At 44.6% G+C, this 144,179-nt stretch overlaps 1 protein-coding gene across 2 annotated transcripts; it reads left to right on the top strand.

Annotated features, from left to right (window-relative positions):
• The first annotated feature begins 33,454 nt into the window (after positions 1–33,454).
• On the top strand, positions 33,455–142,647 carry zmat4a (zinc finger, matrin-type 4a). Of its 2 annotated transcripts, none has more exons than XM_035640976.2 (7): positions 33,455–33,635; positions 49,460–49,561; positions 74,403–74,492; positions 93,676–93,832; positions 107,652–107,873; positions 121,068–121,164; positions 139,268–142,647. In XM_035640976.2, the coding sequence occupies exons 1-7, from the start codon at positions 33,549–33,551 to the stop codon at positions 139,293–139,295; spliced, it is 783 nt and encodes a 260-aa protein (XP_035496869.2). In that variant the 5' UTR covers positions 33,455–33,548; the 3' UTR covers positions 139,296–142,647. The 2 variants fall into 2 exon arrangements, with proteins under 2 accessions (XP_035496869.2, XP_047187296.1); XM_047331340.1 differs by lacking the exon at positions 33,455–33,635 and adding an exon at positions 33,779–33,993.
• The last annotated feature ends 1,532 nt before the right edge of the window (positions 142,648–144,179 follow it).

The raw sequence follows: 144,179 nt of genomic DNA, 5'->3' as shown, positions 1-144,179 counted from the left end.
TCTTTAACGCGGTTTGCGCTGGAGTTTGAAATTCTAAAATATAACATGGCCGCGACTGGAGCCTCTCCGGAGTGTGCGACTGCATAAATTGACAGAGTCTTTTGAACACAGAAGTGTTTTTGGCTCTTTTATTGACCCCTTGGCCGCGGAGCAAACCGTTAATGTCTCAGGCTTGCCTGCGGGACTCAGGAAGAGGGATGAGTCGGCAGGCGCACTGCGTCAGACTTCCTCTGGAATTCACAGATTGCAGTCAAACTGGCGGGTTAGCCGTATCAATCTTCTGGCTGTAAACCGCCCAGAACCTCGGGGTGTTTGCCTCTTTCGCTCGTGGAACTGGCGGCGTGCGATTATGACTATAACAGCCATCAAAATCCTGGGTGGGGGGGGGGGGGGGGGGGGGGGGGGGGGGGGGATAACCTGCAAGGAGAATAAAACAGAGAAACAATTGTTTTCTTTTTCACTCAAGTCCACAAGGGAGCAGGAGCAGGAGGGGGGGGGGGGGGGGGGGGGGGGGGGGGGGGGGCGGCTGCGGCGGGATGGACTACACATGTGGCCGACGGCCATATGTTTTTGAATAATAGCCATTAGTTTTAAGAGGGTGATGTCATCGAAGGTTTGCTGTTCCAGTAACTATATTCCTCCAGTCCTGGATCGGATCCCTGAGAGGACTCCTGCAATGCATGATTTGTATCATTCACCGAGGAAGGTGAGGAAATATTTGCGGTAAACATGGATTGATCGGTGAGCGCGCGTTCCTTCGGCCTGATCGCATGGAGTATAAATCACACCCGGCTTTTTTGTTGCATTAGGAATAAACTTTCGGGAGGACGGGACGGGGGGGTCCGTCCTGCAGTTGGTGTATTTTTGATTCACTCCGGTGTTAATTCACAGCTTTCAACGAGCAGTTAAATCTCTTCCTCTTTTGAAACCCCTCACTGAGGCTTGTCCTCTCTGCCTGTGAACTTGGGCGAGGATGAGAGCAATCGTGAGCCCCGGGGATGAAGTTGTATAGTGCCAGTGTCAACAGGGCCGCGCTGCGTTGGAAGCACTTCGCTGACTACCAATCACCAGTGACCGGCCACAGGTTGTAAAAATATTCGCCGAAAAAAACCTGAAACCCACGGATTTATGATTGGTCATTAGAAATCACGAGGGGCCTGTCAGGAGCAACCTCAGAGGGCCATTGGACGTCGTGCAGCCGTGGATGCAGCTGGGTCAACTCCGAGGACCTGATCTTAAAACGTTTGGGTTGATTGATTCCCAAGGAGAATTGACTATTGGTAATCGCTTTAAACAGGAATTAGATGTTGAAATTTAGACAGATGTTGAAATCAAGACGTATTTGATATGTTATTCTCCGGTTTCCACCTCGTCGTATATATAAGTTGGTGATGTAGTTCCTCAAAAAACAAAAGAAATACATTCTACGTTCCCACAGAGCATTGGCTCAGAAAGGCCCACTTACAACAAATTCTTCAGCCGCACCAGGCATAAAGCGCTTCAGCTGATGCATGGGGAGCGAGCTCCGTGGCTCCGCGTCAGCCCAATCCGTCCTGACAGCCCGTTAAAACTTCAGTTGTTGCTCAATAACGCCTCTCCTGCCTCCAAAGCCAACAATTTTAAGTGAATTTTCATAAATTGTTCCCCCAATAAACCACAAGCAGCTGTTACTTAGCAAAGTTATGACCGGGATGTAGGGGGAAAAGCAAACCCACCGAAAAAACTCACTTTCACCAGGATTTAATTGCATCGCTGGCATCCACTCACTCCTCTGACATGCAACTTCAGTACCTAGGCATTGTTTACAGTGATGCTTGCTGAGGTCATCCTTTTAAACTGTCGTGATCTTTAAACATCTCTCATCAAGGACTGTTCTTCTCCCGGATCCACCCAATTTTCTATAAAGTATACACTTCGGACTGATGTTGGCACTGTTGTCGCAGGGAACTAGTACCGAACAGAGTTCCTCTAAATTAAACGACAGTGTTTGTTCTCTCATCCGACGGCCCTGACAGCGGGGTGACAGCCTTTTTCTGTCAAAATCACAGTCAGAAAATAAATGTTTTGGATGTTTGGATGTAGCTTATCTTTGTTTTTGGTGCCTTTGGGATAAAATGCTCACTTTGTGAAGCTGTGGTACCTTTGTTGTCATGGTTATAACGATAAACGTTTTAAGAGTCAGGAAGAATATTTGACAGAACATGGAGATACAGAAGACGTAGGTTCACAAGGATTTATGGACAACAGATCCACGGACAAGAGAACTGTGAGTGGATCAGGTGCAGGACTCTGAGAGTGTCTGGTCCTAAGGAATCACTGGGGTCCAGCTGCATTTGTTTGAGGGTCTGTTTCTGAAGAAAGGGTCCTGGCAGAGATGCACAATGGAGCATGCAGAGAGGGAAGCCGGCCGAGTGCAGCTGGATGCGGTTCGGGCCGGTTATTGATTCTGCAGGTAGAAAGACGATCTGCCAGAGTCCGGTCGGTTCGCTGATCCTTAGATCGTCCTGTGGCTTGTGGATGATAGAACTCAGGTGTGCAGGAGTGTTGGCCGGCGATCGGGAAACTGGAAGCACCGCCCAGCCAGGAAATCACACCGTCCCGAGCAGGACCCAGACAGACAGAGCAGGAAAACCAGAGGACACACAGAAAACCAGAAGAAAGTGTCTCTCATATCTCTCACAAAGAAAAGGTCATTGTGATTTCCCTATTGTAGGACTGATAAAGGACCATCTTATTTTATCTTAAAATTGAGAAACAGGAAATAAACAGCTGTGATGTCGGAATGAGGAATTGAGAAAAAAAAAATTGGCTAATCTAATAACGTCGCACTGCGCTAGCAGACTATAATCCATTTTTTTATGGATAGAATGATAAATAGCATTGGTCTACATCAAGTTAAGTGAACATAAATTACAGATTAAAAATATGTACACAAGCAACAGCTAACACTTGTTGCACTGTGCAAAATAAAGAATTACAGGATCTGTCCTCTTCTCCGCCATGTTGAAAGATTCTGTTCACACCAACTTGGGAACTCGAGTTTCCCACTCCTAATTACGACTTGAGGGGGCGTTTGTGTGTTTGGTCATGTGAACATAACCGTTTATTTAGCAGCTCTTGATTAAAGTTTTTGGGGGTTTTCATGTCTCCCGTAGCTAAAGGGGACTTAAAAAAACCCCTGTAATAGGTCAGAACTGTAATGGGAGGAGCTTGTGAGCAATGGTCCACATCCGGTGAGTCACATACTGCTCGAATGCTAATGGAGTTCTGTGGTCACTTCCCAGAGTTCCTTGCAGGCTATGACTGACAGTTTATTGGACAGAAGAGCAGCAGAGCTAATTCACTCTTAATCCTCGTCCCTAGAGAATTTGTCCATTTACCATGACTCAGAAAAAAACTGAGAAGCTCAAAGGGCAAACGTGTGTGTTTGGATTTCTCATTGTAGTTCTGTCACACCTTCGAACGATAGTCATGTTCGGTTGCAGATCCTGTTGGATGTTTAACCCCATATACCTCAAGATTCTTGGCTAGATTTAAACTGATGCGGTTGTCTTTTTCCATAATTATCAAGATGGTCATATGCGTCTACATAAGTGGGTGCACAAGTTCACTTTGCTTGTTACTCAAACAGATGGTCAGATCATATGCAAAGTGAAAGTGTTCCTTCTGAAGAGAAAGGTCCAATACTACCTGGCAAATCCGCCCTCAAAGCAATCCACCCCTGGCTCCTAAAGGGAATGGGAAATGACACTCTGATTGGCTTATCGCCTCTTACGCACAAAATACACCCAGGATTCATTAAGAGACTTAGTAAAACCCCTTTTGAACCTTTTGTGCCTGGCGCAGCAACCGTTTTCCCCACTGTTAAACTGTTGAAAGTGGAATTGGACACACCCCGTAATGCATTTTAGACCATGTGCCTAGATCGTTAAAATGGAGCCCTCAGTCACTGGGACTATGTTAATCGCTAACTTTAGCATGCTAACATAACTGTGAAAACATTCTGATTTCATCAGTTACAATCTTTCCAATGTTTAACTCAGTTTAGGATAGTAGCATATCTGCTAATTAGCAAAGTACAGCTGAGGCTGATGGGAATGTCAATAGTATTTCTGCTTATACTAAAAACCAAACTATTGGATAAATCAATAGTTAAAAATTCAGACCCCAGGTTTGGGTCAGATTACTTTGAAATGTAGTCAGTTACTGAATACAAATTACATGGACATTTTTGTAATCAGTAACGTCATCCAATGGATTACAAAAATAATGTAATCTTATCTGAATACGTCTGGATTACTTCAAAATCAAACTTTGAAAGTATTTCACCTTATACCAAAAAAATGGACACAAACATTTTGAGTTCCACACATTAATCTTCAAAAATTAACATTAAAAACACAATATAAATAAAATACATTTGGCATATTATGCAGCATTTACAAAAAAATTGTAAATCATTATCTATAAATCATAGAAAAATCTAATAAAACTGGCAACCTAGGAGAGGAGTATTGTTATATACTGAATATTTAAAAAATTGCGATTTTAAAATTGCCACATTTTAAAGACATCAAAATGTAATTAAGTAATCCTTGAGACCTTGACAATGTAACAATAATCCAACTAGTATTTTTTTCAAATGTAATCTGGTCTGATTATAATTACTTATTTTTTTGTAATCTGTTACTACCAAACACTGGTTATCCTTATGGGGGCATGAATGTGTGAAACAAACTTATTCACAACAATTGTAGAGATATTTCTCCCGAAACTAAAAAATGTCAATTTCACAGAATAAAAGCCAGATGATCACCAGCATCAGTAGGATTCATTCACCATGATTGTCTGTCCATGCCGCTCACATGGCTAATAGAAGATTCTCATTACGGAAAGCCAAGGAAGAAACATTTGACAGTTTTGGACTCTTTTTGACAAGTGTCCCTTGGATGAGCAGTTCAGAAATTCCATATCAATTATAACATTCTCAAAACAAAGATCGCCTGACTGTACGTCTCTGAATGTTTCCAACAGCCTGTTGGAAATGTGACAGTGAGTCCATCAAGACGGCAGCTATTGAAGGTTAGTTAATCATTTATAATAGCAGCCTTTGACTGACTACTACCGTTCTCTCCTTTGTAAATGCAGCACATCGGTGATTATTCTCCGAGTCGCCTCTCTAACTCACTCCAGGGCCCAGCTTTGAACCATGGCCGCCTTCTTATTATGTTATCATGATATATTAATGCAAAAAAGAGACAGCTCAATGGGGTTTTCCCCCCTGAATTGAACATTGCATATTTAGTTTTCCTGGCAGCGCTTAGTTTGGAAAATGTTGTCGGCACAGGTGGTCTTTAAGCAGAATATACATGTTTAGGAGCTGTGATTGTGAATGTAGCCTCTGCTCAGGTAACACATGGAAGTATTTACGGAAGTCCCTCATAAAAAAGTGTAAATGCAGCGACTAGGATATCTAAACTATAGCATTCAGATATGTGTCTTTTGTGTTTTAAACTATGCGTCAATGCAGTATCAAAGGACCAGGGGGTTTCATTAGAGCCACTGTAAAAACCTCAATTATTGGGAAGAATGTGGAATTCTTGTACTCCACCGATACATGTAAAAGGAAAGATATCATGATTGTTAGATTATAGACGCTCTGATAATTTTGTAAATTATGGTTGATAATGGCTGCAGGTGATGTGGAAAGACAGTCTAGTGTGTGTTTGCTTAATGACCTACAATTTAGATTTTTGAGGTCTGTAATTTATAAATTTTGATTGTTGAGGAAACTTGAATATGCTGATTCTGAAAGTGAGCCTTGAAAGGAACTCTCCCAAGTCTTTGGAAAACCCATATCTACCACAAAAAAGAAGAAAAAAAACAGTGATGAAAGGTAAATGGTTCAAATATCAATTTAGAACTTTTTTAATCACTCATGATAAGTGCAAAAAAATTACTTTTAATGTTAAATTTAGCATCTAGAGATGTATGCAAAGTCATTAATGTAAGATACACGTCAAATGTGACTTATAGCTCATATTTACATTACTTCGGAGTAATCTTACTCTGAAGTTAAACAGTAAGATTGTGATCTGAAATTATGCAATGCAAAATGAAATGATTAAAATTGTATGTTTGATTTTTATTTAGTAAATCGAGATTTTGTCATATGTTTGGATTAAAAAGTCAACATTTTACAAAGTATCTCATAATGTGATTTACCATCTTGTTACTTTTTCTTCTTTATATTTTAATAGACAGAATGCTTCAAAGATATAATGGGACTCTTCCCCTGACCCAAAAACTAACTTCAGCCCAATGAATCAGCTGGAACAAGGAGGAAAAAGGTTTACTGCCATAAACGTAACGTAGCCTAACGGAGTGTTTACTGTGAGTGACAGGAAATGAAAACGGTCACTTCACAGTCATGATGTAACTGGTTGTTTTAGCTGGCTGCGCGAGCAGTGCAACCAAAACACTGCACGTATCTTATGGGACGAGGACGAAAGACGAATAGCAGTCGTGTGAACTCGACGGAGGCCCTCTAGGGGTCGGCTGAGAAAAAAAGAGAGCTTTGTGTAGACCTGCACTCTTTGAGTTTACAAATTCTTGCTCAAATCTGTGCTCAAGTCCATGGTTCAAGTTGCGAGTGGAAGCGCCGCTGTCATCAGATCTGTAAAAACAAAGAATGGAGCACTTCCATTCTTTGTTGTTGTGTTTTTACAAATCTGAGAAAAAAATTGGACTTATAAACAATGTGCACGGATTTGTAAACCAAGGCTACAGAATTAAACATGGCTCATTTCTTTCCACCGGCCGACCCTGAGCGGACGGACTCCGTATCATTCTGGTGGAGTCCTGCTGTCACGCTAGCCGTTGTTCCGATAGCTTTGGCAAAAGTGAGCTCGTGAATTTGTTGGCACACAAAAGAGCTCCAATGAAAATGTACCAACACGGTGGCACGTGTACTTATGTTGTCGCAACTTCTCCCCTAATGTCATCGCTGCATCTTTATAGCTGCGTTTCTGCTGTTTGCCGGCCAAAAGCTGAGGTAGTGAAGTGTAACCTGCTGTTGTTCACAACTTTAGAAGCCTGTTAAAGGGCAGTTAACAATCATGAACCAATTCGTTCTGCACTATCCTTGTAAGAACCCCATTTCCCATACTGTACGTGCAATGTTTTTAAGTTACACAACACAACGTCACGTGCTCTTCCATTTTGTCCGCGTTTGTTCGCCGTCACGCAAATTGCTGCCAACCCAACGCTCATGAAAAAGAACCCGAGGCTGGTTGGCACCGCGCGGTGAGTCTCAAGTCCGGGCACGGCTTTTTAGACGGTGGTGTGTGCGCAACATGTCTGATGATTTGGGCCTTTGTGTTCACTCTGTTTAAATAAACTTGAAATCACAAGCCGCTGCGAAAACACTCATAAATTTGGTGTCGGAATGATATTCCTGTGGGAGGATTTTTCCAGATCTATCTGTTTATGTAGTTCACTTAAGGGAGAGGAAAAAAATCCCCCGGGGCCTTTTATTTAATGTGTGCAGATGCTCACACACACACGTACACAACACGCACAGTCTGGTGGAGGCCACGCCTCACTGACATGTTTTGTTCGTCGACTTTTCTCTGCCACCATCACATTTTTAAAATCCACAAATTCTCATTAGAACAGTTGTAACATGAGCCTATATGTGGCTCCAAGTGGCTGTACTGTATTGGTGTTAGAACTGCACATTCTGATGCGATCAAGCAAAACCACATTGTTTGCATACGTCTGGAGGAACTCTAGTGTCCCACATCACAACTGTTGGAGTTTGATTACAGCAAAGTCTGTCGTATTCAGTCGACATCCCTTTTCAGCTACAGACCAACCAACATCGAAATGTTCTCATTTAACCCCTCTGAGAGTGGATCAAATTTTCTATTTCAGTTGCGTTGTACTCCAAGAAGCTTGAAGGTCAGTACACGTGATCAATGCACTTTCACTCTCACGGCGGACTCTCCTCAACTCTGGATTTGGGTTCTCTTCAGTCAAATAGTTGTTGCTGTCCGCTGATGGGAGTTGCTCATGTGAAAATATGTGATGACAAGCTTTCTTGACGAAATCCACAGCTAAAGGTTCCTGGAATTCAAATTTTTCTAACAGTTCTTGTGCCAAAAGTTAGTTCTGGGAAGTACTGGTGCATTCTAGATGGGTCATGTTGGGGAGTTTGTCTGAATGATGCAATGATGGGTATATTCACATCTTTGTGTTGAGAAGTGGAAATGTTCTATTGTTTAAGAGTTTACATAGTTTTAAAGGGTCCGTCACCCAAATGATAATAATTTAAAAAGCTTGTATATATATATATATATATATGTATCAAGCTATATAGATATTTTGACATCATTTTAGTCCTAGGTTTTGATGTAAGCATATCGGAGACAGTTGAATGGGTTTGGGAGTGATGGTTTCTGATTGGAACTACTTTCTACAGAAAAAAAAATCCCCCAGTGAAAAATGTTGAGCGTCTAAAAACGTGTACACAAAAAAAGTTGCGCAAACAAAACTCAAAGAGAGAACACCTCAATTTTTCCTAGTGTAATTAAAAATGTACGTAATCCAGTGTCTCTGTTGCACAGAGAAAATCAAACATTTGTATATTTTAAAAACAAGCACTCATGGAATCTTTCCGTTGAACAAAACGAAATGACTCATTCGGGAGGCTTACACGCTCGCGGAGTTCTTTTTTCGACAATGAAAATCAAACGTTGTTGTTCCTTATTGTTCCATCATGTGAAGCCTCCATCTGGTTCTGGTTGCTGTAGGATGAACACCCTGACCAATCAGTCACCGTACTGAAAGTAATATACAGTCATAATTCCTGCAGTGCTGTATTGTCTTAATAACGCATCAGTGGGGTTTAGTGACAGTTTGTTCCAACACTCCCTTTATACAGTCAGAGAGGTTAATTAAATCAATTAACTTTCAAGGCTTCATTTAATTCCATTGCTGCACTTAATCTGAAAATTAACCAATTCCTTCATCCCTGAAAAAAGATTTGCTTACATTTCAAAAATCTGAAAAATAGGGTTGCTATATGTAATATTGTTGTACACAATGTGCGATGCGTACATTCTGTGTATAGTCCAAAAGTATAATTGAGCTAGACTCTAGAGTCCCAACTGCTTAATTATCATCCATCGCTGATGAATTCCTGTACAGCAGAGTGGTGACAGGGTCTGAATGTGCTGTAGATCCACAAATGCTTGAAGAATTCAGCCTGTGGTCTGTGCCTTCCAAAAACAAATTTCCCTAACACGAAAGGACCAAATGACAGATGTGCAGAAAAAAGTTTTTGCCTAGAAAATAAGCAAAGTTGAGCAGGTTACATGTAGATGCATTTACTCTTAACTCTGGTGATCTGCCCGTAATTCTAACCGTATGAAAAAAGACTTTCTTCTGTGAGTTAAGTTTACAATTTTGGTGGATTCCTTTCTTGTTTAACCATGACCATACAGCTAAGTTTAAATAAATGAATGTTGTCAAAAACATAGACCACAATCCTGAACCTAATCCTAATGCTACTTTAGTTGTTCAGCCACATTTCTTCTTGCACAATCACGAGGTCAATACTTGATGTTCGCTGAACAGTTTGGTTGATGACCACAGAACTAATGACTTTCCCATAAGCAAACGTTAGTATGCTCACACTCCCTTGCAAAGTTGTAATTGGCAATTTGCGATGGCAACATATATTGTATGAAGATGCAGCCAAACGTTTCTTCACATCGGGAGTGTTTCAAGGGGTTTTGGGAGCCACAGGCAAAAGGGATCTGGGGGGCCCTACCTCAACCCAAAACCAAGAGCCCCCCCCCCTCCCCCCACCCCAATCCTACCAAGAAACACATGATACCAAACCACATCATTCCAATCTTCAAACGATTATTCTATTATCAAAATTGTAAACAAATTGCGTTCTGTGCATAGGGTTTTAAAATATTGATCCAAAACTAAAACGATCCTTCGAACGAACGTGCAGGCAAGCATCTTATCCAAAGTAATCTCCGTCCATACTCACACACCTGAAAAACACATCACTCGGCCACTCGCATGCACTGGGCATGTGAGTGGCAATGTCAACAGGAAGCGGATTATCTACTTTGCAGTCAGTTACAGTAAATACCATTAACGAGAAACAGCAATGGTGAAAAGTAAGAGCAGTTTTTTTTTCCCGTTTAGACCGACAACAAGGTGGAACTGCTGCTGAGAGTGTTTTTGCCTTCACCGCTGACATTCGAGACAAATAACAAGCAATCCAAAAGCGAATGCGGCTGACTGCATCATTGTTTTAAAAGGTCTTTGTTCTTGCGCATCCATTTCAAACTGAAACGGGACCAGAATTGTTTCCAAACTTCTCCATTTTGGGTGGTGTGGGTGGCATAATCGTAGCAGCAGTGATTCCTTTCAATTGCCTGCTTTGTGTACCCTGTTGCAACGGCCCTGCTTCACACAATTCCTCCAATACTCAAAACAGCTAAAGTACTCCTACTCCAGATGACAGTATGGGTGAACATGTAGTTGTCAAAACCTACTCGGACTTTAATTATTTGCAGTGTTGTAAGTTTTTTTTAGCCCCCCGGGGCACCGCTGCAGCAAAAGTGGCATGACGGAACAAAAGTATTACTTATACTATTATTCGGTACACTGCACTATGAAGAAGTAATCGTTCCGTGTGTTGTATAGCAAAAATATTGTAGCTAAATTAAAGGGGTTTAAACCTTCGCCAGTCTGGGGACACTAATCAATTGTCTAGTAGAAGTACTGGTTTGGCTATCGCAGCATCTAATGTTAGCTAATGTAGGGCATGAACAAAAGAGGAATGGCCGTCGGCCCTACGGCCGTCGACCCGCCTGGTATTTGGAAGGGCGATCTAAATCTTGCATGTTTTCTTTTGTTGTTATATTCACACCCATTCGTCCGCTCACGAACTGGTCACAAACTAATATCATTGCGCTTATCAAAAGAAACAGCGGAATTTGCCTATATTTTTTTACGGTGCTACGTGCTAATCGGGCCTATTTTGGGGGGGAAAGTCCAGTGCCGTTTTTTTTGTCCCAGTCCATCCCTGAGTAGAAGTGGACTGATTTTGAATCAAACAGAAATAGAGAGACACAATTATGACAAATGAAGAGTCAGAGGGTGCAGACAGACTGCCGGTATTTAGAGTTAAAAAAGAGAAGGGTATGAGCAAAAAAAACGAAAGACCCATAGAAATCAAACCCTTGTATTGAATAAAGAAACCCCCTCTGTAAGTTTTTTATCTCTTCTATTGATTTGCTGCTACTGTGACTTCCATGAACACAACAGTGAAGAGCTACTGCATGTGCTGTATGCTCTGAACTAAGAAGGTCAACACGATCATCATCGTCGTACCTACAAACATGTCCGAGTGTTAACGTGATCCCTGCGAGCGTGTTAACATACAGACGTGCAGCCTCGCAGGGCTGCTGGCGCAGCCGTGGACTCACCGCACAAAAAAGAAACTGGTGTGTGCGCTGAGCTACTGACTTGTTTCCTGGCAGTCACAGCAGGAAAAGCCACAGGATGATAACATAAAAAAACGGCCGCATTCCATTAAGGTGAGCTCGCGCCAGAGTCCTGGTTCTGTGCATGTGGGTTCACTGGCTTGGTTTAATGGGACACGGGAAGGAACTGAGCCATGTTTCAGTTCATGGAGCTGGAATTTGGTGCACCTGCGTTTTTTCCTGCTCTACCATGTTGTAATATTTGCTGGGGGAGGGGGGGGGCGATTGACTGTCACAGGAATGTATAGTGACATGAAAGACAAATTCGTGCATATTAGCATATTAACGAACCTCAGTGTGGAACCGAAAATCAAATCACTAAAGAGCAGAAAATCCTCTCGATTGACTGAAGTGGAATTGGCTCCACTCCAGTCGCGCAGCCCTCGGGGGGCCTCGCTGACTTCCAGCGTCGCAGACGCAACGATGGGAAAGTGAATAACGACTGGAGCCTCCTTCCCTGCCTCGCGATATAATGCGTACCTTGTGCTGCGTTTGGCCATTATTGGTCGGGTTACAGGAGAGATAGAGGAATGCCTGTGCGCACACGGACCACGGACAGCGGGACAATCTGAAGAGTGAGTCTGGAGAGAGGGAAAAAGGCCCCGGCTCCTATTTCACCGGCCCCGCATGGGAGACTGAACCTGAATGAATGACATGGTGTTCCTGCTCGAGCAACAGTATCAGGTCATGGATCAGTCATGTAAGCAACTGGGCTTCAGCTGGGCTGGGGCATAAAGTTTTTTTTTTTTTTTATGAAAGCCGAAACCAACAGCAGTGTGTTTTCTTTTTCTACTGAAGCTGCTGATAGTAAACGTTGGCAGTTGAAAAACGAAGGAGAAAAAACATCTCAAAGGGCTTTCTTAAAAGCGATTATGACTAATAATCGATAGCTGGTGGCACCAACTGGAGGATGTCTGGCATTGGGTGAAAGGTCAATATCAACATCCAATGGAAGCCAGTGAGAGAGAAGCAGGACCCAGGCTGGATGCGGCTGCTGGATACCCATCCCTCCCTGGATGGGTTCTGCACCAACAGCAGCTGGTGGCAGAGCGAAGCTCCTCATGTGGCAGAGAAACACAACGTGGCTGGAATTATCACGTTGGATCCCTGCAGGCAGACAAACCCTGCATCTATCTCTCACTCAAAATATGTTTTTTTTTTCCTTTTCCCTTTCCTTTCCCCCCTCTATTTCCCCCGTTTTGTTCTCTTCAAAGGTCATCCCGCCGAAACACTTTCCTCCGTCTCTCTGATGTAGACTGACACCGGAGGAGGGAAACCCCACATTTAAATCACCGCTCCTACCTTAAAGGCTGAAATTAATCTTAATTGTGGGAAGGGCATCACAGCCGAGTCAAAGGGGACGCGGGCGGTGTGAGGACAGGGCGTCTTTATGTGGAAGAAACAAAACAAAGCATAAATCAGGCTTTTTTTTGACATTTCATTTTGTAGTTATGTCACGTGTCGTTTACTGATCAATTATGCTCCTGCGAACACACAGGCATAATTAATATGCATTATCCATAATTGTATGGACTTATTTTAGAATGATCCGAGGACAAGGTTGTTGTGAGAAAGTGTTCGCAATTAACCTCGTGAAAAAAACAAGTCTTTAAAATAATCGAATACCGGTACTTCACTTAGCATTTCCATTTTATGCTACTCTCTACTTCCACCTTTTATTTTTTATATCTCACTTAAATTTGACAGCTGTTATTAGATATCCCACGGATAAGGATATTTATCCAAAACAATGTAATGCACGGTTAGAGATCAAACCGCCTTGATTGCACCGCGATCAAATGGATACATGGAGCGGTTGAAGGTGCAGTTGGATATTTTCAGGGAACAAGTTAATACATATGAAAACAAAATGTAAAAGAAAAAAAAAGTTTTAGGTTTGCCAGACAAGAAAGAAAGAAAGAAAGAAAGAAAGATAACAGCTCAATTTTGCTGCACATAAGTGTCCAAAAATATCAAATTATTGATATCTTTTCTTTTTACTTGATTAAATTGTAAACTCCCTTTTAAACTATTATTGTCCGCTAAATACAACAATCTGCAGACAATCATAATTTTTCAAATTATGCAAAATACCTTCTCCATGTTTTTTTCTGTTTCTTTGTTCATAGGCTGTTTGTGCTGAGAAACTGAAGCAGTTGTGTCATTCACTGGTAATAACGTGTGTGTGCGTGTGTGGGATTCCATTGCTTGAGGCCGGCACAGTCTGGTCTGGGGCTCCCTCTAGTGCTACGTGAGAGCCAACGTCACAGCAAAACGCAGCATTGATTAAATAAAAGAGTTAAAGGTTTTGGTGCGGATTGTGGTTTGGTTTAGAACAAGTAATGTGCAGTGGTCTCCCGTCTTTTGTCGACCCATCCGTCAACTCCAAGAACGTTATAGTAGTGCTGCAGGGATGACTTTTTAGGCCAACGTTAACATCCCACTGGATCCCCGGTCTCAAATGTCACTGGGACTTTTCCATTGACTCTTTCATTGCTGGAGTGAACAAGCTCTGTGACAATAATCTCCGCAAACAAACACCACTCGTACCGTATGATGCTCAGCACGGCACAGTGGCGCGGCGGTTAGCTCTGTCGCCTCACAGCAAGAAGGTTCAAGTTTTTGAATCCTGATTGGGACCAGCGCAACACCAACCAGGGCCTTCCTGTGTGGACCTGCCCACGTCCGCCTGGGTTCATCTCCTTCCTCCCACAGTCCGCAGACATGCAGATTGGGGGTGAGGTCAATTGGAGACTCTGAATTGTGCATGTGGCGGAAATCTTTGATTTCCCCGAGAAATGAACTAAAAGGTTTGTCTACAAGTCATATTTAATTGAATCAAAGTCAAGAGTACAGCAGAGTCTGTTCAGCTGGTTCACAGCTCCTTCACCATGGAATGGTTCAGAGGTCCGACCCAGTTCATACAGAAAAGACATCTTAAATAGCCAGGCCAAGAAGAACGTTGGCCTTATCATCTCCCTGAATCCGTCTTCCTGGCCCAAATGTCGTACTACCCCTAATAAAACCAGCTGTTCATTAACCCCTTGTAAACCACACTTCCTTCATCTGCTTTGCTACCCCAGGCTCAGCTAATTATTGCCTCTCATAGACAGTCTTTCCCACTTATCAGAAACACAATTTAAACAGAGCATATGTTAATACGTGATTACATGAGAAATTGACACCACAGTCCATAGGTGTGAACGGTTGTTTGTCTCGTACGTTGGCCCTGTGATACGTCGGCGACCCCACCTCTCGCTAATTGTCAGCTGGGATTGGCTCCAGGCCCTTAATGGATGAAGAGGTACGATGAGGTGAGATGATGGATGGATGGTGTTGAATATTCCCGACAACCCCCAGTTGTTATTTAAATTAGCCATTTGTTTAGCAACTGCCGCTTTGAAGACGTGTAAAAGCTTTAATTAAACTCATTTGTGCAGTCAGTCGTTACTGATGGATTATAATGTTGTAGAATAAAACCTGAAAATGTGGAGAGCTTGTGTTGTTCACAGACCTGTCTAACAGAAACCCATTCGGCTTCAGGACGAGAGGGAACTGAGATGGGGGAAAACGTATTGATGGGTTTCAGAACTCTCCATTACTACTGTACCTCTCCAGTTGCCTATCAATAAAACCTATTTGTGGTAATGAGCTGCCTGAAGGCGACATATGGTCTTTTCTTTCTTTTTTACGTGGGCCCCAGTCTCCCTGGTGATGGCCTAAAATGGATCTGAAGAAAATGGCAAGATTCTAGTATTGCAATCATACATTTGCACGTACTGTAGTGTCAATCAGTGTTTGATGAACCTGAGACCGATTATTTCCCTAAGATGTTGTACCTGTTTTTTTACCAGAATTTTGCCACAGAGAAAATAAATATGTGATCGAGCAGGTGCTTCAAAAGAATACTAAAGCAAACAATGAGAACCAGTTGAACAAGGAAAGACACAGACAATAGGAAATTGTGGAAAACTACACAAGTGAGTCAGATTTAATTTCACCTTTGTCTTAATCGTGTGCGAAGGACAAGTTAGTCCTGGTTGGAGGCCCTGGCTGACCTGCCGGTGGTGTAGGGCCGCGGCAGGTCAGAGATGTGCTGGGGCGCTTGTCCGTGGAGTTCCAGGACCTTCAAGTGAATCCTGAATTGAATAGGAAGCCACAGCGTGGAGAATATAAAGATTAAGATGCTCCCCTGGCCGACAACTCAGCCACACTGCGGCGAGTCCCGGCAGGGGATCCAAACATGGCTTAAAGAAAAAAAAAGATAAAATCATTCTCACATGCTGCCTGGACCTCAGCTCTGGTCTCTGGATACCAGCCGCTGCTCCACTCTGGTGGTGGGGGGGGGGTGAGATGCTGTTGGACATTTTACAGCGATATTCAATCCTATGCTTGGCAGCACAGGGTGTTCTCCAGTCTCCGTCCATGCTTCGCCGGGGAGGCCAAGGCAAACATGTGGCTTTGCCGCCTGGCAACGCTCCATCTCTGCGGGCACGACTGGCGTGTGACCGGCAGCTCCCCACCAGCTCTCCCGGCCTTCCCTGGGAGGTGACGGCCACGGCGTGTTCACACTGTCTTTCTTTCTTTTACCTGACCGAACTTCACCTTTTGTTTTTTTTTCCCTCCTGGAATCTTGCGAATCTTAAATGGAAACAGTCCCGATCGCATGCCTGTGCTTGGCGGGGGTTTGGGTTGAAATGCCGTCAGATGAGGCGTGCGTCCTCCCTCTCGTGCTCTGCCTCTAGATGAATGAAATGAATCGAAATAAATGATCATTTTAGATAAGAATTGAATGATGGTCCCTGCCCTGAATATGACAGACGATAACATTTTCTACATGCTCAAGTGGAAATGGGTTAATATAACATTTAAAATAACAAATATTGTTTGATAATTATGTTAGTGTTGAGAGGTAACAGCTGCTAAAAAGATTCATTCAGCTTTAAACTATGCTTATATACCATCAAGAATTAAACACTGACATTCTCTCCTTCTCCCTCTTTCTCTCCCTTTATATCTCTCTCCTTCTCCCACCTTTTCAATCTCTCTCTCTCTCTCTCTCTCTCTCTGCCCCCATGTATCTACATTACATGTCACTAACTCTGTTTTCTCTCTCCCCTAGTAGATCTGACCCCAGATCTGCAGGATCCAAACCCGTCATTATTATTATTACTATCATTATTATTAATAACATCATTGTATTTATAAGTATCAGTTTTCACTAATTATAAGTATCAGTCTGGTAGAAATTAAAGCAACTGTTATACTACCCCCCCATCCCCCGATATGTTTACAGTACATGTCACTAACCCTGTTTGTGTTTTCTATCTCTCCTAGTGTATCTCTGACCCCAGAGCTGCAGGACCCAAACCCGTCATTATTATTATTGCTATTATTAATATTAATATTAATGTCATCACTATATAATGACAACAACATAATTGTATTTTTTAATTATAAGTATCAGTCTGGTAGAGATTACAGCGGCGGTTGTACAACTGTCCTCTCTCTCTCTTCTCTCCTACTGTCTCTCCTCCCACCCTCTTTCTGCCCACCTCTCCTCTCTTCCTCCTCTCTCTCCTCACCCCAACCGGTCGAGACAGAAGCTCCGCCCACAACTGAGTCTGGTTCTGTCAGAGATTTCTTCCTGTTAAAAGGGAGTTTTTTCTCTCCACCGTCGCCAAGTGCTTTGCTCATTGTGGGATTTGTTGGGTTTTCCCTGTAATATTGTAATATTGACCTCACTATGTAAAGTGCCTTGAGACAATGTATGTTGTGATATGGCGCTATACAAATAAAATTGAATTGAATTGAATTGAATAATATGAATGGCTTTTGCTCATCCTGAGGGGGAAATAACCTGGATAGATTTGTTTCACTTTCATAAAAGATTGTACAGTAAGTGATAAATAGTCTGCATCCATTGCCAAACTACCTGAAGATGGTGCTGTTCTACAACAGTACTGAAGACACCGTCAGCTCTTTAGCAGTCACCCACCACTATGGGGACATACGGCAGCCGACACTCCCCATATTCCTTGTTGCATTTAAATGTTAATGCAAAAACTGCAACAGAAAGAAAAGTAGAGAGAGGGGATAAAAAGAGCTCCAACAACGAAGACAGAATCCTTTGAGGTCAGGATGGCTCGTCCCGGGGGTCATAGTTTATTCAGCCCAGATGAGGGTCGTCGGAGGAACTGGGCCGCGGCTCCCATGTGTCCGGGTGATTGATGGCATGTTAACTGTGGGATATTGATCTGTTGCTCCACATAGAATGTTGCGGTTTCCCCCTCCTCTTGCCGACTGTATCCTCCTCCCCGGAGGAGCCGCCGATCCTCCCAACGAGCCTTGAGCTGTTAATCAGTCCCAGCACGCCACAAGTGGGCAGAGCGTGGGCCGGCTGTTCCTGGAGATGATCGTAAAATCAAGGCCATTGGAGGAGATGATCTAGGTCACTGCTTTTGTGGTTTACTTAGTCCGGCAGCATACTGGTTATGTTTTGTGCTCGTAAACAGCTCATCCAAGTCTCAGGAACCTGGAAAAGACCATGTTTTGGGAAACCTGCATATGCACCAGTACTCCAAAAGAAACCAGTACGCTGTGGCGTGTGAACACCTCATCCAGGTGTCTGAAACGTCACATTGAGGCCGAGATGGTGAAGAATTAGGACACACGCAGCCGCCAGCGCACGATTAGAAACCTATAGATTTAAACAGGGACGTGAACATTCCTCATGTTCCACGTGAACGTAATTATTCCCATGGAAATACACTGACCGTTTCCTTGCGAGCTGCTTCGTAATCTTCTTGAAGGCCGCGGCAATGAATATGTTGATATTAACAAAGTTTCATGTGGCTACATGAAAGGGACGGCATGGATGATTATGATGGATGATGAGTTGGAGGAGATCAAAACAGAACTAAAAGGAGAGTGGATATTGTATTTGTCTGGTGAGACAATTCCAAATGAATGTTGTGTCACTGTGGCCAGGATAAAGATCTTTTTTGTTGTTGAGCATGAACGTTCCAGTGTGTAATTTTTGTAATTTTCTGGCGGCATCTGGTGATAAAGTTGCAAATCCAACCAACTGAGCACCCGACAGGGGACACTTTACGGTGGCGCACCGCTGATTCCATATCCGGTTTCCGGCAGCGTCTGAAAATTTAACGTGAACGCGACGTATTCTGGACCGTTTTGTTCAACAACCATATTCAACACGACGTAGACTCACACGGAGGTTGGGTCCACCTCATGGAACTATATCTAACTCATTCCCAGTTGGTGAAAACACATCAACTGTGACAGGTGATTGTACATATATGAACACAGTTATGGACAATATGTTCCATTTCTGTGAATAAGTTCTTCTAAATATTACACACTGTAGCTTTAATGACCTTGGACACCAAAGTTGAGGTGCAACAAACATTTTCAATCAGAAAGCTTTCTCAGCTCCAACAAGAGAAAAAGGGCTCGTGAAGAACATGAGATGTGGCTGAAAAGGCTGGAAAAAGTGAGTCAGGAGGCCTTGAGTTCAGATTTTTTCCGAACAATATCCTATTCTTGCTTCTTCTTCAATCCTACCACTGAAAATATTACAGATACATTACATCAAATAGATATAATCATCATCAATTGAATGTTGCATTGAATTTCACAACCAGTGAACTATTGATCTAGGATCAATACGGCACCCACTGCATTATACCAATCATTTCAGAGCCGGACAACACTGACAGGCCGATATCTCATGTTTATCAAAAATGCCAATATTGGCCTGACATGCGCATATGCAGCCCCTGTAATGGATCCAGATGATTCATTTTTTGGTAAAGCAGTGAGGAGGAGCCCTCCGCTTCGGTTCGTGACAGTTCGTCCTCTGCTCGAACCGCAATCGAAAGAATTGAAGGTCCACGCCGCTGATAAGGAATGATAGGCAGCACGCTGTCAGGGCCGAGAGCGGCATGGGGGATTTTCCCTTTCTGCCTCAGTTATCTCCCTTTGAGGTTATAATGAGGTTAGCAAAGGATTTGTGGAGTGTTTTTCCTCCTGGCAATGTTTCCTTCTCCCTCTCCTGTCACCCAGGCACCCATAGTCCTCCTCTGGTTTTTGCCTGTCCGGCGAGGCGAGGATGACCGCTGAAGAAAACGGCTCAGGGATGACGACTCAGCATCACCAGTGCCACCACGGAGAGGGTTGGTGAAGATTTTGTCACCTAAATATGAAAAAGTCTTCCCTCTCGGTCAGTCAGACGGAAAAATGTCTTCTCGTGTGACCTGTCCCCCCCAGTTTGGAGCAGAAATGCAGTGATGAAATGCGTCATTCAGTCGACTTTCATCAAAGCCAGACTGGGGAAATGTCTCAAATTTAGCGAGTGATTGACGCGGGAGAAACCAAACAAACGAACAGACAGATGGAGACCAATCCTCTCCGTCAATCTGGTAATACTGCAGCGGTCATCATCTGAATCACAGAATATGTGATGATTATTTGTCTCTTACATAACATCTACTGAGACCTACTTCTGACACGTTGCCAGGAAGCATTTCGCACAAATTGCTAGGCCAGGCTGCTTGTTGGCTTGTGATAAAACTTGACCGAAGAACATGGAAGAAACTTCTGCAGGGCCTGTGGCTATTTGGCAGCTAGCACACATGCTACCTCCAGCAGAACTGCAGTTGACCTGATCTGCACTCAACTCCAAGGATGAACTGAACTGAGGAGCCTCTATCCCTGCATGCCTTTAGACAGAAAGATCCAGCTGCAAGCAAAACCACAGTTGGAGTCAACATTCTCAATACCCAGATTGGGTTGAATACCCAGATTCAACCCAACTGTATACGATACAATATATCAATGTTGCAGCACAAATGTTGTACTATCACAAATACTAACGATGTCCAGTCGATGCCGTGTATTAATATATTTCTGTTCGTCTTCGATGTTGAACAACGATTCTCTACATTCAAATAGTCTTTAGAAACGTTGGATTTTACTAGTGTTTGGCTCACTTGATGCATTACGACACAGTTTGTTTATTAATTTAGCATTTTATAAGTTTAAAGGTTAAAAATCGTATGAAATGTGTGTTCTTACTCAGACAGATACTGATTAGTATGTAGGCCAGCAGCCCCTGCCAACTGCGCCCCCATCCCTACCCCAATATTTGTCATACAGTCTCCGTACCTCTTTCTGTCTCTGTCCCACTGCAGTCACCATCTAGGCTGGAGCCCGATAGCAGTGGGTAATCTGCAGATTTGACCTGCGACGGGCCAGCCCCCATTACTGATGCACAACTCTGGGTAGCCTACATGCCATTAGCTGGCGGGTTCCACAGTAAATCTCCCCCAGAGCCGACAGACTGGCTGATCAGCACTTGATTCCCTGCTCCCAATTTCACAGGGGCTTAACCACTTTCCACCACCATAGAAAAAAAGCCTGGAAAAAATAGCACTCACCCAGGCGTCTATTGATCTCAGCACTTCTGCAGATGAAAAAGTCATGGTCTGTAACCCCCTAAAAGTTCCATGCCGAGCTAACCGCTCTCAATGCGACCGCTTTGGGTCCCCAGAGCCGTTTGGATCGAGAGGAAATGAACTGAAAAGTGCAGCTGTGTCAAAAGGCCATAAATCAGAGCAGTGGACGCCGGCGACCTGGGCAGTGTGCAGCCGTCGCCTGATAAGGCATGACAGAGCAATTAACAGCCAATAGGAATCAACTCCACATTGGCTTTTCACACATCATATAATGGGGTTGGCAGGGAATCGTGTCCGTGGAAGCCTCACCTAAGCTCTGTAGTTTAAAGCCTCCGTTGCACATGCACACGCAATTCATAGTGTAAATGGGAGAATGTGACCAAATTTCAAGCGTTTTCTCCAGAGCGAGACATAACCATCGATTGATTGGGTCTGCGAAGGTGCCACCGGGCACTGCTGCCACAGGATGAGTGTCAGGAGCATGATTGGATTTTTGCTTTTAGCTCATAATTGCTGGCCAATGTTAATTTCCCTCCCTCTGTGTGATCGTGGGACAGGGTGGTGGTGGGTGATGAATGAGGTTTGCAAACAGAGCCCACAGCTAGTTGTACAGGTCCGTGTAGTTCTGCCGGCAGCGGATCATAAATCACTTCGCTGGACAGAAGGCCGACTGTGGCGTGGGGGCTGCGCAGACACTGTACAGGACGACAACTACACGAGACAGAAAGAATGCAGGAAATAAATACAGACAGGAAGCCGTCATTTAACACACAAATCAAGCCAGTTCATTGATGAATCCATCAAGCAACGATAGGATACAAACGTTAATTGAAATCCACGTGTACGCCATACGTGTGATTAAAGGATGGACCCTCATCAGTATTTCCAAAATGAACAAGTGACCGTGTCACGTGATCAGTGCAGACAGATCGCGTCACAGATCTCATCACACGCAACTTCAGTTGCCATCTTTGGAGCTTTTTAGTACCTTTGAGCTTCTTGTTTTGGTTTCTCCGTCCACAATTTTACCATCTGCCTCACTCTCAGTGCACTCATCGACTTAGTTTCTCTGAGCTTTTTTTTTTTCTTTCATCGCCCTGCACGTCGCAGGCTCAGCACCGAACTGAAGAAACAGTAAGCGAATGGCACGTGGAAGCAGGCGAGAGTCAAGCAGCTGCAGATCCAGATATTGTTCTCAGGGGTTGGAGAACAAAACAGTGCAAAAATGAAGGTGACTTTTGGAATTTCGTGGCAGTGATATGACTCCAACTAACTGTAACCGTTCTCTGTCGGTGTGATATGCAAATAGGCACCTGTTGGGCGATGGCCATAAAACCTGGGCAGTCTTGCTCTAAGGCCACAGCATGACTTCTAAAGTTAATAACAAAAAGACACAATGGCTGATGGGACATGGTTTAGCAAGTCTAAAATCATTTCTGTGTTAAACTATATACTCTGCATTAGGTATGCGCTCTCTAAATATTTATTCCCCATATTTTTTTGTAATAGTAGCAGTATTGAAGTAGGACGAAGTGAAGCAGTTGTTCATCTACGAGCAGTAGGCAGCACAAAGGAAAAGTCTCTGCAGTCCTCATGTTACAGAGTCTAATTCCCTGAGATTTTCCAGGTGGACAGTGAGACGCACTCATCACAGCCTCCGAAAATGTCTGCACTATTGATTTATGCATCAAAATTGAAGGCAAGCGATCTCATTTTCACGGTCTGTCTTGGAATGAAGCAGTGTCTGTCAGTGTGAGTGTGAGCGCAGGCGGCGCCTGTGCTTCCCTTCCTGAGTGCACCTAAGTGGAATGCGTTTGCATGTGTGTGTTGTCATGCAAACAGCTGAACCATGTTGAGCACACTGAAGCTGTGTAATGGCTGGAAACATGCCAGGTGTGTTTGTGCACATATGCATGAGCCCGCATGTGAACTTGCAAATACTTGCATGTCAAATAAGACACAGAGATAAAAGTTACAAATAAGCAGAGACACAGAAATCTGCCTGCAAATGGCCTTAATGGAGATAAACATACATAAAAGGGAAAAACGCTTTCAAACTTCATTACCTAATGCCAATAAAAGTCTGGAGAGGAGAGCTCAGAAACTCTTGGAGAAATGAAAGGAGCCACAATTTTTCTTTCATCTTGAATCATCTTGAAGGTCAAAGCTGTTTGCTGTCATACCGCCTCACAGCAGGATGCAGTCATAGCTCACTCAGTAGTGGCCGCCAGCTCCACAGAGCGATGCCTGCGATTGCCTGAAGACTCTCACTTTTGGGGGATAAAGATGGGAAGACCGTGCACTGCCAACGGATCTTTGACTCAGAGCTGCGTGTTTGGGCAGGCAGTCTTATTCTGGTCTCAGAGCGCATATCTGTCAGAAAGCAAAGAGACTGTACGGCAGCACTTCTTCAGCCCTGCTACATCCTTCTGTGTCATTATTGAACACGTGTTTGAATCTGGAAGCACACACACAGCTCAGATTGTGTGTTAATGAATCGAACAATTGCTGTATGTATACTTGAAATACCTGAGAAGGGGCCATTATTAGCAACATTGGAATATTGTCAGGCACCTTTGCAGTTCCCCTCTTTGTAGATCATCTTTCAAATCATTATTTTGGTTTTAGGGCTTCGGTCATCCCAGCTCTTTTAAATCCACTGTGTGCTGCATTGCCAGTATCAGTATTAGTATATGTAGTGGGTGTCTGGTCAATATTTAGCATCAAGCAACAAAAAGTGCCAAATATTTCAATTTCAGGAGTTGGTGGAGACTAAAACTGAGCTGGACAGAAGCACATAGTCAACTGCATGCTAAAGATACTGCATAAGTGCTAAAACAGTAACAATATCTACTTTACAATGTGGGAGGTTAATACATCGATGATCTGTTTACAGCTTGTTGTGATGCTGCCCCCAAGTGGCAAAAAAAAACAATCAATAAAGGCAGACTTAAGAACAGTCACCAAGGTTATCTATCAAATTATCAAAAAATAAGTGTTACTAAAAAATCATAATAAGTGTCACGTCTCCACAGTATCCTTTCCTGTGGTATCCCTGTCAAGGTAGCTGGTATAGCTTAGTGGGTTGCACCGCTAACCTTGGTACAGAAGGTTCGATTCCAGGCCATCCAGGCCTCAGGCAAGGCCCTTAATGTTGGTTGTAAGTCACTTTGGACAAAAGTGTCAGCAAAATGAATGGATGTAATGACTGTAAAAAGTCCTCAGGGGGCAACTCAGGAAGAGGCCTTAACTGAGCTGCAATGTCCAGACTAGAGATCTTCTTATCACTGAGGCTGTGGTACATGTGTGATGCATAACCAACAACATGACACATTAAATTTACAAATTGAGCAACAGCTACTGTTATAGGATGTTATTCACGCCCCTTGGACAACAACAGGATTCGTCATGATGTGATTCAGCACTGCACCAGGCTACGCCGGGTATTCCAGATGTCCCTCTGCTGCTGAGCAACACTTTCAGTCTCCTCCTGAGGGGTCCTGAGTGGTTCCCAGGCTCTTCCAAAAGGGAGGTGCCCAGGAGGCGTCATAATCAGATGCCTGAACCACCTCAACTGGTTCTTTTAAATGTGAAGGAGCAGGGGCTCAACTCTGAGCTCTCCCCGGATGTCCAAGCTCTTCACCATATCTCCAGTGCCTCCGACACACTACACGATTTTCAAAGTCGTAAGATCGCTGTACCGTTAAAACTACACGACTTGCTGTCGGCCGCTGCGGTTTTTGTGTTCCATCTTCGGAGAATTACGTAGTCTTGTGAACGTTGAGTTGGATTCTCTGAGAACCGCTGAGACTGCTCTTCCTAAGCCCTCTGAATCCTCCTTTACACCTTCCCCTTGACGTTTTCCACTGAGGTCTGAGAGGAATAGATGACAGGAAGGACGATCCCAATCCACCTGAGATGTGCAAGAGTGAGAAACAGAAACCAGAATGCAGGGTTCAATCAAAATGTAAAATAGAGCCTCTACTAATATCTATACTAATAAATTTAGATTTTATTAAGGTGAAGATCTGAGAAATGTGAACAGATGGTGCCTGATGGTGCACAGCTGCAGTGCAGGACACAACATATTAGTCCTTGTTTTGTAATACTCAAACTCACCATGAAAGACCCCTTTTCCTACCTCGTATTCCTATACTTACAGAGAGACAGTGTTTTAGGACAAAGAATATGTGACATGCTCAAATACAGTGCAGCCTTCCTGCTGTCAGCAGCAGCTCAGCTATCGACAGCGGCAAAATAAAAGCTCTTCATCCATCCGTGAGCACTTGACCCCTCAGCAAAATTCTGCTTTGTGTTCCGTTTCCGACTCAACCTCAAGTGCACACCGTTCTCACGGCCGCGTTGTGTGCGGGTAATTGCCCGGTTTGCTCTTGTGGTGCACCAAGCAATTTCAATCAAGCGCTCAACAATGGCGCACTAGAGATGCGTCCAGACCTCCGTGTCTGCTCGCCCCACATCCGCCCGTTTGCCACTAGGGCCATCGCAGAATATCAATCAAAAGGCCTGCATTACCTAAAGTCACAGACATGAGTCAGCCCTCGAGTTCGACTGTAATCTCAGTGTATGAATTATGTTCCAATGATATTCTTACTGGTTTCAACTGGTACTTACATGAAGATACAGTGGATGAAAACAAGACTATGGGGAACAAGGCAGGAACAGCTCCAGATCTGCTGCATGAATCCGTAGATTTTTAAATTGTCATTTCAAATGTCAAATTTGTTTGAAGTGATGTATTCATTCAGGTGCTCAACGCCTACAGGTCTCACTCCTCGAAATCCAAAGCCCCCATTTTGAGAGGATTACCGTCACAGGGGAAGGCGAAGCATTTTCACTCATCATTTTGTGGCATTTTAACCAACGGAAAATAACGGCAAATTAAGACATAAACAAAGGCATAGGGGGAAAATAAAACTTGAGTGTGAGGAATGATGAAACAGGACCCAAACGAAGGTGTAGGAAAACAAAAAGGCAAATGAATAAAAATGACCAAAACAAAAAACGAATTAGGAAACCCTCGCGTGGAGCAACACGAAGCTGAACAGTAAGATGACAGAACAGGCAAACTGACAAAGACCAAGGGAATCACAGAGGGTCGATCCTGATCGTCCTTCCTATCGTCTTCTCCTCTCTACTATTCCTTGACCTCAGTGGGAAACGTCAATAGGTCAAGGAAAGGTGTAAAGGAGGACTGATAGGACTTAGGAAAAGCCGACAGCGCTGCTCAGAGAATCCGACTCCACTTTCACTAAACTACGTCGTCATGCGACGGTGGATGTTGTTGATGCGTCTGTCGTGGTGACACTCCACATTTCTGAAGATGAACTACAAAAAAAGCGCAGCGGCTCCGTCAGCATGTGTCAGTGTTTTACCACCGTGTGACATCAGATGTAAATTATTCATATGTAACAGTAACTTACATGATGACGTGCGTCTCTTCTGGGTCATATCCATACTCTTCTTCTTCTTCAGATTCAATCGTTTACGTTCGTGCATGGCGCGTCACGTTAAATATCACTGCTGCAATGAATTGTGGGTGTATTTCTCCTTTCCTTTCACATGGGAAAGTCCAGTGTTCCCTATGCTAACGGAGATAGGAAAGGAAGCCTTGAAAAACCTTTTCTTAAGCATTTAGGGAATCTGAACAGCTCTTCTCAGGGCTGCTGATGAAATACTTCACGATTTAGGAAACTTCCGAAGCAAATGTGACGATTCGACCGCACCCAGAGACAATTTACACAGGGTGGGCAGAGCTGATTGAACACAGGTGAGACACATTAGCAACAGGTGCAGACACAGATGTAAAGTGACAGAAAAACAAGAGACAGGAGAACAGGAAATGAATGTCAAAATAAAACAGGAAACCATCACGAGATTAAACAAACACAGGGGATGACAAAAAAAGGCAGCTTAACTAAAACAGAGACACACAAGGAAAGGTAAATCAAATAATTAATAAACAATGAAGGCCTTTATGTTGGTGTTAGCATGGGACAGAAGTCCGGGGGTTCGATTCTGGCTAATATCCTGCGTGGGCTCTTAGGCAAGGCCCTTAATGCTGCCAGCCTACATCCATTATGAGCCAAATATCAATGATTGTGAGCCACTCTGGACAAAATCGTCAGCAAAATGAATGGAATGAATTCATTTTCAACGTCCTCGATTTTCATACAAAACTCAGCCGATTTAAAAGAAGAAAAAAACAAAGAGGGAAATGCAATGTTTTACATGGAAAACATTGAGACATGGGATCTAATTTGATTTGCGTCTTTATTTCGAACGATTTAAAAAATAAATAAAATGAATAAAAGAATAACAAAATGAAAGGAAATAAAAATGAATACCGGCAAAACAAAGGCAAGTCCACATCCAACACCCACATCCTTTACCTCACGAAAAACAAAAGTGACAAACCTGCCATAATAGTGGCTCTAATTATTCCTGGGGAGGGGCTGAGCAGAGCCCCACTAGTTGCATCCCGTCCTGTATTTAAGACTTAGGCTCTGCCACCATGCAAGCTCCTGTCTGTCACCATCGAGATATCCTCTGCTTGTTGCCTGCCACCCACTGTCTCCAGCCCTTCATCCTGTCCACCCTGCTCCCCTCCCCATGCAGCTTCCCTCTCTGGGGACCCCCCCTCTCCGCCCAGTTCCCTGTGCCATCAACCTCTGCACTTGCTCGAATCCCATATCCTCGTAACCCTGCGCTGAACATTCTGTCATCCAACCCCGGGTCTCCTCGTCTCCCTGTGTGATTTTGCACTTGGGGTTCGCCAGCCTTGACAAATATCGCCCCACCTCACTCACACCATGGATTAAATGGTGATGCAAAAAAAGTGAAATAGAATAGAAGGTGGCAGAAGGGAGGATGACCAAACCGCTCTCTCTTCTTTGTTCCACTCAAAAGCCTAATCTGTGTAGGTGACGTATGAGAGACGTTTGAGTGAACGACGCAGAAGACTTCTTAAGGGAAGGGTATAATAGGGTGTGTGTGTGTGTGTGTGTGTGTGTGAGAGAGAGAACCCTGCTGGCTTATCCTCCTAGTTGCCCACATCAGTGGAACTCATTTCACCTGTCATCTCCAACAGTCTCCTGGGCCCGTTGTCTCCTCTGTGGCCTCTCTGCACTGTGTGTGTGTGTGTGTGTGTGTGTGTGTGTGTGTGTGTGTGTGTGTGTGTGTGTGTGTGTGTGTGCGTGTGTGAGAGACGTAACTTCTTATTAAAAAGCTCAACGACATCACTCAGCCTATAATTCAACTAAGATACGATGGAGTTAGTCAGCATATCGTTATTAATGTCATGACATCAGATGTTTGACCAGAGGAATCCTATATGGTGCTGCGTACAATTCGGCATCATAGCGTTAATGATCTGCCCCTCATGGATCGTGACGGCTGTCTGATGATTAGTTTTTAATAAAAGAGTGGCAGTGGCGGCGGCGGCGGCGGCGCGAGATTGATGCTGGAGACGCGATGGCGTCAGATCAGACGTCGCTGCTCAGCAAGTGAGCAAACGGACTCCTCTGGTTACCCGGCACTCAGTACGGAGTGTAAAATAATGTGCAGATGTGTAATTGTGAGCAGGTAATTGTGGGGCTGTTGATGCCAGCGGGGGGGGGGGGCGCGTATTCAGGCCGCGGTGTTTGTCGTTTTAGAATGTGATTTTTTTTCCCAGGCCACATGAACACAGCAGGTTGCGGTCCAGCAGGGGCATGTTCTCACGAGGGCTTTTATCTCAAGCTGAGTCACACAACACACACACACACACGCACACACACACACACACACACACGCACATGCACACACACACACACACACACACACACACACAGGATGTGAAGGTGTGTGCACAAACACGCGCGCACACACACACACACACGCACACACACACACACACACACACAGGATGTGAAGGTGTGTGCACACACACACACATCGGTTGTAACACTGATGATGAAGGTTGTGACTTGACAATGTTTTGCATATACTGGAATATTCATTTGGTGTTTGGTTATTTCTCAAAGGGTGTTTCCTCGTGAAGAGGCGTTCACTGCTTCCCGGTGACGAACTCGCCAGTTTTCTGTGGGTGGCGCTCATTTCCTCAGTGTGGCCATGACAAGCTGTCGATAAGCTCCTCAGTTCTCCTGCCAGAGAGAGGGAGGGGAACGTCCGACGTATCACCTCCTTGCGCGGCGGAGGAATGGATTTACTGAGACCGTCCTCGACAGGAATACTGACCCACACAGTGCGTTTGTGTTCCCCCCTCGGGCTCATGAATGCAACTGTCCTCTGACGCTGCTGCTGCCTTCAGCACACATGCAGCTTCAGAAGACAACACGCAAAGAGATAAAACACGAGAGAGGAACGAGAAAAAGCCGTCGCCACGCTGTTGACGGTTGATTAGCATTTACAGGGAGATAATGCTGCGTAGTGAGAAAACACACATTCCAGATCATAAGATAGATAAGATCAAATGTGCAAATTGGACATCATCATTTCCTTTGGGCCGGAGGAAACAGGTCGGTCCATTTCCGTCCTGCTTGTTTTAAAAAGATGAACTCTGGCGAGGAGGGCGGTTTCAGGGTCACGGTCACTCCGATGCCCGCGCCGCTGGTCTGGTTGCCGCGGGCAACTCGGCAGAGACTGACTGACTGATGGCGGCGTTGGCTCTCTTTGTGTGGCAGCTCAAACTGGAATTGAAAAAAAAAAAAGAAGAAGAAGAAGAAGAAGAAGAGACCGGGCCAGGTCTCAGAAGCTTAATTGCAGCCGCCATGCTGTGTGTAGAACAAGATGACCTCATCCAGACACGCACCAGTTTGATCTGCTGGTAAGAATCCCTCTCTGTGGAGGACACCACTCCCTCAGTCTGTCTTCGTGGGAGCCCGGGGATTCGAATCGCCAGAGCCAGGGATTTTCAAGCCATGAATCCACAACCTTTAGCAATGGCCTACATCTGGCCGCTCGCTCCGTGCGCCTCGCGCCCTCGCGTGCTGTCGCCGTGTTCACGGTGGAATTAATTCAATTTCGAGGCAAAGCACTCGAAAAAGAATCTGCTTTTGGAAAAATGATGTAAAAGAGGGACGGAATTAATATTCAGCAACTGAGCCGCAACCACTCCTCCATAATGCATATCATGAATATATTCCACCTCTAAGCACTGAGTAATGAAATGCAAAGAAAATCTACAAATGAACAAAAATAGATCATCTGTCTCTGACACACTTTTCTCTCCCGACAGCTCCATTCAGTGGCGGGCGCACGTGCCGCTGCGATCAAAGGGCACTTCTGCAGGGAGGGGGGCGTCCTGGTGGCCGGGGGGTGGGGGCCGCCCCCTGTTCCCAACCGGGAGGTCGCGGCCTGCGCGCCGGTTGTTGGCCAGGTACCCCCCGTCGAAACGCCCTGCATGGATAAATCCTGAAAAGATGTGACTGTGGCGCCCAGAAGCCCCCCGAGGATGTGACATGTTTTTTCCTGTTGCAGACGTCGCATGTCGTGACAGTCCGACCATCTGGACCACGGGCACTGTGCTCAAGGGCAGATGAAGGACATTCCCCCCCCGTGGCTTTCTTATATTCTCTCCCTCCGCCGGACGCCTCCCTGCACTGACCTAATATGCTGACCTAGTTAAAATAATCAGCGGCGGTGATATTTGGCAAATTGCAATCGCCGACCTTGTTTGCACATAGCTGTTGCCCCGCAGCCATGCAACCTCCATCCACATTCCCAAGCATAAGCTGGAAGCAGGAAGGTGCTGGAGCCGAGCGCTCGACTCGTCCTGTGTGTTTAGCCGCAGACAAACAGTCTAATACGTTTCTATTAGGAACACGGAGCCGCAGGGGCTCCGCGAATATGAATATTGATGTGTTATCAGTTGGAGCCGCCACAACGTTTGCTTCATTAAGGTGTCATGTTAATTCCCACAAAAGAGATTCATGTGTCTCAATTCTGTGTGGGTCTGGGCCGAGTGTCGTATCAGTGGGCAGATCCCACTGAAGTCGCAGGGGTTTCATTGGCTCTCACAGGAAAGAAAATACATCTATTAAATATCAACAGCACAAACATCTGGAAATGTAATTTGTGACCTGAAATGAATATCAGACAAAACAAAATGTTGATCAAAAATATATATAGAAATGTGTATTATAATTGTGATGACAATATGATGTTGAATAGAGTAAAACTTTTATAATTACAATCTATTACTATATTAATATATATCAATATTACCTTCGACAACTACTATTAGTAAACTGCTGATACTGGTACTTCTTGCACCCCTCAGTACTTCCTCTGTTTTCATCGAACCAGCATTAAATGATCTAATCACAAAAAGCCGTAAAGGCGACTTCATCGTCCTGTCACATTATGGTGTGGTGACATCAGACTGGTCGCATGTGGTTCAGTGGACAGACCGGTTCATTAGCACGCTGTAGCAGCTTGTGGCGGGGGGGGAGGGGTTGGTACTGTAAGTCTGAAACAAGAGAGGTGAATTGTGATTCCACAGTTGTATCCACAAGTTTTTTGTGCTCTCGTGTTCTTGCCGAATTTCAGGAGTCTCCGGCTGAAGGTGTATGAAGAGATGGAGGAGACGTGACGTGAGTGTGTGTCCGTGAACAAAAGGACACAGCAGGGACAGATTTTCAGTAAAAAGTTGGTAGGGATATTTCTTGGGAGGGTATAACTGCAGATGAGGAATTTTCGGAGCTCATAGCTTAAAGGTCAAAGGTCAAGGTCAACCAAAATATGGTCCTAAAAACACAGTTTCAAAGATCTCTCACAAATTATAGACAATCTTAACCTGATACTATTATATGAACCGGATGCCGGACCGCCGCAGACAGAAAACTGCCGTGTCGTTCAGTTCTACAGGAATTGACTTCACTCATATTCATAAATATCTTTCTTTTCACTAAACGTTAAAGACCAAACTGTATCTCTAATATTGTAAAATCGAGAAAAGGTGAAGATCCACATGATGTTTGGCCAACAGACGAGCTGATGAGCATGATGTGAGATTCATTAGTAATTGGTTAAATTCAAGTTTTGAATTGTGATAAATAATTTGGATGTTGGATGTTGGATGTGTGTGTCAACATCATCAGACTTTCGTATATAGAAATTTTATTTGAAGGCTGCATGCTGACTGTTATGAAACAGGTACACGTTTAGAATATTTCCACAACACTGCGGAACAACGTGTTCTCATGAAATACATTCATGCCGCAGATATTTGATTTTAAAATAGAATCAAAATTATATATAACCAGTGGAGTCGCCCTCTGCTGGTGATTCCAGAGAATACAGGCTTCAGGCAATTCCACATTGACTTCATTTTCTTATAGCTCCATATTTTATGTACAGTCTATATTTGATTCTCAGAAATGTAGTTGTGTCTGCCGTTAGTAAGATTATTATTGTAAGCAGGATGCCACTGTTGAGTACAGCACCACCGGGAGTCTTGGGGTGGTACTGCGCTCAATGGCCCGTCTCCCTGTGTGGAATACAAAAGGAGTAATGCGAGGGTTTGCAGGATTTGAAGTTTTTAAAAGGCAGAAGAACAAAGTAATGAGCAGAGCCGGCCCTAGCATATCTGGGGCCCTAACCAAAATTTGATTTCCCCCCCACCACCGCCACGAATACTATTGTCAATTGCTTCATCGCTCGCACACCTTCTGTAACTCTAGCGCACCCGTTATCAACTTTATCAGTTTATAGCTGTGTTGCTCACATTATACCAATGTCAGTCTTTATGCTTTTGTGTTTTTTTAATCTTAAAAGTAGCCAACTGTGACCTCTGACAGGCAGAGAGAATTCATTAAGCCGGTATTAGCTTGACATTCCGTTAACATAAGATTGCATTTTTGTATGATTGCCACTGACATTATATAACATGTATATAATAAAATCAATAAAAATAAAAAATTTGGCTGACTTGTGGGACATTTCACGTGCTCTTGGGGGCCCCCTGCTGTCCACGGGCCCCAAGCAGCCGCTTAGCTCGGTTACTTCTTGGCCGGCCCTGCTAATGAGTGATGTAACTCATTACTCTAAAAGTAATGGAGTCTTGCCTTTTTAAACTTGGTTACATCTATGCCCCAAAAAATAAAAAGAGCGTTCGGTTGTGTCAAATGTAAGATACATTTTAGAAAGAGCGAGCCATCATTTAGTATTCAGTGGTGGCAAAAAAAATTTTTAAAAATGGGATGGCTGCTGATAATTAGAGCCACAAGTCCGTGCTCATCATCTGAATGATGATGTATATGTGAATGGTTTCTAGTGGCACCCAGATGATGTTCGCTGATGACGGGGGCCGCCACCTCCCACCCCCCGGCGGCCGATGAGCGCGCCGCGGCCAATGGGAGCGCGGCGGGGCGGGGGAGCAGCGGCGCGTCGTAGTACAGCGGATCGTGGCCGCCGCCAGCAGCAACAGACAGACGCGTCCCGCGCTCAAAGTCTGCCGCAGCTCAGCATCTCCCGGTTCATGGATTATACAGTTTCCCTCCAAGTGCAACACCAGCTGGCCGTGTTCCCGACACACTTCTGTCAGGGCTACAGTGTGGAGTTACAGGTACATTCATTTTGCATTGCACCTGCCAGTCTTCTCCTGCATCTCCATCTCCTGTCTCCTCCCGCATCTCCATCTCCTGTGCCGTCCGCGACAAGAGGCGTGCGCGGCTGCAGAGAGGAGTGAGCGTGACTTTGGGGGGGGCGCCTTTACTGCAGGGGAAGGCACGGTGGTCGTGGTGCATGCTGATTTTTCTTTTTCTCTCTTTTCTTCTTTTATCCCCTCTCACCGAGATTCTTGTTGCGTGTGCCGCCGCCTGGAGACGGAGCGGAGCGGCGGCGGGCAGCGCGCCGCTGCGCACGGGCTGCGTATGGGAAGGGGGAAAGTAAAGCAGGACAAGCACAGGTGCCGAATGTTGTTGGTGAGAGACGTGTGTATGGAAAGGGTGAGGAGCGGGGTCCGGGGACACCCCAGGGGGAGGGGGGGGGGACCCTTCACCTCTAGATAAGAACCAAGGAATGTCTGCTCCATGACGTTCGGTCCCGTTGAAACTCCAGGGGCCAAATCTTCTGAACAGTTTTTTCAAAATAAGATGCTGCAGTCCGCGTCATTGCTCTTCATTCCTAATGAAGGATGGATGTGAGAGCAGCGTGACAACGTCAGCATCAGTGCATGTGGGCTTGTCGAACATCTCGAGGTGACATTTACGGTGGATTAGAGGCAGGGGCGCGCAGAGGAGGGAGCCGCGCGGGGTCAGGGTTGACATGCTGATGTCATAATGTCACACTGAGATTTTAAAAATAACTTTCCCTCTGCAGACTCCCCTTCTCTTTTATAAGTGGTTGAGAGTGAAGTCTTTTTGTTTGAGTGGAATCATTGGTGGAAGTTAAGATTATATTCATATTTTATATAATTGATTAATTACTGTGTCAATGTCTAGGCCTCATCAAATATCTTGTTTTGTTTTCTTTGAGCAACAGTCAGAAAAAAGAAAATCGCGAAACAGTAAGTCGATTATCAAAATAGTCGATGGTGATTGTAGGTTTATTGAGTCATTGATTAATCATCTAATCGATTCAGCTCTAAAACATTAATGTGTAATGAGACCATGTAGGGCCGCCGCAGTCAATATGAAAAATGAACTAAATCTGTTATTTTTCTCTCCACATTTCTTTGTAGTGATATGCGTGTCCTTCGGGACTTCAGTGGCCGGTTCCCTCCTGCTCAGGAAAGCAAACAAAAAGAGGAACATATAGACGACATTGTCCCAGTCTTTGCTTTAATGTCTCTCAGGTGGCTTCGTCTTTATTAGATGCGGCATTCAAACGCTTTTTTTTTTTTTTTTTACAGCACATGCTCAGCCTCAGTATGTCTTTGTCGTTGTTGCCCAATGTACAGTATGGTTTCCTAGTATAGCTTGTAGTATTGACTGTTTCCATCATTGAATTATCCGTTGATTCGCTCCTTGGGTTAGGGGGTTAGAGGATGCCGAAGATTTCATGTCTCACGCTCAGTTTATTGTCAGAGAAAACATAGAAAACATCACATTTGTGGAACAGCAGGTATTTGTCAATTTTTGCTTAAATAAGACGAGAATGAACTGTTGATCAGAATCGTTCCTAATTCGTTTTCTTTTCATTGACTCGTGACAAATAGTCTCATGTATGTTGTGGATACAAGGAGACATCTTATAGGCATTACCTGTAAAACTCCAACATACCGACTGTTGAAGATTTTCTCTCCTCTCCTCCCAGAGAGACTGCAGAGATGAGTGTTTGATTCGCTATTGGAGGTCATCTCATCATCTGGCCAGGCCGGGACAGTCGGCGGTTATAGCCGAAGGCCGTCTCTGGGCGTCACAGAGATAGATGAAGAGACATCTTGTGACAGAGGGTTACTATGGAGATACCGTGGAGCCATTTCTGTCTGTTTGATGACGACATCGTCCTGAGAGCTAAAGACACCCACAGAGACGCCATGCACTGACCACTTGTTGATCCGTGTAACGACCCAGAAATATATTGGGCTCTTGAAAAAAGTACTTCTGCTTAAGTCATCCACGATCTCATTGTTCCTACAAAATTTTCCATTACACCAATTACATAACTTGCCCACCAGCGTCTGTTTCATTTTTTTAAATAAACATAAACCTTTAGTTAATTTTCTTGTATCGAACTCAAAACACTCAAATGTGCAAAATACTTTATACTTTGTCGGATGCCGCAGTTATGAACTGAGAGTGAAAGTGTCTGCTCTGTGCAGATGAGATGTCACAGCAGTGTGACATCTCATAGGAGAGTCCGGACGGTAGGAACCGTGATGGGTAGAGTCCGGACGGTTTGTGAGAGAGAAACAGAGAACGAGACCAAGTGAGAGCGGAGTAGAGAGCTGCACACAGCTAAGTTAGAGATCTTTTGTGTTATTATGAGAAGCGTTGGGTCATCATGAAACTGTCTTTGGACAAATGAGACCATGTAGGGCCGCCGCAGTCTAGGTAATTCATTGGGAAACAATTCACACACCTTGAAGTGCACCACAGGAGCGAGGCAGCAAATCTATCATGAAGGATCAAAGTTAGAGCTTTACACATACTGAGCTGTGAAAGTCACACGTTTATTATCCGGTTGGGGGGAATTTCCACACGCTGGCATCTCTGACATGAGCAGATCCAGGCAGACGATCCGTCGCAAAGTGCCGGCGACAGTGTGATTTACTTTGTTCAAACAATAGTCGCTTCATTTGGAACCGGGGAGCTTCTTCTCCCCCTGCGGCATCGGTCCCAACACCTGCTAAAGACATGAAATGGATGATACTGTACTTCTCAATTCTGCAGCCTCCAGCTTGGTGACAAAAAGAAAAACATGAGGGGAGAAAAAGCATTTCACCGTTGCATGTGTCCCCCCCCCCCCTGGAAAACCACAAGATGGCTCCATCTCGGCACTGTCGTTGAAATCTTTTTACCGGGACACAAACCTGTGGGTTGCTCTTTTCTAAGACGCCACATGACATTGATTTTCTGCATCTGTCCAGGCCCTCCAGTCATCCGTACTATTTTCGAACAACTTCAAGCAGGGACAATAACACCCCCCCCCCCCCCCCCCCCCTACTCCCCCCGCGTCTGCTGCCTGTAATTTGTTCTGGCCTATAAATAAAATTCTTTGAAGCTCAGCGCTCAATAAGTGTTTGCTTTTGTAAAGTAATAATTGCCCCCCGCTTCTTTGTTGCTTCCTGTCGCCCATCCTCGCCGTAGCCGTCTTCAGGTCCGTCTCCATTATTACTTCCGCGGAAGGTCAACTGAGATAGGTCTCAGAAGGATTTTTTTTGTTGTTGTTGTAAATGGCACGCGGAGAAACAAAGAGCTCCGAAAGTATGAGCTGAGTGTGTTGAGGACGCAAATAGCTACGTAGAGGAAATGTCGCGGTGTGATGGATCTTCTCCACGGGACGCGGAGCAGCAGACGCCCCGACTGACGTCGGAGCTGCAGGACAGCTTGAATGTTTTTTTCTAAATCGTTTTTTTTTTATGCACTGTAATTTCCAAAAGCAACATCGGACACAGTGTCCAAGAAGTGACACCAGTGGACAGAGCTGGGTGTTAAACAAACAATGAAGTGAAGCCATTGATTTATGACATGATAACAATCGTTCCAACTAATTGATTAGATACAAATATATACTTCACCATATGGTTTCAGCTGTTGAGCTGGCTCGAGATGAATAAATGATTTGAGAAGAATAGTCACCAAACAGTGAAATTATCTGCTGATCCTGAATGTCCACCCGGTGGACTTGCAGACTGAGCTCTTGTCAATTTTTAAAATGCAATTTCTCAAGTTTATCATTCTGATTTCCTCATGTGTACGAGGGGCCTGGGACGACGGGGGATGAAATGAAGACTATGAGATGAGGGACCCGTCGGTGGAGTGCCCCCTTTCGTATTCCATTGTGCTCGGCACAGGACTATTATGTCTTCACTCGTATTTGTCACAAAGTGGAGGGCTTAAATTCATCGAATCATTAGTTAAATTCATCCAATTTTTTTATGTAGATGGGAAAAAGTACACCCGAAGAAATGAACGTGAAAGTAAAGTTGTTTCATGACAATTATAGGTCAAATCTGAGTCAGGAAATCAAGATAGTTCAGTTTTGAAAAAAGAAGATAAAGATGAATGTGTATTGATGTAGTTATACACACGCTTAATTCTGGTAGTTTTGGCTCTGTTGTTTGAGAGGTGGTCTGCCTGTTTCCGTTTTACCTGCGTTGATTGGCGGGAGGGAGAGCGGAGAGGGAGGCGGCGTGGTGTGGGCGTCGTCAGACCGAACGTGGGCGCATGTTTTTGTAACGAGGCCAATAAGTTCCTCTTTAACCCTGTGTTCCCTAAACCCTATGTTCCTTCAACCCTATGTTCCTTCAACCCTATGTTCCTTCAACCCTATGTTCCTTCAACCCTGTGTTCCCTCAAACCTATGTTCCCTCAACCCTATGTTCCCTAAACCCTATGTTCCTTCAACCCTATGTTCCCTCAAACCTATGTTCCCTCAACCCTATGTTCCCTCAACCCTATGTTCCCTCAGTCCTATGTTCCCTCAACCCTGTGTTCCCTAAACCCTATGTTCCTTCAACCCTATGTTCCCTCAACCCTATGTTCCCTCAACCCTATGTTCCCTCAGCCCTATGTTCCTTCAACCCTATGTTCCCTCAACCCTATGTTCCCTCGGCCCTATGTTCCCTCACCCTAACATAGGGCCTACTTTTGATTCGGGGGAAATTTTATAGAAATGAGGGGAACATAGGGACGACCCCCGAGCGTCACACGGGCCTGGTGACGAACCCGAGACTTCAGCCCACAGTTAAGTGTTGTGTGAATTAAACTCGGTGAACAGCACAGAGCTGTTGCGTATCGCTGCTGAAGTGCGTCTCTGACAGCACACGATTTGAGCCCAAATCCTCCGGCTCGACGTCGCGCCCGCCCCGGGAAGAATTCATCTCATCAAGCCGACTAGTGTCACGGTTTTATTGTCGCGCCGACGCAACGTTCGCCCCCAAACGTCTGCTCTGGCCGCACGCCAAGCTGATTATATTACCGAGGTGCAGGCAGTCTGCCCAGTGTGCGTGCTAATGTTTCCACTCAGCAGATCTGCGGAGCGCGCTCCAGGTCACACCGCGTGGGGATAGTCCACTTAGCAGCAAACACAAAAGGAACCGCTCATCGTTTTGACCCTGGAGACGTGGGCATTACAATATGGCTTGAGTTGGCCTCCCCGAGGCCAAAGCGTCTGAGTGATGGAGAGCGAATGGGAGACAGAGGCCAGTCTCTGCTGGGCGAACGTGCCGCCTCACTCGTCCAGTCTGGCTAATTTGCTTGCCCCCGGGGGAGCAGTGCTGGCGCCCCTCACCGGCGCCCGGAGCACCAGCCGCACAAAGTGCCGCTGGTGATGGAGACGATGGTTTTCTCTGGATTTCACAGGTCGCGGCGAGCGCAGTGGAGGCCAGGCAGCTGCGCTCACGCTCATATCTGCCGCTTTACCATTTCCTACGTAATCACCGGCCAGCAATTTAACACGTGCTCATGGCTTTGCCCAAATATATGCGGATACTGAACTGTAAAAGAAGACGTTAAGTGACAATTAGAAAAACTAAAAGTCAGCCGGAACCAAGAGCCTGATATCCGCTCGGTTACTCCTGGGCAGCGGTGGCCTGAAATTGACCCAAACAATCTGTGCAGTGGAGGTGAGTCAGCTTATCAGATGCAGCAGAAACAAACTACTCATTAAAACTGTTTGGGATCACGGTGATGGGGTGGGTGTATGATTAATCACAATCATAATGCCATTTCATTCGAATACAGTGAGAAGGTTCCCAACATGAACAGCTTTATTACCTTTGAGGGTGAATGTGAAACTCAAATGTACACAGGTCATTTGTCTTTCTGATGAGCTGCCGCTACCATTAGCAGTCCTGTGACGTTCAATTTGTGACCTCATATCTTGGTTTCTTTCAGTCCTCTGTTTTCTGTGGTGTAAGATCAAATCAAATCCTGACATTTGAGAAGCTGGATGCAGGGAATGTTTCCCCAGTTATATTCAAACAACGGAAACCATAACTCAAAATCCAAAACAGCTGCTTCAACATTTTCTCAGCGAGTTTTGCTTCTCTAATCGTGGAATCAGCATATTCTCTTCATCTCGTTCTCAGTCATCTTTTTTTTCAATTGGAGACACTCAAATTTATGAATGAAATATGTTGACAGAAATGTTTGTTTCTGGCTAATCCAGTGTGACAAATGAACATACCTCATCACAGTGATGCAAGCGTCCTTTAAATCCATTTTTTGTTCTTCTGCAGTGCCTCAAACCTGCCCCTTGATTTACAACCAGCAACGGTTTATTAAAGTTGCAGGTGTGACCTCACCTCAGACGCATTGAACATCCGATCACTCAGACCCCATTCGGAGTGGGTCCGGTCCACATGTAGCTCAGTTACTTTTAACTGTGTGACATCCTCCAAACGTTCAAACTCATTCTGGTACTGAAATTGCATAAGCTTGTTTCATCCACCACGTGAAAATTTTGGGTTAGGCCGTCAAACATGTCGGGCACATTTTTGTTTGCCTGCAATACGCCGAAATAGGGTCAAAATTCTCCTTCTTTTAATTTGTTTGGCAGGAAAAGTGCATTTCTGCATCCTGCCGGGGAAAAACTAGTGCAAAACAAGTCATTTGGTGTCAACGGAAATGACGTGCGTGCTCACTCGAGGCGCGTGTGGGGACGCATTCCAGGTGTGAACTGACGTAGATCCGTCCCCTTGTGATCGGACCAGCCAAGATACACGTTAACGCCATGAACAGGGCCTGAGTGAGACGGCTTACAGTCCCAGGCAGATCCTCCCTGGTGGACTGCTTCATAATGACTGCAAACAGACTTTGGCATTTATATACTGTAATTTCTTGATAGACATCCGCCTAAATATACCCAATACCACTGTACACTGTCTGCAATAAGCTGATATCGGTCCATATAATGACCTCTTTAGTTTATCAGTCAGGCTCTAGCGATAATCTTGAGGTTTTGTCTTTCGGGGGGTTTTCTCCCTTGAGAAGAAGCAAATCAAATTTTACACTCAATTCTTACATTTTGTCAGCATGAAAATACTTGTTCCAGCTTAACCTAATATACCCCCCGCAACACTAATAGCCCACTCACTCAACACCAGCGGGACAGAATATGAAATATTGTGTGAGCTGTGCGTTCATAATATTTCCGGTGCCACTATGATTAAACAGGCATGATACTGCAATTGCTTGCCTTCATCCGTTCACCAGTGGCTGTGCCGGTAATGAAATATATGCGCAGACGTGATCAATAATTCCAAAGAATGGAAATTGTTGCATCAGTCCAGAAGTTTTCGGCACAGTCTCGTCTTCCAGGCACTTCAGGACCGGAGTGCGTTTATCCCTCAGTACCTCGGTTTTGTGACTTTCAGATTTCTTTTCCTTGCGTCTTCAGATTCTTGCCTATGCTGGGTTTCACACTATTATCTGGCCTCAGTGAGCTGCATTGGAGGCCCCTTCAGAATTCATGACCGACAAGCACACTCTATTCCGTGTCATCATTCACTGTCAGCAACGGGCCAGCAAAGATAACTGCCGTTTATTTAAAAAGGACAATTCTGGCTATTATGCCGCATCAGTGATTGATTATTCCTGCTCCGCTGGGCATTCAAAACTCATCTGTTTCACTTGCAAAGTCAGGAGAAAAGGAGAAAAATGTAGGTGCTGCGGCGAGGACTTACTGTGGAATATGAATAAATGGTGGCCCGTCACCTCTGACAACCTAATCATCACTGGGTGCACAGTTTGCAAATTATGTTTGGATGCTTTCGTTTGGTACACATCAGCATTCTGAGGAAAGCGGATGATGAATTGATTTTAGAAATCCTTTATATACATTTATATCTAAAGGGTTTCCCCAAAGAGGCACCTTTTTACTTTTTTTAAAACTCCATAATACATTTCCTCGTGCAGCACTAGGTTTTCAGAAATTGGGAAAAACCGCAGGACCACGTTCATACGATCACGGAAGTGTAAACGTCTGCTGTGAGGTCCAGGATGAATACATTCTTCCGTAACTCTCAACAGCTTTTGCTGGGTTTGAAGCTCTTCAGGGTGATTTACAGACTGCTTTAATGGAGCTGTGGTCAGAGAGGGATTACCGAATGACCGCACTGGCCATTACTGGATATTTAATAAGAAGGCCAGCTCGTCACAAGGCTGCACCACCACAGCACAGCTCAGTCTAACTGTATGGCAGACTTTTTTAAATTTGGTGATTTGCAACATCTGTCAGAGTGTGCACCTCATTTATAAGTTATGATCAAGTACATAATTGTTCTCAGTTAATAGATAATTGCTTTTAAGAACTGCCATCGTGATCATCATCCAGAGCAACATTTCCAAAGGTTTGTGCCACACTAGAGAGACAGGTCCTAAGGATTGTACTGGCAGTGGGTCTGTCACTTTGTCCGACCAAAGTTGTGACCCAGAGCTAGCGAGGCAATAAGAAAAACAGCGTATGAGTTAGCAGAACTGTGCTAGCAGAGATATTGTTTCATAAAAATATGAACATCACTTCTTTTCTTCAACTGAAGTTGGCATGCTATCAAACTAGCCTTGGCCCATTGGCCCGTCTTGTCACTTCCCAATAACAAGTCATTGTAGCGTCCAGTCCGCCCTGAGGAGGCAGCACTGCTCCGACGACGTATTGTAACCGCTTGTCTTGTAAAATGCAACAATGACTGAAGCTCTTGGTGAGCAACCTTCACCGCCACCCACCCCTGACAACAAACCTCATTCGTCAAAAGACGAGCACTTCAGCAGTTCTTTGTGACATCAGCTGTGTCTCAATTCAGGGGTTGCGATTCGTCCGGGTCAGGACGAATTGAGACAATTATTATCTCAAAATCATCGACTTCCCAGCACTTCTCCGTCAAGCTGACACTCACTCTATGTGTAGTCATCAATCTATATTAAGCAGGTCCACACTTTAGTGGTGGTTACTTCATTCCGTGACTTGAGGGACGTCCACTCCGGCAGTCTCAGTCATTACTTTTCAACTGGGTTATTCGTTTTCCTCTTAAAGCGTTTCAAAAAATGCTTTAATGAGCCCTGATCTATCAGAGGTACTCGAGGCTGAACAGCCAGAACGACAGGGAAGTTAATATGGAATTGATTGTAATTATTTTATGTGGATCTACATGGGATTCACGTACAGTATTTTCAGTTCCTCCAGTTTCAAATTGTCGACTCTCGCCTTCCCTCCTCATCCCACATGATTTGCTGGATGGATGCCCAGTGTCTAATAAATTCTAATGCATCCAACTGGCAAGCAAGACACTATGAAAAGGGATCTATGGAAAGTGTACTCAAGAACATTTTCAGATAATTATGTTACTATTTTTGCCCTTCATGTGTCTTGAGCTTCCCAAAATTTGTTTTTTAATGATGATTTAACATTCCTTTTCTACACTATGTGAACCCCATTGCTTTTTCAAATAGCTAAGGAACAGACATTGGCTCCCAGAATGTTATAGTCAAAAGCAAAAGCTATGTGTAAGGTGCTTTATCATTTATAGACCGCTTTAATAAAAGTCTCTTTGTCATGAATCATACAAGGTCTTCTTTCTCACGAAATTAAGTAAGGACATGGTACTTTTGGATTACTTTAGGATGATTGGGGATAAGTGGATGGATGTTGCCTAGATACAAAATGTGTCTCTCATCTGTCCAGTTGTCCTCCAAGCGTGGCTCTGCTCTGTAGCTGCAAATCAGTTGTTTAGGCACTTTTCTTTGCATGCTTCATGTGTTTAAGTACGACATGGAGTTACTTGGCAATAATGTTTTAGGTAGCCTGGTGTAGCCACACTAATACTCAAATGCGTGTTCGTCTGGGACCTCTCGGCTCATTTTTCGATTTTCAAGAGGCGTTACCGACGGACGCGTCGAGCAGAGAGGAGACTCCTGTGATGCTGATTCCACAATGTCTGTGAACGGGTGTTTTGACGTTTTTTGTGCGAGAAATTTGAAGACATTGGGTACTCTGTCAGATGCTCGTTCATCAGCCGCAGCCTTGGTTGTTTACAAATGTCGCTTCCGTCCGCGTCGTGGTATTAACCCCGCCCATTTGGTTTAATCAGAGAATCGGTTGTGATTGGACCAGCAAGTTTTTTCCCTGGGGGAAATCACTTCCCAGTGGCGGAGATCGCCTGGGTCCCAGCCTATGTTTATGGTGTAAGAAGGCTCTGGCTTTTTTTGGGTGGACGTGCACAGTGCACTTACAGTACAGATTGGAACAGAATGGGATATCAGGGGCTGGTATCAGTCATGACCTTTGAAATGCCTCATCTCCTCTCGTAACATTTTAAAGCACTGTGCCCTGTGCTTTTGACTCTCTTAGAATTTAATGATGGAGAGAACACGCCACAACAGCTCTCGCACAGGGGTAATCGGAGGTCTCCGCGTGGGAAGCGCAGAATCACAGTAGCACTCTGAATTACAGTAAATCATAACAACAGATGTTCTAAAGGCTAAGGATATATTGAGGCTTTACGGACTTTGACGACACATTTGTCCTTCAGTCCTCAGCGTATGAAAAGGTTCAGTGGTGTAAGACAGAAGCAGAGGTTGATTTGATGGATGGATGGATGACTTTTCATCAGTTAGCACCGGTAGGTGGGCACATTTTTTAACTTAACCAGAGAAATATCTCATCATTTACTAGACCTACAATCATTTTGTGTTTTTCATGATCGGCCAACTTTTCATCCTGTGTTTTTTTCCATGTTCGTCAGAGTAATAACTTCAGTGTTCTGACCTTTCACCATTATCCCAATCTGCCTCACTTGTATGTTAACAATAGAACACAACTCAAAGCACAACGTTTTCTAATCCTTTCCCATGGTGCTTCACTGGAGTGTCCACCAGAGTGCCTACCAGTAGGACTTTATGAAAAGGAAGTTTGTCAATTTAAAAAAAGTTCAGAGTATGTTGGTTCGATGGGAAATGAGGAGAAGATAGACTTTAGAGTTTAAAATGTCTCTTGCATTGAACTTCACAGCCCTGTGGGGCTGATGATGACCAGTCAGCATCTGAGCTGTCCTCCTGCAAAGTCCAGTACGACTGCAGCTCGTCTGCACTGGCGTTCATCCAGTTGCCCAGCTTAACGCTCTCCCTTAGCAATTACAACTGACCTTTAACGGCTGCAACATCTGCTGGGCACTTGCTGCTGGGACCTCCTGTTCATCGCTGCACTCCTTCCCTCCCACTGTTTCATCAGCGTTTTCTTTTTTCTCTCCCTCCCCGGCCCCGGGCATCCCGCCCCGCACAGTTGGCCTCATCTGATTCGCTGGCTGCTCATCATAGACAGACAGACAGTAAACAGTGTTGACTAGGTGTGAGAAACAAGCCGGCCGCCTGCCAATGGGATCGTCACCACGCCGCTCGCTGCATCAGATCCTCGATGACCTCTTCTTCCTGCACTTCTCCTTCAGCGAAGTGGCGATGCTGCCGCCGTAATGAGCTCACTGTGCTGTGCCGAGGCAGCCTTGCTGTAATGGCGTTGACAACAGCTGTTCTGATCAGATATTGATGTTTGAATTGTGCAGAGAACCGCCCCTGTTGCTTTGTGATTGCGAGACCTCCCTTTATCCAATCGAGGCGGGTGAAAATTATTACTTTCCCCCCATCTCATTTGGAAGGGGGTCAACCTCTTGCAATTATAGCGACGCATCTGACGGTGAAATCCATTAGCTTAATGAATCGATCTCCACAGAGAGGAGCGTGTTCATCGAGTGAGCGGCTGTACTTCACCCCTCCTCAACCCTCAGCAGGACTTTTTTCTGCTTTCCATCCAGCGCTGCCGGTTGACAGACACACTTGGGAACCGTTCAGAGCCGGTATTTACATCCGTCCTGAGAGATCCGATCACACGTGGGCCGCTCTGCGTTGGTCCGTTCACACCTGAACGTGTCTCCTGAGACCACTTGGGATTGGATCTCACCTCCTCGCTCTGTGTGCAAATGAACGCGTACTTCATTTCTGTTTGCGACCAAATTAGGTGGTTGTTATACCTAGTCTGAGTATACAGATGATGTGTTAGTGTGTGTGTGTGTGTGTGAGAGATAGAGAGAGTGGAGTCAAATCATTTATCTCAACACAAGATGCTGTTCAAACATGGGAGGGGGGGGAATTGTATCTGCAACCCTCTGTTTGAATAGCAGTAAGCACAACAGTCCGTGCCCTGTACTCCGAGGAACCGTCCGGGACCGGAGGGTCAAACTGAGGGAATAATTATCAAACCAAAATAATCTGTGAAGTGGGAAAGCGTTTTGGATTCAACGTAGAATTGTGGATAAAGCGAACGCTGTTTGTCTCGCAGCGGCAGGAGCAGTACAAGTTACAGCCAGAGCTGCTACTTACTGTGCTTTTTCTGTCTTCGGCATGCTGACTGGGGCCAGTGGGGATCGAACCATCCGAGTTGCTGTATATATCTGTCTATCTTCTTTTTGTCTATTAAATAACTGTAAAAGTGGTGAGGTCTTTCCCGCGCTGCGCGCTCCTGTCAGACTCTCAACTCAACAATGGGGCACTTAGTTAAAGTGCATCAGCAGGACAAGGTCAGTCAGTCAGTCGTCCTCCACTAAGCTCTTTAATCTCCGCCGAGAACTTCTTGGGGAGGATGGGAGATAAAAGGCACAACCTACTGTACGTGTAATAATTCTCAGAGTCTTCTCTTCATTTGTGTTGTCATACCGCCATCCATCCACAGCTGCCAGAACCCACGCAGCAGCAGCAGCGGCGGTGCAGCAATCATGTTCTCAATTTAACAGCAATCAGCTCGGAAGATTCAGTGTTATCACAACAGAGATGACAATTTGTGTTAATTCTTTAGTGACGTGCTCCCTCCTTTATCTTCTTATATGCAATAACGGAAAAGTAAACTCCAGTGATTGTTGACTTGCCCATGGGTGGATTGGGATCGTCCTTCCTGTCGTCTTTTCCTCTCTACTATTCCTTGACCTCAGTGGAAAACGTCATGTGGTCAAGGAAAGGTGTAAAGGAGGATTCATAGGACTTAGGAAAAGCCGACAGCGCTGCTCAGAGAATCCGACTCCACTTTCACCAAACTACGTCATCATGTTATCGACGTGCGAACTGTCGTGGTGAAACTACAAATTTGCGAAGATGAACTACAAAACACCTCAGCGACTCCATCAGCATGTGTCAGTGTTTTACCACCGTGTGACATCAGATGTAAATGATCCATATGCAACAGTAACTTACATGACGTGCGTCTCTTCTGGGTCATATTCATACTCTTCTTCTTCTTCTTCTAATTCAGATTTAATACGTTACGTCCGTGGAATGGCGCGTCACGTTAAATCTCGCTGCCGCAATGAATTGTGGGTCGTCTAGGAAGCTCCTGTGTGCCCTATGTTAAAGGAGATAGGAAAGGAAGCACTGAAGCACCTTTGCTGTGCATGTAAAGAATCCGGACAGCTCTTTTCATGGCTGCCGACGAAATACCTGCGGGTCACTTCAAGATTTAGGAGCAAATTTGACAATTCCACCTCACCCCTGGAGACAAAAGTGAGGGTCAGTGGTCCTAGATCCTGACAATGGATACAAGTGAAGTCTCCCTGCGTAATGATGTATTATTATTAAGATATGAGGAAAACACTCAATTTCTGGTACTTTGCCACATTGCAGGGTCATGGCAGGTCGTCCCCAAACTTGGATGCAAACTTAGCGATGGAACTAGCGATGAACCCTTCCTCCCAACTGTGGAGAGAGTTTTTTCGGCTCGTTTCTTTTGCTGTAGCATCTCCTTGTGCTGCTGCTGCAGCTGCTGTTGTTGTTGTTGCCAGTGACGCTTCTGCTTCCTAACTGAATTTGAGGTGATTAATCATTCATTTCCAGCATCTGTGCACCCTTTGCCGAAAACAGGCAGCGGGCCCGACACTGGCACAAGCCGACAGAGCTCTCAAAGCCGCTCATTTATGTTGTTTGTCCTGCAGCATCTTTAACAGTAAAAACCCCGCTGCTCTCGACTTGATTACGACACTGACGGGGGAGACTGATTTATTTATATTTCTCTTCTTCCTCCGTCCGTCTCAGGGCCCGCTGACGGGTTTTATCCTCGTCAGTCTGGCCTCAAGAGCTGTCGGACACCAGAGAGCAAGGACGCATCCTGTCCCGGAGAGGCGACGCTAAACGCTAGAGATGAAGAAGCACAACTCTGCAGCTCGGAGATAATCCGGTTGTGATGAACAACGCCCAGTAATTGAGTTGAGCCAATTACATGAAAAGCAGCGTGCTGCTGAGGTTCGCCTGCACTGTGCCACTTTTCATTTCAACACAGTGGGGGGAAAATGCGGAGAATGACTTTCAGAGTAGAACTTGACTGGGTTTTGATTGGATTATAAAATGCACTTTAACTTTTGCAATGAAGGGATCTTCGAACATAAAATGCTAAATGAAAAACTGGCCAACTGTTGACCGGTTTATGAAACACTCCAATCTTAATACCGTTACTGGCTGGAGTTCAGACCCAGTCCAGGCCCTTTCGCTTCAACTTTCCTGATTCTCGCTCCATAACAAAGCCCAAATTATATGATTTAAATAATACAATGATAAACATATGTACGCGTTGCGATACCTGTAGCTGCGGGGCAGAAAACAACGTGTCGCAAGTGGCCCAGACCCACGGAGCTCATCTTTTATTCACAACTCATTGGGGGGATGATGTGGGAAATGTAAAGTGAACCTCACGGCTCATAACGTCCAATGAACTTCACTGCACTGAATGACAACAGAGGCAACAACCTAGGCTTTTTTATCTCGATGGAGTCGAGGCATCTTGAGATATCACCTCTGCGGTCAATCCTTCGTATTTGAAGTGGACAAGCCGTGACATGTTTTCTTCTTCTTCTTCTGTTGTATCGCTCTCTTTCGGAGGGGGAAAGGGAATTCAAACAGTTTGGAGGGGAATGTGTTTTGAGAGTCTACCTGCATGACCTTAGCTCTCATCTCTCCTGGTGAAGACGTACAGTACGCGCCCCGGGTGAGTGAGGATGAGTTGAGCCTGGCTGCTCCCAGATATGAAATGTGAGGCCCTAATGGAAGCTGGGGCTGAATAAGTAATAGAAAGCAGAGATGGCTCAGCTGTGCCCGTGGAAAGGGAAATAAAAGCTTTTTGAAGCCGAGTTCCAGATCCTCCAACACACAACAACAACAACACAGACTTCAGTCATATATATTAATGAACTTTCAGGGAAAACATTATCTGTTACCGTCATTTATTCATGTCAAATATGATTAAGGCTGCGTGACTGAAGTCTTAGTGGGATGTTTGATATTAATATGTGGGTTTTTTTCTGCGTCATTGCCCGAAAAAGCTGCTCAGCATCTGTCACTAACTCAAAACGCTCTGGGTAATGAAATATTGATCATCAGCGACAGAAGTATGAAATGAGACGATTGTTTACTTGCTTTATTACAACTTGGTCGGTTTGACTTGGCTCCCAACAGACACTCAAAGCAGGGCTGCATGACACTGACAGCAAGAATCCAATGTCTTTTGTGTGTGTGTGTGTGTGTGTGTGTGTGTGTGTGTGTAAAGAGTAAATCTTGCGGACATCACTTTTATAGAATTTTTTTTATCACTTTTGGGGGCCATGTGCTCCAGTGCGGCTTGAACCCTCTGTTTTAATTCAAGTATAGGTTTCTCCTGAGTTTGTAGGCCGGGGAGTCATATCACATGTCAATCTTGAAATTTGTTTTAAAAAGTCCATCTGCGTAAGTAACTGCGACTGCATTTGTCTCTTTCCCACAGATGAAGTCAACGGAGGTGGACCAAGGGCTTTTCACAGACAGCTACTGCAAAGTGTGCAGCGCGCAGCTCATCTCCGAGTCCCAGAGGGTCGCCCATTATGAGGTGACCACCCCCAACCCCCACCCCCCACCTCACATTACCTTTACGTGACTCTGACACACTACACTCCTGTGGAGATAATGATACACTTGGGGTCGCGCTGGTCTCGCTCTGACCCCAGAGATTCGTGGCTGATCTATACACCAGATCCCTGCGGCTTATGTGCTCAATGAACACATCACACCTGAGTTTACCTTATTATGTTTTATTGTTTATTTAACCTCAGTGGAGAACTACACTAGAAATGAATGAAATTGGACTTTGGGTGCAACTGCCGCTTCTACTTTAAGTGGTGTTCCTGCATGCTTTTCTAAAACTACATGTCAAAGGTGGCATGTGTAGCATTTCAACCCTGTTAGATATTTGCCAACGATCATTGGGATTCATTAATATAAAGCTACACTGTCTTTTACCTGCTGTGGCACCCTGCTGTCATACCTCACACTGTGTTGCAAAACATGGAGAGCCGTGCAAACACATGTTGCAAACATTGCAGCGATACCAACAGCCCAAAGTAACGAAGATAAAAACCACTGACATCAGTCCACACATACAGTAGGAAGCCTGTTATGGCATGTGCGTTCTGTTGCCATTGGCTGTCTAACCAAGAGTAACACGTGGGGTTCAGTTTGGTCCCTTGAGCGTCCAGTTGATGGGCTGCTCCAGGACGTCAGCCTGGCACAAGGGCTTGAGTTGCGGGGAGGTGAACGAGGCCAACAAGTTTATGCAGCTGCAGCAACAGCTGAAGGTTAAGGGGGAAAAAAGAGGAAGCGAGACGAAGGTAGACTTAACTACCTAACCATATAACATTATGAATCTGAAGATATCATGACAACGGATCCTAATCATTGGCACCAAACACTTCAGATTTGAAAAGGACGTTAGAGTTTCTCCCTCCACGACGGTTTCCAAGCGAAAACCATGTAAACATCGAGGGAGAAGGATATTTATGAACTGTTGATTTCGCCCTGATTACCGGCATTCTTAAACCACTGTCTTGTCGGGCAACGTCGATGGCAACCGTCCATCTCTTCAGATTGTTGGGGGTTGAGTTAACTTTATTGCCATTAGAACGAACATTGTCAGGAATAACCTTTTAAAAGTTTCGTACAAGAGACACTTATACCTCCGGCAGCTGATGAAGAACATTGTTGGTACAGTACAGTCCGACTATTGGAGCAGCACGTACATTCTCCTGATTCTCAACAATCACTGGTTCATTCCTCAGCTGTTTGGACGCTATCTGACTGTTGGTCTCCAATCATATCTACTCAACGTTGTATATGGCCTTTAATCTGACAGTTTATCATTACATCCAAACTTCCTCCCTGTGAGCTGCATATCTGGTATTGCTTATTTCGATTCAATCTTCTTAATGTGTGTTTGTTCAGAGGAGTGAGTTCTTCACCACGGCACATCCTTGCTGCTTAGAGTGTTTTCAGACCTACTCTGTGCTCATTGGTTAAATGTGTCTGGGGCAGGAGCAAGCTGTTGAGGAATTTCTGTCCTCCCCTGAGAAACTGCAATGATGAGCGTTCTCACGCACTACGCAAGGTCATCTTATCTGTGGCAGGCCGAGTAGTCTCCTAGCTGAAGGCTGTCTCGAGGTGTCAGAGTCGCGGTGAGATGACGACATTACTCTGACAGAGCTAAATACAACTACACAGACCGGAGATGGGGAGACTAGACTCTGCTTAAGACACTAATCTACATTCTCCGTCTTCCTGAATCAGCATCAACTCCATCAATTATTCCATTTCACAAGCAATAGAATCAGATAGGTCTTATCCACCCACAGATCAGGGAGGCTAGACTGGTTTCCAGTCCGGTTCAGACCTTGGTTCCGGGGTCTTTTCCACCAGAAACAACCTGCTCCAGAATTTGCTTTCGAAGGGTCTCGTTGCAACATGATTGGCATTCAGATCTTCCCTAACAAAACCAAGCAAGGAGGAAAATGAAGCACAATCACTTCACCTTCACTATAAAGGGACACCGTCGCACTCAAAGGTGCATATACGCTATGAACTACACTGTCGGTTGACTCAGCACTCCAGGAGTGAGTCATCTTGACACGCAAACGTCCTAGTGACTATAGACCAGCAACCTCAAGGACAGAGTGAGCGTCGGTTCCAGTTGGGTTCCTTCCCTCTGTCTGAGGCGTGTCAGGTAGTGGATGCTGCAGATGCTGCCTCTCACTCACTGTCGCTTCGCGTTACTGTACAAGACTGAGTCTGTAGCCCTGCTGCTGCTGGACATCAGCTGTAACAAGAACTGAATGGACTCAAATGACCATTTGATTTTTTCTATTTTTGTTCCTAATGGAGAACAGGGCTTTGCCAAAGGGGATCACTCCTCAAAGAGAAATAATGTTTTATTAATTATATTTGACAGTGTCACTTTGTCGGAAGTTTGCATTACTTTGTCTTTGAGTGAACTTTTCTTCTGCAACTCTTCACAAGTCAAACTGTTTCCTGTTTCCGCGCTGTGCGGTGGAATGCTATTTAAAGGAGTTGTATCTGTCCGTGGGTAACGGGAGAACTGCTTTGTTCTTCGGGGTGTCGCAGGAGACAGGAACTGGCTCCACCAATCATAATCAAATATTAATTTTGTTATTGTGTTGAATGCTGAATGCAGCACTTGGCCTGTTGCCTCATGGAGATGGTGCACATTTAGATTCCCTTTCGGAACAGTTCGGGTCTAATGCAACGTGACATGTTTGGGTCATAGCGACGGCGGCAGGAAAAAAAAACAGGGATGGGGGGGGGGGGGGTGCAACTTCTTTTAGATATGGAGGAGGTTGTTGTTTTTTTTGCATAGATTTCTCTACACAGTCATTCCTCTTTGTCCAGTGTTTGAAGAACGAATCTTTAAAGCGGTGACGGCAAAATGCGAATACTTTGTTGACTGTTGAGGCTAGAAGAACACAAACAGTTTTTCAGTCATCACTATAATTCCTGAGCTGACTAACATTCAAGGCTTAGAATTCCAACTTTTTACTAAATCTGATTGTCCTTCCACTGAATCTCTTCAATCGAAATATGAACACGATTGTTTGGGACCACTCAGAACAATGACCATGAGTTGCGACGCCTCGAAAGAGACAATGCAGACGGCAACAGCTTTCTGAAAGGTCCATTAGAATCTGAACGTGTCCAAGTTTAGAAAAATCTGATCAGAGGGGACTTGTAATATTCTGAAGGTGTGATGAGGGTCCACTCTCAACCCCATTTCACTCATCTAGATCTTGTGGAGTGATTGTGTGAATGCAGAATGTGCAGAGCTTTGATATTTGGCATAGGCTCTAACTGTGTCATCTCCCCACAAGGAAACATCAGGCTCATCACAGCGAGGAGTGGCGAGTTACGATAATAACTTTTGTCTTTGGATAGATTTGATTGGTAGATGATCCGTGCCTGTCCTCCGGATTGATATCAGGGCTGACACAGGCATGTTCGTGAATACAAAATATGATATCTGTTTGCAGTGGTGCAGATGAGTTCTGCACAGAGAGTGGACGTGTGAGGCAGGAGTCGCTCGGTGACATGTCCTGACACAGAGTCAACCACAGTGCTCTTTTGAGGTCTTCCCCCCTTCAGAATCCCCATTACGGTTCCGGGCTGCTCCAGCCCTATAGTAACAACCCAAACCCCAGTTCTACAAGACTATGTAGATGGGAAAAAAAGCCAGTTGCAAATGCACATCGATATAAATGCAGTATCTAGCTATCAAGGTGACCTTCTGCCAAATGCAGCAATTGTTGAGTCATATGAGGGACTGAAGGGAAAGAATGCAGTCGCATCCAAAGTCCAAACCATTGGGCCAAAATTGAAAATAACTAAGTTGAGTGTTCGCAAAAAATAGCTGCAAAGCTCTGGTTAAAGGGCATTTTCTTTTTTTCTTTTCTTTAAATATAAATTTCCAGATGTAAAAACTGTAACCAACCCGGGGAAGACCCAAGAATGCAGGCACGCCTCAGTCAGTTCTAGCAGTCTTTATCAAGCAAACGATGGTACACGGAAAATCAGTCCACTAGGCAAAAGTACAGATATCCTTTGGGCAAAGGCAAGGTCAAAATACAAAACTGGCAACAAGAACCCACAGACTTAATACTCCAGGGGGAGGGAGACGATGAGACCCAGGCGCAGCACATTAGGGCGGGGCAGGTAATCACCTGGGTGAAGAGCACAGGAGGGCAGGAAGTAGGAAGTCCCGGAATGAGACAACACAAGAGTATCGAAGTAAAACAGGAAGCACAACACTGGAAACGCGAGGGAACATCGACGAATCTTAAAACACCAGGACGGGGCGTGACGAATACGTCCCAAAACAGTGGACTCCATGGCCGCATCGGCCTTGCAAGTTCAGGATGATTTAAAACAGTTTGGTGGGGAAAGTCAATATCACGATCAGCCGTCGATGATCTCAGTACGATCATATCGTTTACGTGTGCAGCGCCTCACCAGAACAGTGTGACCAAGACTTCCTAATGGTTGGATGATGTGCCCCACGACCAACAGTATGTCTGAAGCATGCCGAGGCCTTTTGAGGCTCACTCCCACCCAGCTGAAACACTTTTGACACAAGTGATCGCCTCTGTCCTCGTCCCTTTTGATTTGTCTTACAATCGCTTCTGAACGAAAATCTGAACTCCAAAGTTTAAGCGGCGCTCTGGTGACAGTGGAGGCGTGAGATGTAACCGATCCTTCTTTTCGAAACACATCAAAGCCTGCGCTCCTCTGCGTTGTGGATCAGAGCGGCCTCTGGTTCAAAGACTCGCGTGGCTCCTGTTAATTCATGCGTCTGTCTCTTTGCATGTGCGCCGGGTCGGCCGTGCACCGCAGCCCCTCTTGACAGGGCCCCCCCCCCCCCCCCCCATGAGCGCCGCGGGAGGGGGGCTCTTTAAACCACTGCGTGATACTTCAGAGGAAGTGGAACGGTGGGGGAGTGACCTGGTAGTAGTCATTCAGCGAGTTGCATGCACGTATGCATGTGCACTGGGTAGAATATTAATGTCGAAGAACCGTTTTCAGACAGATACGTTGCAGTTATTTAACATACGGTTAGAGCTGCAACAGTTAATCCATTAGTAATCGACTGCTAAATTATTTCGGCAACAATTTCGGTGATGTGGATAAAACAATACATCGTCTTGGTGGTTTGGGAGACACGATCGACATTTTATGGACCAAACAACTAATCGATTCATCGAGAAAATAATCCACAGATTAATAGATAATGAAAAATAATGCAGCCCTACATACAGTATACGTTTCTCTTGTTTAACTCACAACCATGGACTGGACTCGGGTCGATGTCCGGTCCACTCAGGTGTAGGAGCTTGAACAGGTTTGATCTTGGACCAACATTTGTCATTGTGACAGGTTCTGGCGAATTGAAAAGTAGCCTAAATTAACAACCATACTAAATCCAACTCATTATTAGTAACAAGCAATATGGCAATGTGATTAACATCATATTATGTTTGTTTATGAATGGACTTATGGAGCCTATAGTGTATGATTGGCAAACGTGTTTAATTTACCGCTAAGCCGAGGGCGGAAACATGAAGGAGATCACGTCTCAATGGAAGGTGACTGGAGTCTTTCGGGATGAGGACAACAGGAGACTTGGAACACTGTGCCAATACGGCGACATTTTGTCCAGGTCTTTGAGTATGAATTATTTAAAAGAGTGGAAGTGTGTTTAAGAAGCATTCACTGCACGCACCAGAGCAGCCGTCCTTTCGAACAGTTTTCATCCATCTACGGCCCCCGTGTACCTCAGCCACGTATGCAAAATGCCACCACACTAACGCGAAAGCTGCAGCGTGTTTGAGTTTCCCTGTGTTTCACATTTTGTATTTTTCAGTGCACATTTCTCCTCACAATTTGGAGCCTGATCGCAGCAGTATTCAGCCGCATGGGGTCGAGCGTTTGGCCGACTGGTGCTGTTCTGGCCGCCGAGCTCTCCGTCCACTCCGAGCTTTCCTTCACTAATCGGTTTCCGTTATTTCGGTTGCATTGACAAATGAGTCTGCACCCGACTTGTCTCATGGCACCAGTTTGTCTGTGCCGCTCGCCCGTACAGAAGTCGCCTCCGCTGGTTTGCAAGACGAGCAAAGGGGTTTTGGTAGTTCAACAGATACACAGCTACAACCTTACATCATCAAACATCCGTCCTACTCTGCTACTCGCACTGTTATCCTGCTGTGGCGTTTGGGTTCAGTCGGCGGCCGTCATGTTCATCTGGGCTTACAGTTTTTAAGCCGTTTACTGCAGGTGGAGAGACAATCAGCTTGTTCACACTAACCTTTGAGATAAATAGATGCTCGGTTGGCCCGCAGCGGTGCAGCGGAAGCAGACTCGGAGTTAAGATGACATCTGTAGCTGTGCTTGCTGATATATATATATATATATTTTAAATTCAGAAGTCTGGAGAGGAATATTAAAGAGAAACTCAACACTAGGCTTCCTTTGTGTGTTTCCCCTTTGACTACACACTCAGTGATGTCATGATGGTGTACAGAATCGTATTGCAGAGTAAACTTTTACCCATTAAGCTTTAAAAGATACTGTTGCAGCCATTTATCGAGTAGACATTCATAAACATCTAGAGGTAATCCCCAGATTAATTTGAATTAGAATAATCATCAACTGCTGTCCAGTTGCGTTAATAGAAAAAATGACATCATGAGTCTCTTATGGTGATCAAACTGAGAATAGCAACAGTACATTATGGCTAACCAGTGTTTAGGTCCCTGTTGCTTCCGGCAGCCCCGGTGTCCGCAACTGGTCAGATTGTAATTAATGAGGATGAAGAAGTCTGAGAAATTATGTTGATGGGATGAAGCAAATATCATAATCTGACTCATGAGAAAAACATGTCCTGGCCACATTTATTATCATCAAGCTAAATTGATCTTCTTTGTATGTATATTCAAGGTCATATTGTCCAGCAGTGGCAGTGTAGTGGCCCCCAACGTCGGGGTCGGGACAAGAAGAAAGAAAATACATCGTCCTGCTACGAGTTCATATGTTTTTATTTCTGTTTTTAAGAGTTACTGGACAATTCCACCTCTTCTGAGCTCCCACACGATTTCAAATGAGACCAATCTAAGAAGACAAAATCACTTTTTGGTCGACTCGCCTGTGAGTCATCGACACACGGACAGCATGGCAGGAGGTCGCAAGTAGCCAATACTTCATTTCAGAGAGAACAACTTTTGTTTTGTGGCACGCTAAAGAATTGTGAGAGGTTGTTATTTTTTTATTCATCAGCCCATTTAGTCGGAGAGTTTGGTATATTTGTGAACGCTGTTGTTGAATCCGGAGGCAGTGCAGCGAGTGTGACCAGCAAATGAACGCTGGCACGGCCCCCTGTTGTCATCCCCTGATGAGAATCCTCTCCGGAGCCTCGAACTGAAATAGTTGGAGCTGTTAAACAGTCACATAAGGGTCGTGTGTTGTTACTTACTGTATAGCGTGAGTTATCAGGGGAGGCAGCGGCAGGGCAGGGGGCGCTGTGGACTGTACATGTTTAGATAAATGGGCCCTTGTTCTTAAGGTGCGTTCATCCACTTTCTCCGACAAACCTCATCGGACCTCCAGTCATCTACTGGGAAGAATAAACAAAATCCAAACCTTCAACAAAGGAACGTGGACAACAAGTACTGATGAGAAATATGGCATGGCATGGCTACACAAGGATACGCGGGGGGAAAAAACAGAGCTACACAGAACTGTACGGAAATGAACAGACTATCCAACCAGGACAAAGATGGCACACAGACTATATACACACAAGAGGGCACAGGTAACGAGATACAGGTGAGACACATAGGGGAACAGGTACAGAAGATCACAGGGAAACACAAGAGACGTGAAGTGACAGAAAACCAGACACAGGAGAACAAAGGGAAATGAATTACAAAATAAAACAGGAAATACAAAACTCAAAATGAACAAAACACAAGGGGTCACAAGAAAGTAACTTTACATGAACCAAGTCCACAAAGAAACAAAGGTCTATAAAGAGTTCTCAAAGTTCACGTCTTTCACAAAGGTCCCAAAGTGTCTTGTACCCAGCGGACCATGACAGCGGCAGGACGTCTGACGACAGTGACGGAGGGAGGATCTCAACGCTCATTGGCTATCGTGCGAATATGTCGCTCGAGTTCAAATATTTCAACTGAAGCGAGTAAGCAACTGACGTGGGCGACGCAAATTTGCGTCTAGTCGGGCCTTTGCATTGACTTTGTATGTAATCTTGTCGAACCATTACAGTATATAAACATGAACTTGTTGACCGAGCAAGAAATGGGCCCAAGTGCGGTATGACCTTCTCCTGTCCTTTAAACACGATGCTTCTCCGCCTCCTTCCTCTCCGCTGCATGCGAGCAACCGTCTCAACCTCGACCTGGATGTTGTGTCTGCTGCAGCGGTCAGCTCAAGCTTTCGAATGTGCATGAAGCATGAGGCCTCGGGGGCCTGACAACTGTGCATGGCTCTGACGAAACCATCCGCCCTGAGGGATGCCTGCACGTCATGTCTCGTCCCAGTTTTTCCCCGGTTTCCAACACTTGCATGCTGCTTTTGATCATCGTCCAGTTTCATTCAGGGTCGAATCGCGCGGTCGTCGTCAGATAATATTCATTCTTTCAAACTATAGTGAAAAACCATGGGTCATAAATCCTATAAATCCAAACTGGGTGACTCGCAGGCTCGCCGGTGCAGAGAGCCATAATCTCATTGGTCGTGTTAAAACGTAAGCGTGTGGAGATGATGAAGACACAGTTCACTGGGGAGAAAGCTGGCTAAAGGGCACGTGCCGCTGTAGCGAGAGAGAAAATAGAAACGGCACTGGTCTTTGAAAATACATTTGTGACCATGACATTTGTGATGCCGGAAGGTTAGCAGGCTGTCTTACCACAGTGTTAGATCCAGGTGTGTAAGACAGGCCGACCATTTAAACTGGATAGCTTCAGATTGCAAAAAAAATATATAGCTTTGATTTTGGCACCATGTCAGTTCTTCTTCGTCTTTTGACATTTGAGTCATTCATTAACGAGGACTCGATGTCAGAATCCCTGAAGTGTACTGGTGTGTTGTTTGACTCTTGTCTAATTTTCAGTGGGATGGTGCAGTAGATCCATGTCGTCCAAAGACCTCTTACCTTCTCACAACTAAATGAACATGAGGCTGAGGCTCTCATTCCTCCAGACAGTAGAGTTTCCCAAAATCGCTTGATCTTTGGGTTCACGTTCTACCGTCACCATCCTGCAATAACCCCTTTTTCCATTTAAGAAATATTGCCAGACTCGGGACCGCTGTATCACAAGCAGCGCTATAAATGATTATTCACACCTTTGATTTCATCCTGTTAAGACCAGTGCAGGTCTTTTTCCTCAGTAAGTCGTGTCTGTACGTCTACAAATGGTCGAGAACGCTGCTGTTGGACTGTTGTCCAGGTCATCCATTCTTCTCGCGTCACACTCATCTTATCGTCTTTAGTCCGGCTTCCCATGGAATTTAAGATGCTTGTCTTCAGGTGTGATGCCCTGCACGGTATTCATCGCTGACCTCCTCCATCCGTTTATCCCAACTAGGTCACTTGTATCCTCTGACTAGGGCTTCCTGGTCTACTTATTTTAAAAAGAAAAGGTGGTTGTGCCTTTAAAGTTGTGGCTCCAACTTTATGAAACTCTCCTCCTGCTGACTTACGTTCTTCTGCATCTGTTGAAGCCTCTCAAGCACGATTGAAACCCCATTTTGTTCAGATTGGCCTTTTCCTCACCTTGTGCATTGTGATTTTACCGACTTTCTGTTTTTTCCCTGTCTTTCATTGCATAAAGTTATTGTTTATTAATACTTTTATGCTGTTATTTTATTCATGTGACTCACTTTGTGACTTTGCTCAGGGCCAAATAAACTTAAACTTACATATTTATTTAGCTAACAATCACTTACATTTATGGAACAGAGGTAATGGAACATGCTGATGGTAAATCTGCAATATGCTAAAAAAAACACGAGGACAGACAGTTTGGGAAGATGGAGGATAACAGATACCAGTCTTGTGCGTCCGTTCATGCATGCAGAAAAGGACTTTAGTTCATTAGCATTGCATTGCACAGTTTTCATTTTGGCAGCTCCTTTTTCATTTTAATTTTGTCCACAAATGTTTGTCGTCATATTTACTATCAAGGAAATGAACAGTGCAGGCAGGAGCACCAGAGCGTGTAACGATTCTCTTAGTCTAATGGTTCTAAACTACAATTAAGCAAAATGTATGTTGGCCCTGCTCACGGTGGTACACACTCACTCCATTCCTCATTCACGGTGACTGTTGTTGTTCATCTTACTTACACCGTTATTTCACACTGTCACTGCTGTGTGCAAAAGAATAAGAAAACAAAACAACAACAACAACCAAGGTGACCAATGATTTTATTTTTTTTATTTCAAGTAAGGCCTAGGACAAGATTAATGAAACCTGATGTAGAGTCAGGTTTGGAATTACATTACATTAATTGAGCTCATGCTTTTGTCTAAAGCGACTTAGAATAAGTGCATTCAACCATGAAGATGTTACCCAAAAAGTTCAATTCGGTCAATTCATCAAATAGACAATATGGCCCCAAGTAGTCCATCCATCCATTATCAATACTGCTTTATCCATTAAGGGTCATGGGGGTGCTGGCTCCAATCCCAGCTCACATTGGGCGAGAGGCGGGGTTCCCCCTGGACAGGTCGCCAGCATATCGCAGGGTAACATACAGAGACACAACCATTCACTCTCACATTCACACCTACGGTCAATTTAGAGTCTCCAATGAACCTAACCCCATTCTGCATGTCTTTGGACTGTGGGAGAAAGCCACAGAACCCGGAGAGAACCCACGCAGACACGAGTAGAACATTCAAACTCCACACAGAAAGGCCCTGGTTGGTTCAAACAGGGATTCAAACCCAGAACGTTCTTGCTGTGAGACAACAGCGCTAACCACCAAATGAACAGTTGAGTTTTCAGTCTGCGACGAAAGCATTGAAGGGATTCTGCTGTCCCGATGTCAACGGGGAGCTATTTCCACCATTGAGGCACCAAGACAGAAAACAGACAGGATTTAGTTGAGCGGTGGCTGCCTACCCCTCGCAATGAGGGAGTAGCAGAGCCAAGTGGACGGGCTGGGGTGTAAAGGTTTGACCATGTTCGGGATGTAGAAAGGGCCTGATCGGATTCAAGCAACCACCGGAATCCGGTGCAGGGTGCGGAGGAGCGGTGTAGTGTGAGAGAACTTTGGGTAGGCTGAAGACCAACTGGGCCGCTGCGTTCTGGATGAGCTGCAGAGGTTTGGATGGCACATGCGGGCAGACTAGCTAGGAGGGAGTTGCAGTAGTCCAGACGTGAGATGAAAAGAGCCTGCACCAACACCTGCGTTCTCGGTGAGGAATGGGCGTATCCTCCTGATGTTGTGGAGGATGAATCTGCAGCAGCGGGTTGCCCAGGATCAAACCCAGGTCTGAGCTGTGCTTTTACACGCATGGAGTGGGTATCCACCTGCTGAGTCAAATCTTACACTATCCACAGTTTTTTTTAAAGGCTGACCTTAGAAGGTCTTCAGCGTCACATTTTATGAACCCCGAGCTTCTCCGCCCCCCTCCACTCACATGGCTTCATCTACTCATCACCAGATCGCAGCTTCCGGGGGTGTAGGAGAGCGTGTCAACTATTGACAAGCTAATCTGCACTTTCCATGCCCGCTCTGTTTGACCTCTGCAAATATTGATTTTTGAGGGAGAGGATTAGTGAAGCACAGTAGCTCAGTATGAGTACTAGTAGTTGCATTGTGGCTCAGATTTGATCTCTATAAACACATGCAAAGAGGGAGTGAATAAAGCTGGAGAGGTTAACCCTTGAAAATCTGCAATCCCATTCCACTTTTCACAAGCAGAAGCACCAGCGTATATACACATACAGTACATGTACATACTTCGGTGGCCATGAAAGGTCCTTTTGAAAAACTTTATGAAAATATATTGCCACTGTAGGACAAAAATCCAGTGCCAGTGGGTTCCGTGCAGCCCTGCTCGGTTCCATCTGCAGTTTGTCACGAGTTCCACGTGTTTGTCAGATAAAGAAAGAAACTAATTTCCATGATCCCCTCTTAATCACTTGTCATGCATCATTAGCCCAGTGAGGTCTTCTAATAGTTGCCGCCTGTCCGTCGGAGAGTTTATAGATACTCCTGTCTGCGTCCGCCAGAGTGATGCCCCTGCTGCGCCCATTGATCATCGCCCGTCATCTTCACAGGCTTGGGAGTTAATGGGGTGGAAACATTAGCCATTTCGAGTGCTGACAGAACCTAATCTACAGTTGTGAAATGAGACTGAATCACCACGGTGCCCGCTGATAAGTGAAGAGGCAGAAAAGTGTTGTTCCAATGAGCCTGTGGTGTGATCAGCGCCGAATGGAAAACATAATCAAAAGTGAAGCTGCTGTGCCTCTTTCATAAGAGAGGGTCCTTCTCGTTAAATTAAAACGGAAAAAGGCCGACGTCGCCTCCTCGCGAATCTGTCTCCGTGCCACGTGCTAATTGCGCACACAAGAAGATGATAATTAAAATGCTTCCAAACATGTTGGCACAAAGAAAAGTGGCCCAGAGCTTCTTGTGTAAGCAAAAACCGCACCGCCGAGATGCTTAGCCCTTTTTATTTAGTTCACTCTAATGCAGCGGCGTTTACACAGTTTAATTATGAGCCTGTCTCACTGGGAAACAGTGGCGCAAAGGAGGGGTTATTAATAGAAATAGTCCTAAGAGATCAGTCGTTAGTCCGCCCTTTAAAAAAAAAAAAAAAGACCTTTGGTGAGTGGAGATAGAGAGACAGACGGAGAGAGTGGTGAAACATTCCTTTCGGCTCTGGAAAGATAAAACGAGTTCAAAACAGCCCAAAATCTTTGCGACGGGGAGGCGATTAGCCGATGAAGCGTGTCAAATTAAAAGAGCGTGAGATGCAGATTTCCACTCGCGCTCAGATTGGACTCTTTCACAGTTTTCCGCGTGACTCAGCTCATAATCCCGGGCAGGGTTTTAATTTCAATATAGTCCCCCCCCCCCTTTGCTTCCTCCCTCAAAAAGTGCTTCCAGCTCCTGTGAGGCACAAATTCAAAACAACAAGAGGGATTCTCAACATTGAGCAAACTCGCCTCTGGTGGGATACGGCTAAATTGTTTTGTTGCGTGCTGCGATAATTCAGTACATTAAGGCGACTGTGCATAAATACAGAGGGTGTAGAGCACCTAAGGCATTCACTTGGAGAATTATAGTCATTTGGATTACAGTCATGAAAGGACATCATTTTTATTCATATGCACGTGTTAGGGGCGGTGGTAGTTCTGTAAGGCCTGTCTTATGACACTGTAGAATATAAGCTGTTTGCAGGTGGTCAGACCAAAACACCGAGATTAATGCATGGTGAAAAACAGTTAGGCACATTTAGTGGACCCATATCTGTGGGTGTGTGCAATTTGGTGCAGCTTGATTGGATTTAAGGGGCCTGTTGGACGTTGGCGGTGGTTTGCGCTCTCCTGAGTGACAATCCACTTAATAATGTCATTATCTTTTCAGAAACAGAGTCATAATGGCCTAGCTTGGCAGTCAAAAGGACAGATTGAACATAATAATACAGAATTAGGAATCCATTAAAAAACAAAATCTGAATGCACTTGAGTAAAAGTGAGAAAATAGGTATAATTAACTATTCTGCATTCACTTGTTGTTTGTGAAGGCCGACCCTGGCCACGCAGCGCAGGCCTCACTTTGTATTGCATGCCATCACACATGGTTTTCATCAGTCCAACTTTGATGAGAAATCCTCTTGAAAAAAGCCTTCTGATGGAAAGAAGAACAAAAGCTTTCCTAAGCTCCGGGGATCAGGAATGAGATATAATATTACGAGCTGTCAGAGAGGAGAAAACCAGTGGAGCGAAAAGTCCTCGGGCCTACTGGGGAGACACTGTGCTGAAATCGCCCTCAGAATCATCACATATTTACTCTTCAAAGCTGTTTCTGACTGCTTCCTTGAGAATATCAAAAGCTCCCTTTTAACTTCTCCGCAGCTCTGCCACGGTATGATCATGGATGGAGAGGTGGAAGTGGACCTGTGAGGAGGCGGTGTTGTCTCTGTAGCTCCGCGGGAGTTCGATGTGAAAGTACAACTGAGGCAACGCAAACATCCATATGATGTCATTTCCCTGGAAGCCGGCGGAGCGGACGCGGCCGTGCTCTCTAACGTGGGATGTTGTGCGAAGCCGACAGGCCGGTTTGTATTTGATCTCAGAGGATTTGGTTTGTGGTCGATACCATGTCTTTAGTGGGAGTTTTGAGGAATTGACTGCGTGGCCTACTTCAGCTGTCTCACGGCTTCCTCCCCGATCTGCCCAACAAAGAAGATCTGGCTTCCACTTGAGAAGAAAAATCACGAAACCATCTGTAATCATCGGAGATTTCAAACTTGTCGTGGAACCAATGAGCTGGCGAGGCTGCCATCAATTCACACCAGACTGCCAACAGTGAAGTATGAAGTTCATTCTTGCGACCGACAAGCTGCATCGATCCGTGCTCTGATTGCGATTGCTCTCGTCGGTGTGAACCAGCCAAAGTGAGGCCTACTTACCAACACTTGGCAGGTATTAGCCTGACAAATGTAAGATGACGGGGGAAATGATTGGAAATGAGAGGTGTCGGGCCAATACATTCGACCTCTCCCGTGGCCCCTGGAAGCAAGAGTGTCGGCCGCGCTGATGGATAGGTCTATTCCAGCTTCAGCTCAGCAGCAACCACTGAGGCTCCCGCACCCGGCCACTTCCATTACTCCCCCATCATTTTTCACTTCTTTGTACACAGGCCTCTTTTAAATTCATGCTACAGTGCGAAAAGTCACATAGTCCGGTGGCCTTCTCTGAAAATACTCTGTACTTGCTGTAAGACCATTGTAAACTTCAATACTGTACGGAAGCCCGGAGTTGTTTATTCTGGCTGCTCTTTTTTTTTTCTCCAACCAAAGGGATGAAAGGAGATAAAGATCTGAAGCTGTTGAGTTGCGTCTCCTGCTCCCTGCTGTTCAGGAGACAGTTTGTATTTCACCAGGGTTTTACCAAAGGGCCTAAGAGCATCCGACTCTTGGCCGTTAATCATTCCTCCCGTAGATGATTCCACGGAAAAGCCTCCATCGCAGTTCAGCTGGCAGTCGATGCACACTTCCTGCAGCCATTCAATTCAGATTTCTAACCTGAGAAATAACTTACAGCAGCAGTGAAATCAATTTTAGACAGAGCGTTCGAGCACTTTTTGGTGGGTGTCCAAATACATTTGATGGGTTGAAAATACCGCTTCACTTTTTGTGTTGATTTGTTGCGCTGGAGGAAAGATGGAGGAAAAAGTCTTGTCAACCGGAGTTTGCAGCCTACTGTAGAGTTAAAAAAAAAGAAGTTAATTTGAGAATAAAATGAGTATAAAAACAACTTAAGGACACCCAAAAGCCTGATGAAACATGTGGGTCTTCCGTTCACCTTTAAATATATAGGAAGAGGAACACTTCTTTGTAAAAGGTAAAACATTCCAAACCGGTTTATCAGGTAAACAGCTTGTAATGATAATGAGAATAGTGCTGTGCCGAACCAATCATGTGGCTGGAATAGAGTTACAGCCACGTCAAGTTACATGTAGGTGCGCTGCAAAATGTGCCGAAAGCATTTGTAGCAGCATTTTCAGCAACATGCAATACGATATGCATCATACAGCAGCAGTTGTATAATGTTCTACAGTACATTTGTCATGTTTCACTTCAGACAGAAAACAAATATTATCATATCTTCACATCTCACAACCATTAAGCTTGACAGAAATAATGATTTGATTTATATCGTGGTATATATCATTATCGATCAGTATGTAAAAAAATTCTCGTGAGTTTTTTTTCCGGGAGGGATTTTTCTCAGTGCTGCCGACGGCCAGTCTGACTGACGGACGGGTCAATGTGTCTGTGAGAGAGAGGGGGAAAGAGCACAGTACACAGTTCTACAATGAAGCAACTGCTCATCACTCATAGTTAGAGATGTTTAATGTTATTATGAGAAGTGCAAAAAAAAAATCGGGGGTTGCTGTGTGGTTCATTTGTGCAGTTTGTGCATGTTTTTACCAGCTTCTCCGTGGCTGCTTTTATAGGGGATGAACTCCACCTGCTGATTCAACATCATGAGATATTTCAGTCTGAATGTTTCAGTCTGAAATATCTGGTTGACAGACAGGCTGACATTTCATGGTGCTAGCTTGGACAAAATATATATTTTTTATCTAATTATATAGAGGCATATGCACCAGAGGCAAAACTATGAGTTCAATACGATGACCAGCTTTGAAACTGACCACTGGAAAATATCAACGTGATCAATACCTCCATATACATCTTTAAAAAGAAGTATGGATTTTAAAGATTTAGCAATGTAAAAAAAATACGGGTCAGTGGATGTCGCAGTCTGAGCCCCCTCCCATTAACCTTTAGTCTAAGTGCTCACCGGAGACTTGCTCCGTGAAGACAGATCATCCTCACAACTGTATTCACATACAACCAGTTACTGGAAATCAATCACGGTCTACTGACGCCTTTAATCAGGTAAATGTGCTGCGGACCCGTGACATTTGAGTTCAACCAGCCTTGTTCTACTCTGCTGCCTTATTTAGAAAAAGCTTCAGCAAAACTTTGTTTTATTGGCTGTTTTGATGTAAACCGTTGGGGACTCAGGAGATGGTGCTCGTTGGAGTATCGACTGCGGTGCTTTTTCCACGGCACCACTCACTGGAGACCTTTGTTTTGAGCTGGAGGGGGGATCCAACAAAAGTCAGTAACAGAGCAAAGCCCTGGGCTGTAGGCACAGAAAGGCTGTGTCTAAGACAGACAGCAGCTCAGCCTCGGTCCTGAGTGTCTCCGAGTTTACCTGATCTCTGTCACAACCGTTTGTGTCTTGTCTGTCTATAATTAGAGGACCCGGCGAGGCTGCGGGCACTCAGCCGCCAGCCTACCGCAAATCACACAGCACTCTGGGCTGCGTTCGGGGAAAAGGGCTCCGGAAATGACAAGGAGGTACAGAGGAGCATCCACCTGAGGGCCCTTACAGAGCGCTGCGATGAGCGCTGGGCCCGTCCATCACGGCGATATGTTGGAAAAACACACAAGTCATTAGCTCTTTTACTCAATGTCTTCAAATCGTATTTTTCTCAGGACAAGTGACAAACTTGTTTACAACTCAACTCCACTTGTTTTCAGCATTTCAAGAGTCCGGTTTCCTGATACCCGTCTTACAAAGTGCTCACTAATTTCGAGATGGGAGCCACAGCAATTAGTCGATTATCTGATTGGCCGAGCGAATGTACCTGCAACTGAATTGATCAGCTAATCATGTATTAAGTAAGATTGCCTAACTCCCATTCTTTCCAGCTTCTCGCGTGTAAGAATGCTTTGTTTGTCATTTACGACATTTAGGTGAAAATTTGGATTTTGGACTGAAGCTGAATAAAACATGCAGTTTGAACACAGACCTTTGGTTTGTGGAGAAAATAATCTGCTGAATAATCAGATGGCACGGTATCAGCCTGTTAGTGGCCTGAGCTGGCAGATTGGAGGCATCAACAACAAAAATGAGCGTACATGGTGTACAGTGGTCTACACAGGATGTGGTCCATAATTCATATGGATATCCTGCAGGACTTCACCCGTAGCCGACATTACAGCAGCACATCTTGGTCTTCCGATAGTTTGATTGAGTTTGAGTTCCAGCAGCTGAACACACGGGAAAGAGGACGCTGCCGACGTGATTTATTAAACAGCAAAAAAATGGACACCCCACTCTGCAGGTAGAGATTAAAATAAACGATGCCAGACCGCATCATCAGGACGTTTACAGGGCCTCATTATGAGCAGTGTATCCTTAACAGGCAGATTCTCAACTTCCTGAATACATTGCTGGCTGTTGTTCTGTCTGTGACCTGATGAGAGACCGCGGGAGCATTTGAAAAGTAAAAGAACAGAGACGTGAGGGAGCGTCGACTGTAGGAGGTGTGGCCTAGCGCGTGACGTGGATGGTCAGGGGACGAGGGCAGATAGGGGTTAACATCCACCCTCATATGTCATATCTTGCTAAGCTCTGAACACTGCTCAGGGGGCCCATGCGTTGTCCCTTAAACTAACATCATATCATGCCAACAAGCTATGTGTGTGTGTGCAACAAATACAGAGAAAAGAAAAGAAATTAGTGTTCAGTTCCACTTCGAACAATCATGATGAACGACCTTGACTTTTCACATAATTATGACTTTGCAACACTCCGAATCGATCTGTGTAGTTAAAAAGTTAAATATCGCGCCCTGGCAGTGCGTCTTTGCATTAAAAAAGGACATTAAGTTAGCCCAGCTGCAACATTTGTTGGGTTTCAATGAATACTTTATATTTAATATCTAAACCTCACCAAACTGTAACCAAAAAGGATGCAGGCCTTCAGGTCTTCTATGCAGAACACCACGTCACATAACAACATCGCTTGGTGATTATCTATTCAATGCTTTCTACATTGACTTGAAAATCAATTTGCAGACACTTAGTAGAAGGTTGGAAGAAGGTCCGTACAATTAATCTTGAGGAGGGAACGAATGTCCGCAGCGAATTTCACAGCAATCCATCCATCGGTTGACAAGGTGTTTCCCTCAGTTCCATTAATGTCCATCTCACGGTGACGCTGCAGGTCAGAGGTCAGAAGATCAAGAAAGTCAGGAAGTTCATTCCTCTGAGGACCATGAATGGATGGACAACATTTAATATTGCTCCAAAAGCTTCCATATTCCCTTTTCTTTAAATGATATCCAGGTTTCCTCTCTGCACATTCATGGTGTTTGCTACAATTTTCCAGGTTTTCCTTTTCGCCTTTCTTTGTGATCAGTATTTGGCCAATTTTCACAGTCATCACATCCAACTCAAGCTCACCTTGAATATGTATGAGACATTTTTTTAGCATGCACGCAGATCTCCGTTATATCTCGACAGTTCGTCCGCTCGTCTAGCAGGCCTGGAAGATTCGTTCAACCGTACAGATTGAATATTTGGCAAAGTATGAGGGAGGAGGCAACGGGGGGACCCGCTGTCAGAAAGTGGAGCCTGGATTAAAAACTCCCACGTGAACGGCGTCGGCTTTTCCGAAAACACACTTTCATCAAAATTTCAAATGAACCAGTTTTGGCCCAGCTTTATTTATTTACTTGATCAGTCACACATTGTGAACAGTAACTCATGTTGTCAGGTGGACTGTCAGCTGGTCAGCTACGGTTGCACATCGTATATTGACAGTGTTGTTTTGTTTTGTATTTTTCATCGGCTTTAGTAAAAAGATAACCCGACAACCACAGTGAGACAACACACCGGTATGTGAGTTGGTGGAACAGCTATACATATATATATATATATATATATATATATATATATATATATATATATATATATATATATATATATATATAATATTGTGACGTAAGAGGGATGTAAAGAATTTACAGAAGTGCAATGTCTTTATTCAAGACTTGGAAATAAATAGGAATGTCGGAAGGTTGTAAAATTATGGACCAGGCAAATATTTAACATCAAGGAATATAATATATATAAGGTTATTCAGCCAATTGACAAAGCATGAAGCATAACGCATCTGCTCCCTACCACGGAAACGATCCGGTTCATAACCTCCTGCAAAAAACCCACAATGTTTTATGTTCATTCATTAAACATTCAGTGCGCCGAAGCCCAGTTCGCTGGAACGTTTTCTGTGAAGTGGAGACTCTCCGTCTTGCTAATTTGAAGGTGGAAGTGTTTGCGCTGCAGAAACGCACCTCCGCTACAGAGGAGGGATGTAACCCCGGTGTGCAAAAACAAAAAAAAGCACTTCTGGGTACCATAACAAGTAATGTGCCTCACCGCCAGAAGTGAAATTGATTGCACTTTACAGAAGAAGAAAAAAATCCTGAAATGATTTCAGGGGGTGAATCAAAAGCCCGATGATGTGGTAGCTATCGGCAGTGACCTCACAGAGGATTCATGTCAAAACTCCCGTTGACTGTCTTGTTCCGGGTGCTCCACGAATGGGAAATGTGCAAGATCATTTCTCCCCTTAATCACTATCCCTTATTATCCACGGAAAAAGACATCCAGAGATCTTATTTTTTTGCAGAGTTTGATCAGCGCGAAGCTGATTGTGCCGACCTGTGATGCATGTTTTTGTTCTGCTTATTCAGTGGCGAGTTGGAAAAGGACGTCGGGATTTCAAATCTTCCCATTTTGCTCTGTCTTTTCTTCCCCCTGAGTTTGAAATATCTCTGCTGCTGCAGTGAATGTTCCATGGAAACAGTGATACAACATAAACAGCGCCAGTCCCCAAATAAATGAATAAAAAGAACAATGCATGTACATAATGGAAGAATACGCTTTGTTCTTATTCATTGTACAAAGTATCCTCCCCGTTTGTCCTTTTTCTGTTTTATGCAAATACTTCTTCTTAAAGGAGGAGATCCAAACTGATTTTAATGGAAAGCGTGCTGAGTGAACTCTAATGTGTCCTTCAATGCTTTTCAAGCCTCTTTTTTTTTTTCCCCCCCTTACAAAGAAGTGACAGAACTCGGGCTGCTTTATCTCTGCCAGGAAACCAGACAGGCAAGACAAATAGATTCCTTTCAGCCTGGCGCTCACCCCTGACCAGGCCGGATGAGTTTGTCTGTCACGCAGAAGCCGGTGGCTGTCTGTTTGCCTGACGGAGTAATACGCCAGGCGCCCGTCCACGCTGCACCTCGCCTCACTAGATACTACTGTGTACAGTAACTATAAATTCTCCACCCCCCCAAACGATGCAGAGACAACATCACAGGAGGTTTTTGCCTCCTCTGTCCACGTCACTTCTCTTGACGTCTGAAAGCGTGAAGCGGTTGTAGCTTCGGATCAACAGATCCGTCCGTACCGGCGTCCGTCTTTTTCCCTGTCGCGGCAGTGGGGTCGGGTCCTGGGGGACTGATGGGCCCTGGGTGAAAAGACTCCTGCTTCACTCTCGGTGAATCGAGCACTAATTAACAATTTGATCCAGTGTCGGGGAGCAGCGGCATGCACTTCATTTCAGACCCTTTGGAACAGCAGTCCTGGAAAGGATGTTCCGGTAGAATCTTCATGTAAATAATCAGTCAGGGTTTTATGTCTTGGCCTTTTGCTCTGACGTGGACCTAGCAGTCGAGGCACAAGTGAGAAAAGGATGTCTATGATTTATTTTTTCACATGAAAGAACTACAAAGCCATCCATCCATCCAGCCATTTTCTTACACCTATCCAAAATGAGATCGGGTGAGGAAGCAGGGTCTTCTAGACATCCCTCTCCCCAGCTACGTATTCTTGCTTCTCCTTGGGGGATACCGAGGCGTTTCCAGGCCAGATGGGATACTGTATGTAATCAGGGTCTACCCCTGGGTGTCCTCCCATTTGGGCGTGATAGGTAAACCTCCAACGGCAGGCGCACCAGGAGGCGTCCTGACAAGATGCCCGAACCACCTTCACTGGTCCTTTTCAACGTGAAGGAGCAGCGGCTCTACTACGGAATGTCCAAACTCCTCACCCTATATCTAAAGTTGAGCCCAGACACCCATTCGGAGAAAAACTAATTTCCCCTGCTTGTATTCGCAATGTCATTCTTTCGGTCACTACTCAGCGCTCATGACCGTAGGTGAGGGTCGTAATGCAGATTGGCTGGTAAATCGAAAAGCTTTGTCCTGCGGCTACGCTTAGAAATACTAATGCATTTCCGGAACGTGAACATTTAGTAGATAACTGTTTCCTGCTGTCACTACATCGCTGTCTCTCTTGGGATTAATTTGCCATTCAGAGGGAGAAGTAACAAAATGAGAAAGGAAATATTTATTCTGGTCCATTTGTCGGGCCGCTTTATTTAAACCGGGGCCACCCACTGCCACTTCTATTGGCCAAACCAGGAAGGAGGGCTGACGCAGTGGAAAACTCAAAGACTTTAATACAAGTGGCAATGGCAGAACAATGCAAGCCTCATTTACAACCACGAATACAATTCCAAAACAAACAAACCCCCAAAAATCTGTGGTTGTGTTTTGTGTAACATAAGTGACTGCACATACTTTAACAATCTGTGGTGATGTTGTGAGAGCCACAAACCTTTCTTTTGAATCTGTGTTGGACGTGGTGAATAAAACATTTTTTCTATTTTAATTGTGTTGCCGTGGGTACGACCGTCACATGCTCTAAAAGCAAACATTGACAAGGAATTCACTGAAATAGTGAGTGCGAGCCACTTAAATTAGCAATTTTTCACCACAGTATCCTTGATGCATAACAGTGGTTACCATGACTACATGTGTTCTGTTGATACCAGAGGAGCAGGAAGCTCCGGATCTCAGTTGTCGGGATTATTTGACGGGTTTATTTAGGGTTTTTTTGGCATTTGATTAATGAGGTTAGATTGTTTGGCCAATTTCTGAATGAGGATGTAGATGTTTAAGGCATGAGTAGGATGTCTTCTGGATACATGACAGTCATATCTGTAAATCCTATGTGTATATGCCTTAAATAGCTGTGTCAAGGGATTATATATTCAAATGGGCCTTGGGATGACGTGGTATCTATAGATGGATGATGTTGTTTTGCCTTAGGTCGGGTTGCATTTAAAATATCACTGTAATATTTTGGACATCCAAATATTGGTGTTCCTGTTGATTAGTATTTAAAGTATGATAATTTTGTAGCTTGTTCATATACTGCTAATTAATGCAATATGCCTGTATTTATCTCCGGAGATTCAGACACTAATTTTCTTACTTGAAAACAATTCAAATAACTCAGATCAGTTTATTGGTTTATTCAAAGATCCAATCAGTATTCTTTATGCTTTTTAACTGTAATTTTGTGTGTAAGACTGATTGGTTCATTCTCATGTGTTTAAAAATATCTCATGATGCTGTAACTACTGTGCACACCACCGTTTACCTGTTGGGAGGTTTGCAACCAACACAAATGCTGTTTTTAGTCCTGTTCAAATGTAACTATTGTATTCTAGATTGATTCACTAAATATGGATTTTGCAGTTTTTGTTCAATAGCCTGGAGCAGTGACAACCAACGTCCCCAGCTTAGGTCTAATGGGGGAGCTTTGTAATGTATCACCCTTCTCTCTAATAAAGGCTTTAAAGGTCCCCAGAGAATAATGATAATAATAAAAACTAATAAAACAACATTGGCTTCTTAAATCATCATCTGTCAGGATGGAATATTTATAGGGGGAAAATATGGTAAGAATAGGAAGTAATGCAGCTTATAGCAGACCTGCTCGTATTTCATAGCTGTGAGACTCAGAATCAGTTCATATATTCTCCTGGTGTTTTTTTTTTACTTTCTCTTATGCCGATTGACACACAACTTGTGAACACAACATTGACATAAGGTCACCTTTGTTAACCCAGTTGTTAAAAAGAACATTATAATCCGTCTAGAGTTTGTGTCCACCTGTTCAATTTCATTCTAGTATTCGCTCGCTTAAAGCTCTGTTTTTGGTCTCCTCCAACTCCGAGGGGAAATATCTGGCTTTTAAAAAATAAATGCTAATTGCTCCCTTAATGAAATGTCTGTCTGCTGTTTGGTGCTGAGCAGTGGTGTACCAGTTTTGGGAGTACCTTTACTTTACTTGAGTTTTTATTTTTATTTCACCTTTTACTTAAGTACATTATAAAGTCAAAATATATTACTTGCCCAAAATAACATTTAAATAATAGACCAATTGTCTCATGATATTGTATCTGGACAGAATCGAAGGAAGAAGTTTTAGATACCCGTGGCCGTATCTAAAACAAATGTTCCGGCTATTTTATTTCTTTGTACTTTTACTTTTGACACTCGAGTACATTTTAATACCTGACAAATACTTTTGAGACTCAAGTACATTTGATGTAGGCTACTTTAAGACTTTTACCCAAGTCATTTTCTCTTGGGTGTCTTTTACTTTTTCAAGTAAGATATCTTTACTTTTACTCAAGTATAGCATGTAAGTACTTAATACACCACCGGTGCGGAGCATGTCGTGTACAGCCAGACCCCATAAACAGTTCCCTGCTACGGCCAACTGACGCCGTGAGAGCGGAGCGAATGAACCACAGGAGTAAAGTTGTGCTCTGAAACTGGAGCCGCAGATTCAGCTGATAACTCTGTGCAGGTTCATCACCGCACCCTGATCCCCCTGTCACGTTCTCTCACTGCCGCCGTCCCTTGCGTTATTGCTGCCGTGCTTTGTTTCGGTCTTTTCGAACGGCGCCCACTTTGCTCGGACATATTTCACTTTTATCGCTGCAGGAGACACTGACGATTTCGCCTGATGATCCTCTCGCGCCATCTCTCAGCGAAAAAACACGGCCATTCATTGCGGCACGAAGCTAAGTGACTGCTGTGCAGAGACAATTAGACAAACACATGTCTGACATTTCATCATTGAATAGTATTTATGAAGCCTGCACATAGGGGCAAGTGCACTTCTCATTGGATCTACTCTGTGTGGACCCCGATCTCCTGCTGTTTTAAGTGAAGGGACATGAGGATGCATGGCAAAAGATTACTGATGGGACAATGTATTCACCACACTGTATAGCACATTTTAATGAAGTAAGAAATATCACAGCAGGTCGAGAACACGTCAAAACAGACGCGGGCCACTTTGATTTTGCTTAACATTTGTCCCCCCCTCCCTTTTTTTCTCTCCCCCAGAGTCGGAAACACGCCAACAAAGTGCGGCTGTATTACATGCTACATCCTGTGGATGGAGGCTGCCCTGCCAAGAAGCTCAGAACAGACAACGTGAGTCCTGCGTGTGAAAGTCCGTCCTGCCGCCCGTCTCCCCGCCGCCTCAGTTATCCCAGAGGAGCAGGCACATGTCAGTCCATGATGAAAAAACCTGTATTGTCAATGCATGTGCCTGCGTCTCCCAACGGGACACCCTAAGCCCCCGCCCCTCTGTGTCAAAATAACTGACAGATAAACAGCGGTGCCACATTTCTACACCGATGAACAATGCGACGGCGACAGCGCTGCGGTTGGATGCTACGGGGGCCTCATAAAACACAAAGACGCATTTGCCAGGCACCCGGCGCTCCGCGTCATGTCAATTGAAAGTACATGACGGGTTTGACAGACACAATTATGTGGCCTGTCATTCCTCGGTCGATGAGCGCCTCGCTGGTGATGTGTGTTGTGTGGTTAGCGCATTCTTCCCGGCTCCAGCCGACTCCCGCTCCTCCTTCAGACGCCTTCTGTCTCCGTTTCGAGAAAGACCGGGACGTTATGTGCTTTTAAGAAAAAAAAATGTATTTTTAACATCCGCGCCGCGTGTCTGCCCCCGAGGTGTGAAGACGTGATGGAGCATGTGGAGGTTTGTGGTTAGTCCGCTCGTCGGTCCTTTCCGCGTGTGATGGAGTGGTGAGGAGAGGATGGAGCGGAGGGGCCGAGGTCTCCTCCGTGATCACTGCCAGTTTGCCAACAATCAGTCTGGGAATCTACCGTCGTTTTTCCGAGGCAGATGAAAACGCATCGTCCCTCGCTGGCTCGGCTCCTCGTCCATCCTCTCCGAACCCATCTCCCCCTGTCCAACACCATTCCCTTTCTCTAATGATCCCTTTTCTTGAATTTCCTTTTTCCTTTCCTCCATTCTTTTCCTATAATTGTCACTCCTCTGCTTTCCAACACTTTCCTATCTAACCCATCCATCAAGCTCTCTGCCTCTCTTCTCCAGCTTACTCTCAAATTCCCCAATTCCTCTTGTTTTCCTCCTTTTCCCGTTTTCTTCTTCTTTCCCTTCCTGTCCTTTGCTCTACTTTTGGATTCTTTCCTTCTCTCACCTTCTCACTACACGTCTACACCTTTCTTTCCTTCCCGTCCTCTGTTCCCCTTCCACTCATTGCCCATTTTCATTATTTCCTCATTCCCCTTTTCCCCACTGTTTCATAATCCTCCCCGTGTTACCATCTCATCTTCTTCCTCTCTCGTTTCTCTCTCCCATCCCACCTCCTTTCATTTTCATTCATCCCTTTTCTTCCCCACCTCACAAGCCCTCTTCGTTCCGTTGTCTCTCTTTTCCCTGCCTTACTTCCCCCCTCATGTCTTTTACATCATTTCCCCTCCTCCGTCTCCTCCCTCCTTGTCCCCTGCTATCGCCCCTGTTTCTTTGATGAGATTTTTTTTCTTCCTGTCCTCGATCGCCTGTCAGTGTTCCGCTGGAGCTTTTATCAGTCCCACAGAAACCGTGGGGAATCACAGTGGCGAGACTCAGCCGGAGGAGCAGGGCCTCATGGTTCCTTCACCTTCTCGCGGCGCAGTGCTCGGCAGCTCGACAGGCCGGGTCTTCACTGCACTCTCTCCTGTCGCCAGCCGGGTGTCTCCAAGTCATTACATCGCTGTAACAGTATTTAAATTAGAAAAGTTGAAGGAGAAGACGAGGAATCTCCCGAACGCGGCGCAGCGAGCGAGTCTGCCGTGACCTTTTGGTGCGCTGTGTTCTAATGAGAGAGAAATCCTCGCCTGATTGACTTTCACTTCATCCGTCTATCTTATTATACTGCAGCTTTAGGTATTCTTTGGCCAATATTGGTTTGTGACGACAGTGTCTGCACCGCTGTTCCCTTATTTTTCATTATGTTCAGTTAAAAAGGAAGAAATTAAAGTTGTATTCGTTGTTTTCTCCTGTTGTGTTAATGTCGGAAGAGCCACTGAGACTGAGAAGTGGGAGAAGATGCAGATACTTCACCTACAGGTTATAATAGTCTCGTATTGTGGCGAGCTTTGAGTTTCACTGCTTTCTTCCTCCGGTGACTTTTGTTTTGGCGCACAGGATGACACGGCATTGCACGCGCGGAACTTCCCTTCCTCGACATCTGGAAGTGGGAGTTACTGAGTGATATTCAATAAAAGGTCACAAAAAAAACTGACCTCCAGTCGTCTACCGGGAAAAATGAGGCGCAGATTCAATGTGGATCGGAGTTAGTATTCGCCATATCTCCCTCTGACATCGTGTTAAAAACAAGATTAAATTGAAATATAAAACTGACCCTCGTGTCCTCGAGCAAAGCTCCTTAGCTGCTTTCAACCGGTGCAGCACTTAAACCCTTAAACGCCACATGGAGTGTTGATGGTAAAAGAGATTCATGCAGTGTGATCCAGGAGTTGGCGAAGGGCCCGAGTTGGAAGCAGTTATACACTTTGAATTGTGTTTTTTTCTCCCTCCGTGGCCTTTACTGTTATTCCAAGCTGCTCTCGGCATCGGAGCTGTTAGTGTTTTGTGTACGGCTGTCAGGGAGAATCTGAGTCGGCCTCGTGCCGGCTGTGTTAAACAGGGACAGTAGGGAAATTGGTTTTTCTATGTGGATCCTGCTGTTTCCCCAGACTCTCCGTCCAGACTGCTGCATCACTGAGCTCATGTCGGATGTGTGATGTAGAGGTCAGGGATCTGCTTTAATCTGTGGATCTATAATAAACTCTAAATAAAGAATGAAGGCATGTTTTGATACATGTTTTTCAGCGTCAACTGAATCTGCAGGACCTCTATACTTACTACGTTGAGCTTCCACACTTACTGTTGGGGACAGTCAGTGACTGTGTAAAGTCCGTACGCCCGTTCAATAAGTCGCCCTTGCGTTGCGGAGCCGGATGAAGACGAATGCGTCAGGAGAGGAGGGCGTGATGGGAGCCAAGGGAGGAGTCCGCAGCCGATGGAACAGCTCCTCGGCGCCTCCCTGCCGTTCAAATTAAATCAACCTTGGGGTTAATGTCGGGCCCAGGAGAGGCAGGCGGCTCCTGTGTCGCTGGGGGAAATGGGGGATGGAGGATGGAGGGAGAGGGAACTTTACTCTCCCACCCTCTTCTGCAGCTTCCCCTCAGAGAGTTCAAGTATTTGGATCATGTAGATGAGTTCGGGTCCAAAGAATTATTCTACAGCGCGCACATCAACATTTCCATACACAGCCGAGCGTTACACTTTGTTAATGTAGTAAAGTCCTGTTTACGTCTGTACATGTGACTTTGAGCAGTATTGTGGATGGTGAGCCATGAAGCTTTTGGGTCGAGGGACTTGTTTTCCCACTTTGGTTCAGCAGTCAGTACTGTGACCAGTCCATTTAAATATGTCTCAAACTCTACCACAACCACAACATGTGCTGTGGATATTTATGAGGTGATTTGTGATTCTCCTTTAGTGCTATGGACAAAACAAATATCCCCCCAGTTGAGGAAGGATCGCTGTGACCTACTGTTCGCAAATCAAACCAATGGCTGATTCCAATGACCTTTTGAAAGCAGATGTCTGATTCCGATGACCCCGTGACCCTTCCAGAGGACAAACACGATGAGGTTCTGAGAAGAGCCTCCTTTGGTTGATTGTAGAGCTGCAACAGCTGATCGATTAATCCATGAGTTATCGTCTACTGAATTAATCCCCAACTATTTTGCTAATCCATTAATCGCTTGAAAAAAGAAAGTAGCAGAATTCTCTGATTTCAGCTTCTTAAATGTGAACATTTGCTGGTTTCTTTGCTCCTCTGTGACAGTGAACTAAATATCTTTGACGTGTGGATGAAACAAAACATCATCTTGGAGTTCTGGTAAACAAGATTGACATTTTTTTCACCATTTATGGACCAAACAACGAATCAATTGTTTGAGAGAATAATCAACAGATTAATCAATCACTAAAATGATTGGTAGTTGCAGCCCTAGTTGATAGCAGGGTTAAAGATTTCAGTCTCGTTAAAGTAAAGACTAATGTGACACGATTTAATGAAACCATCTAAACCAGCTCACTGTACGCTGTCTGCAGTTCGGCATTTTGGCGGAGGAGGATGACAACGTTTGTGACCGCAGCAGGAGTAGCCTCACACGTTGTTCCGTCTTCCTGTTCCCCCCCCCCCAAAGTGTCACAATGAATCTGTGTTGGCTCCGCAGTCTGACCTTGGGCCCTCGGTAAAAGAGCACATTTGCCTCGCTGGGAGACGGCTCCACTTAAAACTGCACAGATGTGATGCGACCGCGCTGCGCTTACAAGGTGGCACCGTCTAAAAATACTCGCGGCAGCAGCACCGCCTCCAGAGACTGCGGGAGTGTGTACGCGGCCTGGCATGGCCCGGCGTCTGGACCCCGTTGAGCTGATGCCGTCTGACAACTGCACACGCTGCTGGTCATGCCAGTCGCCGGGATAACCTGCTCCCATGGGGGGGGGGGACGTCGGTCAAGGAGTATGTTCTCAGGGTTGTGTGGTTTGAAGGAGTGTGGTTATGAAGTGGCCTGCTTTGGATTAAAAGAAAAACAAGAGGTGATATCTTGTGCTGTAGTCTGATAGAACCTTAAAAAGGGCTGCTTAAAGGGGCAGTTAGCCAATTAATCCAATACACTTTTAAGGGGTGGAAAAAAACTAAAAATGGCGTGGACCACACAACACTGTTTGCAGTTTGTAAGCAGCGCAGGAACTGGACCCAAAATGCAGAGGTGCAGAAGAAAAAAATCTACTTTGAATTAAAACAGACTTACTGTTTCCCGATAAAACAAAATCAAAATGCAACTAAAGGTGTCCAAGGGTGTGGGAACAGAAACAGGGAATCTCAGGCATAACTCACAGGTAGCAAACACAGAGACTAAATAGACACAAGGTGGGCGGGGCTAATTGAACACAGGTGAGACATCAGGAACAGGTGAGACACATCAGGGGCGGGAGACGCAGGCAAGGTAAAGACACCAATGACAAGAGGAGAACAGGAAGTGCAGAGACACGAGGAAGGAAACCACAAGGTAAAACAGGAAATCACTCATTCAAGATACAGAGGAAATAAAGGTAACGGCACTAAAACCTATAAACCTATAGTCATTACAGCACAGGAAACGATAACAAGGGACAAAGAAACCAACACAACAGATACACAAGAAATAACAGGCAAACAAAAGTCCACCAGAAACAAGTTCGTGAAGGCAGAATCGTAACATGTACTGCTTCTGGCGGGGCCGCGAACCCGGAGATGCTACGACTCGGGGGATTCGGCCTTGAGGTTAGCGCGTCCAACAGTCTTTCTCCAAAATGGCTTACTGCCCCTTTAAACAAATTACATTCTACATGCCAGTGGTAGCTTGTCTCCCGGGTTTGGTGACATGACAGACAATGAATAAACACAAAGCAGTAACCGAGGCTGCAGTTTTTTCAGACTCCGAGCGTTTTTTCTAATTTGCTGTTGCTATTGTTGTCCTTCGGTCCTCTGCTCTAATGTTGTAAGACAGCAGATTCCTTTCAAGCATCTTTTGATGCAAATTGTGAAAGTGTGGGTAGCTCTGAGACAATTGCACAATTCAGCTAAAATGGTCACCAGGCGGGATGGTTCTCATTGCCTACAATGCTGGAAAGGCATCTGTGACGTGATTCGTGCATCATACAAGTGCTGATCGATTAGACGGCAGAGTGGAAGACGAGCCGAAGCTGCTGCATGTTGTGGATTTGAGTCAAAACTATTGCATCTTGTTGGAAGTCATAAATCTACAATATCCTGACACAGGGACATGATGAAATCTGCGTAGGCATCGAGACAATAAGACGCTTCAGAACTTAAAAATGCTTCATAAGGAAATGTCATAGGCCCATGTTTCCATATATCAGATCAGCAAACACGTTTGACTCACAAATTTTCAAACAGAAGTTCGATTTTACACTGAGTTGGAAGAAAAGGCGAAAGTGCAAGGCAAAAACCTTACAGATTCACTTTGAAGTGCAAGGAAGTTGCTGCTGCAGATGGGATTTAAATTACAGGAGGACCAGCGAGTTCGGCTTTAATTATAAAAGGGGGTGGGGGGGGAGCATAGCGCAGACTCCATAAGCTCCAAGCACAAAACTTCCCATCAAGCTGCATTAGAAAAATGTCTTTAAAATGCAGGGATGCAGCATGAGGCAACGCTGCTCACAGAGACTTGGAGAGGAAAACAAACGTTTGCTGTCAGGAAGCACCACAGCTCTCGGAGTTTTCTCTGAACGCGGGGGGAAGCATATTTTCTTTGTGTCTCAGCATGATGCATGTACGTTTCTTGCTGTAGACGTCCATTAAAAGCTCCGTTTGTTTGGATGCTACCTGGGAGCCTTTGTTCTGCCTTATCCCCGCGGTGCAGCCCACACCGAGCGAGGTGGAGATGATAGTCATCACATTACAGCGGCACAGGAGGAGGCGTCAGTCTCCCCTTGTAATATACAAGCAGGGGCATGATGCCGGCTTCAGTGCACGGTGTTGATTGGTGAGGAATGGCTCAGGGCAACGCTTCTGTCTCCAGGTTACACCTAATTCTTGCGTACTGGAAAAAAACAAAACAACCACGCACGACACAAACAACAAGACTAGGAGGCTGCAGCCGTGTTGGCAGAACTAAGGTTTCACCGGCACTCAGGTGAAGTGGAGCTTTGTGCCAACGTGCCGATCAGGACCAAAAATGTCTTCACAGAATGAATGCTTTTGACATAGGAAGATTTCCGGATGGACTAAAGTAAGGACTGATGATCTGATTGAGCGAATGTGCTCCATGGAACCTGGCTAAATGTGACCATTTCTGCTTTGAAGCTAAACAGCACCATCTCAAGGGTTGTACCAAAAAACACTACAGGCCACATCTGCCCCATGATCCATCCACCCAGATACCACCTATCCTTTGGGGGTAGCAGGGAGGCTGGAGCCCATCCCAGCTGACACTGGGTGAGAGGGGTACACCCTGGATAGGTCGCCAGTCCAAGAGTTGTCAATGAACCCAAACTGTGGGACGAAGCCGGATAGAAAACCCACACAGGCGTGGGGATGATAACTCCACAGAAAGGCCCTGGTCAGCTGGAAGGTTTGAACCCAGAACCTTCTTGCCCCGGGTACTGACCCCATAATCCTTGCGGGATTATGGGGTCCACCTGTCTCTCAACAAACACAAAACACCTTTTTTTTTTTAAATCTTTGCATTATGTGTGTCATTTGCTAATCAATGCACAATTTAGTACTCTGTCAAGCGCAAGTAACATCCTGTGTACATGTTCACGTGCACAGGCTTGTGCAGCTGGTTGGCTGGTTCTGGCGTTTGTCGGTCGGTTATTTAACTGCCAGCTTCCATTAAATCAGGCCCGCGGCCGTGCCACCGGATCCTGGTGGAGGGACGGAGCAGTCGCGCTGGACGTGGCACAGGTGTCCCACACTGGCTTGACTGAACAAGAAGTGACTGCGGCCTTATGCTTCATTGCCTCGACCTTCTCCTTGAGCAACATCCAACAGATTGCACACGTGCACACACACTTATAGCAGGCGTACACATTCCTTATATAGGATAGAAGGAGGCAGAAAAGGCCTCAGGTTGTTTAAGTTCAGAGAGAGCTCACACGCCGACCGCCCAAACTCCTGCTCTCTTGCAGGACTTAAAAACTGATGACATGCAGCAAATTTAACATATAGGTAAGTAAAGATGTATTTTATTTATTAATTCTGAGGAATCTGGTGTCACCGTGGTAACTACACTAAATTGAAACGCCTTTACCCTCCAAATGCATTAATACCCAAACCGAGAACAAAACTTAAGGTTGGTTTGATGCGGTAGAGTCAAGGAAATAGATTGGTATGACTATAAGAAAAAAAGAGTATAAGAATGCATAAACAAGTAAAGACATTATTAATAATGATTAATTTAGTCCGGTTTACAGATGGTCAAAGTGTCCAGCCATTGTGGAATCTGTTCCTCACACTTGCCCCGAATGGATGTGCAGAATGTGCATATTAGCATATTTGCATTACCACTTCTTCACCACATTTACGCAGCAGATGGAGGTCCCACATGTACAGGCCATACTGAGCTGTCGGCCTCGTGCGCCTCTCCGTCTAATCTTTTTCCTTTCCATGCCAGGTGGCTTCAAATGATGTACAACACAAACAAATGCACAGTTATTGTTAACAAAGACAGAAAGCAAGAGGAGGGGGGAAAGAGGGAAGCAGACTCAAGTACTTGAACTTTTTCTAATCTTTTAAATCATTTGTATTCTGATGCGGTCTTCAATCTCATTACAAATACTTAGAAAATTATATTTTTACATGGAATTTGGACTTCTGACATCAGTGTCGATGATAGTATTTGTAATCTGCTTATGTTTTCTTATGCACTGTTAACAAGAGCAACCCCCAGGAATGATCGACCCGAACCCGGCGCTGATGTAAGTGAGTGTGTGATAACGTGTCACGCATTTGGTCGCAGCTTGCCTGTTTGTCCTGATCACACACATGACCACCATGAGCGAACCAGACCTGAACCCGAATACGTTTTCTACATTTTGGTTCATACCTAGCCCCCAGCTGCCACTGTGGCATCATCTGGTCATTCAGCACCATCTTCTCCAAACATCGACTTCCCGGTTTTCTTCGGCTAATGCAGATGAACGAGGCACATCGTCCTGATGAATGTCCATCTCTGAGGGAAAGTACAAGAGTTAGTGTTCTTGCGGGACTTTTGCAGTTGCCTAGCGACGCAGGGGTAATCCTAACCTACCCATTGCTCAGTTTGTTTCCTGTGTTTTTAATCAGTTCTTCACTAAGTGCTGGCTTCCAAGACTAGAAAAAAATGGTAGTATATTGATGGGAACAGCTGTTATGGGTGTCGGGTCTTGTTGGTTCCAGTCACCATGGAGATCTCCTCCCAGTTCAACCATTCATCATTTCATACTGCCCATAAAACCCATGAGTAAACTGGTTCAACAACCCAACACAGTCAACAGGACAAAGGACCTTAACTGTGATGTCAACCTTTAAAGTGCTCATCAGGTTTAAAGTTTGCTCTGAGCTCTGATTCATATTGGCTGTTTTCTTCATTTTTGGAAATAATACTGTACTGTACTGTTTGCCATTTAGAAACAGAGCAGGTAAATATCACTCAAAGCCTTAACGCTTCCAGATAAATTCACACAAGAGTTCAGCACACAGAGCCGAGTAAACATAAAGGCACCCTCAAAGTGTTAGATATGATATCAAATGTTCCCGAAGAACTGAAGGTGTCAATCTTCTGCTGCTTGAAAAATGAACCGAGGAGAGGATGACGCCTCTCCGTCTCCCTAAATGCATTTCGCAGCTCCCCGCAGTGTAGAGCCTCGGCTCCACACTCCCTCCGTCTCCTCCAGAAAAACACTTTTTTAATGTCCGCCGGGCTTCTTTGAGAAGGGTTAGGGATGAACGTGAATTATGAGAGACGTGGGCTATTGTTCCCAGTCAAGGGGCTGTGATTTAGAGGTGAAGTACGAAACTGAGGGAAATGAACCATTTGAAAGTGAAATCTCAGGGGCCACAAGCAGCTAAGACATCGCAGCGTGATTGGTTGTACACTTGTTCACTTTTTCTGGTTTAAGCCAGAAACCAGAGTAATAGGCACATTAGCGGCACCTTCTGCTCAGAACTTTTTCCCTTTCCTCTGACCGTGGAAGATATTAAAATATGAAGAGCCGTAGATGTGGTGACTTCTGCGTTTGGATAGATTTGAAAGTTGTCGTTTGATGCTGGTTGTACAACGACAACTTACCGTAACCGTAACCGAATTAAACGCTGCATTTCAATGCTTTGAAAGTGTAAAATCAAAGAAAACATGTGCGGCGTTACGCCGTCGCCCGCCACCATTAGAATTCCAGGAGACGTGACGACACGCATGCGCAAGCGGCGGACCAATGAACGAGCTCATTCTCCTCTGGTTGCAGACGTACCTCCACTGCGTATGGTCTCCACACCATATTTCTCATTACATCCTGTGTAAAGTCTGAATAATGCATAATTTTAAATGCATTCACTGACCTTCACAGAGGACCTTTTCAAGAGAGCGTGTGAGGATGAAGAGCCGGAAAGGGCTCTGTTTAGGATCCGAGGATGAGCTCATTTCTCACATCAGATCAGATAATGGATCAGACAAAAAAAGCTGTAAAAACACATTTCACAATTTTGCACCGCTGCGTTTTGCAGTAAGACGTAACCGTATGAAAAGTGTTTGCACGTCTGGCTTCCTGGAGGCTAGATAGTGTTTTCCATTGAAAGATTCCAAAATAATAAGAAAGGAATAAAGATATCAGCTTTGCCTGCGTTGCTCAATGCAAAGGTTCCAGCCTGAATCGTCAGGTTAATTAATGTGATATAGAGGACAGTGCATTCTCGCCCCGCAGCCCGAACAACGCTGGATTTACTCCGATAAGATGCCTGGAGTTTGATGTGTTGCTTTAAATGATTGCTTATCAATCCCAGATGATCTCCGGCCTGATCCGTATTTTAGATGCCTCCTCATCAAGGTGAGGAGTGACTTCAACAATGGAAAACCAATTTGGACGGATCTGTCAGCTCTGTGCGGTTCATTAGAAGCGCTGAGCAGGCAACCATCACAGCTGTACGTTTTTGCTGAGTTGCCGTAACGGATCAGACCGTCCTCCGAGTCCCACGGAAGGGTCGTCCGCAGCGCGAACCTGCTGTTCACAATTATGTTTTACGCCGTGCGAGCTGAGATCAGGGTGTGCGTGGAGCCGTTTAACCTTGAGAGAAGACAAAGAGAAGTTGGCAGATGTTGGATTAAGACAAATGTTTCCAATCAGTGCGCCTCAGAAACCAACTTTAATCTCGCCACGAGATTGTTCTAAAACAGACGCAACGAACCCTAGAAACGGCACGAATGCGTCCGGACTCCGTCACACCAGCATTAAAAACAGCGAACATTTAATGTAAAGTCAATTCATTTGAATTCATTTCACAAGGGGAAGAGTCGATCTGTGTTGAGTTGAGCTAACTGAATGGACCATTAGGAAACGGTCTGGACGGCACCGATGACCTTTGATAGAACGAAGAAGAAGCTGTTGTCGCCTAGTAGCTGTACCGCACCATCCACTCTTATTTTTGTATCATAGAGCATAAACATCTCCACAAACAAGGATTAATTTTATTGAGACTGGAGTCAGTGGTATATACAAACTCTATTAAGCCATCTGATCCGTACCATGTGCGGCCAAGTCCCATCACCCTCTGCACCCTCCGAGTATTGTTTTCACCGATGGCTATGTATGTGTCCATGATTGCATGTGTGTATTTGTGAGCACAAAATAACTCAACAATGCGGGATGGATATTCAAACTTTTTTCAAACCAAACTTGGTGGAAAATATTACTTGGAAGCGTATCCCCAGATGATTCACTTTTGAAGCTGATTGGTCACAGGTCAACAATAATATGGTCTATTTCCTCATATGATATGACCGAGGAGTCAATCTTTAGATCATATTAATCAGAAAATAATCCCTCATCATATGATGTGATTTAGACAATGACATCATGTATCGTTGAAAAATACATTTTTGGAGGTATCCCTAGGTACTAATGAACTAAAGCTGATAGAAATAATAAAAATCATATTTTGGTCTCTTTAAAGTCAGAAAATGGCGTCATATAGTGTAGAAATGCATTAGTATTTGCAACCAATAAGATTAGAGGCACTATACACATGAGACACAGAGACACTGTACACACAGTACGACATACCTCAATCTAGAAGTGTCAGTGGGTTATTATGTGACCTGATATAATTGAGTTACATTTATTTGACAAAGAAATTAAGGTAAAGAATAGAAATTATTATGTAATCACAACTGAAATATATATATATATATATATATATATATATATATATATATATATATATATATATATACATCCGTTGCAGTTTACAGACTGACTGGCTTAAGCATCAGCAGTAACCACAGTGTCAGCCCAGCTCAGAGCTCCCATGTATGCACCGCTCGGCAGCAATACACATTGCATTGTCCCCAGCTACGTTGGGAGCTAGTTTATCCTGTTTTTAATTTTTTTTTCCAGGGATACCCTTGCACTCGGCTGCCCTATATTTCTCCGGTATATGCCTTAGGGAAGATGCGGAGATGAGTAGCGAGTGCTCCCTGACCTCCAGATTTAGCCCAGGCATTATACGGTGCTGAGGCAGGCCAGGATCAAGTCGATCCAGGCCAGGCTAGCTCTTGACTGCAGCTCTAGGAAGGAGATGCCGCATCCCCAGATGGAGTCTCTGCAAGCTCGAGCAGGTCGTGAGAAAACAGTGACCAAAGGAAGCGGCGGGCGAGTGCAGCGGGACATCACACAGCCCGTCGCGACCCAGATGAAGATGCGCAGCACAGCGCTGATAGCAAAGAGAATTTGCTGCTTGCAAATCAAAAAGATTATTGTATTATGTCTCACATCAATGGGAATGCGATAGACATCCCCCACCCCCCCTTTCGCCATCAGTTACATATTCAGAGAAGTGCAGTGCAGCAGCATAGTAGTATACAGAACTCCTCTTATTTCACACTGTTGGGTTGAGATTGCACACAAAAAGTGAAGCCCACCAAACATGAATATACACACACAGACACACATGTAGTTATATATATATCGTCACAATTATTCTGCACATACTGTAGCCATTACTTATCCAATAATACCTGAATAGCAATCACAGAGCTTCTGTCCGACAGCCAAGTCTGTATATTACACTGTGGTTGTCAATCTGCCAACATACACCCACCCACCGCTTCATTAATTACATCTCCCCGCAATTAGCTTCTTGTTTATCCAGTTTTAATTAACCATGAAATTATGGATCCCTCACATTTGAAGGTGGCGTCTTAGCTCCCGGTGTATGTTCGGTCTCTTCCTGAATATATGTTTGCCGATTATGATTATGAAATCCTGCAAACAAGGTGGAATATAGGGGCTTAGCTGCTGCTGCCCTGGTAGCTGAAAGAAGGGTGTGTGTGTGTGTGTGTGTGTGTGGCGAGTTAGTGAAGGACAAGGCCAAGGGCAAAAGGAGGGGCTATGCATGTGTGTGTGTGTGTGTGTGTGTGTCAGAATGACTCAGTGCTCAGCAGTGCTCCTCTGTTATCACACTCGGAGGAAGAGCTGTGTCTATATTCCTGATCCACACATACACACTGGTGATCTACCCTAGATTACAGCTCACTACAAATAGCATTTCAGTAAAGGGTCCAATTTGGAATTACAGAGTGAGCCCCCAACCCACTGATGGAACAAATCAGAGCTTGTACCGTCTTCGTTTACAATGGGATTTATTCCGCAAATGTGTCCATATTGTTTGGATGTGGCTTACTGTAATATGCACTCACACACATTTTTCAAAGCTTTTGATGATATCGACAAAAGTGGACAGACCTGATTGGCCAGATATTGTCCGAGTTGGTCCTACTTTGAGATCTACTGTCAGAGTGAAATCATTATAACCTTTTTTCTTGAAGTCACATCTCTTTCGGGCCACATTCCGTGAGAGGAGAGATGTTTTCGGAACAAAACTGATCTTGATTTTTGACAATGACCTTGTGATGTAGAGGTGAACTCCTGCTGCCCCTGCAGAAACCAACATCCTCCCAATGTTCAACTTTTGTGTGCAACAGTTCTGATTGTGTCATAAACACTTTCAATTGCACTGACGGTGCCTCGTAAGGAACATGTGTGCCATGAGGGTCCTCAGTGGAAACACAACACAAGCAGGTTCCCCAGGCCGGATGAGGGGGACTATATGTCACATTTAGAAAACCCCTGTCAATAATGGCCCTGGTCGCCATTAAGTGAACTGCAGTCAGCTGTTGCACGTGAGCTTGCACTGCGACGGTAGGCACAAGCGAGAATCCTGGTTATATTACTTCAAAATGTTGAACAGGCATGTTAATATTGATCATACGACAGTCCATCAACTTCTTTAGATGCAGCGCACTGTATGACATAGAAAGAGTTCTTTAAAGTTGAATTGTTAACACTTGCATGGGTGAGCAATTGCTAATGGGTTGTATTACAGACATGAGTTGGAATAATGTTTTAGCCTTACGTCTGGATGAAAAGTTGGTACAGGTACAAACTAGTGTCGAACAATCAAAGGGGAAATGGTTGTGTTTTGCCACTACAAGCCTACAGAGCAGCTTCAGGGATCCACGCGTTTGATGTTTGAGTACCAAAGTAGCGGGTGTACAGTAGGTTTACCAGAGATTTTTTTTCTCTGAAAACAGATGAGTGCTGGAAACAAGGTTAATGGCAGTCAACTGTAAAAGCAACACAATAAGCTTAAAAAAACCCTGAAGGGGCTAAAAAGCTTTGTAGAGCTGTTGAGTTGAGTGATAATGTAATGGGATGTAAACAAAATATACATTAGACATAATTATTTTTGATCCATTGTTAACGTGAAAAATATTGATCAGTGCAGCATCAATTTACAGGAGACTTATCCAACCCAATGGTGCAAAGACAACCAATGGAGAATCTGAGAAGCCTGACAATGTCTGTAAACCTTATCTCAGCTCCGAATCTTCTATGATCTGCTTTGATAAACCTACACTCACAACTAAAAATATGGAAAATACACTGATGACGTCAGTAAAGTGGGAAATAAAGTCCGGTGGAGTTGTTCCTCTGATGTTCATGAGCTCTTCTCTGGTGAAAGAGCTCCGGTTGCCATCTTGTTTATCTCTGGTGGGGATGAGTCTGCCCACAGGTTGAAGATTGACCATCTGGTGACCTGGTCAAGTCAGAACTACTCAGAGTGCATATTGCTAAAGACGGAGAAGGTTAAATGGACCATCATTGAGTCCATCCTCACCTCCTCCATCGTCTGGTACGCTGCTGCCACTGCCAAGGACAAGGGCAGACTGCAGCCTATCATCTGCTCTGCAGAGAAGGTGATGGGCTGCAAACTGCCATTCGTCTAGACCTGTACGCCACCTCCTTAGCCGGCCTTATCAACAAGGTCAAAGACCCCCACTGACACTGACCCCACTGACCCCCCCCTCATGGACATTATGCGTTACATTAATGCACACACACCATCCCTGCTCGTTCCACCCCTTGGATATTTGTCCATCGTCTCCTGGACAACCTGTACAGCTGTACATTATGTTTTCAATTTGTCATATTGTACATGTTCTTATATATTTTTACTTTTTTATATATTTAATATTTTATTATACAGTTTGTATAACATATTGCTCTTGAACTTTAAGTTCCTGTCTTTATCTTTACATTCGTGCTTAGGGTACTTGCTTTTAATTTGCTGTAGCCTTTGCCTTTACTTCTTTTTATTTACTACGTTTGCTATTCACCAAATCTCTAAAGCAAATGACTTAAGTGGCAATAAACACAATTCCGATTCTGATTCTAAAAAGTCATGGTGTTGTTGACGGTGTCAGGTGATCACCTATGCATGTCTCGGAAGTTGTGATAGATGCCAAGCTGTGATTGGTTGGGTTTTAATATGTGGTCAGCCATTGTATCTTGTTTCCTCGACTGGATGATTGCACAGTTGTTGTCTCAAAAGGCAAAACATTGAGTAGTCTGATCCCAGCATAGTAACAGGTGGGTTTGGAAGATAACTGGAATCAAAGGTCTCTTCAGACCAGGTCGCTCTTGGCACTGTGTGTCCTGTGCTGAGTGATTGGATCTTTTTCACCATCTCTTTCTGTGGGTGATACGAGGATGTATGACATCAACACAACCAGAATAACACATTAACCGAGTGTATCATCCCCTCTGTAACTGCTCAAACACCCTCTGCCCTGTACTTCTTTGGTGAGCTAGGTGTTTGATTACTGTGATTCAGAACCTCACGCACACAATGACCTTGGTTTTCTCTTGGGAGAAGCTTTTGTGTTGGACAAACACTTCTCTTTCACTATGACAAACTAAAGCACCGTGATATGGAGTTCGGCGCTTTTTACAGGAAGGACGAAGGGTGATTTCACCCACCTGTGTAGGATATGGCTCCAACCCTGTTAGCAGTTGTTGTCATTAAACATTATTTAGCTTAATTACTGTCTCATTAGTGTAAGTGTTAGGTGAATTATGTCCTGGTTACAAACACCGGGGTCCAGGTGAAAAAGTAACATGACCCACTGGAGGTAGTGCTGGGTACCTAATGGTGTGGAAATGGTGGAGTTGTTTGCCTGGTGAAGGTGAATTCAAAATGTCACCCGTGTTAATGGAGTTTCAAACGGATGAGACCGAAACATGAGCGCTGTCTGCACTGTATGTGACTGTACAAATATTTTGCACCACTGAAATATTGTGAATCATGCAACATAATGCTCAGTCGGGGCTCGCTGCTCGGTCAAGCAACATTACTTTGATCCGGTTTATCAAAGCATAAACAATGCTGTTGGCTCTTTTCCCCCCAATTTTCAAGTTGCATTAGATCATGATAATGTTGCAACGTAGTAATTTAATGCATTTCTGCACGGTTCAATTGCTGGAACAGGTTTGGCATGTGGCTTGGCTAACTCAGTGTACAATATACAATGTTTACCAGAGCATTGGCCTTTTCCAGTTGTTTCAGGCTGTGAAGTAGAAAGGCTGGTTGAGCAGTTTTGCCAATGTATATTTGGACTTTGACTAAAGAAATAGATATACTGGATAGTTAAAGGAATATATTTCCTCATTATTTTTTTTGCAAGAATTAAAAGAGAAGCACCCTTATTTCTAGATGCTATAGCAGCCAGTTGATTATCCTAGCTTAGCATAAACACGGGAAACAAGGGGAACAGCTAGCCAGAGGTTAAAAAGCAATTGCCAACCACAACCTCTGAAGCTAAAGATGGTATCCTATGTTTTTTTGTAAAGCTTAAACAATCAAGATTAGTTATGAGCTTTGGAGAACTAGGGGTAGCTTTTACCTCAGTTTCCAGTCTTAATGCTAAGCTAAGCTAATTGATTCCTGGCTGCGGTGTCATTGGTAGCACACAGACATGAGAGTGGTATCAAGCCTTCTCCTCTGTCTGAGTTTACGTAGCCTACATTAGTCAACTATAACTGCGCACGTTTGTGTTTTCAACGATTTCATTTACTTACTTCAGCCGAACAAATAAATCGATCTAGTGAAAAGTAGCAGTGCAGGCAGAGGTTAAGCTCATCTTTCTCAGCTTTGAAAATATATTGAAGATAGCTTTTATTGAGGATGCCGCACAAGTTTAATAGATTGGCTTTGTGATGTTTTTCTGTATATAATAAATAAATTACACACGTATAGACATATTTGTGACAATGTGTTAACACACACAGACGTACAACACTCCATCACTGCAGCAAGATAAGAAATTCCTGTCAGCAAAAACAAGATTTGTAGCTGCTGTTAGGTTTGTCTTTGACTACGTGGTACAGTGTCCGTGGGTCCATGTGTGATAAGAAATTGGCTATGATGAACAAAGCAACAAATTCAAACCTTTAATGAAAAACTGTTAATTTTCAAATGGACTTCTTCCCCTGAGAAAACACCGATGGTGAAAACTTCCACCACCAAAATTACATTCATATTCATTGAAATACTGAGAAATGTGCAATTCCCTCTGCACTAGGTAAATGATTAATCTTCCTCTCCGTTTGTCCCTGTGCTTCTTCCTCGAGATAGAGGAGGAAAATACTCTGTACTGGCCACAGGCTAATGCAGTGAGAACAAGAGTCCTTTTGCTGGCTAACTGAAAGTGACTGAGTGGTGCTGAGAGTAATTGAGAAGCGTTGAAATCACCTATCGGTTTCCTTCGAGCAGTGCAACAAGCACATGGTGTTTAAAAGACTCTAAAATAAAGTCGGTGAGAAGTGGCAGCTGTTGTGGCCCCGGCTCACATCCAGAATTGTTAATGAGAAGCAGTGTAATGGCTTAAATCACAGGTTTGCTTTTGTGATTAGTTTGGCTTCGTTACAAATTATTTTTGGTAGCAATGACGGATACAGGTGTTAACATGGAGTTAGACTACTTTGACTTGGCAAATGAGGGAAATCGAACTTGATTGAATTTGAGGTTAATCGAATCAACATTAATTCCAGCCAAGTGACTCCGCTGTTGTCTATGAAGGATATAATAACCAGTTATTAGTTGGTTTTTTTCTACAATCCTTTTATCAGAAGCTTCTCTACTCAATGCAATTGCATTGGTGAAATGCTTAAACGCAAAATCTATTTCAGTTTGCCACGATATCGCCAGACATTATGGATATCTGTACTGATGTTCCTGGGAAGCTATTTTCCAACACACATGGCAAACCCACTGTGACGTCCCCCATTGGTTTGTGAACCATTTTGGGGCCTTGAGTTTCGCGCAATTTGACCAGCACCACAGTCAGATATTGATTTCTTAGCAATTTAAAAAAAAAATTATTATTCATTTATTTTTGTTCGAATAATATTGAACAGGAAAATCAGAAACTGTCTGCTCAAGTTCAAACACATCGGTGTCAGTAGCCTACAAAAAGCTTTATCAGCTGAACAACTGCGCAAAGTCATAACAGTTGGTGTTAGAAGTATGAATATCGTGAAGGTGAATGGGCACAGCGTCTGAGTTCATCTCAAGCTGAGACAATCCAACTGAAAAGGAACGCATGCATATTCCTCCGCACTCGGGGGCCCGCTGTTCGCCGACTGTATCTTGTCGAGTGCACCAGGCGGGGGAATAAAATATTTGGATGAGGTCACGGAGTTGACCTGCCTCTCCTCTCCCCCCACTCTGAATAATATCACGATCACGATTTTCCCCCTCCACCTTCTCGGTTTGCAGAAGCAAAAACGAACAAAAACAACGGTAGCATCCGTCCCGCGGCGCTCGGTGGGTTTGCTCTGTGTCCTCGGCATTCTCTGAGCATAATGAGTTCCGGTGCAGCCTGCACAGATGGAGGCTCGGGGAGCGGCCCTACATCAGCCGCGTTATCTACACCATCACCCCTCGACTCCATTTGCATCCCGCCAGGCTCCAAAACACTTTAGGCGAGGAACGTTGCACCCTTCCCCTCATCTGAACTGCTTAGCGGTGTGTTCACTGGGCAGCTGTCTTGCCAGAACCGGAGTCTCTTCTTCCTGCTACATATGACATGTTTGCGCAAAATCCTGTTTTAAATCTCCCAGACATCAGTAAATGCTGTGATGCATCGATGTATCATTAACAAGGTGTCACTGTGTTTGTTTCAGGGGAGCGACGAGGGCGACGTGGACAAGAATAAGTGCTGCACGCTGTGTAACATGTCCTTCACCTCAGCAGTGGTGGCACAGTCACACTACCAGGGTAAAATCCACGCCAAGAGACTAAAGCTGCTACTGGGGGAGCAGCCCGCCATCACAACCAAAGGTATAGAGCCCTTGTTCCGAAAGGCATTGTGGACATAAATGATAGAAGAGTTACGTGTTTCCAAATGTGAGACACAGGATGCCACATGTGTTGTCCGGAGGTGCTGTTGTGTACGTGTGAAGTGGAACAGAACGGAACGGTTTTAAATAGCTGTGGTGCACGAGGGTCGGACAATGCGTGTTCCACCTACATCTTCCCCGCTGCTGTTTTCTGAGTCTGAACGAGTGGAACTGCCGCTGCCTGGTGGGATATTGTCCAGTGTACATAATGTATCAGCGTATAGGTGCGGCGTCTCTGTGAAACATCACGAACACAGAGAGGAGCTGGAAGGTTCACACTGCAGGAGCCCAAAGGGCAAATCTACACGGCAGCAAGTTCGAGGCCTCGAGGAACAAATTATGTTTACTCTAGTTGTTGTCGTTGCTGGAAATAAGCATCTTCAGTGTACTTCTGTGTTCTGTTCTGTTAACTCTTTCGAAAGAAAAATGCATATGCTAACGTATATTTCGTCCTCTCTCCTCCCTCCTGGAGCAGAGGCTTGAGTGACATTTGAGTCATGTGATTTCTGTGTGTCATCATTTATTCACTGAATCTGTTTCCATTGCACTTAGGGTATAACGGTGCCTTCCACTAGAGAGAGCAAATTAAGTTAGTTGAGGGACGCGAATAATTAACTCGAGTCGACTCATGATACAGTGATACAAAAGTTTGAATTACTAAAAGGTCGGATTTGATCAAGTATTGTCAACGACCAAGTTGGTAACTTCTAAGGGAATGTGTGCAAATTCAATGCATGAATTACAAATGTGAGGGAATAGTTTTTAAATATGTACTATAGCCACATGTGATGACTAGAAAAAACCTGAGGTTTAACATGGGTGCAGAATACTTTCAGCTGATGACATTTTTTTTTGTATTTGAAGACATTTTTGACTTTGCCCAACCCGAGAACCAGTGTTTCCGGTCACATCAGATATGATCATCTCCGTATATTAGTTTGACAGTGATGACTCCGACCTCCCCGTTGGTCATTTGAGTATATTTCACAGCTTCTGTGGGAATAATGTGTCCCTCTGTTCCACAGTTTATACGTATATGTGACTCGTCAACTAAAGACACTTTGCCTGTTGGATCTGATAGGGATGTTTATGACACGGAACACCAGTGATTTATGGAAGCAATAAAGCAATGCACATACGCATATTCATTTGAATATCCACTTTCAGTGTACTACATCACTCTGATTCCATCTGAACCAATAGACTTTACATAAAGATGGATGACATGTCAGCTCCTGCCTGGTGGCTGTCTGCAATATAGGTCATAACCTATAATCAATAACCCTCCCCCCACAGCCCTATAGCAGATGGGTGTGGGACAAACCAACAAGTCAGAGCACAAACAAAGACAACCGATGATGATTTCTGTCATATTAGATACTTCTATGTGCATTGTTTTTTATTGCTAATATGCTAATCTAAGATGGTGAACATTATAAACATCAGGCTGCTGGCATTGTTAACATGGCAATGTTAGCCTGCAGGTCAAATAGGCCTGGGCGATATAGATATATATCACGATATAAATCAAATCACTATTTAAAGGTTGTGAGATGTGAAGATATAATATTAAAACCAAGGTCAATTTCAGTTTAAATTGTGTTTATTTCCTGCAGAAGGTGAACATGAAATGTACTGTAGAACATTATGCATCTGCTGCTGTATGATGCAGTTGTATACGTGCAACTGCAACGAATTCTTTCGACACAGTTTGCAGTTCATGTGATGCCACTACTTTGCTTCCCGTCGGACTTTTAAATAGCCAAAATATCTCCACACTACAGAATTCCTCGGATGCTTCTTTCAAACAATGTCCGCGTCTTTTGAGGTCCGTGTCCGTCGGGACGTCTTCTTCGGTAACGCTGTCGCTCGAGTGAACATTTCCTCTCGTCATTTTCATACTTTTATGTCACTCTCACTCTTGATGTACCCATGTGCACGACCGCAGTACCCAAACATTAACACCTGAGCTTTTGCCGGCTGCTTCTCCAACTGCGTGCGTCAACCTAACTCTATTCCGGCCACATGGTTGGTTCGGCACGTCGCTATTCTCATTATCATTGGCCTGTTTGTGTTGTCTGTCAAAACACGGATGGATATCGAAGTTCTATCGAAGTTCTATCGACCGCGTCTTATATTTCTATGGAGGAAAAGTTATGTTGTGATAATTATCTTTATCGTTTTATCTCCCAGCCCTGAGCTCAAAGCAACGTGCCCGTCGCTACAGCATCGAAGCTGCCAGCGCGGCTGTAGGCTCGCAGTCTAGCGTCTTGCGTGTCCAGATTTTTGGGGTCCAGCTACGACAAACAGCAGCCAGACGCCAGACAAACTGGTGTGGTTCACTGCTTTTCCACGATTCCCTGTGTGTTGATGCGTGTGTTACTTCACTTTTAATCACCAACTGTTCCTTTACCTTGGGGTGATTGAAGTCCTGGCAGCTGCTCACCTTGAATCTCCTCTCAAATCGGCTGTTGGGAGAACAATGAGCGTGGGTCACGGGGGGTGGATGGTGAATGAGAAACACAGCAAACATTATATTTTCAGATTGTTCTAGAGCGCAGCACCTGAGTCCACAGTGAGCGGTGTGGCTGCGAATAGATCAGCCCTGAGCTTGCTTTGTGTACTGTGGCATGTTGGTGCCGCAGTTGACCGAGTCAATCAAGTGCACTGCACAGCTTTGTGGTTTACGTTGAGCTCCTGCATTTCCCACAGCGTTGCTGTGCTTTTGGTTTGTTTGTTTGAAGATTTCTTTCTGACTTATGAACCTGCTGCATTATCTGACGGCTCCCATTGTGACCCCCCTAGATTCAATGTAGCACTTCAGCCGCTGCAGCCTTTTCTCCCTCGAGTGGGCAGGATTGCATCAGTGTACCTCTTGTCTTTGAGGTAATGTTTGTCGGATCAGGTCTTGAAACCTCTGGCTGAAAAAAACTAAAAGAGCAGAGTAATTCCTTTTACCGCACCAGAATAGCACTTAAGCATAGAAAGTTGGACAAAGGAAGCAAAGTCTACACTGCTTGTTCAGGCCAACAGGGGCAATAAAATAATGTTTTTTTCCCACTTTTGTAGCCAAAAGCAAATAAAAGTTTTTCTTTCTTTTGTACACCTCAAATGAAAGCTATGGTAATAACGCCTTCAAATCAAATAAGCCAGTAACCTTCAGCAGCTCTGTACACTCACCGATATAATTGTCATGACGAAATGTCCATCGAGTGTTGCTGCACCATCCTTCTGCTGCTGTCACTGCCATGCATCCAGCGTTGTTTTTGTCTTTTCCCCTTTATTCTTGCGGTTCTGTATCGATCTTTCTCTGCTCTCTCTTGACTGGTTGAAATAGTAATGGTGCTAAGGTGTGATCGAAAACGGAGCCTGACAGAGGAATGAAGTTTGATTGAGCAGGACAGTGCTGCTGATCAATTCCTGTGTAAACTACTGAAGAGCAGGTTCCTTTTCACATCATCTCAAAACAAGAATAATCACCTGCACTTGATTTTTGTCTATTGTGTATGGAAAAAAGCATTCTTCCAAAAGTAGGAGGGAGAAGCTGCTTTCCTCAAGTTTTTTCCATTGGGAGATTAGATTTGAAGTTTATCATTAGTTTTGAATTCTGTTTGAATTGTGTTGGTGTTGTTGACAGGGATTTAAAGGCTGTCCGTCGATTCTATTGGCTCTGACGGTTTGATGACACAGGTCAATGATTCAGATTGACCAATGGGTTGCTGAGATATCGGCCTGCGTATTTCACGTTGTGTCACTGGCAGCTCTGATGTCATTATGCTGCACTACGGAGTGGACCGTTTGTAGAGAGACATGGACACCGGCCTTTGCTAAACAAGTTGCATTTAGATGGAACATAATACTGAAAGAGACACAAATAAGATTGATTGAGTTCTGCAGTGAGAAACTTCAAATGGAACAGCTGTGATTTGGAGAGTCCGTCTGACCGTGTCCCAACTAAAAGTCTGTAACTTTGCTCTGCTTCACTTGATCAGCGTGACATTTGGCACAGATGTTGTTCGATGGATTCCTAGAGGTTTCGGCTTCATCTGCATTATCACAGGGGATGTTCACTCTAAAAGGTTTATTGAAATCTTTCATGTTTTGCTCCATGTTCGTGTTGCCTCTATAGAGATATCAAGACTATTCATATAGACGTTACAGTTGCAGAGATATACTCGTCTTCAGAAGAGATGAAAATGCTCAACGTTTGAACCTCCTTCCCACCAGACAAACCGATTTGAATAGAAAAGAATAGTTTCACCTTTTTGTCTGCACCTGCTCATAGTCAGCTATTTGTTCTGGGAGTCGGCAACTTTAACTTTGACCAATTTTCATCACACACAAAAAACCTGAAAAAGATTCCTGTGGAAATGCCTGGATGTGCTTTTAAAACATAACAGAACACTCAACCTTCATAGATATGAATTACACATATCAGACCCATATATTATCCTCAATTTAATGCACACAGACACAGCACATATTCTGTCAGAATGTTCGTGAAGAGAAAAGCCTCAGTTTGTCAATACAAGGTCCACTCTGTTGCCCAAATGACCCATATCCCTTTAAAAAAAGCTTCGGTCTGCAGCTTATGGTATCCTCTGAAACAGTAATTTGAACTACTCGTATTGTACAGACACGGAAATGTGTCATAAATAGAAAATGTCAGGAGGATAAATCCAGGGCACAAGGAGGCGCCGGATATTGATTTCTACATAAGTAATGTTAGCGGACCGGGCGAGTTCCTCTGTTGATGCGACTGTCTCTCGGGAACCACTGTTGGTCCAGGCTGCTGTCAGCCGCCGGTCTACATTTGCAAAAAAACAGCTTGCCGAGCAATTCCCCCCCCCCCCTTCACTCCAAACACCAAAAGTCCATGCAGGTGGTGTTAAAAAAAAGCCTTAATAAACACTAACGAGAATATACAGCATCTCAAGGGAGATAGGGGCTTTTCTTTTCACGTCGAACAGATGGTGTGCAGCATCCGTTTGGGTCCATAGCCCAAATTCAAAACATCATATAAACATTTCCAAATATGCATAATCACAGCGTTGAAAAATAAAAAAGCCCTGCGTAAGCTGTTGCTCTGAATTTCAAGTTAACATTTTGGATGTGCAAGAATTTCATCTGACAGTCGAAATGAATGTTTAATGTTTCTCCCCCGGGCACAATATTACACTCAACCTCTATAAGCTAAAAAAAAGAACTCATCATTGCCGTTTTACTCAGGCGCAGTTGTGTTAATGTGATTATTTTCACTGACCCATGTAGCACATGCTCATCTCCATGAATATTTCGTCGAGTAGCCAATCGGCTGCTGCCGTTGGAGTGTGCTGCAGTTCCAATTCAGTTTCTATTTTTTAAAGCTCAGGCAGTCTTGTCTTAATGAACGTTCATTTGTTTTATTAGTGTTTTACATAATCACAGCCACATGTATCTTCACATTCCTCCGCATGCTTTCTCAAAGCACTATTTCCACATCCTGGCCTGTTTCCAATCGCCCGGCCCGCGAGCACAATAACTGCCATGAATGTCACTTCCCTTAACATCTGCTGATTACCACGGCGATATACAGTAAATTTCCCTGCACTGATTCACGGAGAAGTGATTTGAAGATATATGGAGATAAAATGCTCATGTGATAATATGGCCACTTCTTTTTGTTCCTTTACATCTAACTGGGACTATTGTCCGACTCTAAATGTCTCAACCTGTTAACTAAGAACCAACAGTTTAAATAGGGTGACCATACGTCCCGGTTTGACCGGCACTGGCCCGTTTTGAACCAGTGGAAATGCCAAAACAATGCTCCATGCTTGCAACACTGATTTGTCCGTACATCAATAATGCACGGGGAGTCTAAGTTCAATGCGGAACAGGCTGTTGCATAGCTCGCGCCCAGCCTGTCGGGACCTGCTGCGCAATGTCAGGTAGGCTAGTTGTCATGCGGAAAGGAAATCTTAGTATTTTCCAAAGAGCTCCAGGAGGTTAACAGCTTCCTTCGAAATGTACCGGACAATGAATAGGAGGCGTTTCGCACACACTGCAAGGGTCCATTTTCAGTCGCCCATGGTATCTGTCCCCCAGTGATGGAAGTGGCAGACGGTGGAACAGCAGAATTGACAAAAATGACTCAACCTCGCAAGAGAAGAATACCACTGTTGATGGAGGAACAAAAGCAGGTAAAGAAGGAGAGCGATAGAAAAAAAGATAAATCAACAGTGAGGAAGCTGCTGGGATTGAGTTAGTTTGCTTGCAGTTCCCAAAGTGTTTTCCCTTCAACCAGTAGGGCTGCAAAGTCAAAGTGTTTCCAGACATGCATAATACACTACATGCACTTGGCTTGGTAACATACTTCCGTTTCAAAATAATTGCTGCTCGTCTGTTCACCGTTACTGTTTACTCACTACATCATTCAGAGTTTTGTCAGGAGTGCACGTGACCGGAAACAGTTGAGCAGTACTAAGTAAAACCCGGAAAGGGTTGTGCAAGTAGCCCCCTGATGTCAAAGCAGCATTGTGCCGGTATCGCTTGGTTCCTTGTAAACGAGCAAAGACGGTATAACAATGGCTCTTTTCCAAATGGCAATATCGCAGGATCTCTGTTGAAGACGCGCCATACGACTAATTGGGTTTTATATGCAGGGGGTTTGGGTTGGGTGTGAACAAGGCCAAAAAGGGAGCGGCATTGTAGGAAGCGATAACTGCACAGATTCAGAACAGATCTCCTTTGCTCACAGACGCTGAATCTCTTAAGATTTATAACTATGTTCACACTAAAAAGGTCTACTTAGCAGTGCTCCTCTGTCTGCATACAAATGCCACACAAGGAGGGGGGTTTGGCCGTGAAACACAACTCTGTGCTGGAAAGTAGTGCAGACGAACATGGAGTACGCAAACAGTGTAATCCTGTTGGCCTCTGAGGAGATGAAAGGAAAGTTTTTTTGCCTCGCCAAACTGTAGATTTGATGTTTAATAGATTTTCAGCTTTCTGTTTATTAACTTGGCTGGCGAACGATGAGCAAAATCTCCAGTCAAACAACCTCCTGGAGCATAAAAAAGCGCGGAAAATAAAAGAGCTGAATAAATAAATTATAATGAGCTTTACACTGACAGCCGACAAACCCACACAGAACAACATCAAGTCCAAGCAATTTCAAAGTGTTTACTGCAGCGCTGCTGCATCGAGTCCTCACAACTCCTATTGGTCTTGAATCCACTGCAAAAACAAAACAAAAGCCAGAACAAATGCAATGTTCAATAGTTTATAACATTTACATTGCAAAGAAAATTAAAATTAGGGCTGTTTGTGTACAGCTGCATTTTCAAAATGTAAGCTTTTCTCCAAACAAAAGAACTGCGAATCTTACTCGAGAAAAAACACGTGATGTGTGAAGTGATGTGAATAAGACTAATTACTGCCAAGGAAAATGTCTACTGAAGAACCAGGAAAGCCAATAGCTCAGTCAGTTTTAATTCCAAGTTGGCCTGCTGAAGAGAAGTGAGACTTTCAGAGTGGAGACATACTGGCACATACTATACGTACAACACAACCATCAGATTTAAACAGCTAAGTCGCTACAGGGCTGCCAGTCCTCACTACCGCTAATGAATCCACCATCATTCTGTTCTGCAGCCGCAGATTCTGGTCGGAACCCGCAGACACGTTTTACCAGGATTTACAGCACCAGAACCCTGTCCGATTTATTCCTTTCAGCTGCTGTTTCACTTGTTCTCGTGGTGACCCAGTCTATAACTCTGGCCTCATGCTGCTTTTTCTACAAAGTTCATAGCCCCGTCAATGCATAATTAATCTCACGACTAACCAAAGCAAGGAGAAACTCTCTGACCACTGTGATATACCTGTGTGCAATGGGTGAAAGAGAGAAAAGACAATCAATAAACCAAGAAGGAAAAAAAAGCAGCTTAAATGAAAAAAAGGTTTAGTTATGTAACCATTTCAGCAGATTAAAACTCAAGTGGAAAAGGAGGGAGGGAGGCACGATGAGGTTGATATTCCTGGTTTTGAGTAAAATATCTCTGACTATGGAATTTAGAACAGAGATTCATGGTGCCCAAAAGATGAATCCAAATAACTTTAGTCACCCTTGTTTACTATCACAACCAGGTCAAATGTGGACGTATCCATTGAATTATCTCTAAATCTGCAAGACATATTTGCAACAGCCACATTTGTAACTATCTCTAACATTTGCCTGTTTGGTTTTCAGGTATGGGATATGTCAAGAGGTCTATATATTGTTACTATTCGGGGCCAGAGTGTTGTGGTTAGTGTAGAAAAAGAGGACCCAAGAGGAGACTCCAAAACTCGGACAGTTGCACAGGATTTATTTGGGTGAGTAGGTACAGGCAGGGGAAAACTTGGCGGACTTGAGGTAGGAGGCTGGCAGTCTTGGGAGTTGAAGCGACAGTGTCTTTGGGAAGGAGGGCACAAGTGACCGGCCAGAGCGGTAAAATCGCAACAACAACAATGAGAGAGATAAGTCCTCACCAAAATCATAATCCTTTTACTGAGGATCGCAGGGGCGAGTGGGGTCAATCCCAGCTCATCCCAGGTGTGTCCGTAAAATGTTTACGTTCAGAATCATCCAAGTTCGAGGACATTCCCATGAACACACAGACAAGAGAGCAATAAGCAACCTTCTTCTACCGGCTTCCATCCAAAAGCCCACATTGATCCAACCCTTTATATATAGATTCAACATTAAAGCCTCGATTGCATTATTGTGCTAACGCTCAACTGAAACTACCTCAGTGTAGAAACTGCTGCATCGTGAGCCTGTGTGCTTCTGTCCCTCTCCCTGTTCGCGACCAGACTCACTCGTCCTCACGGTGGGTGAGAACGCAGACCGATAAGCTGCCGTGGATGCATGCGTGTGCTATGACTAACCGGCTACAAGGCCGCCATCATGAAATGTGGCATGCGTACTGTCTTCTTGACTTGATGATAAATCCAGACCGTGAGGCTGGGATGATTCATGCCCTGGTGTGCTGATGATTCTCCGAAAAATCGTCCTCCCAGACATGAATGTCAAAAGAATTGTAAAGGCTTCGGGGGAAAGCTGCAATCCTCCCCGAACGTTTTTTTGGTGTGTCCAAAAGCTCACAAAGTCATCTCTGCGCAGCAAAACATGGCACATCGTCTTTATCTCGCTGATGCTCAAACTTATAATACAGAGAGAAGCGAGGGGTCTTTTCGCTAAGTTTACCGCGCCGCGCCGACGCCATCTGCCTCTCGGCAACGGCGATGAGCAGAACCCTCAATCAAAGCACAGAGGGGAATTAAACAGTATATGGCTCTAATGATCCACTAAATGGGAGGAAATGGTTTCATTCCTTCATTTGCCTGCTGGGTTGTCAATGAGACTGGAGAGCCATCATGTAATAACACAGGAGTCTGCTGCATTGTACTGAACATTGAGATTTTAGCAGTGGGCTGCGAAACAAACGGGCGAGACAAGGATCAGAGTGTGATTCCACCTCGCTGGAGCAGGATACTGAGCAGGGGACGCGCTGACGATGATAAATGATCTTTGCATAGGTCTTGTATTCACCCCTTTAATTCCAGAGTCTTTGCATAAAAGTATTTACCATTGTTTCTCATTTCCTCCTAACTTGTGTGCATCTTCCACACAAGAGATGCGTCTAATAAATCCTCCAAAAATCAATGTTTTATCCTCACCTCTATTCAATAGATGCTAATCTAAATGTCCTCTGGTTCATGTGGATGGAGGTTAAACAAAGAACTCTGCTTCGACTCTGGAGACTGAGGTCTGTGTGCTGCGATGCCCACTACATTAGTACGAAACAGCAGGTTATCAACGAGGTAAAGGTCGAGATGTTTCCCTTGGGAATGAGTGGAAACAAACAACAACAGAAAGAACGGGGAAAAAAGATCGTACACTTTGAACCAGATAAATGTGGAGTTACGACTGAAGTTGAAAAAATCTGGGGGTGTGAAGTTGGAAAGACAAGAGTCTACCAGACCTCTGTGACCTGCTCCTCTGCTCTGCTTGAGGATCGGAGAGCCAATACCGGCATACTCCTGTCCTAACTGTCTGTGGCCGAGCTGCATTGCAGGTAATGTGGGCAGCCAGGTTTTGAAAAGTAAGGAGAAAGTGAAGAAGAATAAAAAAGACAATATCTCTGGCTCAGTTGCAGCCATTTTCATGCTTTAAAAAAAGACTAAAAACTTTTGTGAGCCTCAGATGGCCCCTTGCTGGAGATGGGACCCCTGTGTATATGAAATGACAACTCTGCTTTGTGAGGGAACCTCTGGGCAAAGTTAAGTGAAGTCGTATCAAACAATCTCTGTCGATCCTTAAATTGAATTAACGTCACTGCAGGAGGCCAAGCTTTGGTCAAAGGTAACACATTTGGATTTATTGCAGGGAACGCTGTGAAGAACCCGCGACTGACTGAGGGGATTTAGTTGTTGGTCCAAGATTATCGCTGATTTCATCTTCTCATCTCAAACTGAAGAAGTCTGGCTTCAGTGACACTACAGCGCCATTAGCCCGATTCTTCCTGATAAATATAAACTATATCTTTATCTTAATGCTCCAAACACATCGAGTCCAAAGGAATAGTTCAACATTTTTGGAAATCGTGATTGCCTCGAGTTGGACAAGAACCAGGAGTCACTAAGCTCATTTTAGCATAAGATGTAAAAACACAAACAAATGTGTAAAAACAGTTGTAATTTTAACCGGGAATTTGGGTTCTAACTATTTCTTTGTTCTATTCCCATTGAAATCAATGATGGTGAGTCAGTAGCTTGATCCTTAAACTAACAAACAATAAATGTAGATATTTCAAAAAGAGCTCCTCCTCCTGGTTCACAAGCTATGTGTAGTAATAATAATGTCAAAAGGGTTCCATCACCTCTTAGAATAAAAACTGAAGTTCGGTGCAGAAAAGTTGTTAGAAGTTAAGAAATAAAAAAGTGTGGACTCATCTCATTGTCCTGGAATCAGTGTGTGCCTTCCTTTAATTCTGACTCTTTTTTCGCCTCCACAAACAGTAAATATTTCACCTCCTTCCAGTTTCCCACAACCTCTTAATTCTCCCTCTCGCGTCCTGTCATTCCTGTCTCCGCGCTCCGTGGTAATTGCCCCAATGTTATCGTCGAAGGCGAGAGCTTTGCTTTCAGGTTATGGTACGTCTCATATGCCAGCGGTGTCTAAACAGCTTTGATGCGGCATTACACGATTAGTTCTCCATTTATTTAAAGCTACTGTCGAGCAGCGAGCGAGGAGCTCTCCTCCTGTGTGTGGGGCTCCTTTTATCTGAAGCTCAGGGGGTTACGCTGGTCACACAGTGTCTTGTTTGAGTCCTCGGGTAAAGTTGGAGAATTGTATGCTGCGTGCACACCCCTCCCTCCAGCAGCTACTTTCCTTTGTGCAAGGCATTGAAGCCTTCTGAATTTGACCTCTCACCTCCTTGCAAAAGCGACTACAGGGATTTAATTAAGTCTGACAGTTAACATAGGCCTATTAGTTGGCGAGGTCATGCTGCAACCTCAAAGTCAAAGATGCGCATCCTCCATATGAGCCAGTTGCTGTGGATGGCAGCACCAGACAAGTGCTGAATGGAAATATGTCATAAAAAGGTAAACTGTGCCGTGCCATTCGGTTCGAGAAAAGAGAACTCTAACCTGAGAGCAAAATGCTGACACTTACGGTTGCGTACATTCTCGCTGGAGTTGCCATTTTGAAATGTTGACTGGGGTAATGGCACGTAATGGGACAACACTTGATGTTGACTTGGGGTGGGCCGAGCGCTGGAGTGTTTAAACTGATTAAGCTGATAGTGCCGTTTTGTGCCGGGGAGCGCCCAGTGCTACGCGGCGCTCGTTTGGGGTTAACGCCGTCATCCATGCGTGAAGACACACAAGTGGGCAGGGGCGAGATGGGCGGGCACTTTATTCCGTTTGCCAAGAAGAATTTGGGTTTTCCCCTTCAGACTTTTAATGGAGATAGCAGCTCGTTATGCAGAGGGCTGCACGATAGCGGGCGGCAGTCATTGTTACGTTTCTGCTGATCAGTGCTCATTAGAGCCCTCACATTGATATCTGTCCGCTGGCTGCCATTCTCCACCTTAAAAAGACAAGTTGTGTTTTTGGGCCATGGTGACAGCTAGCGCTACTGCATTCTTGTTGCATTTTTAGAAACGTTGCTCACTTTTGAATAAATTCATTTTAGAGCAGTGTGCTGCAAAGGTATTCTATTTTTTGGGGAATTTGGACGTGGCCCCTCTGCTCATGTTCCACATGCCTAAAGGACATTTTTGGCCAAAGTAAGTCCATTACCGACATTTCAAGGAGTCCCACATTGTGTTCAACCTGTGACAGCCAAATACAACTATGTGTGAAATAACAAGGTGAAAAGACAACACACATTAGCAGAATGATATGCTTTGAGCTTCTACTACAAAGACTACTGTTCGGAGCCACCAAAAACATGCAAGCCCTTTAAATCGAGGGGTGGATTGGGATTGTCCTTCCTAGCTTCTTGTCATATCTACTATTCCCAACTGAGGTCAAGGAATAGTAGATATCACAAGAAGCTAGGAAGGAAAGGAAAGGAAAGGCGTCAAGGAGGATTCATAGGACTTGGGAAAAGCCGGCTTTCACTTAACTACGTCATCATGCGACGGCGGATGTTATTGACGTGCGTCTGTCGTGGTGAAACCACAAATTTCCCAAGATGAACTACAAAAACCTCAGTGGCTCCATCAGCATGTTTCAGTCATATTCATTCTGTTCATCTTCTTCTACTTTGGATTTTGTTGTCTGTGTTCGTGAATGCCGCGTCTGGTTAAATATCGCTGCCGCAATGAATTGTGAGGCGTCTTTATCTCCTTTCCTTTCGCATAGGAAGGCCCAGTGTACCCTAAGCTAAAGGAGATGGGAAAGGAAGCATCGAATACCTTGCCTAAACATTTAGAGAATCCGAACAGATCTCATCATTTCAGCCGATGAAATATTTTCGGGTCACTTCAAGCTTTGGCAAACTTCCTCAGCAAATTTCACCCCAGCCCAGATACCGCCACCTCGTCTACATTAGCCTAATATTAAAAGAAGAGTGTTCATTCACGTTGTTACATAGGAGTATGTGTTTCCACTGTGTGTGTGTGTCTACTCCCTCCCCCTCATTTCTCCAGGCTGCTGCCCCTGTGGCTGATCGGGCACACCTCAGCTTAACAGCTCCAGGACGAAGGACCTGCAGGAAATCCCTGGTGCTGTCTCTCGTCTCGGTCTGCGTGGTGTGCAGCCACGCCACCGTCTGGTGTTGATTGTGACCCATGTGACCGGATCGGCCTCTGCCTTTGTGTGGCAAGCCTGTTGTACATATACTTTTGGCTAAACCGTGTCTCCCATCCCTCCTTCCGTCAACGTAACATCCACAGCTACTCCCTTTTTGAGATCGGGACGCAACACGTGTTTTACCAGAAGGTGGCGATTTTAATGAATTTATTCCAACTATCTCTGCTCTGCTTTTGGCAACGGTCCCGAAACCTCTCTCTTTCATCCAAAGCCGGATGCTTTTCAGCACAGTGTGCTTGCTCTGAAAAATGTTTAAACATTTTTCAAAGACTTTAATATTAATGTGACTCTGCTTTGGAACTTGCACATCTGCTCAGGACCTCTCTCATATTTATGTTTATTTGACCTTGAGGCACATGCGTCTCTTTTTGACGCGCTGAAAAACCCCACGTGTTGTTGTCTTTTTTCCTCAGAGGCGTCCCCCAGTCCCGTAAAGAGCTCCCCGGAAACGTCCCCCATGACCTCCCCGCGGCAGCGCCGCGACTCAGACCGCTACTGCCAGCTATGCAACGCCTGGTTCAACAACCCCGGCATGGCCCAGCAACATTACGACGGCAAAAAGCACAAGAAGAACGCCGCCAGAGCCGACCTGCTGGAGCAGCTGGGCAAGACCCTGGACATGGGCGAGATGAAAGGTACGGAGCAGCGCTGAGGTTGCGGATGACTTTATATATCATGTATTATTTTGGTCTCGGTATCTAGGACAGTTGTCTCTGTATCAAACTTAAACTTTAGTGGACTGAGTTGGGGATCAGCTGTAGCACAGTGTTCTGTGATGATGCAGAGTCCTGTTGGCCCCAGGGCGTTCACAGTATAATGTCCTTAAAGAGGACATGGAGGTGACCTATTGGAAACCAACAGGATGAGTTTCAGAGTCCATGAAGCTCAGGACATCCTATAGGCCTCAGAGGAACTGTTCAGTGACTTCCTGACCTGCCCGATCCCTCCAGAGATCAACGATGCTCGTTGTAATTTGTAAGAAAACGCTGTAAAGGTTTGGTTTTCAGACAGTTTCTTTATTAATTGTGTGGAAATAAGAAAAATATTGAATTAAGAAATGAAAAGCATTTGATTTAATGGCACATGCACACACAACGTGGCTTAGTTTTTAATTCAACAAAAACATTTAACTCAAATGTCTAATGTTGTTTCTTGTCCAAACCTGGCAAAACTGTAATTCTAACCCAGCCACTGTGCAATTGAAAATGAGGAGAGTTCTTTCTGAGAGCTTTCTGTGTTTGGCAGTCGTCAGTAACTGATGTGACACATTAAAGACCAAAAGATAAATCTCTTGGTGGAAAAAATTGTTACGTTTTGGTCACTAAGGGCGTGAACTGACATATTATCGTCCCATAAAGTTTGTGCTAGCAAAGAATGAGCAGTGGAACACAAGCATTCAGTTTGAGTTGTTTCTGCCCTTTATGAAATATTAATATCCACTGTCCTCATAGCTCTATTTTTACAAGAGGTGGTAGCAAATTATTTGATCAAAACGGATGATACATTATCAAGGGATTTGATTGATTTAAAGGTGAGGGTTTTTTTCTTTATCATGCATACTGTATGTTTTGGTCCCTTGTGTGCCGATGCTGTTAATGTGTTAAAAAAACAGCTGGCGGTTTAGACAGCTTAAGGACATTGGCGTTCAGTCGGCGTAATGTTTCTGGCTAGCTGATGGATCTATTTTTCTCCGTCCTCAAAGTCCTGAGGAAAGCATTCCACTATTTAGCCTCTAAATGCTCCAGTATGGTACAGCGGGTTTGTCACAGAAAGAGTCAGGGTTGAAAACAGTTGCCCGCTGTCGCTGTGTAATGCAGGTGATGAGAGCCTAAACCGAAACAATGAACGGAAAGGTGCGAAAAGTCTTGGTGGAGTTTGCCCGAGTGAACAGAATCAGAGAATCCCGTTTTCCACGCTTGCATTTGCTTCTTGTATGAGGACAAAGGAGGCTTAAGAGGTAATTCTTGCATCCTCCTATAGTTTTGACAACGTCTTTAGTGCCGAGTGATCCCCGGGCCGCATCCTGCAGGCCAATCAAGGTCGGGCGCATTATCGACCACAGTGACGGGGAGCAGTCGCATCCGGAAGGACGGTTCCCCTCCGCTACTGAAGTGACAGGCAGCCCTTTTGACTGGCGCCGTCAGCCATGTCACAAGCTGTTAATTTTACAGAACGGGAGGGGGGTGTTCCTGCTTATCCTCTCCGAGTCACAATATGTCAATAACAATTACACAACATCATCCCGGCCATGTGGAGGGGCCGGCTGCCAGAAGAGCAGAAGGAGCCCAAAGGTGTTGTAAAGGGCAGCGGCGTGTGACCACATCGAATGGGAGGAAAGACAAGTCCTCGCAGCTGATTGGACACACGCACTCCTGACTCCAAGCTGGATTTGATCTTCATGCTTTGTGCTGTACAGATGTGCCGCGAAGAGTCGAGGGCAGATTGAGCGGCTGCAGTCGGTTGACTATTGAGTCTATTTCTGGTGCAGGGCATTTTGTCCAAACATTGAATTTCCAACAATTCATGATTAAGTTTTTGTACGCAGCTTAATGTGTTTGAGTCTTTTCAACCCCATCCCAGTGGAGTTCTTCTCAGTAACATGTAAGATTGATTTGTACACAGATATGCAGATCATACAAAATTCTAGTATGTTTACTGTATATTCATACATATCATTTCACGCAAGCATTCATCATATTTTAAAAAATAAATAAATAAATACTGCCATGATGCATTTTCCCCTTATGGCGTATCTGAATTTAAAGAGGTCATATAATGAGTTCATTAACTCTGTACACTAAACGTCAGAGAGTTGATCTGCAGAAGGCTTAAGGCTTTAAGCAGAAGGCTTCTAGCTCTTAAAAGGTGGTAAAACTCTTTATTTTTGATTGAGGCAAAGATCCTGCGGCGGTCTTTCCCCTAAGCACCGCTCTTAGTGCGCAACATTCAATCGATAGAAAACCTCGAAAACTTCTTTTTTTTCCCCCACAGCAGCCATTTTGGACACAGCTGTTTCACATTAACCAAACCTCCGCTCCTCGCAGGTGCGGGGCCTTGATTAAGGTGATTAGTAACACCTGTGTTTACCTGGTGACAAAATGGCTGCTGTGACACAGGTCTATACCGTTAATCCTCTGTTGCTCATCCGTCACATTTAGACTCAATATCCGTGACAAACGTGGCTACTTTGGATTCGAGCTACAGTTTTTGAAAAACCTGGTTTTGAATTTCAAATAGCTCTAATGTACTTTAAATGAAAAACTTTAAATGATGACGCCCCACAAAGTTGTGAGAAGAGCACAAAGAGAATCAGAAAGAATACGAGAATAAGAAACATGGTGAAATTCAAGTTTGCCAACATTAATGAGGACCTTCAGTTCTCTTCCCATTGTTTTTATGTTTCATGGGTTCAACACCATGTGAATACATGTATTTCTCTCATCTTAAGCATCGATCTCAACAATAGAATCCCCAGAGATGCTCAATCCGCCTCTTCGCTCTGACTCCAAGCCGTCCTTGTCTTCAGCCTCGTCTCTTTGCCGCGATGAACGTTTCTTCTTTTTTTTTTTGCACCGCGTTCGGAAGAGACGCGCCGGCCAACATCAACACAGTCATTACGGAGAGGCTGAAAATGTCAGCGCGCCACGGCTGCACTATTCAGCACTTGGGCTAATGAGCCTTTCTCTCCGGAGAATATCAATTAGTAATGAAGTGGCAAATCATCCTATCAGGCAGTACCAGCACTGCGAGCCCGTGGAGAGGGGGGAATGGGACCGCAGCGGGCGTATAGCATGCGGCCCAGGCAGGGGGAGGCTGCTGCCTTCACCGCTTCCCCTCAGATCACGTCTCTACATTTCCTCCTTTCATCTTTTCTTTTTTTTCACCGCATCTGCTGGTTTTTCGCAATTTCTTCTCTCCTTCGTCTCGCTGACCTCCCGCGCCATCCTCACACTCGTCTCAACTTGCTGAGATTGTGTGTGTGTGCGCAGTCTGACTCTAAAGATCGCCATACGCGATGGTGATGATGGTGTGAGAGGCCACTAGCTCTCCACCGTTCCTGGGTTTGAATTGTGGCGACCCGCCCACTTCTTAGCTCCCAACATCACACAATGAATTTAAAAAAATATATATAAAACCTTTGTAAATGTCTGTATTGAGTGCAGAGTATATGTGCATCCACCGAACGGTGGGAGAAGAAAATAGCCTTACTTTAGAGCACACCGTAAAAATTGATGTAATGTCTGACCCGCAAGTCATTTTGTTGTAAATTCAACATATTGCAGCGAATAACTGCAGAGTTTGCAAACAGGCTCCGGCAGACGGTTTGAGCCGTGCGACGCAGCTTCTCTTGGAAATCTACTGTCGACGATGTGGACATGAGGAGTTTCCTTTGCGGTAACGGTGAGGATTGGGATGTTTGCAGGATGGCAAACGGGATGAAGACACGCATGTGGACAGATTGTGTAAGCACTTTTTCCCCCCTTCTTATCACTGCAGTGGGTTAACAGGGATGATGGTGTCTTTATTTTCAGAGTTACAATGATCACTATTCTTTCAATTTCTACGAATTGTGCAATAGTGCAATTTAAAGTAGTAATTTAATAAAAAGAAAACAAACGTAAAGATTTCCAAAGTAAAGCAAAAAACTAAATTCAGCATGGATGTCGGAACACAAACAGGTAATGTCAGACAAAGCAGGTAGCAAACACAGGAGCCAAAAACCCAGGAACAGACTGGGGGGGAAATCACAGAGGAGCGGGAGGACGAAGACTAAATACACCAGGGGAGATTGAACACAGGTGAGACACATCAGGAACAGGAAGTGCACAGACACAAGGGAAATGGGCTACAAAGTAAAACAGGAAATAGAAATGTAAATATGAAACAAACACAGGGTTCCCCACAAAGGGAACTTGACAAACCAAGACACAAGGAAGGAAAATCAAAGCATAAATAAATAGGTCAAACAACAACCACACAGTTTTTTTAAAGATCACGATACTGGCGGATCATAACAGGTAATGTGGTTGACGGAATAATAGAAACTTTTGACTACTATTCTTGAGTGTATTGGTTGACAAGTTTAGACAATAGTTCTGCCAACTTGGGTCTATTTACATTCAATATTATTATTATTATTATTCAATAATTGCTACCTTCAATAAAACATTTGTTCTCGTTGAATGATCACAAAAGTCTTGCATCAGTAAGAAAAAAACTTTGCCTTAATAAAATAAGGGGAATCTAGGTTGCCGTAACTGTAAATAAGAGATCCTAGAAGATAACCCTAACCCCTTTACTACTGTATGAGACTGACACAGAAATGAGTGCTTCAAATTACCTATTTCTACCTTCAAAAACACATTTGTTCCTGTTGAATAGGCATAAAAATCCACTGGGACTGGCAGTACAAAGACTAAATACACAAGGGAAGATTGAACACACGACCAGTCGAGGGTGAACCCCGCCTCTCGCCCAATGTTAGCTGGGATTGGCTCCAGCGCCGCGCGACCCCTTAAATGGATAAAGAGGTAGACGATGGATGGATGGATGGATGGATGGAAGATTGAACACAGGTGAGACATATTAGGAACAGGTGACAATCACAGGCAAAGTAAAGACACCAACTACAAGAGGAGAACAGGAAGTGCAGAGACACGAGGAAATGGGCCACAAAGTAAAACAGGAAATAGAAATTCAATGGGAAAAAACAACAGGGAATAGCAAAGGAAACTTGAGAAACGCAGATACGAGGAAGGAACATCATGGTATAAATAAAAATTATGTCAAACAACAACCCAACAGTGTTTCTTAGAGTTTTTAAACAAGTGTGTAAATGGGGTGATGAAATAATAGAGGTAAACTATTTGAATTATTTGTGAAGGGAGCAGTTATTGTTTTTTTCTCTCGACTTAGTTAGTTTTTACTAGGTGTACCTAATAAACTGCGAACTGAATTTATTATGTGGTCAGATGACTTACAGATTGGGTCCGAGCTGCCAGAGCTGTCTGTGGAATACCAACACACTCGTCCCCCTGTATAGTTAGAAGGGAGATTTGGAAATAATAACGAGTCATATTCTGGCAAAGGCCCCGGGTAACAAGGGCCCACATGGGTGCTATAGATCACCGTAACATAGAGACGTGATTGCTGTTTAATTATTTTTATTGCGCGGCAATATAATGGGACTTCCTATAAGAGGCTGCGACATCAGCCTCTTTTATCTTCCTACATCCCCGTCCCCGAGCAGCTAAATGAAACGGGGACTGCAGCCTGAGCGTCTGCTCTGCCTCAGCGGTGGGAGGATGTCTCGAGGGAAAAGGCAGCGACGGACGAGCAGGCCACAGGCAGCTCCTTTCACCTGATAGCCAGGTGTTCCTCATGTCCGTAACATCTTTGCCTAAGTGTGACATGATACAGAGTAAAAATTTGTATCTCTTTTAGGGCAAGTTCAGCCCTGCCATTTGCCGTTCAGCATCCATCATCTACCGCTTTGTCCATTTAAGGGACGCGGGGCAGCCAATCCCAGCTGACATAGGGCGAGAGGCCAAAGGTCGCCAGCCTATCGCAGGGCAACATACAGAGAAGGATAACCATTCACATCTACGGTCAACTTAGAGTCTCCAATTGACCTAACGTCAATGTCTTTGGACTGTGGGAGGAAGCCGGAGAACCCGGAGACAACCCACGCATACACGGGGAGAACATGCAAACTCCACACAGAAAGGCCCCGGTTGGTCTGGATTCGAACCCAGAACCTTCTTGCTGTGAGGCGACAGCGCTAACCACTACACCACCGTAGCATTACACATTAAATGTGTCCACGGGCTGTCATATTTTCCTTGTTCCATTAATCCCTCTGACTCCGGCTATGTACTCTACCCGCGGTGGTTTCCAACACCCGCAGACGTCAGATACATCCACTCATCATTTTAATCCCTTGCCATAGAGGATAATGTGACATCAAATTTATAATACAACAAGGAGACAAGAGCGTAGGAAAAACAAATTGAAACGGTTCCTGTATATTCCCGTCGGGACCAGCCGCTCCGAGTACGACTCCTTTGTGAGATGTGTTGTTGTTGAAGCATACGTTCACTTTAATCTTTAAAATGTTCAGTGTGACGTTTTCCCTACCGTCTTGACAAGTGCAGGAAAGGGAGGTTGAAACAGACGTCAGGGAAGGCGGCTGATTGGTGGAGAGTGCAATGGAAAGGATTTGACAGAACTCGTCAGCCCCCCCCCCCCCCCCCCCCCCCCCCCCCCCCCCGACGAACCGGTGTCTGCTGCGGTTTGTGTCGCGGCTACATGTCACTTGATTTGACAGAGCTGGAGCGTGTGCTGTATAGATTCTATGCGGCTCAACGAGACGGCACCAACAGATGCCGCGTGTTTTGTTTTGATGTGAGCGAATGTTCCGCATTCGTCTGTGACTTCCTGTTCTATGTATAATGACAACTGACCTGAGCAACCATCCAGCGCACGTGGTACTCCGAAGGAAATGGTGATGGGTATTGATGGATTTCCACACTCTGCTGCCCGCGCACACTGTAAAATGGGATCTGGCCTGTTTGTTCGTTTTGTAAATTGAAATTCAAAATACACGCTGTCCGAGGACGAAAGCGACATTGTATCATTGTTTCATTTAATCGAAATATCACGAGGCAATGTCAGAAGAACAAATTATATTTTTTCACTCTACATGAAATTTGAAGGCAGCCCTTTTACAGTGCAGTCCTTTTCAACATTTAATACTTCACACATTCAAAATATCTAATCAGCATCCATGTGCACTCGCTGTGAAAAACAAGGACATTTCAGAGCTTTTTGGAGAAACATTGTCAGAAAATGCTCAATCAATTTTGGGTTAATGGGATTCTGGTCTGTAATGGGACTTTCCCTTTCAGACGTCCAACACTGTCATTGCGGTAATGTCAGACAGACCTGGGGAATGAGCAGTTTTAATCACACTGCCTGCTGGTATGACAACATGTGAAAAGGAATCAGAATACAGGGAAACAATACAGTCACTTTAAGTTCATGCTGTGCTATGGCCAGTTTTCTCTCCCGTCCATCACCGTTGGCTTTCCGAAGGAACAGTCCATTATACTTCACGTATGCTCTTCACCCGCTGCGTCTCTTGTTTTAAAAAACGGCCCCTGACGAGGATTTCAGACGGAGCAACACGTGCTCACAAAGTGCCTTTTTCTGGTGCTGCGGCTCCTTCCGAGTGCAGGGGGGAAGCTCTTCAGTGGAGAGACACGGGCTATAGTCATGTTGAAAGCCTTTGGAGAGATTTTTCTTTTCCTTTTTTTTTTTTTTAAATGTGCAAAAGTGCTAAATCTCCATCTCTCCCCAGCAGAGGCACCACCTATTGCTTCGCCGCCACCTGCATTGGTTTTGACGAGTGAAATGAATCGAGGCACCTGAACTCTGAAAAGCTCAGAGGCCGAATTCCATCAAAAACTGGAGCACACTTTCAACGTACAGTGATTTAAGCCGCAGATTGTCTTTTACAGTTTTTGCGACGGAACTTTAAGCTCGATGATTGGATCCGTCTCATCCAAGGAAGTTGCGGTTCATTTCTCCTGAGAGAAAAGAAAGTACATACAAAAGCTTGTCTCATCTTTTACTATAGGGGCCAGGGAGCCTGGAGCACCCCCTCCCACATCTAAACCCTCATCAATATGGAAACCATTCTGATAGCACAGTAGCTGCATTTTGTAACACAAAACACAACAGTTTCCAGCTCCTTACCTTTTTGTCATCTGTAATAACAGATGAAAGTTGAAATTTATTTGCAGGCAACTGACAAGCGAAGTGTTCCTCAGCTTTTAGTGCGTAACCACACACGTCATCCATTCATAAAACCTCCACTGTTTAACATTTACTCATTTTTATAGCAACACCAGATGTTGTAACGTACCCACAGACTGTATAAAGACGGACGACATTACCCCTCCTCAAAACCGGAGCCAAATCATCTTAATCGCCCCCTGGTGGCTGGCTGCAGTATAGGTCAAACACTGCCCCCTCCAGCTTAGTGAGTAGGACATAATAACTAAAATAAGAACATAAGAACTAAAAGAAATCACCCTAAACTACACTTTTTCCCAAAGATGGTCTCTGACATTTTGGTCATCACTCGTTTTTTTTCTGATCAGTTTGTTTTTAATTTGTTATTTGATGCTATAAAAACAGGGCGAAACATCATGACTCACCGACTCATGATGGTGCTGGGGATGTCCAAATGACATCCCCAGCACTTCTGGGATATTTTGGAGTGATTATTGTTCATCAGGAGGAAGTGGCGATACATCATCCATCTTTACAGTCTATGATTATTACTACATTTATAGTTAGTCATTTCATCTATTTTGAATCAGGCAGCCACCAGATATCCTGAGGCTCAGCCAAGTATACATGCTACAATGAAGGTTTAAAGACAAATTGAAAATTGCTTGCTCAAATCACGTACCAAGAAACATTTAGTGTCCAGCCCAGTGGCACCGGCTCTGTTGCCTCTGGAAGCTCACAAGGGAAAGTTGTTTTCTTTTTAACTGTGGCAGACAAATGGAACGTGATGTGATTCAGCAGCTGCCTGGTACAGAGGAGAAATGTCGCAACGTGGTCGACTGACCTGCACTGATCTCCTGAAGTCCAGGAGGAAGAGAAGAATCACAGCGTGATGGGTGAACCCCACTGTCAGTCGTGTTCTCTGAGATCAAGCGCACCGGTCACCATCCTCGCGTCAGCGCCAAGCGAGGGCACGGAGCTTTTGGATTTTGTCAGTGCTCTCGCCCAAACACTAAATTCAGACCCTGGTCAGGCCCGTCAAACACCCCGACAGACAAATTGTGTTTTTCCAGACTCCATCGCAGCTGTTAATCGGAGATGCATCTCTGGCAGATGTGATTTAAAGAGGTGGACAACGTGTCTGCCCTGTTTTCCAGCTATTCTTCTTTTCTAAAGAGCCCTGCTCGCCGTTCTCCAGCTGTTTCTCTTGTCTGGCCTACGTGGTTTATTCACCACTCCCCCTGACCCCGAAATAGATCTGTTATGGCCTTAATAGCGGGCTCAGAGGCGGGCAAATTACAGTGAGCTGATCACGGTCCTCTTCAAGAGGAAACAAAGGCCAGAGTCTGTCCCAGTTTAATTTCAACACTAGATTGGACGAGCAAGGCCAGATATTCCTTTCTCAGATCAAATCTCTACTAACTGCCCTTTTCCAAATTTCTTCTTTTTTTTTTTAACTTTTAACTGATGATTTCATTATGTTGGGCCGTTTGACAACGTCATCCATTATCACACATCCTGCTGCGGCAACACTTTGGTTCATTCGGATTCCGATTCGGCGCCTGCTCCGCTACAATCAGAGGGGGAACGAGCTGAACTTGCACCGGCTGAGTGGGGCAGACGGCCGCTGGTTCATTTAGCGCGAACCCCGGGACCCGCACCACCTTTCCCCTGCACACAGAGGACCAAACCGCTGATCAGTCATGCTGCCACCGCGTTCCCTCCCTCCCGGCGGCTCAGGCAATAGGTCTCAATTAGCTGAGCGGCAAACCAGAGATTTACGACGGAGCAAGTGAAATAACTCAACTGGCCGCCCAATGAGAAACCCCCAATCTGTGGCTGACCGGCGAGCCGACGCGCGGGCACAGAGACCGGCTAGTTACCGTGTTCTATTAGTTTGCTATGACATCGGCCCATTTCAAATCTTGATTAAGATGTAAGCAGAGGCTATGAAACTTTTTAGACTGTTCCTTGACAGGATTTTTTATGAATCAGTGTTATCATTCAAAATTATCAGTAAAGTCCCCGTTAATGAAACCGCACACAATCTTCAGAGGAGTCGAGGTGTCGTAATTCCTCAGGTGGGCAAGACAAAAGCAAATGTTTTGTAATCGTGATCACTACATTATCGATCCTGTTCCGAGCTCTAGTGATCTGAGACAAATCCCACCTTCGATCTGGGCTCACGAGCTCTGCTTCACTCACAGGGGTTCAGACCAGGAGCTGGCGGTGGGGGCCTCACAAGTGAAGCAGGCGCTCAGCGCACATTCAGGTTGCACTTTATGAAAAACTGCAGTGCACGTCTTCCTCGTGTCATTTTCATGGTAAATCTGGCCCTCGGTGCTCTGTCAATCGAACAAGTTTAAAAAAAACAAAACACAAGTTGAAATGACTCCCGGAAAGGTCCAACAACAACCGAAAGAGCAAGTTCAGCGAAAAGCACTCCCGACAAAAGGAAAAGCAATCTGCCTCCTCTTTGTAGGCTTCCTCTCAGTCAGACCAGACCGAACACACCTGAGACATCGTGAGTCAAGGGTCATGACCAACAGGGTGTAAAACATGCACTTTAACACTTGGAGTCCTGATCTTTAGACTCTCCTAACCTTGGCCCAGGTTTGAACTCAAACAAAAGTCTGTTCAATGAGGATCTGAGATGAGCGGTCTCTGAAACGCCTCCAGGATTCTTTTTAACTTCCAGTCATTTACCCAGTGGCCACTTTCTGTCAGAAGTTCTCTCTGTGACCGAATGAAGATATTTGTCTTCGCATGCACCAGCTCCACGGTTACAGTCACAACATCCCGACTTAGCCCAAACAAATGAGACAATATTTTTCCTTCTCCCTGCATCCGCTCCTGAGCCTCCTCTCTTTGTCGCCGCTGAGGGGCAAGTTAACCGAAACAAGCGAGTCTCTGATGAGTCACCGGGCGATGCCTCAGAAAGTAGGAGGTGAATGTGATGGAGGGTAAAGCACTGCAGAGGCCCCGGAGGCTGCGGCGGCTTCATCGCTCACGCAGGGCAGCGCCGGGGGGGGGGGGGGGGGGGGGCGCAGGTGCCTGGCAGTGATGGATTCCGCGGCCGCTGTATAATCTTCAACCCTTTCCAAAAGGGTTTGAGAAGCAGGCTGTCAAAGGGCCTCGGCAGAGCAGACCCTCGCCGCCTGCTGCAGGACTTTAATGTCAGCTCATGACCGGGGCAAAATTGAAATCTCCGTCCTTGTGGCGGCCGACTGACAGAGTGGTTATTGTACAGTTTGTTGGGAAAGGGAAAGTGAAAGGGAGAGATTTTCACTCTCCCCCCCCCCCCCCCTTGGGGAATATTGGCCTCTGTGGAAATGTAGAAGCAAACCGCTGACATCAACATTTAGCAAATGTCCCATTTTCAACATCACCCGCCATCACAGGCCTCGACACTGGAAGGAGCAAATAGTAGGCTTTCTAAGTTTCGGCAGCTCTTCCTGTGGTGCGACGATTCAGAATAAATGATCGCGCACGCACAGGGGGGATGAGATTAAGGAGGATATGGAAATGTGATTCAATGAGTGCAGGGTGACATTTATTTCCTCTTGGCCTTTCGCTCTGAGGTTTATTTATGGAGGGGGTTTAACTCAATTGCGAGAGCGGGGCAATCAGGACGACCATTTTTCATACCACAAATAAGATTAGTACAACATGACAGCGATTATGCAGGTTGCTCATAATTCGCAGCAACAGGGCACCGACTCGGTGTCGGGGATAATGGCGCCATCGAGGACGCTGTTGATGCTTAGTAACCAAAAAAAAATGCAGGTGACTTGTTCAATTTTGTTGACGGCAAACAATTCAGACGCCTCAAGGTCTCAGGTGCCGTGCACGCACTGAGCTGTGTGTTCTCTTGCTTGGATGACATAAAACTCAAGCTGACATTAAGTTTTTAAGCGTTTGTACAGTACATGACGCTATACATGGCAATGTCGGTCTCTCTGTTGGACAGAAATATCACGTCTATTGGATTAATTACCCATTATGTACAGACAGAGCCGGTCCCTAGCCTATATTGGGCCCTAAATAGAATTTGATATGGGCCCCCCCCCACCGCTACTAATAATGAAGGTTTATGGGAAAACATTGAAATTAATCAGGCATGCCCTTTTTTAATATTGTCTTTATACGCTACTGCCTTTTCCATTAACTGTCTGACTGACTATGCCTTTAGTTACAATGGGCATGGGGAGCCCCCCTAGTGGCCAGGGGGCCCTAAGCAGCCACTTAGTTCACATGAGTTTTAAAAGACCTACTTACGGAGGATTTACTGACCATCCAACAGTCGGCAAAGCTGAGTGACATAAATCTGGCCACAGTTGAGAACATATGAATTTTGAAAGTGCAGTTACTGGACATTCAGACCAAACAACAGCTTTGGCACTTGTCAGAACACGAGGCGTCGCTGACGCAATACAATGAAGTCACAAACGATCCGCAGCATTCAGAAAACTGTTAGACAGCGTCTTAGTTCTGTCGCAAGTTGTCACGATTACATTTCATCCCCGCGCTTGACAATCACAGGGTCACAGCATTCTTCTTATGTAGCAATCTACCAGGAATGTGCACTTAAATTGGCCATCGCAGTGTGATGTTGGGTGACGCAGCGTTGCAGAAGAAGCGGAGCTATAGGTGTGATTTTATTACTTCTTTATTTGGAAAAAAAAATAAATAGCTAGAACATGGGTGCCTAGAGTACCAGCTGTCCGCCTCAGCTGTGAAATTTATTTCCCTGGGATTTGAAATGCATGAAATGTCACTGTCTACGCAGTTCTAAATGATTCCCTGCCACGTCGTCACCAGCAGCCCGTATCGGCAAAGGCAATCTCGAAATAACACACAAGGAAGCCCACCCACGGTGCGGTCTTCAAATGTATCTGCACCGGGGCCGTCGAGCTCTGATGGATTTTTTTTCATTTAAAAAAGTGAAAATTATTTCAAATCCGACCCCGACCTTCGCTGCAGTGTACGGGGAGACTGATTCATGTCATGTTTGCGTTTGTGTTTGATTCCAGGCCTGAAGCGGAGCTACACCTGTGAAGTGTGCAGCGTCACGCTGAACTCGGTGGCACAGTACCATGCACACCTGCAGGGCTCGAAGCACCAAAACAAGTGAGTGGACCACGCCACCGTCTCGCCGCGGCAACGGAGCTAATCTTCTACCTTTAACAATTAATGCTGCAGTGCTAAATGCGAGATGCTACACCTCATCTTTGGCACAAAACACGCTGTTTTCTTTGTTTTCATCCGCATCCTCAAATGCAGTGGTTCCCTGACCACTGCATTTCACTTTGCATGCATAAATGATGAGAGCATTGTAGCGGGCTGTATCGCTGAGGCAGAAATTTCAGCCGGGTTCATTTTGCTCAAGGCGTCCTTTAAGTTCAGTCCACGATTTTGGGAGGAAGGTCTCTAATCGAGGCCCTTCCCTGCTCTCGCGGCGGAGCGGCTGTAACTGGTGGCCGTGGTGCCGTGGTGCCGCGGGAGCCGACCTCACAAGCTGAGAATCAACAAGCATTTGCAATACAAAGAGGCGGCCTGCTGGAGCTCATTCTCCTGCGGCCGTCTTGTCTCCAAACACGCCGTAAAACGAAAGCTCATTTGAAAAGCCTGTGCACTGCCAGGTAGACACAACAGGCCTCTTAAATGAATACCAGGTGACTGGACCATTTCGAAAATCTGAAAACACAATGGGACTATAGTGAGCACCGGTGTGTCTTGGTACGCTCAGTGCCACCTGTTTTAAAATCACAATGCATATATATTGATATATATTCAATTCATATACACATGAAGATAATTACAGTTGGTGAGATCTGGATCTTTAGCATATTTATTGTCCTGATACCCAATATACTCACAGCCACAAATGCCCCACTGCATAGCACATGTCTGAAACCTTCCAGAGTAAGTTGGGACTTCTCAAAATAACAGTTCATCCTTTTGGGAAACATTTCACAAGAATTATATGTGAAGATCAATGTTATAAACATCAGGCCTGTGCCATAAGACCGTTAGCCTGGAAGCAGAAGGAAAGAGGAAGGCTTGAATTTGTCCCAATAACGTTGCATTCCACAGACTCCAGTAGATTTTTCTGAATAGATGACACATTATGCCATTTGCACAAATGTAGAAATGCGAAATGAAATGTTGGAGTTTAATAGAGGTTATTTGCTTTGTCAGCTACCTACTGACATGTTATGTGATTTCAGGAGTTAAGATGTCCTTCAGTCCTGGAAGGTGTAAAGTGTTTCGCCTTGGATTTGTTTTCCTCCTCAGCGTGCGTCTGTGTTGCTTTATGTTCTCAGAGGCATCTTTGCACTGATTACTTGGCCCAAAGCAGTTGGGACTGCAAACCCCCTGGGGGTTTTTGCATGGGCCCTTGGCAGTGTAGGGCTAGGGTTAGGTTGTGGTTGCATGTGCTGGAATTAACCCCCCCTGTTTCAGCAAAGGGGACGCGGACATCAGGGGAGACGTGACATGCCGTTTTACAACCACGCGCTCTAGTCACGGATGCCTGCACCAACTTGTCAAAGCCACTGGGTTTCCATGCAAATCTTGACATCCTCTTCCACACACACACACGCACACACACACACACACACAGACTGGGAACCCAGACCACACGCAAACACCCCAAGCCCCAACCTCCACCCCAAAGAGCCCGTTTTCATCCACATAGCCCAGAGCGGTGCCTCGGGTCTATTTAGGTCATTCGCTTAATGCCAGTTTACACGGAAAGACTAAAGCCTTATCCGCGTTGCAAAACTCCAGAGAATGGCTGGGGATCATGTCAAAGAGTAACACAGAGGCATTTACAGCCTATTTAAGCTGAATAGATGGATAATGGAAATGATGCCCTTGATGTGCGATTCATGATGTTTGATATCGTGACATTTTCAAAACAGAAAACGGAGTGATGCGATTTTATGAGGGAAGAATTGACACAATGGACTAGAGGGTTAATGAATCATTCGAAGTTTTGAAGCGGCACTAATCAATATGTTTTATATTAACGTTGGATCGAATAATTGTATTTGGACAGGAGGCTGCTTGGCTGTTTTGGTTTTACAGGATGTTTGTTCTGCAGTAATTGTAAATTTTAAATTATAGGGTTATGTAGACCACCAATACAAGTTTTGTATTAATATAAAATCCTCACAGTTTAAATAACACTTACATTACTGGTCTGACTCCTCCTTACTCCAATTGATATCGGCTAGTACCGATGTGTTTAAATCCCATTAGTCCCAGGTCAGCGGGATAGTGTGTGTGTGTGTGTGGGGGGGAGGGTTATATAACACTGATATCAAGAGGATCATATTGTTGCACCACAACAGTTAACAAAGTCCACGCGCTACATATCTACATGGCCCCTTCTTTGCTAAAATGAACTAAGGCCCTGGAAAGAGAAACCGAAGAAATTGAATTTTGACTCAGAGGGGGGGCACAAATTTCCCGCTGGTGACGGGCGTACTAATGAGAAGTGTGATCGATCCGCTAACAAGCCGACTACACGGGTACAACAGGCCTGTTGCTTAAACCCCTCTGATTTGCTGCTGGCATCCGAGGCAGGAGACTCTGACCTAATGGACTCTGTCTTAAGATTTACTAGTTTGATTTGGCTTTATGGAACGATTTTTTTCTTTTTGCCCCCACTCTCTCAGAGTCGAGCTCTGCCGTGCTCTCCCCTCCTCTCGACCCGTCCCATTGTCTTGCTAAGACAGAAAGAGTGCGAGCGGCTCGTGGAGAAGGGGCTCAGCACTGAGTGCAGCAAAGAGGCCGCGATCCCGGCTGGTGTGACTGCAGTGGGAAAGGAGGGGGAACCCATTTGACCTCCAGATGAGGGGAACTGATGGAGCTCTCTCTCTCTCTCTCTTCCACCTATTGACCAGACAAAGCAAACAGCGGATGGCATCCACTTGATAATCACTCTGAAGATCTATGCTGTTATTTTCAAGTGTCGACCTAAAAGTGCTTCTCCGGCATTAGTCTTCCGTCTTTCTAATAACCAGCGCGTGAAGGTAAACGGCTGCGTGGTTTCCAAGAGGTGGGAAAACCATCCGTTCACGACTGAATACTTTGTTTTTTGGTATAATTGTAAAGGTACATTTTCATGGGATTTGTTCTGTGTGTCGTCAAAGTGAATTCCGCCTCTATGATCTCACGTTGAAGGGTAAAGTGTTAACCCCTCTTCATGCCCCGTTGATTGACGCACTGCTTTTAAATTCTCAGGTTACATGCACACTAAGATGTCTTTGAATCAAAGAAACCATCCGAGTCCAGACGAGCGTTTTTGCTCCGTATCAGTCACGCACACTGGGCCTGCGTGTAAACAGGAAGCAGATTATCTGCCCTGCAGTCCTTCTACGGGAGAGTTGCTCACTTACCGAAAATACCAGTAGTAAACTAGCACTAGAACTAAATAGTAATGTGGATGTAGCTTCAGTTTAGACATTGCAGTAGCCTTATTCTTATTTATTTTTTTACCACTGCATTATTCAGACTAACTCGCGCTGTGTTAAGAGTACTCCCTTAATTTAATATTTTGCAACTGGAGGCAAAAACTGAGCCCAACTTTTCTCCCCTACACGTTTCTTTTCCTTTATTTACTCCGTTCTTATCCATAATTCAAATGGACAGCGTTTTATTTTCCCTCGGTACTCTTTGAACTGCTCGGTAGACGGTTCCCATGTTCATGCCGGCTTCATTCATGGATGCATGAGGGGAGCTGTATGGAGAGGCAGAGTTAGTGTTGCTACCTCCTTTTCATATACCTATTATTGTATAAAATGCACTGCAGCTCAAAAGGCCTTTTTTTTTTTTCAATGGATCACAATAACTTAATCACTGGAATGACTGGCTGCCTCGGGGCACAATCCACTTCTCATGGTAAATTCATGACCTCTTCTAGAAGCCAACACACCTGGTTACCTTTACTCTGACAACTTAAAACCACTAGTATTCTGGCTTTCCCCATGCTGCCTTTTCTTTTTAAATTTTGCAAAATTTTAGATATATACCAATAATATTGAGCTGGAGGCAAAGTCGGCTGGTGATTTTCAATGCACGCTGATTCACCTCTCAAATGGGAGAACAGCCATGGATGAAAACCCTTAATTTGTGGCTATCCTAATCAAAGCATTACTACAAGGGAAGAGGAGACACTGGACTAAGTGAATTGAGGTTTTTTAAAAGTATTTTCTTTTAAGAGGAGGGTCTCCCAGAGAAATGGTGATTGTTTCTGTGGTTTGTGATGATACTCCAAAAAACACCAGCGAAGCAGCAGAGACACCTTCTGTCCGAGTGACGTGAACTTCATCTGATGAAGACACTCCTGTCAGGTTTGCTGCAGGAGTGCAGAAAAAAGTATTATTTAATAAAAAGAGACTTTTTGGAAAAATCCAACAAAAGTAATCCACTATGAAAAAAAACACAGGGAACCAAAAACATAACCAGGAAACACGGCGCAGGTATCAGAACTGACCTGAACAATCATCACAGACGATCCGACAAAGACTGTAAACACAAGGTGGGCGGGGCTGAGGGAACACAGGTGGAACACATCAGGGACAGGTGGGGTGGGGTCGGATTACTTAGGAAGTTTCCTAAATCTTGACGTGACCCGGAAATATTTCATCGGCAGCCATGATAAGAGCTGTTCGGATTCTCTAAGTGCTTAGGAAAGGAGCTTCAACGCTTCCTTTCCTATCTCCTTTAGCATAGGGTACACTGGAGCTTCCTAAAAGGAAGGAAAGGAGAAACAGACGCCCCAAAATTAATTGCGGCAGCGATATTTAACGTGACGCTCCATGAACGAACGTAAACCGATTCAATCCGAAGGAAAAGAGTATGAATATGACCCGGAATGACGCACGTCATAATTTAAGTTACTGTTAGATATGAATCATTTACATCTGATGTCACACGGTGGTACAACACTGAAACATGCTGATGGAGCTGCACGCAGTTTGAACGTCAAGACCTCTCGTTTGAGCGGCATCCCGATGACTGAGTGTGACTGTTACCGTACAAAACTTCTGTTTTGTCATCTCCAGAGTCAAATGAGTTGTGGTGATTTCATCTCATTTGCCTGAGGACGGGAAATTTAAGCTCAACTGAATCAGTCACTTTGCTTTCACTTGGAGAAAAAGGGATTTGATTATTTTCAAGTGTTTGGAATTTTCATTTTTCATCGTCACCGAGGGCAAGATAAGTCAGATGCAACACGAACGTGGAGCTTGTCGCTTGAGTAGTCACATTAATTCTCTCCCTGCTTCATGTGAATTCATTCCAGAAATCTCTCTCTTCAGATTTATTCAGTTAGCTAATTTTTGACATTTCATATGGTACCCATTTTAAAACTGTGTACAAGACAAATTGCTTGTTAAAGCGAGCGTTTCTGCGTGTAGACACGGCCCCTATCAATAGGTCAACTCAAGCAGACAGTGTACTTATTGTGCCATCGCCTCTTCCCAGGGTAGCCATCCATCACGGGCCACCACATGTGTGTGCTGCGTCCTGCACGCAAATAGGTTTTCAGACCCGACCGCGCCGATGTGCCGCAGAGACGATGATTAGCCACGTGCGCCCCTCGCTGCCGAAGCACGTGAATCTCATGCAGATCATTCGGCGCGCTGGCTGGAGGGTTTTTTCTTTCCCTGAGCCAATCGGTGGGAGGAGATAAGCGTTCGGTATTCTTGCCCTTCCAAAGTCTGCCTGCCGTCACCTGAGATTGCTGTCGCGGGAAAAAGGCAAACGTGACCGCGTGAATGTGTTGTCCCGGCGCGCCGTCGACTTGCTCTCATGTCCGTCGGGCACATGACAACTGTGAAAGACTTAACTGCACGACGTGTGATACGCATTAGTGAAGATAAGTCCCTCGTCTGTTTCGAGCCGACCCTGCCAGCAGGCAGCCCGATGAGTCGCTCAAGTGCAATATTTTTTCCTGACTGTCCTCGCCTTTTTTTTTCCAAAGCCCACAAATGTTCAGGAAATCAAGTCAGACATAATGAACGCCTCAGCAGTGAGGCTTTACTTTCGAACGCAACAGTCCTTTGAAAGCTAGATGTAGGGGCCGTGGGTTTCAATTTCCCGGCGTGGGTTTATTTTATCGCGCTGCATCCTCTGCCGCTGTGTTCATCCAGGTTCAGTCCAGCCGGTTTACGCCGTCTTGACAGGAGCAGCGGGATTTATTCTGTTCATCCTGCTGCTTTGCTCCGCGCTCAGCCCAGTGACATGCCTCTTTTTCAGAAACGAGAGGAAGACGCATGGATTCTCCATTTCAGAGAATCGGCTTGACGTTGCCTTCAAATGACTTGTCTGCATCTGCTCATCGCGGAGGGCTGTGCCCGATCTACTGGCAGTTTATCTGTGGCTCGCATTCGCAAGACACAGATTATTTTTCTCCCCGCAAACACTCTCCACAGGGCTTTTTTTACAGTGTGTCAAAGAGGAAGATTTGAATCTTTATCAGCGGTCCCCCTCAACACGGCAACTGTCAAAGAGAGGGACAAAATGTGACTGTAAAGAGCAAAAATCATCACACATTCATGAAATAACATCTAGGAATGTTTTTTAAAAACTGCTAATACAGTTAACAGTAAAAGGTTAATAAACACAATACATTATAAATTATTACATAGTTACATTTGTAATTATAAAAGATCATGAGGTGAAAAAAAGCCATAAAGATCCCGGGATGGACATAACCTCAGAAATATCTCTATCTGGAGTTTCTAAAAAAAACATGAAAAGGACTTAAAGGTCCCACATGTGACACCCTTCTGGTGTTTTACGTGAAGTGTTGATATCCTCAAGACGACATAGTTGTGGTTTTAAGTTCCAAAAAAAGGTCTCAATATAGTTTCATAGCTTCGTCTCTCAGGAGCTCTGCAAAGAAACAGGGCGATTTCTGCCTGTCTACTTAATATTCTTGAACCTCTCTTCTGATTGGCCGACTGTTTTCTGAGCGGCGCACGGCCAGGCCAACCACAGGTAATCACTTGAACAACACACATCTGGCAACAGGCCACAACATGGGAAGATTAGAAGTTTTTTTTGTGTGTGGCTAAAGTCAAAATGCATGATTACGTCTGAGCTCAGTATTTCTTATGTCCTACACACAACCCTGTCTGTGGGGTATGTTGTCTCAGGGCTGGGGGCTGGTTGAGCAAATACCCTGCAGTGACTGAACCAGCCCTGGTGCTGCTGCAGCAAAAGATGAAACTAACCCAGATTGATCTCAAATGTGATGCTGGATGAACTGTGCTTGTGCCAATACTACTGTAACGTTCTCTGAAAAAATAATGATGTGACACAGTTGGAGAGTAAGCAAACTGCACTTCACTTGTAATCATCAACCACCAATCATGCATCTAGATCCCTGTGGTCACACTTCACAGCTGCTCATGACTTCACAATGAATTCATCTTTATCATCATTAGACCAGCTGGAAACAAAAGGCTGTTTATTTTTGTGGGATCATAAATAGCAATCATTAAATACAAGCATGGCTTGTCACTCCCTCATGAATTAATACTGGCCCACAGCTTTGTCCTCATATTGACGGATACATAGAGTTACGGCTGAACAGCGGAAGTTAAAGACTTATGGTGTTGAGCATGGTTCTGTTATTCATATATTTCTAGCCGAACAATAAGAGGCGTAGCTTCCTGTGTCTGATGATAAATGTCATCATGATAAGAAGCAACATCACAACCCGCCATTTTCCTTTCTAGGTTTACGTCAACCAGCGCTGTTCACACGCTCAACGGTATGAATGTCAAAGTCTCAAGACGTGTAATATATTTCAGCGATTTCCCACCCACCGAATATAATTGGCAGGGGCACTGCAGCAAGCCAGACACTTGGAAAATTCCTTTGTGTGTCATCGACAGGTCTATCCACCGTCTTCCTTTAGTGTTCTCTCAGGCATGGCGGTCGATGCGAGGGGCGAGCTCCGGGGGAGCGATCAGCCCCCTCGAGGCTCGATCCTGCCTGCCACAAACCGCCATCACCACCATCGGGATGCCTCGCCCGCCTTCAGCCCGTTTCGCACTCGTGAAACATGCGCATACAAACGATCACATCTTCGCGGCACGAACAAGAAAGAAAAACAAGCTGTCTAATAAGCCTTGACGTCCTCCACTCAATGCGGTTCAGACAACGCGTTTGCTCTGTCTGCTCGAAAGGGAGCGAGAGTCGGCCGCTGTTATCTGCACAGTAAACAGAGGCGGCAGTGGAGCTTCAGTCTGTGCCTGCGAGACAGGCCGGTGCCTATTTAGACCTGGAAACAAACTGGCCGCACCAATCAACCGTCATACTGTGACGCATCTGAAAGGCCACCTCTGTCAAAAAATGTCCCCAATGCATGATACAACGTAACATGGGACAAAGGCAGTGCCGTGGCACAGAAGGATGTGGTTTTGCTCCATTGTTTCATGGTGTTTTCAGGTGAGTAGTCACTGTTGAGGAATTTCCGTCTAATCCTCCCTGAGAAACTGTTGAGACGAGTCTCCTCAGGCACCAAGCGAGGTCATCTCATATGTGTCAAGCCAATACAATCTTTGAGCAGCTGATGTCTCACTCCACGTGTCATAGTCGCGGGGAGATGACGACATTACTCAAAGCTAGATACACTACAGAGACCGGGGATGGGCAGATTGTCTTGGGACGCTTGACACTGTGAACCTGTTGATCTGTGTAGCGAACTTGAAGTCTCCTCAATATTGAGCTCTTTTAATAAATACTTCTGCTTAAGACGTCCACGGTTTCCGTCTTCCTGAATCAGCATCCACTCCACAGGACTCTGAATTATTACAGAAAATACCGTGGACCCATTCATTCCAGTTGCAAGGTTTTAATGGTTTCGGCCAGTCGACAGAAAACATACCCATGTGTTTGATCACGTTAGCAGCTTGGGTTCTGTCATGACTCACTATTAGCAGATTATTATTATTTTTTATTTCAATGCTTGACTCAAATTTGTGATGAACTACTCTTTACATTTTGGTAAATTGGCAGCAATAAATGCACGCCAAAATTAGTTATTAGCCGGTCCTGTGTCCTATGGATGTACAGACAACTCGCCCTGATGCTAAAGAAAACATATGTGAACAGATCCTGTCTTCACAGTTCACGGTGGTTAAACTTCGGCCCAGACTGCTGAGTGACATTTACACGTCCTCCTGTAATGTAAATTCTGTCCTAGCGGTTAAGTTTAGCCAAGTGTTCCCTATAAAACCGGCAACGTCCCTTTTGAGAACAAAAAAAAAAAATAGACCTAAAGGTTTAACATTCTCTTCATTCTTATTTTCATATCACAAGTGGAATAGAAACATGGGCGCAGCCCATTACGGAACCACCTCATCCGACCTAGAAAATGGAAAGAGAATCAAAAGAGTGTGGAGAGATGGTGTTTTTGAATTGATCTCATCAGCGAAAAACTGCATGTGGAGATTGACTCGGAGCGCCTGTTCTGAAGGTGAGGGAGGGCTCCTTGCAGTTACAGAACTACAAGGGGGCTGAGGCAGGGGTAAGTATCAGTGGCCATGTTTTCCCAGCACTCGTCGCCCGTGTAATGGCTCTGTGATTTACAACAATGCACAGTGGGAGCTCTGCAAAGTGCCGGGCCATTTTTACACCTTGCACCCATTAGCTGCTCAGTGGAGGGGATTCTTATAAACCCCTTGAGGGAGGCGGGTATCGGTGACGAGAGCAGCCCGCAGGCATGGGAATCATCACAGGCTGGGAAGGACAAAGGACAGAGGAGGTAACGCACTTGAGGGAGATTGCCGCGCTCTTTATCATTCAGCCTCAGCTCCCCGATCATCAAGCACCTAATTAATCCCCCTGTGCACAGTGCGATAACTCAGGGACCCAGTTGGCGTCAGCGCAGGCAGTTGTCATCCTCCAAGTGCCTCTCAGCTCACCTGCTTTCTTCTTCCTCTCTCTCTCTCTCTCTCTCTCCCCGGGGCCCGCAGATACTGATGCTAGGTGAGATGCCAACCTGTGCTCATTTGAATCCCCTTTCATTCACCACAGGGTAATCACGCATTCACTTTGTTCCGCGAGTTCTCTCGTTGCTGGTCGTGTCTCGCAGGCTGCAGGAGGCCGGCCCCACGTGCAGCCTGTAACGAGTAGAGCGTGGCCCATGTCCCATCGCTACAACCTCGCTGCGGCCGATTGTACCCCATAAAATCATGGACACAGTTTTATGTCAGTCGGTAAACCCACACTGAAGTATATCAACAACTACTGGGCTGGAAGCCATAAAACTTTGGTGACCTTTCCTCGAGCTACACCAACACTTCAAGTTGTTATCCAGTGAAATATCCAATTGTCTACTTGGTGGTTTGGCTCAAAATTTGGTGCAGACATTCACGGCTCCCAGAAGATGAATCCCAATGACATTGGTGATCCCCTGAGCTTCCAGAAGTTTGGCTTATGACCAAATACCAGCAGACAATGCTGTCCACGTTAGCCACGGCTGTTCTTTGTGTTCAGTGCTAATGAAACCCTGGCGGGTCGCGTTCTCCTGTCACTCTGTTCACAAAGAAATCCGCTTGATTACGACCCACAGCTCAGCAATCTCTAATGGACAGCAACACAGAGCCAAACCCAACTTTGCTCTCTCAGGGTTCACAGAGGGACTCCCTATTCTGTGGGTCCACATTACTCTTAGCATGGGACCCAGACACATTCTGGGAGTTCATTTAAATTTGCTCTGCCAGAAAACGGTCTGGATCCCCTCCATAGGAAAGTCATTTCCACGACGCGGACGGAAGGCGACTTTTGCAAACCACCAAGGCTGCCGCTGACGTATGAGCATTTGACTCAAAGTACCTGACATCTCCAAATTTCTACCGCAAAAAAACGGCAACACTCGTTCACAGACATTGTGGAATCATCGTCACAGGCGTCTCCTCTCTGCTCTAGTCTGGTGACATTTTCGCGTCGCCCAACAGACGTCACAAGATTCGTCTGCGTCCGCTGGTAACGCCTCTTGAAAATCAAAAAGTGAGCCGAGAGGTCCCAGACTAATACGCATTTGAGCTCTTCAGTGTTAGTCTGGCTACGCCAGGCTACATTACTCTGTGAGCATTGCACTCACAACTGTCCCGTGTCAAATAGAGGAAGGGAAGAAATAAAAATGAAATGGTACCAATATACATGTATAAATACAAATAACATTTAAAGTGCAGTGTGAAAGAAATCAATATTATAAACAATAATGAAAAAGTAATTCTGCAAAAAGTGCAAACTAACGGAGTTATTCCTATGACTAAATGTGTAGCTCAGAACAGTTCATTGTACAGTAGTAGAAGCAACAACAACATTTCACCTCATCAACACTTTGAGTGCTGAGCGGCAGCTCGTCCCCTCGGACCAATTACAATGTTTGCTCAGCTGCTAAGGGACCGAGAGCTGTCAACAGGATCGCTTTCACTCATATCAGATTGGACTAAGCCACCGTTTGTCTTTATTACCACAAGTAGACAACTTCATAGCACGTGCCACTAAACATCGTTCCACTCTTGAAAGTCATGATTCGAAAACTGAAAAGGCAAATTTAAATACCACCGTAGATGTGCTGCGGTAAAGTGGACCAAACGGGCGTACTCTCTCCACAGCTTCTTGATAGACGTCCCCATATGTATAGTTTGACATATGATTTCTTTAAATTGTAATAGCACTCCACCCCAGAGAGGTCCTGCTAGCTCATTCCTCCCAGACAATCCCGAGGAACACACAAACATAGGATGTAAATGTGTCTTGTCAACCCTGCAGCTTCAATGCAGGGTTGAAAAGACTTCTTTTTTTTGTACTGCAGAAAGAAGCCTCAGCATCCTCCGAGAAGTCCCCTGCTAATTTATTATCCGGAGTTGTGTGTGTGCGTGTCTCTCTCTAGTGTAAAAACCTTCCTCAGAAGTACTCAGGAAGCCCATTTTCCCGCTTTGTGCACGGCGGATTGTTCGATGTAAATCTCTCCAGCACGCCAGTACTGTACAGTAAAAATCGTTCCGGACAGGTGACCTGCATCAGCACCGACGACACCGGCGATCGTAAGCGAGCGCGGCTGTTTATCACAAAGAGGGAATTAACTTCAAAGGGATTTGAAAACGTCCATGTGGAATGTAGGCCCCGGGATGAATTATGCATGAGAAATGCTTCACCAGAGTAATGTGCTGACACAATTCGTCACACGCCACAGGAATACATAAGTTGCAGAGTAGCCACATTCGAGGTCGTTGTTGCACTCAGGTGGTGTGGGTTCTCGGCGCCACTGGGAGGTTGTGCGGCTGCGTAACCCACACCGACTGCACGGTGAATTACTTATGAGAGCCTTCTTTCGCCTTGAGAGGAAAGCTGGAAGCCTTGACATACAGTAGCTTTGAAAGATGTTACTCTTTGCTTTGAATCTGTGCTAGTGTGTGTGCGTGCAGGTTGACACGTCACCATAAGGATTCAAAGGCTGGGCTTGAGGCCACATGTCCTCTATCCTCTGGCTTCTTTAAAAAGCCGTCCTCCCGCCAGGAGGGTGGGAGGGGGCACATTTGGACGGAGAGGAGGGCCAAACAGCAGCCAAGATTTCAGACACTCGGGCGAAAAAAACTGTCTCATCTGAGTGCAGTGACTGAATCTACACTTGCACCGCGAGGGCGTTAAGATGTTCCGCTCAGTGCTCACACTTGACTGATGAATCCATTCAAGTGCTCATCAGTGATGTGTGAGACCTCACGCTGAGCTGGACAGGAATTAATTAAGCAACAGAGGGTCCTCCTCTTACTACCATACAGAGGTTGTGGTCGCAGCACTCAGGTGTAACAGTATTTAATGTGCCTGTGAGCAGAAATCGGTTATTATCATGTCTCACATCTGAATAAAGACTTCTTGGTGCGTCATTGTTGGGCAGATCACAAATCTGGCTCCAATCAGACTTGGTGTCCCCTATAGGCTGGATGCAGATCAGGGTTGGCTCTTCTCCAGTCAACAGGGTGGTGTAATGCACCTGCAGCTGTTTGGTACCTGCCAAAAAACGTCAGGGGAAAAAAGTTCAGCTTCTGCACTTTAACAGTTTAGTCACAACAGTAGTATTTTAACGGTCAGATTAACGGCACTCTCTCACCCATACAGATCGTCCAGTGCTGATCAGGGATTTAATGGATTAGCTTGTTGCTCCTTGTTTGTGTAGCTGGAGTCAATTTCATTCGTTTGATTAAACTGAGAAAAAAAATATGTACAGTATGTAACTGTATCAGGTCTTATCCCAAGACCAACAAAGCGCAGTCCAGGGATTTATCACAAAAATCCGACAATGGGTAGATTTCCAGAAGTCCACTTCTTATTGACATAGTTATACTGTGAGAGCAGTGAAGAATGAATCTTGTAGAGACAGATGCATCAGAAGCGATGGAGGTGGACAGGGACAAACACACGGACCGCTGTAGGGTTCGAACCTCTGACCTGCTGTCCAACGGGCGGCCTTAACAACCACACAGACGAGACGAACGTACACACACAGGTCTCTGAGGTGGCTAAGTGGTGTAATGACGCCGCTCAATTCGACAAACTGAACCTCCACAATGAAACACACTGCGCTATACAAGGTTTTTCCCAGCTGCGTCAGACGAAGTGAAATCTGAGTTCACGCAAGACGAAGTGATGTGAATATGCCTTGAAGTGGAGAAATAGTCTTGGAATGAGATCATGTTTCGTCAGGGGATTCAAGCAGAGGAGTGTCCACCTAATCCTGCATGCACTATAACACTGAGTGTATATTCATACATATGGATGTATATGGTATTTGCATGCACCCCCCCAGAGGTCTTAGGTTGATTCTATTTCCCTGCTCTGGAGATGTGACCATCCAATACCTGCTCATTTTAATATAACACCAGCTTACTCTCTATTTCCATGATAATGACAGTGGAGAGAGGAAAATAATTGTCCGTGTGTGACGAGTGAGGCATTGTGATAACTGTTCACTGTTGTCATAAGAATAACTGAAATGTAAATCATTCATTATGGTGGGCTTGTTATTTTCTGTATACGTGTCGGGTGTCCATGTTAAACATGGCCAAAGAGGTAAACATATGTAAAAGTCCCTGTGAGTTCCAAATGGTCCATTTCCTCCGAGCGCAGCTCGTTCTCCCAAACCGTCTGTTTAAGTAGTATTAGAGACATTTAATGTACTACAGCATACAAATAACCATCAGTGCAGGTTCAGTCATTTTGGCCCTCGGCAGGCTTCTGGATGAACAGCCAATCAGAAGAATGTGAGCTTTTAAGGAAGCCTGTGCTAACGTTGCCTTCTACACTAAAGCGGCTGCATAACAGGTTCATTTGCCTACAAGCGTCAATGCTGCAGTGAAACCAAAACAACAAGCTGAAAGATGCTAAAAAGCTCTGTAGAGCTGAGGCACAATTGTCTCGGAGTTTGTCGCTATAGGGGTTCATCTTTTCTCACCACACAGTCATTTGACCCAATGTTAATATCCGAATATTGTAAGTGCAGCTTTTACCTTCAAATCATAGACCTGGAGTTTTCAGTCAGTTAGAAAATCACAAATGTATTTGTAAAAAAACAGAACTTGTCATCAGATGTTTATAAATGATTTATACACAAATATTTTGGGTCTTGTCTGCACATTAATGAATGATTAAAAATGTCCCATTTCATGAGAAAAATATGAATCCCGTCGGGAAATACTGAAAACTGACAACTGTTAAAACATTCAGGGGTCACTGTTTTCCTTAGTGCAACATCATCCTGAAGAAGGATTACACCTTACACTTGCTTTAAGTTTCCTATTTGACAGTCTGTGAGATTTTAATTTAACGTTAGTGAGAGGCGAAGAAGTACGGTGTCCCCAGAGATAAAACCGCTGCCATGGTTTCAGTTTTCAGAAACTCCAACGTGTCAAAAAGCCAATTAAGTTTTTTGTTAAGTTTATTTATCTTTTTTTTTAGAAATCATAAAGATAAAATCCTGATTGCAAAGATACAATCCAGTTTTATTGACTCTATCCCTCCTGGCTACACCTGCATTTAAATAGCAGGAAGTTGTGCAGAATAAAAGTCAATAAACCTGGATTGAAGTGGAAAGCGCTGTTGTGCTCAGTGAAGCCAGAGCCGCACTCTTGCGGTTCTCGACGCACAGCCCGCTTTGTGACGGCTGCCCGAAAGCTTGGCAATGTGTCCCTCAAAGGCTGGAGTTTGACAATGTCTTCAGCGCAGCGAGTCAAAGCATTTTCTGCGTGCACTTCCACGTCTGATCGTTTATTCTGCTGCGTCGCCGGGTTCTGCTGCACGAAGCTCTCCGGTAAAACAAGCGTGACAGTTTGCAGTGTTGTGGCTGCCTCTTCCTTGCGGGACACACACACACACACAGCGGGATGTTCCTTCTGCGATTCCTCTGTTCAGTTCCCCTGAAGATAACATGCAACTCCCATTGGTCCGACAGAGGATACCGAATTGATTATGTGCAGTAAAAATAAAAGCGGCAAAAAGCGACTGTGTGTATCCCCACAGGGGCACGCGAAAGGTTTCCTCTCGATTTATTCTCCATCTGGCCTATTAAAGCACGGGTGCACCGGCGCTGTTGTTTGTGCTGTCTATGCCACAGACCGTCATTGGCTCGTCTCAACCCGGTCCTCGGTGGGTTGAGCGATTGAGCCCGTCTGTGTTTCAGTTCTGCGATTGTGTGGTGAGAAACTGCGGAGACGGTCGGTCCGGGCTGCTGGACCGTAGTTTCGGAATGCTTCCATTCACCTGTTCAGTCACGCCGCAACAGGGGTTAGATATCAGCCCTGATGGCGCTTTTGAATCCCGCGACTGGCGGATGAAAGCTGCCTCTGTTCTCGTCATCTCTACCGCGTCGATTATGCAGTCAGCCTATTGATGATATGTATAATTGTGTTCAGGATTTTTCAATCTGTCTGAGAAGCTCGGAGCCCCGGATTGATGCAATCACAGCTCTGAATAAGAGAAAACTCACAGAACTAATCACCTCTAAGAGTCCTCTCGCTTTATTACTCAATTATAATTGAGTCTTGAATCTCGTGGGAGAACTTTATCTTATCCTGAGGGGTTATTTAATTTAATGTTCCATCAGAAGTCGAGGGATGCCTTTTGCTTATTTATGCAGCCTGTTCGTACTGCAGAATATCCCAGTAGTTTCTCAGGTATCCGGTATCAACATGCGTCTCTGGTGATCGGAAGCTCCGAGTACGTCCGGAGTGACCACACGTGATTGGATTTTAACCTCCCTGCTCTATATGCAAATGAACATGTACATCTGTTTCTGTTCAGAAAGAAATGAAATGATGTTTGTGAGTGAGAGATAGAGGCTGAGCAAACTGATGCACTGCACACGGACGATCAATGAAAAAGGATTCTCATTCAAAGTGGTGAAAGTAAATTAGAAAACCAATTTGTGGTGGTGTCCACTAATACTTGAGTTTATGGGAAAACAGTGAGAAGTGTAGAAATACTTTCAGTTCACTATGAAACCGTAGCTTGTCAGAGGACGTCGAGATGAGCAGTCGGTCCTTCAGTACGACCCAGGACACATTGACTGTCACATATCGTAAAGAATGTGGCCACATGCGTCCCAGGCCACCACCGAACGTCGTCTGAGTGAGCGTTTCATTAGCTGGCCCGCTGCCTGTGTGGCAGAGAAAGGAGCACACATTTGACAATCATTTTCTTTGCCGCCCAATTAAGTAAAAGTAAATCTGGCTTATCTGGTCACTGTCTCTCTTTTGACTCTGTGTTGCATTGCAGTTGTCACGTAGCCGCGCACAGCTCAACCTGAAACGAAACAGTGTGTTGTCGTTGAGATTCAGGTGCAGTTTCGAGACGTCCTTCCAAAAACTGATAAAGTACAATGTCAATCCAGGAGGACACACAACTGTTTTCCGATGAGACACCTGTGTTGGGACGACATCATTAGTTAGTGCCTTCCAATGTCACCATTGTGAAGATAACACTGTTCCGTAATCTGCTTAAGGAAAGGGTTGCGGGTGACAGGAAGTCATGACACACCCAGAACAAAAGGTCCTGATCGCCCTCAGAAACCTTCTGACCGCCGAATGCAGGTTGAATAAATAAACCTACCTATTCTAATATGTCAAGATAAATGGACGACTCCAAATCAGCATGTTTAGGTGTAACTTACTATCCGTGGATTGTGGTGCGAGGCCCATTGACAAACACCAGGGGGGAATCCCCAGTGGGGGGGCAGGACAGAAAATGAGCATGCTACTACAAACACTCCTAGTTTTTTCAAATATGACCAAGGAAGTCGGTCTGTAAACTTTTACGGAGGTTTACACTCAAAAGTTGTTTTGCCTTCCAAATAAATCTGGCTTACGATGGAATTTATTTCAAAGCCTGAGTGACCGTCAACTTGTAAGAAACTAGAATCATTATTTCATGAGTGTTTTTAAATTGAGTGGTGCATCAAATTCAATCCCTGCTTTCCAGATCATGACACTTCTAACAAGTGAAGGTGAAACAAGTTACAGAAAAAGTCACAGCTTCTGTTCTGTTCTGCACATTTGATCCCAAACGGTGCAGAACACGACACAGAGCGTGATTGCTTGTGCTCATGTGACAGAATCATCACATCCTTTTTCCATTAGCACCAGTTATTTTTGAGCAAACGCGGCAAATCGAAGGTATCATTTGAGAAAACTGTTGAGATCAAATTTTAAATGTTAAAAATGTGATTTGTGTATTGTTAAATAATTTGCCATGTGTTCCTTTAAAGGTGACATTTCATGCAAAAAATCCCTTTTTCAGTGTTTGTGTACATAAATGTGTATCTATCTGATAATCTCCACTTCTCTGGTGAAGGGGCGTGACATTTCCTACACATTTAAAAATTGGTTGACCAATCACAACAGACTGGGCCAGCTGTCCAATCATAGCAGACTGGGGTTTATCAGGAGGGGGAGGGGCTAAAAGAAATCCAGGCGTTTCAGACAGAGGGTGAAAAGAGGAGCTGCAGGAATGGGCAGTGTGAGAACACTGATGCCTATTCTGAACATTAGACCGTGTGAACCTTTTCAAGTGGTAACACAAATTAAAAGTACGAACCTTATTATGAGCATAATATGTCACCTTTAACTCCGAATATATGACTCCTATGACCTATGTATCGCAGATGAGTCTGACCCTCCACCTCTCTCTGTTGTCTCTCCCACAGTCTGAAGAATCAGATATGTGTCCAGTGAGCGTCGGATGAAAAAAAACCAAAACGCAACAACTACTGGATTGATGTCAGACAAGCTGTGGTCAGCTTGCCCCGTTTCCTCTGCCTCTGCCCTGCTTCTGCTCTCTCCTCCAAATCATTTCTCTCTCTCTCTCTCTCTCTCTTTCACTCTGTCTGTTGTGGCCGCCCTGGCAAGAAGGAGAATATGATTTTTTTTTCTATTGTAACACTCTTGCACTGTATCAACACTCACCTGTCAGTATACAGTACAGTTTCTCCTCATTGCTGGCCACTCTCGCATCATTGACCCTTGACATTCCACTGCAGCTGTGTCCGGTGTTTTTGATCCTCTGACATGACGGTGGGTCTGACACACGGCAGCCTTTCTATAAATGCATGGACTCAATTATACTCTATTTTCCACAGGATGCTAGGAGCTGTAAGTGGAATTTTGACTTGAGAATACGAGGGTTGTTTTTAACTGCTTTTTGTTGAACAGTTGAAGTAGAACATATTTATTTGAAATTAAAATGAAAAAGACATGTACATTATAGTACTGTATATTATTTAGCATTGTGGGCTTTGACAACTGGAAAGTTATTCTTGCCCTCAGATTCTGTATGGTACACACAGTGCAACTTAACTATAATGCTTTTATTGCATACATGAGTTCAGTGGACCCTTACTGCTGAAAGGGGTTGGTGGCAATAATGACACTGGTTGGCCTCTTGCTGTACAGTATGTTGTAATGGTATAATTTTGTATTGGCAGTACTGAACAGTAAAAGACTTCTGTCTGTGGCTCTGGTAGTGCTTTAAGGAGACCAGCAGATCTAATCCTGCACATCAGCATCTAGGCAGGACCAGAGAATAGTTTTTAGAAAACAGAATGAAAAAAGGCTTTTCTTCTGAATGTGTTGGTCATCATTCCTATCGGTAATAACTCACCAAATGAATGTCTGAGCTCTGGGAACACAGCAGGATCACTGAAAGAAGTCCAATGGGGCGATTAGATGATCAAACAGGTGGTAAACAAAAGCTCCAAAGTTCGCCAAGCTTATGTAGAAGAAGAAAGTAAGGCAAACAATGAATTAATACCTGAAACTCCCAGATATCCTTCTCCCCATCCCTTAGTCCCTCAGGTCTTCCTGTGGCTCCAGTCCGAGGCCCTTCCAAATATCTGAGAGATGCCCATCCTCTGCAGGAATTATACTTCTGAGAAGATACTGTACATGACTTTGCAAACCTATGAACAGAAGGGTGTCATAGGCAACCGCAGATTGCCAATGTTTGCAGAGCTTTCACTCCATTGAATTTAACCCAGCCTAAAGGGAGCAGTCCCCATTTTTCAGCAGAATACCATGACATCAGACTTGGGACAAAGGACAACATTTTTTTTGACCAAAGTGTTTGTCAGATGGTCTAACTGTCCTCAAAAGCCCTTGCCTTCACACCTTTGAGACATCCTTATTGATGGATCTGCTCGAGTCAATTAACTTGCCCAACTTTGTGAAACAGTCCAACAATTACGGCCACTTCAAGCAGCAACTGGTCATGTGGGTGGAGATGAGACAGTAAGCAAGGTTTGAACTTGCTCACTAGCTTTAAATAATCTTACATTTTTGGCTTATTTATCACCTGTCTGACTGTCTCATACGTTTCTTGTCCCAGTTTGAAGATGTAATTACTCCTTTGCTCCCAGATCTCAGCAGTTTGGTTAGGACATCATGATCATAACCAACAGAAATTATGCCAAATGCTACAAATATGAGAAATGATTTCTTCTGATTTCTACCGGTAATAACAGACATTCGAAGGTATGGTTTATTCCACAAATTGGAAAAGAACATGATTCTTTTTCTATGTAAAAGACGCATATACATTCCATTGTATGTGATCAGTGTTATTGGCTTCGAGTTAATTCCTCTGGTTAAGATGCTTTCATTTCAGTGTGGTCTTCATCTCAGGGAGGTATATCTGGTTGCTTTAGTGATATTTAACAGTGCTGTTGAGAATCTCACAGTCACATGTACTGAATCCATTCCACTATCGAGCCTCTTAGAATGTGTTGGTAATGGAGTGAACCATAAGTGTAATGGTTTCAGAAAAAAAAGAGATATTGTAGATGTATCAAAGGGTAATTTAGCTTTATATACCTTACCAGTGGAAAGCGTTGGAACACCTCCATTTGCAAACAATTCCTTCAAGTGTCCGAACTTTGGTTTGAAGACTTACAAGCCCTCTGTCTGTACAAAGGCAGATGATGCATTATCAGGACAATACTACACTGCAGGAAGTAGTACTATATTACTATCGGTGGAGAGAAAATGATAAGTAACAGATGAACGCAGGCTGGTCAAGCAGTGGTTCATCCTGCAGCAAGATAATGAGCCAGAACATCTGAAACAAAGAAACAGACGGAGGCGTCACATGATGGAAGAGTAGCACAGTTTCCAGACTTAAACCCTATGGAGCTGCAACTTTCCGAACAATGTTTCATTTTCATTGTAGAGAGAATGCAATGAGTGAATTTGGCTGCTGGATGAGTCTAAAATTTACAGTCATTTTCGGATTCAAAGACTCCACGATTCCTTTTTTTTATGTTCAATTGTTTATTTGTTCTGTGCTTTAATTTCAGAATCGCTGAGACATTGAATTATTTATGAGACATTCAATTTTATTTTTAATTGAAAAATTGAGGTGTTTACAATGTTTTACTGGTGGCGTATATAGATATATACAGTATATATCTTATTCAAAGCTAATGTAGCATTCTTATTTCTTACATGTCACGTTAAGAAATTAAAGATGTCGACTTTAAAGCCAATTATTAATTCTCATTATCTTACTGTTGTTGATTAGATAAATTTGTAATTGCGATCTGTTTACAGTATAATAGATTTCTTCCACTGTCATTTTCAGTGCTGTGTCAATTGCAGAACTGTGTTTACTCAAAATGTAGCTTTGACTGATTTTGTTAAAGCGTTTTATTGAGCTGAAATTACTGGAACATAGATAGAATCAACGCCATGGACTGAAGACAAACTGCTGCTGGCTGATGTCAGAGCTGCCGGCTGATATGAGAGACGCCACCGCTGACGTCATTGACAAGAATTTCTAGAGATTTTTTTTTTTTTAATATTGCAAAAAAAGACATGCACGTATGATTTGTTGTTGCAAGTCAAATAAATAAACCTTCACTGAATTGCTTTTCTCAGCCTTAGAGAAAACATTCCTGTCCAAACATTCTGCTTCGGAGCAGTCATTTCTCCTTCATCACAGGATGTCCACCTGTCATGCATACGCCCTCTAATCCCTTTTTGCTCTGGGTTATGTGCTCTATTGTGTCTGAGAAAAGAATTAAAGACACTTGCAACCTCATAAACTCTGACTTTTATTATGTTGCTTCTACATCTTGTTTACAATGATTATACTGTAGTAGTGTCTATGCCTGTAAAGTTATTATATTTACTGTAATAAGTGTTGTCGAGGTTCTACATAGACTTTAAGATGACAGAGGCATAAAGCAATTCATAATCACATAACAAACCACTATCAAGGCAGCAAAATATGTTTATCAATTAAATATTTTAATAACATGACACGAAACTTTGAATCTACAGGTAGTTGAATTATCTTGCATACAAGACCATATTGTATGTCTGACACAAGGGCGTAGCAATGGGGGGGTGGGGTGCCCTTGAAAGCCTAGAATTCAAAGTTTTTTGTTTGTAATTAGTGTTGGCTCAATACATTGGCTGATATACTGAACTATGTATTTTTAAAAAATAGTGGAGGGGCATACAGAGACTGTATAAGTATAGGTTACGTATAAGGCCCAGAATTGTGGTGCTACACCCCTGTGAAAGGTGATTTGATGTCGAGAAGTTCATAAATGAGTGAGCTGTTGAAAATGCAAACCTTGAAATATGCATATTAAGGCAAATCGCTCACTGATTTGGATGCTATTGGAATTTCTTTTGGCCTTTTTCACAAACTAAAAGCTGTGAAAGCTGTGACAGGATGTAACAGACATATAAGAGGTGATTTGATGTCAATGAGTTCATAAATGAGTGAGCTTTTGAAAATGCAAACCTTGAAATTATGCCTATTAAACGGTGAGGTGGAAGTGTCAAATTCGCTTCGGAAGTTTCCTAAATCTTGAAATGAGCTGGAAGTCGTTGATCAGCAGCCATGATTAGAACTGTTTGGATCCTCTAAATGCATAGAAAAAGAGCTTTTATACTTCCTTTCCTATCTCCTTTAGCAAACTTTGTACAAGGGTGAATTACATTAAACTTGGACTCGAACTTGAGGTCAGAATTTGTCACAGTAGCAATACTTTTAGAACAAATAAAGGTGATGTCAAAAGCCAAAGTTACATAACCACGGATGTGTTTGATTGGTTATATTTTGCAAGATTGACTTGTAATGCTGAGTAACACACTGTGACTTACCGATGATGATCAGCATGAGCAGTGGAAGAGTCCCCTCTGCAGCGTTCCTCATGTTCAGTCTTCCAGTGATATGTTCCAGTAGTATATGGGCTCCATGTGTCCTGACCCATGAAGATGGATTATTCTAATTAAGCTATGCAGACAACAGTGGTCCATCAGGAAGCAAGACTCATTTTTAAAATTTGAATAATAGAATGTTAATGGGTCCCAAATTGGTCTGTGCATGAGGAGGCATCCAGGGAAAGAAGCCAAAAATATTACCATGGTATCTGTGCTCACCTCGAAGGGAGGAAGCTGTAACCGTCAATATTTTTCCATTTGTCCATTAGCAGCTATTTCATTTAGCTGTTTGTGGTCAACTTTTCCAAGCTTACGTAGTTTCTCTGTCTGAAGTTTTCAGCAGAATCTCTGCCTACTCTGTGTTTATGTACGGTAAGGGAAAAAAATCTT

Source organism: Scophthalmus maximus, chromosome 3 (assembly GCF_022379125.1).
Source record: "Scophthalmus maximus strain ysfricsl-2021 chromosome 3, ASM2237912v1, whole genome shotgun sequence".
NCBI lineage: Eukaryota > Metazoa > Chordata > Actinopteri > Pleuronectiformes > Scophthalmidae > Scophthalmus > Scophthalmus maximus.
The sequence above is the reverse complement of the archived record's forward strand: the minus strand, read 5'-3'. Positions and strand labels throughout refer to the sequence as shown.

Bases quoted from the DNA above. Each gene is read 5' to 3' on its own strand.
- zmat4a (XM_035640976.2), top strand. From the start codon at position 33,549: ATGGATTATACAGTTTCCCTCCAAGTGCAACACCAGCTGGCCGTGTTC. The intron at 33,636-49,459 runs GTACATTCATTT...TCTTTCCCACAG, and splicing joins GCTACAGTGTGGAGTTACAG to ATGAAGTCAACGGAGGTGGA. The intron at 49,562-74,402 runs GTGACCACCCCC...TCTCTCCCCCAG, and splicing joins AGAGGGTCGCCCATTATGAG to AGTCGGAAACACGCCAACAA.